We start from the raw sequence: 135087 nt of genomic DNA, 5'->3' as shown, positions 1-135087 counted from the left end.
AGATTAAAGACGGTTTCCGTTGGAGACTAGTGAACTCAGAATTATTTGAGTCACAAACATAGGCCTATTGGCCCAACCTGAGTGTATGGATGGAAGGAAATTTGATCCAGTTTGTGCCTGTTACCTGACCTTCGTTCTTTCTTCGTGCGAAACAATAATTCAATCCAAGAATCAAGAATGATGGAAAAACGCTGAGGATTTCAGTTTTTCAGACACTGAGCTCACCAACTCCCAATGCAGTTTATTATATATTAATATTCCTTTAACTCCGGTATCCAATGTTAATATTCAAACGCCTATCTTCCTCAATGTAGCACATAAACATTTTCATGACGAATAATTAGTACATCTCTTCATTTGTTGTAAATATTTATAATAGCTGATTTCTCAATAGGAATCAGAATAGTTTTAGTCAATAATAACTCACAGTTCAGAAGCTGCAGTGTAATTAGTGTCAGAAAGGAGCGCAGCATCGTCCCGGCAGTCCTTTACTGCGATCAGACTGGAATATTAACCAGATGTTGTGCACAGACACTAGACTGCCTTTCATGCACGATCTGAAACTCACACTGTTCAGACAATTATTTCTTTGAGAACAGTTTGTCCTCTTCTGCGTAATCAATTCATGCTGTCCTGTGGATAAGGTAAACCACACTTTGATAAAGTGCACCAATGAGAAACAACCAGACCAATAACACGTGAGATAAGCCCAGGTTTCATCCACCTCCTTGTCCTGTGCGGCCCATGAAGGGAAGTGGATGACGTATCCTGCATCATAGAGTCATAGAATCTCCCACCACAAACTCAGCGGCCTATTGCAGCTGTAACGCCAGAGCCTTTTGCTTTTCCTCCACAAGTCAGGAAGTGAGTGTTCCTAACGCACATGTCCCAGCACAGCTCCCAGAATCCCTCTGTGCGGAGTCTGTACATCCTCCCCGTGTGTGCGTGGGTTTCCTCCGGGTGCTCCGGTTTCCTCCCACAGTCCAAAGATGTGCAGGTTAGGTGGATTGGCCGTGCTAAATTGCCTTTAGTGTCCAAAATTGCCCTTAGTGTTGGTTGAGTGGGGTTACTGGGTTATGGGGATAGGGTGGCGTGGGCTTGGGTAGGGCGCTCTTTCCAAGAGCCGGTGCAGACTCGATGGGCCGAATGGACTAGTTAGTGACAGACAGCACGGTTTTGCACGTAGATGGCCATGCCTCACCGACTTATTGAGTTTTCTGAAGACGTAACAAAGAAAATTGATGAGGAAAGGGCTCTGGATGTAGTTTAGATGGACGTTAGTAAGGAGATTGACAAGGTTCCACAGGGCAGACTGGTAGAAAAACGAAAATCACATGGGATTCGTCGTGGGATGGCCAGATGGACACAGAATTGGCTTGGTTGTACAAGGCAGAGCGTAGCGGTGGAAGGGTGTTTTTCAGAACGGAGATCTGTAGCTAGGGATGTTCCGCAGGGATCGGAGCCGCGATCGCTGTATACATAAATGATCTGGAAGAAAATGTGGGTGGTATTTTCAGTAAGTTTGGGGATGACGCGAAGATTGGCGGAGTTGCTGATCGTGGCAAGGATTGCCAGAGTACAGAACAGGGTCTAGATAGTTTGGAAATTTGGGCAAACACATTAAAGTTGGAGTTTATTCCGGACAAAGGCGAGATGATGCATTTTGGAGTATCAAATCTAGGTATGAATTATACTGTAAGTGGCAGAACGCTCAGGAACATTAACAAACAGAGGGATCACGGCGTGAAGGTCCACACTTCCGTGAAAGTGGCAACACAGGTGGCCAAGGTGATTAAGAAGGTAAATTACATGATTGCCTTCATCAGCCGGGTCATTGAGTATCGGAGTTAGGAAATCACGTTTCAGCTATTTAAAACCTTGGTTAGGCGCATTTAGAATATTGCGTGCAGGTCTAGTAACCACATTATCAGAAAGACGTGTGAGTTTGGAGGGAGTGAAAAGTAAGTTCACCAGGATGGTGCCTGGTCTCGAAGGTGTTCACTGTGAGGAAAGATTGAATAAACAAGAATTGATTTCGCTGGAAAGACAGAAGATGAGGAGACACCTGATAGAGTTCTACAACATTATGCGAGGCATAGACCGGGTGGGTAGTCAGTGGTTTTTTCCAAGGGTGGAAGTGTCAATTAGAAGAGGGCAGAGATTCTACGTGAGAGGGGGAAAGTGTAAGGAAGGTGTGCGGAGTAAGGTTTTCACACAAAGTGGTGGGTGCGTAGACCACGCTGCCAGAGGATGTGGTGGAAGTAGGCATATGAGCAAAATTAAGAGGCTAGGTACATCCACATGGAGGAAATAGAGGAATACGGTCCGAGTACAGAAGGTTTTGTTAGGGTTAGGGCATCATGATTGGCTCAAGATTGGAGGGCCGAAGGGCATGTTCCTGTGCTGTACATTTCTTTGTTCTTTGTTCTGGGCAGTTGAACCCACAGGCCCCTCTCGGATTCCACTGAATTTAGCTTCATACCATCTAGATCCAGAAAGTACCCAGGTATCTCCTTTCTTGGCCCACAATGGGAGGCCTCACACTTTCCAGCGTCCTGCCCTAATGTGAATGCTCAGGCAAATAATTATTCACCGTGTGTGCAATGTTGTCACAGTCATTGAAAATATCCTCACTTTCAGTCTGCAGCGGGCCAATAGTGCTCCTGATCGCCGGCGTTCCTTTTGTACAGCTGTCAAACTTATTCTTTTTCATTTTGATGCCGCTTACAAGTTTCCTTTCATTATTCGTTTTTGGAGGCCCTTCTAAGCTGCTTTGTGTCCCTTTGTCAGCAATATTCTTCTGTCACAAAGGTTCCCGTGTAGCATATAAGCACAATGCTGTTGAACCTGACGTACTGAATTATAAACGCGAAAAATAAAATGTTTGAATGACTTGAATGATGTAGCAGCATCTTTGGAGCGAAACATGCAACCGTTCATGACAAGGTGACCTCAGCAACATAGCATCCAGATTCAGATGAAAGGCAATTTCGCACTGAAACTGCAGCTCTGTCAGTCAGAGAGAGCCGTGCGTGAGATGGAATGTTCACCTGAAATGAAGCAGGCATTGGAAGACTAAATTGTGTTTGCTAATCCGCCTAAATGCGGGGTTTATAATGGAGAAACAACACATCCACAGGAAAACCTGAAAACAAAGTAAAAATTAAGCTCCAAATGGATCTTTTTATCACCCTCATTTAAAATATCATGTTAAACCTGGCCACCAACAGATTCAGAGGCAGCTCATCGATTATGTTTGAAATTAGTCAGATTTTATATTTGAAACCCATTGTGACATTTGTTTCAACATCCTGATTGCACTCAGTGTTTGTGCTGACACAGTGTGATTTTCACTTTTCAATGTCCATCACAGAATCCAAAATCCTTTACCGCATGTTCCGTACATTTTTAAAATCTAAATCAAAGCACACCCAGACGCACACGGACATGTACTGCCGTGTCCCCAATCCAATTGGAAAATGTCGAGACTGTGAAGTGAAATGTCTATTTCCAAATTTTCTCTCGATTCCTGAAGTTGAAACGGCCCTATTTTAAACTGATCTTTGATGTGGCTCCCGATGTTGTCATATGTTTCAAATAGACGTTGTGTCAAATTTATAACATTTTCCTGGCTATTCTGCAAGAAAATCAGCTGTGTTCGTGAAATATGCAGAGGATTATTGTCGGTGATACTGTACAGGGATAACTAAAGATTTGGGGATGCATTACAGATCATAAATCTACAAGACGTTGGGGCAGAAGTAGGTCATTTATCCAATCAAGTCTGTTCCACAATTCAATACTGTGCAATACTGATCTGCAATGATAATCTTCCAGCCCACTTTTACCCGTTATCCCAATATCCCGTGATCCACTTATTGATTAAAATTGTATCTATCTCAGCCTTGAACATACTTAAATGAATGACACGCAGTTTAACTAAGGATTTCAGCAACCTATTGTGTTTTATATAACGTTAAGTCTAAATGTCAGCTCAATCTCAATTAACTTCTAATTTGCAGCGACTTATTGCAGAAATACGCAATTAAAGGCTCTGTTAAAATATAGTAATTCTTCAATTGAATTTAATTACTTTTCGATCAGACGATCGAGGCCAACATTACATTTCTGAGCATGTTTGCTGTCTGTGCCCAGCTTAGAGTGACAGAGTACGTCAGGCCAATGCCGCTCAGTACTCCTTCATTATTCATGCACAAAAATACTTGCACCTTCATCGGTCAACTTGCCAGTCAGTTGAGTAAACGTGCTGCAATATTTATCGAGCCTCTGGCACAGAAGTAAAGCGCACTGCCATATTTGTTGTGAACACGAAGAGAAATGTTGATGAGAAGCTGACCAATTGGCATTGAGATATATTTTGGGTAATGCGAAAGCAGCTTTAAGTTTGCAGAGCCTCAGAAGGCTCGCTGTGTGTTTTCCTATTCTGCAAAACTGACAGGAAGCACCTGGCGTTCTGGCGATGTCTGTGTTTGCATTTCAGTCTTTGATCTCTGTTCGCGTTGCCACGCTGCGACTGAACATTCTAACTTGTGCCGGGCAATGTATCGGGGAAGGTAACATTGCAAAACTGTAACCATTTACTGGCAACTTCTGACAGCATGGCTTCTATATAAAATCCTCAAGTGAAAATCAATAAGCTATACAGATACCTTGTCCTGCCTAGTTGTACAGGAGCCACGATCCAGCTGAAATCCCTCAGTACTTCCTAACTACACAGAGCAGGCCGGATGGACCATAAAGAACAAAGAACAAAGAAATGTACAGCACAGGAACAGGCCCTTCGGCCCTCCAAGCACGTGCCGACCATGCTGCCCGACTAAACTACAATCTTCTACACTTCCGGGGTCCGTATCCCTCTATTCCCATCCTATTCATGTATTTGTCAAGATGCCCCTTGAATGTCACTATCGTCCCTGCTTCCACCACTTCCTCCGGTAGCGAGTTCCAGGCACCCACCACCCTCTGCGTAAAAAACTTGCCTCGTGAATCTACTCTAAACCTTACCCCTCTCACCTTAAACCTATGCCCCATAGTAATTTACCCCTCTACCCCGGGGAAAAGCCCTGACTATTCACTCTGTCTATGCCCCTCATAATTTTGTAGACCTCAATCAGGTCGCCCCTCAACCTCCTTCGTTCCAGTGAGAACAAACCGAGTTTATTCAACCGCTCCTCATAGCTAATGCCCTCCATACCAGGCAACATTCTGGTAAATCTCTTCTGCACCCTCTCTAAAGCCTCCACATACTTCTGGTAGTGTGGCGACCAGAATTGTACACTATACTCCAAGTGTGGCCTCACTAAGGTTCTATAAAGCTGCAACATGACTTGCCAATTCTTATACACAATGCCCCGGCCAATGAAGGCAAGCATGCCGTATGCCTTCTTGACTACCTTCTCCACCTGTGCTGCCCCTTTCAGTTACCTGTGTACCTGTACACCTAGATCTCTCTGACTTTCAATACTCTTGAGGGTTCTACCATTCACTGTATTTTCCCTACCTGCATTAGACCTTCCAAAATGCATTACCTCACATTTGTCCGGATTAAGCTCCATCTGCCATCTCTCCGCCCAAGTCTCCAAACAATCTAAATCCTGCTGTATCCTCTCACAGTGCTCATCGCTACCCGCAATTCCACCAACCTTTGTGTCGTCTGCAAACTTACTAATCAGACCAGTTACATTTTCCTCCAAATCATTTATATATACTACAAACAGCATAGGTCCCAGCACTGATCCCTGTGGAACACCACTGTTCACCGCCCTCCAATTAGAAAAGCATCCTTCCATTGCTACTCTCTGTCTTCTATGACCTAGCCAGTTCTGTATCCGCCTTGCCAGCTCACCCCTGATCCCGTGTGACGTCACCTTTTGTACTCGTCTACCATGAGGGACCATGTCAAAGGCCTTACTGAAGTCCATATAGACAACATCCACTGCCCTCTCTGCATCAATCATCTTAGTGACCTCCTCGAAAAACTCTTATCAATTTAGTGAGACACGATCTCCCCTTCACAAAACCATGCTGCCTCTCACTAATACGTCCATTTGCTTCCAAATGGGAGTAGATCCTGTCTCGAAGAATTCTCTCCAGTAATTTCCCTACCACTGAAGTAAGGCTCACCGGCCTGTAGTTCCCTGGATTATCCTTGCTACGCTTCTTAAACAGAGGAACAACATTGGCTATTCTCCAGACTCAACATCTACCAATTTCTTCTCTATGGTGAAAACTGATGCAAAGTATTCATTGAGTACCTCGCCCATTTCCTCTGGCTTCACACATATATTCCCTTGCCTATCCTTCAGTGGGCCAACCCTTTCCCTGGCTACCCTCTTGCTTTTTATGTTCGTGTAAAAAGCATTGGGATCTTCCTTAACCCTATTTGCCAATGACTTTTCGTGATCCCTTCTAGCCCTCCTAACTCCTTGCTTAAGTTCCTTCCTACTTTCCTTATATTTCACGCAGGCTTCTTTTGTTCCCTGCCTTTTAGCCCTGACAAATGCCTCCTTTTTCTTTTTGACGAGGCCTACAATATCTCTCGTTATCCAAGGTTCCCGAAAATTGCCGTATTTATCCTTCTTCCTCATAGGAACATGCCACACATACCGTTGAGATGCGAGCAGAAAGGTACTTGGGATGTTAGGTCCCCCTCTTACCTTTAGTTGCAGCATGTGATTACGGTTTCTGGGTCAGTTACAATCTGGTTGTCAGTTTCCTCTGACATATTTCAATACACAGTGTCATGTGAGAGTACATTTAAGAAATCGATGTTTCAGCAATGTACCTTTCAGAAAACAGTGATAGCAGAGAGTGGGTGGAGCTGAGCTCAGTTCGGCCATTTTGCAGTTCCAGTTTGAAAAGAGCTTGGGTGTGTCTGTGTTTTACAGTGAGCTGGATCTGCTGTGATCTCTGCCATGGAAGACTATCTCTGGATCATTTGAGTGATTTAAACTCATAATGGTAGAGCCTTTAACCTGATGTGTTTCTGTTTAAAGGTGTTAAGTCTCAAGGATGTTCAAAGGTGAAAGACTATCTCTGGATCATTTGGGTGATTTAAACTCATAATAGTAAAGCGTTTAACCTGGTGTGTTTCTGTTTAAAGGTGTTCAGTCTCTCTTGGATGGTGAAAGGAATAACTGAAGGATTATTTACTGTTGTAATGTTTTCGGGGTTATCTTTGAAGTAAGGGGTGTTAAGAGATCCAATGTTCATTTAAGAGGTTAAGTTGAGTTCATGGAATAAACATTGTGTTGTGTTTGAAAACCCACGTGTCTATAATTGTAATCCCACACCTCGGGAACAAGCCGTGTGCTCGGAAAAGCACCAATTGCATTAAAGGGGGAGATTGGTTGAACTCCATGGTACATTTTGGGGTTCTGAAAACGCCTCGCCCATAACAACAGCATGTCAAGCACGAACCACGATGTGATTTCTCAGGTGTTTGGTCAGTAATTGGGACCACACGGCTACCTGGTCAACCCTGTATTGCTTTATTAGCGAGAGGCCCACTGATGCACTCTTGTATCTTTGTTCAGAGATGAATTCTGAAGCAGTGTCTGGATGTTGTGAAAATGAGGGATCCAGCTATTAATCTGTTAATATTTCGGGTGATGTCTCAGTTGTATGCCGTGTCCTGGTTCGTAGAGCAGTTCTGTTTGTGTCGAGACACTTTAAGAATTTTGATTCAGCAAGAGTTCGTGACTTTTAGACGCCATCAGCATTTCTCTATCCATTTGGAATACCCGGATGCGGAACATATGTTTTGCAACTAAAATTTCTCACGTCTCACATCTCTGGGAAGAAATATATTTTTCATGTTATGGCTTTTTAAATCAGTGTTTTATGAGTTGCTGAAGAATTACCTCAATATTAACTAATGTCCCAAAATACATACAGTGACCGCATATCAGAACTTACACAGTAATACATGTTTGACTTCTGTTGAACAACAGCCATTCAATGAAACTCTGTTACCCGTCCTGGTCAATTTTCAATCAAATAATTTTACTATTTGAGGGCTGCCACATTCTCTGTTTATTCCCTATCCGTGCCTTCATATTTCCAACCATCGAGCATGATTTACGGTATCTTATGAAGACAACTGTGGACAGCATCACACTATACCCTGGGGCACTGCACCACTACCCCTCTGCCCCTCAACCCCATCCTTCCAAACCAGGCCCTCAATATGCTCCCTGTGTTAAGGCCTGAAATGCCACCACTGCATGCTGCATCTTGGAACATTATGTAGCGCATGATCTCAAAGGCCGTTATTTTTGACAGCAGATGCTCTGTCTGTGTGTCAGCGAGTGTCGGGGTGGTGGTGTAGGGAGGGGCTGTCTGTTGATGAAGCCAACGGGGTTTCGCGGGATTTGGCCACAAAACCTTCACGGAATTCTAATTGAGATACAATGCGCAAAGTGGAAATTTATACATTTATTGTTATTTTTCTGAATTGTCAGAATGGTAAAATATAAGCTATGGCGAAAGGCAAAACCTCTAAGAATATGGGAGAACTTTTCACATGTTTTTTTTTACAACCGTATATATAACCTAGTGACAAGGACATTTTGTTCCAAGTTGTTCTTTAAAAAAAAGGATGGAAGATCCATTTGCAACAACATGACCCACACAGACCATGTCCCACAGTGTGTTGTAAAAATGATCGACCAATTAACTATTTATTTCATTCTCCTTAATCATGTATAGAATTATTGCAAATGTTTCCCACACTTACTATTAATATTTTGAAAGAAGTCTGCCTCTGCGATAGTGTCTGAAGGAATATCCTCCATCTTCCTTACTCTCCAGTTTTGTTGGGGACACTTCTATGTATCAAAACACACTCCATTAAATATAATGTATTCTCTTTCACTTTGCTTGTCTAACCCTTCGGCTCTGGGGGATGCCCGTCTGATTATGGGATGCTGGAAAATGATCGTCCAGGCATTGACTTCAATAACAAATTTGACTTGTTATTTGTGGGTTTGTTTTTTAAGGAATAAATAATCTTCCCCATTCCAATGCCACTGATGTGATTTTAGGCTAGGGGATGGTGTGTTGGTAATTGTCCTGAACTTGTAAATGTAAGAATCTTTTTCTTGATAGTTTAATAGATACTACACCCAACCTGGCAAGAACTGGCAGGTTATCCCTGCGGTAGACGTTTTCGGGGTCAGAAACAGGAGGCTGGGTAATGCTTGGCCTAGTAATAGCCTACCTGCAATTGCAATCTGTCTGCCCAAGAGAATTGTAATGTCGCAACCTCTCCTCCACCGGATTTCCTTCTGGAAAAACCTTCGACCAGATAACACAACCCCAGTGATCTGATCAAAATACAATATCGGTGTAACATAGAAGCACAGGACATTATCATGTGAGAGTACCTTTAAGACATGGATGTTGAAGCAATGTACCTTTAAGAAAACAGTGATGTCAGAGAGTGGGTGGAGCTGAGGTCAGGTCAGCCATTTTGCAGTTTTGTTTTGCAGTTGGAAAAAGAGCGTGTCTGTGTCTCGGAGTTTCCAAAGAGCTGCAGTTTTAAAAAGTAGCTTGTGTGTGTCTGTGTGTTTCAAGAAGTTTGCAGTTTGAAAAGCAGCTTGTGTGTTTCTGTGCTTTACAGTGAGCTGGGTCTCTGCCATGAAAGACTATCCGTGGATCATTTTGGGTGATTTAAAGTAAAGCCTTCAACCTGATGTGATTTTGTTTGAAGGTGTTAAGTCTTTTGGAAGTTCGAAGGAACATTTTTCGGAATTATTTACTGTTGCAATATTTTCTGAGTTATCTTTGAAGAAAAGGGTGTTAAGAGATCCAATGTTTATTTAAGATGTTAAGTTGAGTTCATGGAATAAAAGTGTTTTGTGTTTAAAAACCCACGTATCCATAAATGCAATCCTACACCTCGGGAACAAGCCGTGTGCTAGGAAAAGCAACAAATCCATTAAAGGGAGAGGTTGGTTGAACTCCATGATAGATCTTCGGGTTCTAAAAACGCCTCGCCCATAACAATATGGTCATGAATAGCGCAAAACGATATCATATTTCCGTACATTTGTTGAAGCAATTGATTTTTTTGATGGACAATGGATCAGCTTTGAATGATGGGAGTAAAATAATTTGCTTTCGTAGAATTTACAGTGTAGAAGGAGGCCATTCGGCCCATCGAGTGTGCACCGGCTCTTGGAAAGAGCACCCTACCCAAGGTCAACACCACCACCCTATCCCCATAACCCAGTAACCCCACCCAACACTAAGGGCAATTTTGGACACTAAGGGCAATTTATCATAGCCAATCCACCTAACCTGCACATCTTTGGACTGTGGGAGGAAACCGGAGCACCCGGAGGAAACCCACGCACACACAGGGAGGATGTGCAGACTCCGCACAGACAGGGACCCAAGCTGGAATCGAACCTGGGACCCTGGAGCTGTGAAGCAATTGTGCTATCCACAAGGCTACCATGCTGCCCTTGGCACATTGGTGGAAGGTTTGAATCGAGGCACTCAAGAGGGCATTGGGTGACTATTTGAATGGAAACAATTTGCAGTGACACCTTCCTCTTCCCCAGCCCCCAACCAGAATAACGAACATCCCTGCATCCAGCCTCTCCAGCACTGTCAGTTTTTTATACGGTTCAATTCGATTCCCTCCCATTCTTCTCAATTCTAGTGAATGCAGGTGCTGTCAACCCAATCTCTCCAAGGCGACAATCTTCCCTCCCAAGAATCAATCTGCTGAGCTTCTGATGCACTCCTGTGTCATATAACTCAAGTAATTTGTTTGTATCTCCATAGATGCTGCCTGACCTGCTTCGTATGATCACATTTTCCATTTCATTGTCTGAGGAGTTGTGTATGGTGCTGAAGATTGTGCAATTATCAGCGATCTTATGATGGAGGGAAGGTCACTGATGAAGCGGTTGTCGATAGTTTTGCGACAGAGGTGACTGAGGAATTGTATTAATGTAGTCAGTGACTATTGTCCTGAATATACTGCCTGACATTGAAGTGGAAGTAGAATCCATCATGGATATCAAGAGCACATTTTATGGAATCACATGGAATTCCTACACGGCATAGAAGGCTATGGGCCAAGTCCTGGAAAACGGCATTAGAATGGTTAGTTGTTCATTTATGACCCGCACAAGCGCAATGGGCCGAATGGCCCTTTCTGTGCTGTATGATTTTATGACTCCAATTACAGAAGGAAGCCATTTGGCCCATTGAGTCTACGCCAACCCTCCGAAAGTGTACTGTACCGAGTTCCACTCCCCCGCCCACCCCCCTCGACCGCAATAACCCAGTAACCGAACCTGCACACACTTGGACATTAACGGGCAGTTTTTCATGGCCAATCCACCCAACCTGAACGGCTGTCTAATGGCCGTGTTGTACCTGCTCGGGGACTGTCAGAGGGAGAGAGATTAAAAGGCACAATGTTTCGTCTGATGTTATCCTGATGTCTCTCTGCCTCAGAATGATCGCACACCAGGTCGGAGTGCGTGCCACCAGAATCAAACACACATTGGTGTTGGTCAAACCAAACTCTGGTGTTGTGCCTGGGTGGCCCTTTGTCACATTGCGTGTGATTTGAGTTTGGAATTTCTGTTATATTGTGGGTCACGGGCAATGTCCAATCTCAGGATAGACGTCTACTTTGTAAGAAGGACTTTTCACCGTGGATGGCGCGGTGGTTTCAATGTGGAGCTGGTCAACGGCCATCGTTGAGATTGAGCTGAAGCTCAGTCAATGTGAACTGGTTTTGTCAATAAAGATGCTGCCATTGGCCAGTCTCTGCCTCAGGGAATTGTTGTCCATCTCCTGCTCCATCCAATCTGGACAATGGGCTGCAGGAGTCGCCACTGCGCCTGCGCCACAACCACAGCCTGAGGATGGCGGCCATCTTGAGCTGCTCGGTGTGACGGCCGGCGCCATTTTGAGTTGCCGGGGAGATTGCCGGCGGCAATCTTGAGTTGCCAGGGGAAACGGCTTCATTGAGGTGATGGCCCGCTCGCTGTCCTCTGGGGGAAAGCCCCTCCGCACATGAGCACAGGCGCATGTTTGAATTTTAATTTGCATCTGATGATTATAATTGCTCGCATCCTCTCCCGTCTGAATTCCTCTTCCTTCTCGGTTCTGAAGCTTCGATTCCAGTTTTGATCTGTTTTTGACAATTTGATTTATTTTTAAAACCTGGGCTCCTCTGGCCGCACTCTGGGGGATGCGGCGGCGCATGCGCAGTCCCGCAGCCGTCACTGGGTTATGAAATGACCTGTTGATTTGATTTTAATTCATTTCCTGGGGGCGGCTCTGAATTTAAGTCAACTCCCCCGTTTCCCAGCAGCCGCTTCTTCCTCTTTTCTGTGAAATAACCGGTGGGTGGAGAGGTGACGTCACGGCAACATGGCGGATGCCCCGCCCAACACCGGGAACCGGATGTTCCGCCAACAAGCAGCGGCCGTGCCGGGCTGCGGACAGGAGGTGATACTGGGAGGAGCGGAAGCAGCATCGGCTTCTGGGAGAGTGACCCACGCCCTCTGGCGGCCGGGACGGGAAACAGCCGCCGACGTCTCTCTGGCCGCAGAGCAGCGCCTGCAGCGGCTGTGAACCACCAGCTGGCGGCAGCCTTGAAGCAGTTGAATCAGCCACACTGACAGAGGTTTGAGACAGAGAGGCATTTGAGTCTTTAATTCATTGACAGACACAGAGGAAAGGGGCAGCCGCCTTTTCACCGGCACATTCTGCATCCCGCACCTTTTAAACACACATTCATCTCAGCGCCTCATTGTCTGGGGTTGTCTCTGAGATTTCCACGGAGCGGTACAGCTGGTTTAATGTTGTTCACCTTTTATTCCTCTTGAATCTTCGTTCCATCCTCTTCCATTGAGTGCTCCTCGTCAGATGAGGTTGGGGTTGTATTGTCAGGGCGTGCTTTGGCCTCCCCTTTTTGTTGAGGGCCCTTCTGGTGCTTTTACACATTCTGCGCTGTTGTGTCTTTGTCGATGGAGGTGGCATCAACCTCCTCTGAGGTCGCCTTTTTGACTCTGCCGCTGATGATTTGTGCGTACGTTGCCCCGCGTTCCGGGCAGGCCCTGTACAGATGGCCGGCCTCCCCACACAGGTTGCAGCACTTGTCTTCCTTGCAGTCCTTAGTCATGTGTCCCTCCTGCCTGCAGTTTTTACAGAAGGTGACATTGCAGTTGGCGGCAACATGCCCCATTTTGCCACAGGTGTGGCATACTCGTGGCTGTCCCACGTAGTAGAGGTAGCCACGATTTACTCCAATGGCGGAACTGGAGGGGGGTTGCAGGATGGTTCCGCCACCCTCTGTTCTCAGAGTCACCTTGATCTGGTGCTCACTTGTCCAGATGCCAAAGGTGTCCATCAGTTGCACGCTGTCACTTTTCAGCTCAGCGTACCTGGCGAGGAACGTGAGCACATCAGACACGGGGACGTGGGGCTTGTACGTGTGCAGTGTAACAACCCGGTTTTGCTGCGACGGTAACGTAAAAAGAGGCTCCGCAGTCAGGATAAACAGGGGACTTTGCTTGCCCTTTTCTTTGAACACGTTCAAGAATTTGATGCACGCTGCAACCCTCTTGAAGGTGACATCAAAATATCCATTGTTGGGGAGGTTTTGCAAGCAGAAGATATCTGTTGCTTGAACCCCGCAGCACTCGAGCAGCACCCGCTTCACGAAGAAGTTTCGGTCTACAGGTGACTCCCCTTCCGCCTTCTTCGCTGTGATTCGGACAGTGTTTCCACTCCCCAGCCTGGTGGTCGGGATGCAGTTGCAGCCATAGCTCATACTTTGAGTCTAAACTGTATCGGCATTAGGCCTAAACCAGAAGCTTAGCCCAGCATGTAGATCCACCAATAGCAGCCGAGCTCCAAACGTTTTCTCTTTGACGACTTCAATCCCTCTGTGTTCTCCAATCTACATCACAATCCTCAGCTTCTCTTGATCCAATATACTGTTGATCAAAGCCAAAAGGCCGAGAAGCGATAGCCAATATTTCCCGGCTATGGCTCTTGTCCTCCTCGCCCACCAACATTCTGGTGCACCTTGCTGCGCTCGACTGTGCTTTGGAACGTTTAGTCTACGGTCATGGTTGGTCAAGAGATCTCCAGCTTGGCCGAGCACTGTGGAGTCTGTGCATGCAGAACCAGAAAAACACAACAGGGAGACATCGTCTGGCACGCCTTCCACTGTCGTCACCAGAAGGAAAGAAGACGCTGTGAAGGCCCAGTGACACCCAACGCAGGGAGTCGAAGAAACCTCCACCTTTGCCGAACAAAGGGCAATCCGTGCAAGCAGCAAGTACTGGCGGAATCCAACAGGGGGCAATGTCTAGTCCCCCTGAGCTCCACCCTGGCGTGTTGGTCGTGGAGTCAGGAGAATGAAAAGAGACACCGTGAAGGTACACCTACATCCAAATCAGGATGCCGTTCAGTCTGTCGCCACACTTCTCTGTTGTGCAGGATGAAGGGCTTTGGTCAGTGAAATGAGGAGAAGGCAAGTCGGCATCCGGGGGTGAGGGTGAGAGGCCTGTAAAAAGCAGCAGGAAATCTGTGCGCATATCAGCCGAAAACGGAGCCTGGCTGCCGAACGTCCGCGAGTCCACCGGCTCGCAACATTCGTGCACGAAGCTCCCGCCAGCAGAAAAGCTAGCAATGCTTTGGAGCCTGAAAGGCCTTAAATTAGTCAGGATGAGATAACTAGACAAGACAGAAAAGGGGAAGGCAGGTTTTGCGCCATTTTCTGCCTTCGCACCTTTGCTCCCCAAAGCGGGGTGAAGGCACCATTCCCGGAAGCATGGCAAGACCAGGTCGATGCGTGGAGTGTTAGGAGCAAGCCCCTGCACGATCTCCGAATCTTAAATTCAATTTAATATTCGGTCCCCAGATAGAGGACACATCAGATATTATACTGATAAGAACAGATTTTGTTTTTTTAAATGTTATTCAAAAAAATATACTTTATTAATAAAATTTATCATGAGCATTACAGAGCATTTCGAATTGTCTTGACTACATTTCCGTCAGAGTTACACATTGCCTTGACTTTCTTCCATTCAATTTTGATTTTATTATACACATATCACTCTTTACATTACAATTCCTTCTTAAATATTTACATCGTCATGTTTCTTTTATACATTGGAGTGTTGGTTGCCCAGACCGAGGGGTTTTACACTGTTACCCGGCCCTCGGTGTACATTTGCTGGAAGGACCTTACACAGTGGTCTTTCCCCATTGCGCCTTGGCGGCAGCTGCCCCAAGCTTGAGTGCGTCCCTCAGCACGTAGTCCTGGACCTTGGAATGTGCCAGTCTGCAACACTCGATCGAGGACAATTCTTTGCACTGGAAGATCAGCAAGTTTCGGGCAGACCAAAGAGCGTCTTTCACCGAGTTGATGACCTTCCAGCAGCAGTTGATATTTGTCTCGGTGTGTGTCCCTGGAAACAGTCCGTAGAGCACAGAGTCCTGTGTCACAGAGCTGCTCGGGATAAACCTTGACAAATACCACTGCATCTCTCGCCAGACCTTCTTTGCAAAGGCACATTCCACAAGGAGGTGTGTGACCGTCTCATTTCCCACACAGCCACTCCGAGGGCAGCGTGCATTGGCGCAGAGCCTTCTCACCACCAGCCAAGCTAGGTCTTGGTGCTTGTTTGAAAGTTCTGGTGATGAGGCGTTCTGCCAGATGACTCTGGCAGTCTGCTCAGGGAACCATCCAACGTCCTCCACGGTCTCCTTTTCCCTGAGGGCCTCGAGGACATTACGTGCTGACCACTGCTTCATTGCCTTGTGGTCAAAGGTGTTTTTCTTCGAAAACCTTTCCACGAAGGACAGGTAGTACGGAACGGTCCAACGATTTGGAGCGTTCCGCGGCACTGAGGCCAGGATCATCCTTCGTAAAACGTTGGACAGGTAGAACCTCAGTATGTAGTGACACTTGGTGTTTGCATATTTGGGGTCCACGCACAGCTTGATGCAGCTGGACACAAAAGTGGCCAACAGGATGAGGGAGGCGTTGGGTACGTTCCGCCCTCCCTTCTCCAGAGGTTTCCGGGAGTCTTACTCGTCTCGAAGGGCTTGACGGCCTTTGTCAGCTCATCCAGAGTTAGCGGTTTGTCCAGGTTTTCCAGCTCGCCTAAGACCACCGTGATAGTCGACAGGAAGGTCTGGGAATCAGTGCTATCTGTTGGCTTCAGGTCATACAGTCCGGCATAAAAGGATTGGCTGATCCTCAGGGCGTCAGACTGCGATGACTTTTCAGGGCCATCTTCTTCCTTCAGGCTGCTGATCACAGAGGTCTCTCTGTGCACCTTTTGGAAGAAGAAGCGTGAGCACTTTTCGTCCTGCTCCACGGAGCGGACTCTGGAACGGAAGATAACCTTGGAGGCCTCCGAGGTGTAGAGCGAGGCTTGCTGGCTCTTCACCTCTTGGAGATCCTCCTTGACATCCACCCCCATCGACTGCAGCTGGAGCAAATTCTGCATACTTTTCTGGAGCCTGGACATGATCCCCTCGTCTCTCTCTCGCCTTTTGAACGCCCTTGAGGATGAAAAACCTCTTGATATTCCCCTTGATTGCTTCCCATCAGAGATGTGGAGCCTCATAGAGGGGTTTCACGGTTCTCCAACCTTTGTAATCCCTCTCGAGTTCCTCGAGGTTCTCAGGGGTCAGCAGTTTTACATTCAGCTTCCATGTCCCCCTGCCTGCAGCCTGGTTTTCCAGCAGGTGGCAGTCGGCCAGCAGGAGGATGTTGTCAGAGAAGAACACCGGCCATACATCTTGGACATGGCCGTGAAAGCACGGGACACAAAGAAGAAGTCTATCCTGGAGCGGACGGACCCGTCTGGCCGTGACCATGCGTATCTACGCTGCGCTCCGTCTGCAGGGTTTCTGCAGACGTCGAGCAGCTTGGCGTCTCTTACCGTTTCCATCAGGAGTCTGGACGTAGCGTCTAGTTTGTGTCGGCTCCGGCAGATCGTTCAGTTGCATCGATGATGCAGTTGAAGTGACCGCTCAGAATGACCGGCTTGGAGGTGGCCAACAGCAGTGGGAGTTGCTGAAGGACTGCCAGCCGCTCACTTTTTACGGCCGGGGCGTACAGATTAATAAGTCTGAGAGGGGTGTTTTTGTATTTCACGTCTGCTACGAGGAGGCGCCCGCCCACCACCTCCTTAACGTCGGAGATGGTGAAGTTGCCTCCCCGCAGCAGAATACCCAGGCCGGAGGAGCTGCAGTCGTTTCCTCCTGACCAGATGGATGGCCCGTGGGACCACCAGCTCGACCAGCGCCTGTAGTTGCTGAGGTGCGGAATTCCGCACTCCTGCAGGAACAGTAGGTCAGCTTTTACATTTGCCAAATAGTTGAGTGTGGCTACACACCGCGAAGTATCTTTGATGCTTCGCACATTTATGGATGCAATTTTTAAACCCATTATAAAAAGATAGATTTACCAGTCTCAGAGTCCAGAGTCTTTACAGTTGGCTGTTCCAGCTGTTGAATGTTCCCCAGCATGCCGGTGGTGCTCGCAAACTTTAGCACAGTTGCAGGGCTCAGAAAACTGTCCTGGTCCGCACTGGCTAGTGAACTTGATGCAGATGTATTGAGGGGGGGGGGCGCGGGAGTGTAGCCCTGGCGTCCGTTGTGGCAGTCAGTTGGTGTTGGGGTTGCAGGCCGGTCTTCGCCTGGGTTGTTGCTTCTTGTTACTTTCGGGGGTTGGTCTGTGACCTTGTTTTCGATGTCCGGCGTTTGGTGGCCGTTGGTCATATTGGTGTTCCCATGAGCCAGGGGTTGGTTGTCTCGGCGGGTTTTATTTTCTTCCCGGTTTGTGGTCTGGGGGGTCTGTGCCTCCCGTTCCACGTTGGTGCTTTGCCTCTTTATTTGAGGCCGATCCTTGGCTTGTTTACCCTCGTCGGAGGAGGTTTCGGCACTAAGTCCGCTGGCTGAAAGGTGTCGCTTTGTGCCACTCCCCATTATGGGGTTCTTCAGTTTGTTTTTTTGTTTTCTCTTTCGTTTGTCCCTGTTCACTGTTTCCCAGGGCTCTTTGTTCTTTGTCCCATCCTCTTCCATTGAGTGTTCCCTGTCAGATGAGGTTGGGGTTGAGTTGTCAGTGCGTGCTGTGTCCTCCCCTTTTTGTTGAGGGCCCTTCTGTTGCTTTTCCGTATTCTGTGCCGTGGTATCTTTTTCGGGGAGGGTGTATGAACCTCCTCTCTGATCATCTTTTTGACTCCGCTGCTGATGATCTGTGCATATGTCGCCCCGCGTTTCGGGCAGGCCCTGTAAAGATGGCCGGCCTCCCCAAACAGGTTGCAGCACTTGTCTTCCTTGCAGTCCTTAGTCATGTGTCCCTCCTGCCTGCAGTTTTTGCAGAAGGTCACACTGCAGTTTGTGGCAACATGCCCCGTTTTGCCACAGGTGTGACATACTCGTTGCTCGACGACATTACGTGTTGACCACTGCTTCATTGCCTTGTGGTCAAAGGTGTTTTCCTTCAAAAACTTTTCCACAAAGGACAGGTGGTACGGTACGGTCCAACTACTTGGAGCGTTCCGCGGCAATGAGGCCAGGCCCATCCTTCGTAACACCGATGACAGGTAGAACCTCAGTATGTCGTGACACTTGGTGTTTGCATACTGGGGGTCCACGCACAGATTGATGCAGCTGGACACAAAGGTGCCCAACAGGATGAGGATGGCGTTGGGTACGTTCCGCCCTCCCTTCTCCAGAGGTTTGTACATGGTGTCCCTTCGGACACGGTCCATCTTGGATCACCAGATAAATTTGAAGAGGGCCCGGGTGACTTCTGTGGCGTAGGGTCAGGTTATGGGCCAGACCTGCGCCATGTACAGTAGCACCGAGAGTACCTCACACCTGATGACCAGGGTTTTGCCCGCAATGGAGAGGGAGCGTTGCTCCCACCAGCCCAGTTTCTGCCTTACCTTTGCTATGCGCTCCTCCCAGTTTTTGGTGCACGCCCGAGCAACTCCGAATCATATCAGCAGCACCTTCAGGTAATCTGACCTGACAGTGAAGGGGACAAAGGACCGGTCGGCCCAGTTCCCAAAGAACATGGCCTCGCTCTTGCCACGGTTTACCTTGGCTCCCGAGGCCAGTTCAAACTGGTCGCAGGTGGTCAAGAGCCTGCGTACAGGCGCAGGATCCGAGCAGAAGACGGCCACATCGTCCATGTACAGGGAGGCCTTGACTTGCATGCCGCCACTGCCTGGGATCGTCACTCCCCTTATGCCCGGATCCCTCCTGATGGACTCGGCAAAAGGTTCTATGCAGCACACAAAAAGGGCAGAGGAGAGAGGGCAGCCCTGCCTGACTCCAGATCTGATCTGGAACTTTTCTGATTCCCACCCATTGATTGAGACTGCGCTATAGATGGTTGTGTCGAGCAGTTTGATGCAATTGCGAATTCCCTCCCCAAACCCCATTTTGGAGAGCACATCCATCATGTAGGTGTGCGATATTCTGTCAAAAGCCTTCTCCTGGTCAAGGCTGATGAGGCAGGTGTCCACCCTTCTGTCCTGCACATAGGCGGTCGTATCCCTGAGTAGCGCGAAGCTATCAGAGATCTTCCTGCCGGGTACAGCACAGGTCTGTTCAGGGTGGATCACCGACTCCAGAGAAGACCTGACCCGATTGGCGATGAACTTAGCTAGAATTTTCTAATCCACATTCAACAGTGAAATGGGTCGCCAATTTCGAATTTCTTCCCTTTCCCCCTTCTGCTTGTAGATGAGGGTGATGATGCCTTTCCTCATGGACTCTGACATGTTGCCTTCCAGAAGCATACTCTCGTACACTTCCAGCAGGTCTGGGCCTATCCAGTCCCACAGAGCCGAATACAACTCAACCGGTAAGCCGTCGCTTCCGGGGATTTTACTCGTTTCGAACGACTTGGCGGCCTTTGTCAGCTCATCCAGAGTTAGTGGTTTGTCCAGGTTTTCCAGCTCGCTGTCGCCTATGACCTCCGTGATAGTCGACAGGAAGGTCTGGGAAACAGTGTTATCTGTTGGCTTCAGGTCATACAGTCCGGCATAAAAGGATTGGCTGATCCTCAGGATGTCAGACTGCGATGACTTTTCAGAGCCATCTTCTTCCTTCAGGCTGCTGATCACAGAGGTCTCTCTGTGCACCTTTTGGAAGAAGAAGCGTGAGCACTTTTCGTCCTGCTCCACGGAGCGGACTCTATAACGGAAGATAACCTTGGAGGCCTCCGAGGTGTAGAGCGAGGCTTGCTGGCTCTTCACCTCTTGGAGATCCTCCTTGACATCCACCCCCATCGACTGCAGCTGGAGCAAATTTTGCATACTTTTCTGGAGCCTGGACATGACCCCTCGTCTCTCTCTCACCTTCTGAACGCCCTTGAGGATGAAAAACCTCTTGATATTCCCCTTGATTGCTTCCCACCAGAGATGTGGGGCCTCAAAGAGGGGTTTCACGGTTCTCCAACCTTTGTAATCCCTCCTGAGTTCCTCGATGTTCTCAGGGGTCAGCAGTTTTACATTTAGCTTCCACGTCCCCCTGCCTACCCCCTGGTCTTCCTGCAGGTGGCAGTCGGCCAGTAGGAGGCAGTGGTCGGTGAAGAACACCGGCGTTACGTCGGTGGACCTGACCGTGAAAGCTTGGGACACAAAAAAGAAGTCGATCCTGGAGCGGTCGGACCCGTCTGGCCGTGACCATGTGTATCTACGCTGCGCGCCGTCTGCAGGGTTGCTGCAGACGTCGAGCAGCTTGGCGTCTTTTACCGTTTCCATCAGGAGTCTGGACGTAGCGTCTAGTTTGCTGTCGGAATTGCTGGATCGTCCAGCCGCATCGATGATGCAGTTGAAGTCACCACCCAGGATGACCGGCTTGGAGGTGGCCAACAGCAGTGGGAGTTGCTGAAGGACTGCCAGCCGCTCACTTTTTACGGCCGGGGCGTACACATTAATAAGTCTGAGAGGGGTGTTTTTGTATTTCACGTCTGCTACGAGGAGGCGCCCGCCCACCACCTCCTTAACGTCGGAGATGGTGAAGTTTCCTCCCCGCAGCAGAATACCCAGGCCAGAGGAGCGGCAGTCGTTTCCTCCTGACCAGATGGATGGCCCGTGGGACCACCAGCTCGACCAGCGCCTGTAGTTGCTGAGGTGCGGAATTCCGCACTCCTGCAGGAACAGTAGGTCAGCTTTTACATTTGCCAAATAGTTGAGTGTGGCTACACACCGCGAAGTATCTTTGATGCTTCGCACATTTATGGATGCAATTTTTAAACCCATTATAAAAAGATAGATTTACCAGTCTCAAGAGTCCAGAGTCTATACAGTTGGCTGTTCCAGCTGTTGAATGTTCCCCAGCATGCCGGTGGTGCTCGCAAACTTTAGCACAGTTGCAGGGCTGAGAAAACTGTTCTGGTCCGTACTGGCCCCGTGATTTTGATGCAGATGCATTGGGGGGGTGGTGTAGCCCTGGGGTTCGTCGTGGCAGTCAGTAGGTGTTGGGGTTGCAGGCCGGTCTTCACCTGGGTTGTTGCTGCTCGTTGCTATCGGGGGTTGGTCTGTGACCTTGTTTTCTTCCCGGTCGGTGGTCTGGGGGTTCTGTGCCTTCCGTTCCACGTTGGTGCTTTGCCTCTTTATCTGAGGTCGATTCTTGTCCTGTTTTCCCTCATCGGATGAGGTGTCGGCACTAAGTGCGCCGGCTGAGAGGTGTCGCTTTTTGCCACTACCCCTCAGGGGGTTCTTCAGTTTGTTTTTTTTGTTTCCTCTTACGTTTGTCCCTGTTCACGGTTTCCCAGGGCTCTTTATTCTTTGTCCCATCCTCTTCCTCTTCCATTGAGTGTTCCTCATCAGATGGGGCTGGGGCTGGGTTGTCAGGAGGTGCTGGGGCCTCCTCTTTTTGTTGGGGGCCCTTCTGTTGCTTTTCCTCCTTCTGAACCGTGGTGTCTTTTTCGGTGGAGGGTGTGTGCACCTCCTCTCTGGTCGCCTTTTTAACTCCGCTGCTCATGATTTGAGCGTATGTCGCCCCCGCGTTTCGGGCAGGCCCTGTAAAGATGGCCGGCCTCCCCACACAGATTGCAGCACTTGTTTTCCTTGCAGTCCTTAGTCATGTGTCCCTCCTGCCTGCAGTTCTTGCAGAAGGTCACACTGCAGTTTGCGGCAACATGCCCCGTTTTGCCACAGGTGTGGCATACTCGTGGCTGTCCCACGTAGTAGAGGTAGCCACGATTTACTCCAATAGCGAAATTGGAGGGGGGATGCAGGATGGCTCCGTTGCTGTCCGTTCTTAGGGTCACCTTGACCTGGTGCTCACTTGTCCAGATGCCGAAGGTGTCTTTCACTTGCACGCTGTCACTTTTCAGCTCAGCGTACCTGGCGAGGAACGTGAGCACATCAGACACAGGGACGTGGGGGTTGTACGTGTGCAGTGTAACAACCCGATTTCGCTGTGCCGGTAGCGTAAACAGAGGCTCCGCAGTCAGGATCGACAAGGGACTCTGGTTACCTTTTTCCTTGAAGACGTTCAAGAATTTGATGCACGCTGCGACGCTCTTGAAGGTGACATCAAAGAAACCATTCTTGGGGAAGTTTTGCAAGCAGAAGATCTCTGTTGCTTTAAACCCACAACACTCGAGCAGCACCCTGTTCACGAAGTGTTTCCGGTCCAAAGGTGACTCTCCTTCCGTTTTCCTCACTGTGACTCGGACAGTGTTTCGCACTCCCCAGCCTGGTGGTCGGGATGCAGCTGCATCCATAGCTCGTACGTTGGGTGTGAAACTGTATCAGCGTTAGGCCTAAACCCGAGGTTTAGGCCAGCATGTAGATCCACCAATAGCAGCCAAGCTCCAAACGTTTCCTCTTTGACGACGTCAATCCCTCCGAGTTCTCCAATCCACAATCGACATCGAAATCCTCAGCTTCCCTCGATCAAAAGAGGCTACACTTGATCTTAGCCAAAAGGCCGAGAAGCGATAGCCCATATTTTCCGGCAATGGCTCTTGTCCTCCTCTTCCACCGACATTCAGGTGCACCTTGCTGCGCTCGACTGTGCTTTGGAACTTTTAGTCTACGCTCACTGTTGGTCAAGAAACCTCCAGCTTGGCCGAGCACGGTGGAGTCTGTGCATGCAGAACCAGTAAAACACAACAGGAAGACATCATCTGGCAAGCCGTCCCCTGTCGTCACCAGATGAAATGGAGACGCTGTGAAGGCCCAGTGACACCCAACAGAGGGAGTCGAAGTCATCTCCACCTTTGCCGAACAAAGGGCAATCCGTGCAAGCAGCAAGTACTGGCGGAATCCAACAGAGGGCAATGTCTAGTCTCCCTGAGCTCCACCCTGGCGTGTTGGTCGTGGAGTCAGGAGAACGAAAAGAGATGCCGTGAAGGTGTACCTACATCCAAACAGGATGCCGTTCAGTCTGTCGCCACACTTCCCCGTTGTGCAGGATGAAGGGATGTGGTAACTGAAGTGAGGAGAAGGCAAGTCGGCATCCGAGTGTGAAGGTGTGTGGCCTGTAAAAAGCAGCAGGAAATCTGTGTGGCATATCAGCTGAAAACGGAGCCTGGCTGCCGCAAGTCCGCGAGTCCATCGGCTCGCAACATTCGTGCACGAAGCTCCCGCCAGCAGAAAAGCTAGCAATGCTCTGGAGCCTGAAAGGCCTTAAATTGGTCAGGATGAGACAACTGGACAAGAGAGAAAAACGGAAGCCACGTTTTGCGGCATTTTATGCTTTTAGCGCCCCAAAGCGGGGAGAGGGCACCATTCCTGGAAGCACTGCAAGACCAGGTTGATGCGTGGAGCGGAAGGAGCAAGCCCCTGAACCATCTCCGAGTCCTAAAAATCAATTTAATATTCTGTCCCCAGATTGAGGACATATCAGATATTAAACTGATAAGAACAGATTTTTTAAAATTTTTTTTTTTCAAAAAAAAATATACTTTATTCATAAAAATTTATCATGAGCATTACAGAAACATTTCAAATTGTCTTGACTGTACATTTCCGGCAGGGTTACATGTTGCCTTGACTTTCTTTCATTCACTTTTGATATTGTCGTACACATATCACTCTTTACATTACAATTCCTTCTTAAATATTTACAGTGGCATGTTGGTTTTATACATTGGAGTGTTGGTTGCCCCGACCGAGGGGCTTTACACTGTTACCGGCCCCTCGGTGTACATTTGCTGGAAAGACTTTACACAGTGGTCTTTCCCCATTGCGCCTTGGCGGCAGCTGCCCCAAGCTTGAGTGCGTCCCTCAGCACGTAGTCCTGGACCTTGGAATGTGCCAGTCTGCAACACTCGGTCGAGGACAATTCTTTGCACTGGAAGATCAGCAAGTTTTGGGCAGACCAAAGAGCGTCTTTTACCGAGTTGATGACCTTCCAGCAGCAGTTGATATTTGTCTCGGTGTGTGTCCCTGGAAACAGTCCGTAGAGCACAGAGTCCTGTGTCACAGATCTGTTTGGGATAAACCTTGACAAATACCACTGCATCTCTCTCCAGACCTTCTTTGCAAAGGCACATTCCACAAGGAGGTGTGTGACCGTCTCATTTCCCCCACAGCCACTCCGAGGGCAGCGTGCATTGGTGCAGAGCCTTCGGGTGTGCATGAAGAATCTGACAGGGAGGGCCCTTCTCACCACCAGCCAAGCTAGGTCTTGGTGCTTGTTTGAAAGTTCTGGTGATGAGGCGTTCTGCCAGATGACTCTGGCAGTCTGCTCAGGGAACCATCCAACGTCCTCCACGGTCTCTTTTTCCCTGAGGGCCTCGAGGACATTACGTGCTGACCACTGCTTCATTGCCTTGTGGTCAAAGGTGTTTTCCTTCAAAAACTTTTCCACAAAGGACAGGTGGTACGGTACGGTCCAACTACTTGGAGCGTTCCGCGGCAATGAGGCCAGGCCCATCCTTCGCAACACCGGGGACAGGTAGAACCTCAGTATGTAGTGACACTTGGTGTTTGCGTACTGGGGGTCCACGCTCAGCTTGATGCAGCTGGACACAAAGGTGGCCAACAGGATGAGGGACGCGTTGGGTACGTTCCGCCCTCCCTTCTCCAGAGGTTTGTACATGGTGTCCCTTTGGACACGGTCCATCTTGGATCGCCAGATAAATTTGAAGATGGCCCGGGTGACTGCTGTGGCGTAGGCTCGGGTTATGGGCCAGACCTGCGCCACGTACAGTAGCACCGAGAGTACCTCACACCTGATGACCAGGGTTTTGCCCGCAATGGAGAGGGAGCGTTGCTCCCACCAGCCCAGTTTCTGTCTTACCTTTCCTATGCGCTCCTCCCAGTTTTTGGTGCACGCCCCAGCAGCTCCGAACCATATCCCCAGCACCTTCAGGTAATCTGACCTGACAGTGAAGGGGACAAAGGACCGGTCGGCCCAGTTCCCAAAGAACATGGCCTCGCTCTTGCCCCGGTTTACCTTGGCTCCAGAGGCCAGTTCAAACTGGTCGCAGGTGGTCAAGAGCCTGCGTACAGACGCAGTATCCGAGCAGAAGACGGCAACGTCGTCCATGTACAGGGAGGCCTTGACTTGCATGCCTCCACTGCCTGGGATCGTCACTCCTCTTATACCCGGATCCCTCCTGATGGACTCGGCAAAAGGTTCTATGCAGCACACAAAAAGGGCAGAGGAGAGAGGGCAGCCCTGCCTGACTCCAGATCTGATCTGGAACTTTTCTGATTCCCACCCATTGATTGAGACTGCGCTATAGATGTTTGTGTAGAGCAGTTTGATCCAATTGCGAAATCCCTCCCCAAACCCCATTTTGGAGAGCACATCCATCATGTAGGTGTGCGATATTCTGTCAAAAGCCTTCTCCTGGTCAAGGCTGATGAGGCAAGTGTCCACCCCCCTGTCCTGCACGTAGGCGATCGTATCCCTGAGTAGCGCGAGGCTATCAGAGATCTTCCTGCCGGGTACAGCACAGGTATGGTCAGGGTGGATCACCGACTCCAGAGCAGACCTGACCCGATTGGCGATGACCTTTGCTAGAATTTTGTAGTCCACATTCAACAGTGAAATGGGTCGCCAATTTCGAATTTCTTCCCTTTCCCCCTTCTGTTTGTAGATGAGGGTGATGATGCCTTTCCTCATGGACTCTGACATGCTGCCTTCCAGAAGCATACTCTCGTACACTTCCAGCAGGTCTGGGCCCATCCAGTCCCACAGAGCCGAATACAACTCAACCGGTAAGCCGCCGCTTCCGGGAGTTTTACTCGTCTCGAAGGACTTGGCGGCCTTTGTCAGCTCGTCCAGAGTTAGTGGTTTGTCCAGGTTTTCCAGCTCGCTGTCGCCTATGACCTCCGTGATAGTCGACAGGAAGGTCTGGGAAACAGTGCTATCTGTTGGCTTCAGGTCATATAGTCCGGCATAAAAGGATTGGCTGATCCTCAGGATGTCAGACTGCGATGACTTTTCAGAGCCATCTTCTTCCTTCAGGCTGCTGATCACAGAGGTGTCTCTGTGCACCTTTTGGAAGAAGAAGCGTGAGCACTTTTCGTCCTGCTCCACGGAGCGGACTCTGGAACGGAAGATAACCTTGGAGGCCTCCGAGGTGTAGAGCGAGGCTTGCTGGCTCTTCACCTCTTGGAGATCCTCCTTGACATCCACCCCCATCGACTGCAGCTGGAGCAAATTTTGCATACTTTTCTGGAGCCTGGACATGACCCCTCGTCTCTCTCTCACCTTTTGAACGCCCTTGAGGATGAAAAACCTCTTGATATTCCCCTTGATTGCTTCCCACCAGAGATGTGGGGCCTCAAAGAGGGGTTTCACGGTTCTCCAACCTTTGTAATCCCTCCTGAGTTCCTCGATGTTCTCAGGGGTCAGCAGTTTTACATTTAGCTTCCACGTCCCCCTGCCTACCCCCTGGTCTTCCTGCAGGTGGCAGTCGGCCAGTAGGAGGCAGTGGTCAGAGAAGAACACCGGCGTTACGTCGGTGGACCTGACCGTGAAAGCTCGGGACACAAAAAAGAAGTATATCCTGGAGCGGACGGACCCGTCTGGTCGTGACCATGTGTATCTACGCTGCGCGCCGTCTGCAGGGTTGCTGCAGACGTCGAGCAGCTTGGCGTCTTTTACCGTTTCCATCAGGAGTCTGGACGTAGCGTCTAGTTTGCTGTCGGCTTTGCTGGATCGTCCAGCCTCATCGATGATGCAGTTGAAGTCACCACCCAGGATGACCGGCTTGGAGGTGGCCAACAGCAGTGGGAGTTGCTGAAGAACTGCCAGCCGCTCACTTTTTACGGCCGGGGCGTACACATTAATAAGTCTGAGAGGGGTGTTTTTGTATTTCACGTCTGCTACGAGGAGGCGCCCGCCCACCACCTCCTTAACGTCGGAGATGGTGAAGTTGCCTCCCCGCAGCAGAATACCCAGGCCGGAGGAGCGGCAGTCGTTTCCTCCTGACCAGATGGATGGCCCGTGGGACCACCAGCTCGACCAGCGCCTGTAGTTGCTGAGGTGCGGAATTCCGCACTCCTGCAGGAACAGTAGGTCAGCTTTTACATTTGCCAAATAGTTGAGTGTGGCTACACACCGCGAAGTATCTTTGATGCTTCGCACATTTATGGATGCAATTTTTAAACCCATTATAAAAAAGATAGATTTACCAGTCTCAAGAGTCCAGAGTCTATACAGTTGGCTGTTCCAGCTGTTCGATGTTCCCCAGCATGCCGGTGGTGCTCGCAAACTTTAGCACAGTTGCAGGGCTGAGAAAGCTGTTCTAGTCCGTACTGGCCCCGTGATTTTGATGCAGATGCGTTGGGGGGGGGTGGTGTAGCCCTGGGGTTCGTCGTGGCAGTCAGTAGGTGTTGGGGTTGCAGGCCGGTCTTCACCTGGGTTGTTGCTGCTCGTTGCTATCGGGGGTTGGTCTGTGACCTTGTTTCCTTCCCGGTCGGTGGTCTGGGGGGTCTGTGCCTTCCGTTCCACGTTGGTGCTTTGCCTCTTTATCTGAGGCCGATTCTTGTCCTGTTTTCCCTCATCGGATGAGGTGTCGGCACTAAGTGCGCCGGCTGAGAGGTGTCGCTTTTTGCCACTACCCCTCAGGGGGTTCTTTAGTTTGTTTTTTTGTTTTCTCTTACGTTTGTCCCTGTTCACGGTTTCCCAGGGCTCTTTATTCTTTGTCCCATCCTCTTCCTCTTCCATTGAGTGTTCCTCATCAGATGGGGCTGGGGCTGGGTTGTCAGGAGGTGCTGGGGCCTCCTCTTTTTGTTCGGGGCCCTTCTGTTGCTTTTCCTCAATCTGAACCGTGGTGTCTTTTTCGGTGGAGGGTGTATGCACCTCCTCTCTGGTCGCCTTTTTAACTCCGCTGCTGATGATTTCAGCGTATGTCGCCCCGCGTTTCGGGCAGGCCCTGTAAAGATGGCCGGCCTCCCCACACAGGTTGCAGCACTTGTCTTCCTTGCAGTCCTTAGTCATGTGTCCCTCCTGCCTGCAGTTCTTGCAGAAGGTCACACTGCAGTTTGCGGCAACATGCCCCGTTTTGCCACAGGTGTGGCATACTCGTGGCTGTCCCACGTAGTAGAGGTAGCCACGATTTACTCCAATAGCGAAATTGGAGGGGGGATGCAGGATGGCTCCGTTGCTGTCCGTTCTTAGGGTCACCTTGACCTGGTGCTCACTTGTCCAGATGCCGAAGGTGTCTTTCACTTGCACGCTGTCACTTTTCAGCTCAGCGTACCTGGCGAGGAACGTGAGCACATCAGATACAGGGACGTGGGGGTTGTACGTGTGCAGTGTAACAACCCGATTTCGCTGTGCCGGTAGCGTAAACAGAGGTTCCGCAGTCAGGATCGACAAGGGACTCTGGTTACCTTTTTCCTTGAAGACGTTCAAGAATTTGATGCACGCTGCGACGCTCTTGAAGGTGACATCAAAGAAACCATTCTTGGGGAAGTTTTGCAAGTAGAAGATCTCTGTTGCTTTAAACCCACAGCACTCGAGCAGCACCTTCTTCACGAAGTGTTTCCGGTCCAAAGGTGACTCTCCATCCGTTTTCTTCACTGTGACTCGGACAGTGTTTCGCACGCCCCAGCCTGGTGGTCGGGATGCAGCTGCATCCATAGCTCGTACGTTGGGTGTGAAACTGTATCGGCGTTAGGCCTAAACCCGAGGTTTAGGCCAGCATGTAGATCCACCAATAGCAGCCAAGCTCCAAACGTTTCTTCTTTGGCGACTTCAATCCCTCCGAGTTCTCCAGTCCACGATCGTCATCGAAATCCTCAGCTTCCCTCGATCAAATGAGACTACACTTGATCTTAGCCAAAAGGCCGAGAAGCGATAGCCCATATTTTCCGGCAATGGCTCTTGTCCTCCTCTTCCACCGACATTCAGGTGCACCTTGCTGCGCTCGACTGTGCGTTGGAACTTTTAGTCTACGCTCACTGTTGGTCAAGAAACCTCCAGCTTGGCCGAGCACGGTGGAGTCTGTGCATGCAGAACCAGTAAAACACAACACGAAGACATCATCTGGCAAGCCGTCCTCTGTCGTCACCAGATCAAATGGAGACGCTGTGAAGGCCCAGTGACACTCAACAGAGGGAGTCGAAGTCATCTCCACCTTTGCCGAACAAAGGGCAATCCGTGCAAACAGCAACTACTGGCGGAATCCAACAGAGGGCAATGTCTCGTCTCCCTGAGCTCCACCCTGGCGTGTTGGTCGTGGAGTCAGGAGAACTAAAAGAGACGCCGTGAAGGTATACCTACATCCAAACAGGATGCCGTTCAGTCTGTCGCCACACTTCCCCGTTGTGCAGGATGAAGGGATGTGGTAACTGAAGTGAGGAGTAGGCAAGTCGGCATCCGAGTGTGAAGGTGAGTGGCCTGTAAAAAGCAGCAGGAAATCTGTGTGGCATATCAGCTGAAAACGGAGCCTGGCTGCCGCAAGTCCGCGAGTCCATCGGCTCGCAACATTCGTGCACGAAGCTCCCGCCAGCAGAAAAGCTAGCAATGCTTTGGAGCCTGAAAGGCCTTAAATTGGTCAGGATGAGACAACTGGACAAGAGAGAAAAGGGGAAGCCAGGTTTTGCGGCATTTTCTGCTTTTATACGTTTTGCACCCCAAAGCGGGGAGAGGGCACCATTCCTGGAAGCACTGCAAGACCAGGTTGATGCGTGGAGCGGAAGGAGCAAGCCCCTGAACCATATCCGAGTCCTAAAAATCAATTTAATATTCGGTCCCCAGATTGAGGACATATCAGATATTAAACTGATAAGAACAGATACTACACTTGATCTGAGCCAAAAGGCCGAGAAGCGATAGCCCATATTTTCCGGCAATGGCTCTTGTCCTCCTCGTCCACCGACATTCAGGTGCACCTTGCTGCGCTCGACTGTGCTTTGGAACTTTTAGTCTACGCTCACTGTTGGTCAAGAAACCTCCAGCTTGGCCGAGCACGGTGGAGTCTGAGCATGCAGAACCAGTAAAACACAACAGGAAGACATCGTCTGGCAAGCCGTCCCCTGTCGTCACCAGATGAAATGGAGACGCTGTGAAGGCCCAGTGACACCCAACAGAGGGAGTCGAAGTCATCTCCACCTTTGCCGAACAAAGGGCAATCCGTGCAAACAGCAAGTACTGGCGGAATCCAACAGAGGGCAATGTCTAGTCTCCCTGAGCTCCACCCTGGCGTGTTGGTCGTGGAGTCAGGAGAACGAAAAGAGACGCCGTGAAGGTATACCTACATCCAAACAGGATGCCGTTCAGTCTGTCGCAACAGTATCCCGTTGTGCAGGATGAAGGGATGTGGTAACTGAAGTGAGGAGAAGGCAAGTCGGCATCCGAGGGTGAGGGTGAGTGGCCTGTAAAAAGCAGCAGGAAATCTGTGCGGCATATCAGCTGAAAACGGAGCCTGGCTGCCGAAAGTCCTCGAGTCCATCGACTCGCAACATTAGTGCACGAAGCTCCCGCCAGCAAAAAAGCTAGCAATGCTTTGGAGCTTGAAATGCCTTAAATTGGTCAAGATGAGGCAACTGGACAACAGAGAAAAGGGGTAGGCAGGTTTTGCGGCATTTTCTGCTTTTATACATTTCCGCCCCAAAGCGGGGTGAAGGCACCATTCCTGGAAGCACTGCAAGCCCAGGTTGATGCGTGGAGCGGAAGGAGCAAGCCCCTGAACCATCTCCGAGTTCTAAAAATCTATTTAATATTCGGTCTCCATATTGAGGACATATCAGATATTAAACTGATAAGAACAGATACTACACTTGATCTGAGCCAAAAGGCCGAGAGGCGATAGCCCATTTTTTCCGGCAATGGCTCTTGTCCTCCTCATCCACCGACATTCAGGTGCACCTTGCTGCGCTCGACTGTGCTTTGGAACTTTTAGTCTACGCTCACTGTTGGTCAAGAAACCTCCAGCTTGGCCGAGCACGGTGGAGTCTGTGCATGCAGAACCAGTAAAACACAACAGGAAGACATCGTCTGGCAAGCCGTCCCCTGTCGTCACCAGATGAAATGGAGACGCTGTGAAGGCCAGTGACACCCAACGGAGGGAGTGGAAGAAATCTCCACCTTTGCCGAAAAAAGGACAATCCGTGCAAGCAGCAAGTACTGGCGGTATCCAACAGGGGGCAATGTCTAGTCTCCCTGAGCTCCACCCTAGCGTGTTGGTCGTGGAGTCAGGAGAACGAAAAGAGACGCCGTGAAGGTATACCTACATCCAAAGAGAATGCCGTTCAGTCTGTCGCCACACTTCCCCGTTGTGCAGGATGAAGGGATGTGGTAACTGAAGTGAGGAGAAGGCAAGTCGGCATCCGAGTGTGAAGGTGAGTGGCCTGTAAAAAGCAGCAGGAAATCTGTGTGGCATATCAGCTGAAAACGGAGCCTGGCTGCCACAAGTCCGCGAGTCCATCGGCTCGCAACATTCGTGCACGAAGCTCCCGCCAGCAGAAAAGCTAGCAATGCTTTGGAGCCTGAAAGGCCTTAAATTGGTCAGGATGAGACAACTGGACAAGAGAGAAAAGGGGAAGCCAGGTTTTGCGGCATTTTTTGCTTTTATACATTTTGCGCCCGAAAGCTGGAATAGGGCACCATTCCTGGAAGCACTGCAAGACCAGGTTGATGCGTGGAGCAGAAGGAGCAAGCCCCTGAACCATCTCCGAGTCCTAAAAATCAATTTAATATTTGGTCACCAGATTGAGGACATATCAGATATTAAACTGATAAGAACAGATACTACACTTGATCTGAGCCAAAAAGCCGAGAAGCGATAGCCCATATTTTCCGGCAATGGCTCTTGTCCTCCTCGTCCACCGACATTCAGGTGCACCTTGCTGCGCTCGACTGTGCTTTGGAACTTTTAGTCTACGCTCACTGTTGGTCAAGAGACATCCAGCTTGGCCGAGCACGGTGGAGTCTGTGCATGCAGAACCAGTAAACACAACACGAAGACATCGTCTGGCAAGCCGTCCCCTGTCGTCACCAGATGAAATGGAGACGCTGTGAAGGCCCAGTGACACCCAACGGCGGGAGTCGAAGTAATCTCCACCTTTGCCGAACAAAGGGCAATCCGTGCAAGCAGCAAGTACTGGCGGAATCCAACAGAGGGCAATTTCTAGTCTCCCTGAGCTCCACCCTGGCGTGTTGGTCGTGGAGTCAGGAGAACTAAAAGAGACGCCGTGAAGGTATACCTACATCCAAACAGGATGCCGTTCAGTCTGTCGCAACAGTATCCCGTTGTGCAGGATGAAGGGATGTGGTAACTGAAGTGAGGAGAAGGCAAGTCGGCATCCGAGGGTGAGGGTGAGTGGCCTGTAAAAAGCAGCAGGAAATCTGTGTGGCATATCAGCTGAAAACGGAGCCTGGCTGCCGCAAGTCCGCGAGTCCATCGGCTCGCAACATTCGTGCACGAAGCTCCCGCCAGCAGAAAAGCTAGCAATGCTTTGGAGCCTGAAAGGCCTTAAATTGGTCAGGATGAGACAACTGGACAAGAGAGAAAAACGGAAGCCACGTTTTGCGGCATTTTATGCTTTTAGCGCCCCAAAGCGGGGAGAGGGCACCATTCCTGGAAGCACGGCAAGACCAGGTTGATGCGTGGAGCGGATGGAGCAAACCCCTGAACCATCTCCGAGTCCTAAAAATCAATTTAACATTCGGTCCCCAGATTGAGGACATATCAGATATTAAACTGATAAGAACAGATTTTTTTTTTTTTTTTTCAAAAAATATACTTTATTCATAAAAATTTATCATGAGCATTACAGAAACATTTCAAATTGTCTTGACTGTACATTTCCGGCAGGGTTACATGCTGCCTTGACTTTCTTTCATTCACTTTTGATATTGTCGTACACATATCACTCTTTACATTACAATTCCTTCTTAAACATTTACAGTGGCATGTTGGTTTTATACATTGGAGTGTTGGTTGCCCCGACCGAGGGGCTTTACACTGTTACCGGCCCCTCGGTGTACATTTGCTGGAAAGACTTTACACAGTGGTCTTTCCCCATTGCGCCTTGGCGGCAGCTGCCCCAAGCTTGAGTGCGTCCCTCAGCACGTAGTCCTGGACCTTGGAATGTGCCAGTCTGCAACACTCGGTCGAGGACAATTCTTTGCACTGGAAGATCAGCAAGTTTCGGGCAGACCAAAGAGCGTCTTTTACCGAGTTGATGACCTTCCAGCAGCAGTTGATATTTGTCTCGGTGTGTGTCGCTGGAAACAGTCCGTAGAGCACAGAGTCCTGTGTCACAGATCTGTTTGGGATAAACCTTGACAAATACCACTGCATCTCTCTCCAGACCTTCTTTGCAAAGGCACATTCCACAAGGAGGTGTGTGACCGTCTCATTTCCCCCACAGCCACTCCGAGGGCAGCGTGCATTGGCACAGAGCCTTCGGGTGTGCATGAAGAATCTGACAGGGAGGGCCCTTCTCACCACCAGCCAAGCTAGGTCTTGGTGCTTGTTTGAAAGTTCTGGTGATGAGGCGTTCTGCCAGATGACTCTGGCAGTCTGCTCAGGGAACCATCCAACGTCCTCCACGGTCTCTTTTTCCCTGAGGGCCTCGAGGACATTACGTGCTGACCACTGCTTCATTGCCTTGTGGTCAAAGGTGTTTTCCTTCAAAAACTTTTCCACAAAGGACAGGTGGTACGGTACGGTCCAACTACTTGGAGCGTTCCGCGGCAATGAGGCCAGGCCCATCCTTCGCAACACCGGGGACAGGTAGAACCTCAGTATGTAGTGACACTTGGTGTTTGCGTACTGGGGGTCCACGCTCAGCTTGATGCAGCTGGACACAAAGGTGGCCAACAGGATGAGGGAGGCGTTGGGTACGTTCCGCCCACCCTTCTCCAGAGGTTTGTACATGGTGTCCCTTCGGACACGGTCCATCTTGGATCGCCAGATAAATTTGAAGATGGCCTGGGTGACTGCTGTGGCGTAGGGTCGGGTTATGGGCCAGACCTGCGCCACGTACAGTAGCACCGAGAGTACCTCACACCTGATGACCAGGGTTTTGCCCGCAATGGAGAGGGAGCGTTGCTCCCACCAGCCCAGTTTCTGTCTTACCTTTCCTATGCGTTCCTCCCAGTTTTTGGTGCACGCCCCAGCAGCTCCGAACCATATCCCCAGCACCTTCAGGTAATCTGACCTGACAGTGAAGGGGACAAAGGACCGGTCGGCCCAGTTCCCAAAGAACATGGCCTCGCTCTTGCCCCGGTTTACCTTGGCTCCAGAGGCCAGTTCAAACTGGTCGCAGGTGGTCAAGAGCCTGCGTACAGACGCAGGATCCGAGCAGAAGACGGCAACATCGTCCATGTACAGGGAGGCCTTGACTTGCATGCCTCCACTGCCTGGGATCGTCACTCCTCTTATACCCGGATCCCTCCTGATGGACTCGGCAAAAGGTTCTATGCAGCACACAAAAAGGGCAGAGGAGAGAGGGCAGCCCTGCCTGACTCCAGATCTGATCTGGAACTTTTCTGATTCCCACCCATTGATTGAGACTGCGCTATAGATGTTTGTGTAGAGCAGTTTGATTCAATTGCGAATTCCCTCCCCAAACCCCATTTTGGAGAGCACATCCATCATGTAGGTGTGCGATATTCTGTCAAAAGCCTTCTCCTGGTCAAGGCTGATGAGGCAAGTGTCCACCCCCCTGTCCTGCACGTAGGCGATCGTATCCCTGAGTAGCGCGAGGCTATCAGAGATCTTCCTGCCGGGTACAGCACAGGTCTGGTCACGGTGGATCACCGACTCCAGAGCAGACCTGACCCGATTGGCGATGACCTTTGCTAGAATTTTGTAGTCCACATTCAACAGTGAAATGGGTCGCCAATTTCGAATTTCTTCCCTTTCCCCCTTCTGCTTGTAGATGAGGGTGATGATGCCTTTCCTCATGGACTCTGACATGCTGCCTTCCAGAAGCATACTCTCGTACACTTCCAGCAGGTCTGGGCCCATCCAGTCCCACAGAGCCGAATACAACTCAACCGGTAAGCCGTCGCTTCCGGGAGTTTTACTCGTCTCGAAGGACTTGGCGGCCTTTGTCAGCTCGTCCAGAGTTAGTGGTTTGTCCAGGTTTTCCAGCTCGCTGTCGCCTCTGACCTCCGTGATAGTCGATAGGAAGGTCTGGGAAACAGTGCTATCTGTTGGCTTCAGGTCATACAGTCCGGCATAAAAGGATTGGCTGATCCTCAGGATGTCAGACTGCGATGACTTTTCAGAGCCATCTTCTTCCTTCAGGCTGCTGATCACAGAGGTCTCTCTGTGCACCTTTTGGAAGAAGAAGCGTGAGCACTTTTCGTCCTGCTCCACAGAGCGGACTCTGGAACGGAAGATAACCTTGGAGGCCTCCGAGGTGTAGAGCGAGGCTTGCTGGCTCTTCACCTCTTGGAAATCCTCCTTGACATCCACCCCCATCGACTGCAGCTGGAGCAAATTTTGCATACTTTTCTGGATCCTGGACATGACCCCTCGTCTCTCTCTCACCGTTTGAACGCCCTTGAGGATGAAAAACCTCTTGATATTCCCCTTGATTGCTTCCCACCAGAGATGTGGGGCCTCAAAGAGGGGTTTCACGGTTCTCCAACCTTTGTAATCCCTCCTGAGTTCCTCGATGTTCTCAGGGGTCAGCAGTTTTACATTTAGCTTCCATGTCCCCCTGCCTACCCCCTGGTCTTCCTGCAGGTGGCAGTCGGCCAGTAGGAGGCAGTGGTCAGAGAAGAACACCGGCGTTACGTCGGTGGACCTGACCGTGAAAGCTCGGGACACAAAAAAGAAGTCTATCCTGGAGCGGACGGACCCGTCTGGCCATGACCATGTGTATCTACGCTGCGCGCCGTCTGCAGGGTTGCTGCAGACGTCGAGCAGCTTGGCGTCTTTTACCGTTTCCATCAGGAGTCTGGACGTAGCGTCTAGTTTGCTGTCGGCTTTGCTGGATCGTCCAGCCGCATCGATGATGCAGTTGAAGTCACCACCCAGGATGACCGGCTTGGAGGTGGCCAACAGCAGTGGGAGTTGCTGAAGGACTGTCAGCCGCTCACTTTTTACGGCCGGGGCGTACACATTAATAAGTCTGAGAGGGGTGTTTTTGTATTTCACGTCTGCTACGAGGAGGCGCCCGCCCACCACCTCCTTAACGTCAGAGATGGTGAAGTTGCCTCCCCGCAGCAGAATACCCAGGCCGGAGGAGCGGCAGTCGTTTCCTCCTGACCAGATGGATGGTCCGTGGGACCACCAGCTCGACCAGCGCCTGTAGTTGTTGAGGTGCGGAATTCCGCACTCCTGCAGGAACAGTAGGTCAGCTTTTGCATTTGCCAAATAGTTGAGTGTGGCTACAGACCGCGAAGTATCTTTGATGCTTCGCACATTTATGGATGCAATTTTTAAACCCATTATAAAAAGGTAGATTTACCAGTCTCAAGAGTCCAGAGTCTATACAGTTGGCTGTTCCAGCTGTTGAATGTTCCCCAGCATGCCGGTAGTGCTCGCAAACTTTAGCACAGGTGCAGGGCTGAGGAAGCTGTTCTGGTCCATACTGGCCCCGTGGTTTTGATGCAGATGCATTGGGGGGGGGGTGTATTCCTGGGGTTCGTCGTGGCAGTCAGTAGGTGTTGGGGTTGCAGGCCGGTCTTCACCTGGGTTGTTGCTGCTCGTTACTATCGGGGTTTGGTCTGTGACCTTGTTTTCTTCCCGGTCGGTGGTCTGGAGGGTCTGTGCCTCCCGTTCCACGTTGGTGCTTTGTCTGTTTATTTGAGGCCGATTCTTGTCCTGTTTTCACTCATCGGATGAGGTGTCGGCGCTAAGTGCGCCGGCTGAAAGTTGTCGCTTTTTGCCACTACCCCTCGGGGGGTTCTTCAGTTTGTTTTTTTGTTTCCGCTTTCGTTTGTCCCTGTTCACTGTTTCCCATGGCTCTTTATTCTTTGTCCCATCCTCTTCCTCTTCCATTGAGTGTTCCTCATCAGATGGGGCTGGGGCTGGGTTGTCAGGAGGTGCTGGGGCCTCCTCTTTTTGTTGGGGGCCCTTCTGTTGCTTTTCCTCATTCTGAGCCGTGCTGTCTTTTTCGGTGGAGGGTGTATGCTCCTCCTCTCTGGTCGCCTTTTTAACTCCGCTGCTGATGATTTGAGCGTATGTCGCCCCGCGTTTCGGGCAGGCCCTGTAAAGACGGCCGGCCTCCCCACACAGGTTGCAGTACTTGTCTTCCTTGCATTCCTTAATCATGTGTCACTCCTGCCTGCAGTTTTTGCAGAAGGTCACACTGCAGTTTGCTGCAACATGCCCCGTTTTGCCACAGGTGTGGCATACTCGTGGCTGTCCCACGTAGTCGAGGTAGCCACGATTTACTCCAATAGCGAAATTGGAGGGGGGATGCAGGATGGTTCATTTGCTGTCTGTTCATAGAGTCACCTTGACCTGGTGCTCACTTGTCCAGATGCCGAAGGTGTCTTTCACTTGCACGCTGTCACTTTTCAGTTCAGCGTACCTGGCGAGGAACGTAGGCACATCAGACACAGGGACGTGGGGGTTGTACGTGTGCAGTGTAACAACCCGATTTCGCTGCGACGGTAGCGTAAACAGAGGATCCGCAGTCAGGATCGACAAGGGACTCTGGTTACCATTTTCCTTGAAGACAATCAAGAATTTGATGCACGCTGCGACGCTCTTGAAGGTGACATCAAAACAAACATTGTTGGGGAAGTTTTGCAAGCAGAAGATCTCTGTTGCTTTAAACCCTCAACACTCGAGCAGCACCCTCTTCACGAAATGTTTCCTGTCCACAGGTGACTCTCCTTCCGTTTTCTTCACTGTGACTCGGACAGTGTTTCGCACTCCCCAGCCTGGTGGTCGGGATGCAGCTGCATCCATAGCTCGTACGTTGGGTCTGAACTGTATCGGCGTTAGGCCTAAACCAGAAGTTTAGGCCAGTATGTAGATCCACCAATAGCAGCCGGGCTCCAAACGTTTCCTCTTTGACGACTTCAATCCCTCCGAGTTCTCCAATCCACGATCGTCATCGAGATCCTCAGCTTCCCTCGATCAAATGAGACTACACTTGATCTCAGCCAGAAGGCCGAGAAGCGATAGCCAATATTTTCCGGCTATGGCTCTTGTCCTCCTCGTCCACCGACATTCAGGAGCACCTTGCTGCGCTCGACCGTGCTTTGGAACTTTTAGTCTACGGTCACTGTTGGTCAAGAGACCTCCAGCTTGGCCGAGCACGGTGGAGTCTGTGCATGCAGAACCAGTAAAACACAACAGGAAGACATCGTCTGGCAAGCCGCCTCCTGTCGTCACCAGATTAAATGGAGACGCTGTGAAGGCCCAGTGACACCCAACGGAGGGAGTCGAAGAAATCTCCACCTTTGCCGAACAAAGGGCAATCCGTGCAAGCAGCAAGTACTGGCGGAATCCAACAGGGGGAAATGTCTAGTCTCCCTGAGCTCCACCCTGGCGTGTTGGTCGTGGAGTCACGAGAACGAAAAGAGACGCCGTGAAGGTGTACCTACATCCAAATCAGGATGCCGTTCAGTCTGTCGCCACACTTCCCCGTTGTGCAGGATGAAGGGATGTGGTAACTGAAGTGAGGAGAAGGCAAGTCGGCATCCGAGGGTGAGGGTGAGTGGCCTGTAAAAAGCAGCAGGAAATCTGTTTGGCATATCAGCTGAAAACGGAGCCTGGCTGCCGCAAGTCCGCGAGCCCATAGGCTCAAGACATTAGTGCGCGAAGCGCCCGCCAGCAGAAAAGCTAGCAATGCTCTGGAGCCTGAATTTTTTTTAATTGGTCAGGATGAGACAACTGGACAAGACATGAGAGGGGAAGCCAGGTTTTGCGCCATTTTCTGCTTTTGCACTATTTGTGCCCAAAGCGGGGTGAAGGCACCATTCCTGGAAACATTGCAAGACCAGGTTGATGCCTGGAGCGGAGCAAGAAAGCCCCTGAACCATCTCCGTGTCCCAAAAATCAATTTAATATTCGGTCCCCCGAAGGGGACATACAAGATATTAAACTGATAAGAACAGATACTACACTCGATCTGAACCAAAAGGCCGAGAAGCAATAGCCCATGTTTTCCGGCTATTTCCCGAGTTATCCTTTTACCCGTAATGAGCTGGTAAAATTACTTAAGACGTTCGTTCATTTTACCTGCCTGTATCCTTTCATGTACCGTTTTTGCTCTCCTAATTTCCTGAAGTTCCCAGTCCACATTGCGACCCCGGCCCCGGGTCACTGGCCGCGTGGAGTTTGCACATTCTCCCCGGTTCTGCGTGAGTCTCACCCCACAACTCAAAGATGTGAGAGGTAGGTGGATTAGCCACCATAAATTGGAAAAATAATTGACTACTCTAAATTTTAAGAACTGTGTATTTCATTGTAAAACAAAAAAGAGGATGTCAGAGACCCCAGAGATTGTCCTACACGGTGAATCTGTGCAGTGCAGAGTCCAGGAGGCTGCAATCCGGTGTCACAGTAGTTTGCACGCTTGCCTCAGCGCGCCAGCAACCCAGGTTCAATTCCAGCCTCGGATGTTTGTCCATGTGGAGTTTGCACTTTCTCTGACACGGTTTCCTCTGGGTTCTCTGTTTTCCTCCCACAGTCCAAATATGTGCAAGTCAGGTGGATTCGCCGTGCTAAATTGCCCTTTAGGTTAGTTTGGGTTGCGAGAATGTGGATAGGGTGGCGGTGTGGGCTTAAATAGGTTGCTCTTTCTAAGGGCTGGTGCAGACGCGTTGCGCCGAATGACCCGCCTTCCGCTCTGTAGGGATTCTATGATTCTATAAAGAATCGTAACCTGCATTCGAGCCTGACGTGGGATTTCGAAACAATCCAAGGCGAATGGCACAGGCAGATTGGCTTCTGAAGTACAGCTTGGGTCAGTGGGTGTGGACAGTGGTTGGGAAATGAAACACATACATGTTCGGCTGCAGGGCAGGTGCATGTGTCCGTTGGAGCACCAGGTTAGAACGCAAGAGCGAAATATTACTACAGACTATATCTGGATGTGTTCAGCAGAGTGCACTGGGGACACGCAGATCTCGTACAGCTCAGCTTGATCTGTTTTTATGAACAATAGAGCCAAAAATGACACAGAAAAGTCAGTCCAAAGTATATCTCGACGTAGTGCACTGATGTGTGAACAGCAGTGTGGATAGGAAGGCAGAATTGTCCTTCTAAAGTTCACCAGCTTCTTCAATATAGAACAGTCGGCTGGATAGGAAAACAATTATTCTTCCTGAGCATTGCTGGATATGGTATTGTGGAAAGTCCGGTGGATTGGGACACTAACTAAGGTGGGATTTATGCAGTCGAGCAATTGGGGGCAGAGGATCTATCCATTTCTATCATTTAAAAAAAATCTTTATGACGTTGAAGACTTGTTTAAATTCCCCCTAACCTCCTGCGCTCCAGAAAGACGAATCCCAGCTTCTACACACAACTGGGTTGCAGGACAGCCACATCCATCGTCACAGGGATGTGTGGGGCGGGCGGGACCTTGAGGAACGAGGGCTCACCACTGCGCTATCCTTCTCCCAGTTTTACTGGTGCTTCCAGTCCTATTTTCAGCCTGTCTCACAACTGGCGTGTCCCGTCCATCGATGAACTGTTTCATCCCTAAGCTGAGGGCTTGTAGGTGAATAGCTCCCGGTAGAAGGTCTCAAATGCCTCGCAGACATTTTTTGGCTCTGCCACTGGATTCGGTCTGCTGCTTCTAATCTGAGCTATTACCCCCGTGGCTGCCTGCTTTCTCAGCTGGCGAACCAGCAGTGGCTGGCTTTATCTCCGTGTTCGTAAAGGGTCTCCCGTACCTGGCGGAGTTGCTGCAATGCTTCCCTCGTGGAGACCAGATCAAAGTCCATTTGTAGCTTTTTCCTCTCCGCCAGGAGTTCTTTGGTCGGGCCCTCAGAGTATCGCCTGTCTACCTCCAGTATGGAGTCCACAACTGTCACCTCGCCGCCCTCTCTACCTTGTCTCTACGTGCGTTCTTGGCCATGATATCACTCCTGATCACAGCCTTCGTGGCCTCCCAGAGCGTGAAGGGCGGGACTTCCCCATTCTAGTTATTAATAATATAGTCATCTGTGGCCTGTGATATTTTCTTGCACAAAGCATTCTGGGCAAGTCGGGCCATGTCCAACCTCCATGTGGGGGGCGTGGTAGCAGGCATTGAGCAAAAACGTATTAATCTGGCTGCATATTAATATGGAACCATATTGATATGGAACAGCATTAATGTGGCTGGATATTAATATGGAACATTATTCATATGGAGCAGTATTAATATGGCTGCATATTAACTTGGAACCGTATTAATATGGAATAGTATTAATATGGCTGAATATTAATATGGTACAGTACTAATATGGAACAGTATTAATATGGAACCATATCTTCACAGCTCCAGGGTCCCAAATTTGATTCCTAGCTTGGGTCACTCTCTTTGCGGAGCCTGCATGTTCTCCCGGTGTCTGCGTGCATTTCCTGCGGGTGCTCCGGTTTCCTCCCACAAGGCCAGAAAGACGTGCTTGTTAGGTGAATTGGACATTCTGAATTCTCCCTCTGTGTACCCGAACAGGCGCCAGAATGTGGCGACGAAGGGCTTTTCACAGTAACTTCGTTGTTGTGTTAATGTAAGACTACTTGTGACAAAGATAATTATTATTAATATGGAATGTGGCTGGATGTTAATATGGAACTGTATTACTATGGAACAGTGTTGATATAGCCGGATATTAAAATGGCCAGATATTAATATGGAACAGTACTAATATGGAACAGCGTTAACATGGCTGGATATTAATATGTAACAGTAATCATATAGAACAGTATTAATATGGAACACTACTAATATGGAAAAGTTATAATATGAGCGAGTATTAATATGGAACAATGTTTATATGCTGGACATTAATATGGAACAGTACTCATTTGTAACGGTCTTAAAATGAAGCAGCACGAATATGGAACAGTATTAATATGGAACAGTATTAATGTGGAAGAGTATTAATATGGAACAGTATTAATATGGAGCCGTTTTAATATGGCTGCATATTAAAATGGAGCAAAATTAATATGCTGTATAGAAATATGGAACAGTATTATTTTGGCTGGATCCCGTTCAGTTTTTGGAAGGGCATATACTGGCCTCGGGAAAGTTGTTTTTTAGGTCTCCAAAGCAATTCGCTTTACATAAACATGTTTAATGTTTAAAAACATGATTTATTATCGGGCACATTTTAAGTCCGATTACAGTAGGGCACTTTTAATTGGTGTGTTACTGTAAGGCTCTGTTTAAATAAGGTCCGTTTGACTGTCGGGCACTGTTTAAATACATTTGATTGACTATAGGGCACTGTTTGAATGCATTTGGTTTACTGTAGGGCACTGTATTAATGCATTTGATTTCCTGTATGGCACTGTTTAAATGCATTGATTTACTATGGGCACTGTTAAAATGCGTTTGATTTATTAGAGGGCACAGTTTAAATGCATTTCATTTACTTCACCGCACTATTTAAACGCATTTGGTTGACAACAGGGCACTGTTTAAATTCATTTAATTTACTGTAGGGCACTACTTATATGAATTTGAGTGTTGGGCAATCTTTAAATACATTTAGTTAACTGTCAGAAACTGTTTAAAAGCATTTCGTATCCTGTAGGGCACTGTTTGAATGCATTTGATTCACTGCAGGGCATTTTTAAAATGCATTTAGTTCACTGTAGGATACTGTTAAAATGCATTTGATTTATTGTAGCGCCTGTTTAAAAACATCTGATGTACTATGTCACTGTTTAAATGCATTTGGTTTACTGTAGGGCACTGTTTAAATGCATTTGATTTGACGTAGAACACTGTTTAAATGCTTTTGATTTACAGGAGGGCAATGTTTAAATGCATTTGAGTATCAGGCACTGTTTAAATGCAATTAGTTTACCGGTGGGAACAAAATGCATTTGATTTACTGCTGGGCACTGTTTAAATGCATTTGATTTACTGTAGGGCACTGTTTAAATGCATTAGATTTACTGTAGGATACTGTTTAAATGCATTTGATTTATTGTAGCGCCTGTTTAAAAACATTTGATTTACTATGTCACTGTTTAAATGCATTTGGTTTACTGTAGGGCACTGTTTAAATGCATTTGATTTAACGTAAAACACTGTTTAAATGCTTTTGATTTACAGGAGGGCACTGTTTAAATGCATTTGAATATCGGGCACTTTTTAAATGCAATTAGTTTACTGTAGGGAACAAAATGCATTTGATTTACTGTTGGGCACTGTTTAAATGCATTTGATTTACTGTAGGGCACTGTTTAAATGCATTTGATTTACTGTAGGGCACTGTTTAAATGCAATTGATTTACTGTAGGGCACTGTTTAAATGCATTTGATTTACTGTGGTGCACTGTTTAAAAGTATTTGTTTTACTCTTGCGCAGTGTTTAAACACATTTGATTGACTGTCGGGGCACTGTTTAAATACATTTGATTTATTGTCGGCACTGTTTAAATGCATTTAATTTACTATAAAGAACTGTTTAAATACATTTGGCACCGTTTAGATATAATTGATTTATTTTAGGCCACTGTTCAAATGTATTTGATTTACTGTAGGGCACTGTTTAAATGCATTTAATTGACTCGAGGGCACTGTTTAAATGCATTTGATGCACTGTTGTGCGCTATTTAATTATATTTGATTTACTGCAGTACACTGTTTCAATACTTTGGATTTATTCTGGGGCACTGTTTAAATACATTTGATTTACTGTCGGGCAGTTTAAATGCATTTGATTTACTGCAGGGCACTGTTTAAATGCCTTTAGTTTGCTGTCGGGCACTGTTTAAATGCACTTGACTTACTGTAGGGCATTGTTTCAATGCGTTTGATTTCGTGTCGGACACTGTGTAAACGCATTTAATTTATTCTAGGGCGCACATTTAACTACTTTTGATTTACTGTCAGGCACTGTTTAAATGCAATTAATTTACTATAAATCACGATTTAAATATATTTGGCTCACTGTGGGGCACTGTTTGAATGCATTTGATTTACTTCATGGCACTTTTTAAATGCATTTAGTTTCCGGTAGGGCACTGTTTCAACGCATTTGATTTATTGCAGCGCCTGTTTAAATACATTTGATTTACTGTGTCACTGTTTAAATGCATTTCATTTACTGCAGGGCACTATTTAAATGCATTTGATTGACTATAAAGCACTGTTCAAAAACGTTTGGTTTACTGTAGGGCATTGTTTAAATGCATTTGATTTAACTTAGGGCACTGTTTAAATGTATTTGATTTACAGTCGGGCACTGTTGAAATGCATTTAATTGACTCGAGGGCACTGTTTAAATACAATTGATGGACTGTTGTGCGCTATTTAATTATATTTGATTTACTGCAGTGCACTGTTTAAATACTTTGGATTTATTCTGGGGCACTGTTTCTGTACATTTGATTTACTGTCGGGCACTGATTAAATGCCTTTAGTTTGCTGTAGGAAAAAGAAAGGGAGAAAGAAAGAGATAGAGAGGAATAAGAAAGGGAGAGAGACGGAAATGAATGAGAGAGAGAGAATAAATAGAAAAGGTGAGAGAAGAAAGTAGAAAAGGAAGAATAGCCCCAGCAGAACAAAGCGAAAGAGAAAGGGAGATACAGATCAGGGGAAAAAATAAAGAGAGAGAGTTTGAACTTCAGAAAATAGCCATGAAACATGACAGTCAGTTAAAATTGGTAGACGCAAAGGGAAACGTACAGTTGGATGATAGTGATGAGGATAGTGAGAAAGAGCGTCAAAGTTGAAGGCTTGGTGGAATTTTTTTTAATATGTCCAAGCATTGCCAAGGTTTGACGAGAAGGAGGTAGAAGCCTTTTTCATTTAATTTGATAAGGTGGCTAAACAAATAAAATGGCCCCAGGACATGTGGGTATTACTGATTCAAACAAAGCTGGAAGGTAGAGCCAGTGAAGTGTTTGCATCACTACCGCAGGAGGTATCTGGGACGTATGAGGAGGTGACAAAATCCATCTTAGGTGCATATGAACTCGGGCACGAAGCTCACTGACAAAGGTTTAGAAAATTAAAGAAAGAATTTGGTCATACATACATGGAGTTTGAAAGGCTCAAACAAATTAATTTTGATAGGTGGATAAGGGATTTGAAAATAGACCAAACGTACAAAGCTCTCAGAGAAATTATACTTTTGGAGTAGTTTAACATTGAATTCCTGATGCAGTATGCACTCATGTGCATGAACAGAGGTTTAAAATTGCGAGATTAGCAGCAAAATGGCAGATGATTATGAATTAGTTCATAAATCAAAGCTTGGTTTCCGACATCAGTTTCAGCCTGTGAGGGATAGAAACTGGGGACATGAGAAATACTCAAGTGGTAAAAGTAAAGGTGATGTGATGGGATATAATAAGGAAAGTGTACCTCAGAGTAAAAATCCAGGAGGGTGGAAGAGACATGAAAAGGTTCAAATGTTTTCACTGTAATAAACTAGGCCATGTAAAGTCACAGTGTTGGTGCTTGAAGAAAAGCGCTGGGAAGGCTGATGTGGTAAAACAGGATAAGACAGTGGGGGTAGTTAAAGTGGTAAAGGAAAGCCCAAATGAAGCGAAGGAGTTGCAAAAGATTGTACACCTGATCAAGAGGTGATTTATCAAATGGTGCCAGATCTCTTTAAAGAATTTACTTGTGTTGGTAAAGGTTACTCATGTGTATCATGAGGAGTAGGTCAAGAAGTCACAATTTTAAGAGATACGGGAGCTAATCAATCTTTAATGGTAGGAGATGAGGAGTTATGTAGTTTGGGAAGAATGCTGCCAGAAAAGGTGGTAATATGTGGAATTCAGGGTGAGAGGAGTAGTGTTCAATTATATAAGGTAAGGTTGGAAAGTCCAGTGAAGAGGCGTGAGGTGGTAGTAGGAGTAATAGAGAAACTATCTTGTCCAGGAATACAGTTTATCTCTGGTAATGATACAGCTGAATCGCAGGTGGGACTGATGCCCACGGTGGTTGATAATCCAGTGGAAAATCAGACAACTGAAGTGTTGAAGTATTTTTCCGGATTCTGTAGTTACAAGGTCGCAAAGTCACAGGTTAAGACAGGAGGGGAATTCAGAGAGTGAAGATGAAGTTGAAGTGCAATTATCAGAAAGGATTTTTGATCAGATGGTTGACAAAGGTGGAGGATGAGGCGGATATTTTTAGTTCAGGAAAATTGGCAGAGTTACAACAGAAAGGTGTAGAAATAAAACGGATGTATCAGAAACATACACGGAAGAGTGTATAACAGAGTGTTATTACCGTAAAAGTAATGGCTTGATGAGAAAATGGAGACCTTTACATATGCAGGCTGGTGAAAAGTGGGCAGAAGTTCATCAAGTAGTATTGCCGTTGGGTATGGAAAGGAGGTGTTGCGAGTTTCACATGATGTTCCAGTGGGAGGTCATTTGGGAATAAGGAAAACTTAAGCTAAAATACAAAAACAATTTTATTGGCCTGTACGCCAGAAAGATGTAATTAAATGTTGTCAGTCATGTCACACATGTCAAATGATAGGGAAACCTCAAGCAGTGATAAAAGCAGCGCCCTGAATACCCGTTGCAGCATTTGAGGAACCTTTTCCAAGGGTCCTAATTGATTGTGTAGGACAACTTCCTAAAACAAAATGTTGGAATCAATATCTTTTGGCGATAATGGAGGTGTCTACTATGTTTCCGGAGGCCATCCAGTAATATTACAGCTAAAAAGATTCTGGAGGAATTACTTGAATTATTTACTAGCAATAGACGACCCACAGAAATACAACCGGATCAAGGGTCAAATTTTACCTCCTGATTATCAAAGAAGTTATGGATAGTTTCGGAATAAAACAATTTAAATCAACTGCGTACCACCCAGAATCGCAGGGAGTATTAGAAAGGTAAATGTCAGAAATTAAAGACAGTGTTGAGGGCTTAGTGTCACGATAATTGAGAGGATTGTGATAACGAAATTCCATTCGTACTGTTTGCAATTATGGATGCACCTACTGAGTCAACCAAATTTAGTCTTTTGAACTAACCTTTCGTCATGAGGTACGAGGGTCACTTAAATTGAGTAAGGAAAAATTGGTGCGTGAGTAATCAGAAATTACATTATTGGATTACGTGGCAAATTTTAGGGAACTATTAAATAGAGCAGGTCAATTGGCTAGACAACATTTAAAAGTTGCACAAAATGCGATGAAACGGGTAGCGGACAAGAAATCCAAAGTTTGTTGTTTCGCCTGTGGAGATCAAGCTTTAGTATTGTTCCAAGTGGGAGGTGAACTTTTAAAAGCTAGGCTTTGTGGACCATATCAGATTGAAAGGAAATTAAGTGAAATGAATTACGTGGTAACAACACCAGATAAAAGGAAGACTCACCGAGTGTGTCATGTGAATATGCTTAAAAGGTGCTTGGAAAGGGAAGGAGAGAAAAAGGTTTTAATGATTCTAACTCAAAATGACCAACCAAATCCAGATGACTGTGAATTTGACACACCTCAAATTAAATTGGAAAACGGGGATGTTCTTAAAAATTGGGATAAATTGTAGAGTTACCTTCCAGAGGAAAAACGGACTGACCTGAAAGTTATCACATGGGCAAGTTTGTGGACATAAATTGGGAAGTACTAAAATGGCTATACATGATGTAGATGTGGGAAATGCTGTTCCAATCAAACGACATCCATGTAGACTTAATCCTTTAAAATTGGCACAGATTAACAAAGAGATGGTGATTATGCTTTAAAATGGCATAATTGAAGTGGGTTGCAGCCAATGGAGCTCGCCCATAGTGATGATACCAATACCAGACGGTACCCAACAGTTGTGTGTAGACAATAGAAAGGTTAATGCAGTTACAAGAACGGGCTCTTACCCTATCCCACGTTTGAAGAATTGCATTGAGAAAGTGGGACAATCAGCTTTTATTTCCAAACTGGATTTACTTAAGGGTTGCTGGCAGGTACCTTTATCCGAAAGGGCGAAGGAGATTCCAGCTTTTGTGACTCCAGATGGTATATAACAATTCAAAGTTATGCCATTTGGCATGAAAAACGCCGAACCACGTTTAAATGGTTAACTAACAAAGTTGTTTCAGGATTACCCAATCGTGTGGTATACATCGACGATCTGATAGTTTTCAGCCAGACATGGAAAGAACAGTTGAAACGTCTGATGGAATTATTCGATCGACTTCAGGAGGCGGGTTTGGTGATAAACCTAGCCAAAAGTGAATTTGGAAAAACCCAAGTCACTTTCATTGCGAAGTTTCCGATACCCTCAAACGTAGGGAAATAATGCGATTTCTTGGCATGAGTGAATTTCATTAAACATTTAAGTAAAATTTCATGTTGAAAGTGACTGTCAATCGAGAAGGGCTTCAGTTGAAGGAAGAAGAACACAAATGGACTATATTATTATCCCTGTTTGCGTGTGTTGTTTTTAGAAACGCAAAAGTGTGTTTACTTCGTGCATTTCTTAAAGGATAGTGACAAGGTGAAAAATGAAACCATCTTGAAGTTGATGGTTTATATTTTTTCTTGGGCGGAGGTGTCATGTGAGAGTACCTTTAAGAAATGGGTGTTTAAGAAATGAACCTTTAAGAAACGGGTGTTTATCAGTGATGTCAGAGTATGGGTGGAGCTGGGATGTCTGGCAGCTTTTTACTTTCGTTTTAGGCTGTTTGCTGCAGGGTGTGTTTTAGTTTCAGTGTTGGAGCAGAAGCCAGACAGAGCAGGTGTACTCTTGATCTCTCTGCCATGAAGCGTCTATCTCTTGATCATTTGGTGAAGTCAGAATTATAAACGTTTTCAGGAGTGACGTTAACCAGATGTGCTTCTGTTAAAGGTTCTGTTTTTTGTAAGTCTTCTGGATGTTAAAAGGACAGCGTAAGCATTACTTAGTGTTGTATTCTTTGGGGGTTGTAGTTGAATTAATGGTTGCTAAGAAGTTCACTGTATGTTTTAAAAAGGTTAATTAAATTCATAGAATAAACATCGATTTGTTATTTAAAATATATTTTCCATTTCTGCTGTACCACTCCTGTAGAGTGGGCCGTGTGCTCCCCATACCACAGTCTATTAAAAGTTCTGGGTCAGGGGCGTGAGGTGAACTTCATGATACACTTTGGGAATCTCTAAACCCTGGCCCAGAACAAATAAGATTGATGTACTGTAGGCACTATTTAAGTGCATTTGGTTTATTGTAGGACACTGTTTAAATGCGATTGATGTACAGTAGGGCACTGATTAAATGCCTTTGGTTTACTGTAAAGTACTGTTTAAGTGCCTTTGATTTACTGTAGTACACTGTTTAAATACATTTGATTTCATGTCGGGCACTGTTTAATTACCTTCATTTAACTGTCGGGCACTGTTTAAATGTATTTGATTTACTGTAGGGCACTGTTTAAATGCATTTGATTTACTGTAGGGCACTGTTTAAATGCATTTGATTTACTGCAGGGCACTGTTTAATTCCAAGTGATTTTGCATCAGCGCACTGGTTAAATACGTCTGGTTTGCTGTAGGGCACTGATTAAATGCATTTGATTTTCTTCAGAGCACAGTTTAAATGCATTTGCTTTAGTGTCGGGCACTTTTTAAATACATTTGATTTACTGTGGTGCACTGTATAAATGCATTTGATTTACTGTAGTGCACTGGATAAACGTATTTGGTTTATTGTAGGCCGCTGTTTTCATGCATTTTATTTCCTCTGGCGCGCGGTTTAATGCATTTGGTTTACTGTAGGGCACTGTTTAAATGCATTTGATTTACTGTAGGGCACTGTTTAAATACATTGGATTTTCTGTCGGGCACTGTTTAAATACATTACATTTTTTGTTGTGCACTGTTGAAATGCATTTGGTTTACTTCAGGGCACTGTTTCCCGTATTTCCCGTACCGACTCCCCGAACAGGCATCGGAATGTGGCGACGAGGGGCATTTCACAGTAACTTCCTTTGAAGCCTACTTATGACAATAAGCGATTTTCATTTCATTTCACTGTTTAAATTTGTCTGATTTACTGTAATGCACTTCAAAGGCATTTGGTTTTTGTCGGGCACTATTTAAAAGCATTTTATTTACCGTAGGGCACTGTTTAAATGCATTTGATTTACTGTAGGACACTGTTGAAATGTGTTTGATTTACTGCAGGGCACTGTTTAAATACATTTGATTTACTGTCGGGCACTGTTTAAATGCATTTGATTTACTGTAGGGCACTGTTTAAATGCGTTTGATTTACTGTGGGACACTGTTTAAATGCGTTTGATTTACTGCAGGGCACTGTTTAAATACATTTGATTTACTGTCGGGCACTGTTTAAATGCATTTGATTTACCGGAGGGCACTGTTTAAATGCGTTTGATTTACTGTAGGGCATTGTTTAAATGCGTTTGATTTACTGCAGGGCACTGTTTAAATACATTTGATTTACTGTCGGGCACTGTTTAAATGCATTTGATTTACTGTAGGGCACTGTTTAAATGCGTTTGATTTACTGCAGGACACTGTTTAAATGCATTTGATTTACTGCAGGGCACTGTTTAAATGCGTTTGATTTACTGCAGGGCACTGTTTAAATACATTTGATTTACTGTCGGGCACTGTTTAAATGCATTTGATTTACCGGAGGGCACTGTTTAAATGCGTTTGATTTACTGTAGGGCATTGTTTAAATGCGTTTGATTTACTGTGGGACACTGTTTAAAAGCATTTGATTTCCTGCAGGGCACTGTTTAAATGCGTATGATTTACTGTAGGACACTGTTTAAAAGCATTTGATTTACTGTAGGGCACTGTTTAAATGCATTTGATTTACTGCAGGGCACTGTTTAAATGCGTTTGATTTACTGTAGGACACTGTTTAAAAGCATTTAATTTACTGTAGGGCACTGTTTAAATGCGTTTGATTTACTGCAGGGCACTGTTTAAATGCGTTTGATTTACTGTAGGCCACTGTTTAAAAGCATTTGATTTACTGTAGGGCACTGTTTAAATGCATTTGATTTTCTGCAGGGCACTGTTTAATTCCAAGTGATTTTGCATCAGGGCACTGGTTAAATACGTTTGGTTTGCTGGAGGGCACTGATTAAATGCATTTGATTTTCTTCAGAGCACAGTTTAAATGCATTTGCTTTAGTGTCGGGCACTTTTTAAATACATTTGATTTACTGTGGTGCACTGTATAAATGCATTTGATTTACTGTAGGGCACTGTTTAAATGCGTTTGAATTACTGCAGGGCACTGTTTAAATGCGTTTGATTTACTGTAGGACACTGTTTAAAAGCATTTAATTTACTGTAGGGCACTGTTTAAATGCGTTTGATTTACTGCAGGGCACTGTTTAAATGCGTTTGATTTACTGTAGGCCACTGTTTAAAAGCATTTGATTTACTGTAGGGCACTGTTTAAATGTATTTGATTTTCTGCAGGGCACTGTTTAATTCCAAGTGATTTTGCATCAGGGCACTGGTTAAATACGTTTGGTTTGCTGGAGGGCACTGATTAAATGCATTTGATTTTCTTCAGAGCACAGTTTAAATGCATTTGCTTTAGTGTCGGGCACTTTTTAAATACATTTGATTTACTGTGGTGCACGGTATAAATGCATTTGATTTACTGTAGTGCACTGGATAAACGTATTTGGTTTATTGTAGGCCGCTGTTTTCATGCATTTTATTTACTCTGGCGCGCTGTTTAAATGCATTTGGTTTACTGTAGGGCACTGTTTAAATGCATTTGATTTACTGTAGGGCACTGTTTAAAAACATTGGATTTTCTGTCGGGCACTGTTTAAATACATTACATTTTTTGTTGTGCACTGTTGAAATGCATTTCGTTTACTTCAGGGCACTGTTTCCCGTATTTCCCGTACCGACTCCCCGAACAGGCATCGGAATGTGGCGACGAGGGGCATTTCACAGTAACTTCCTTTGAAGCCTACTTATGACAATAAGCGATTTTCATTTCATTTCACTGTTTAAATTTGTCTGATTTACTGTAATGCACTTCAAAGGCATTTGGTTTTTGTCGGGCACTATTTAAAAGCATTTGATTTACCGTAGGGCACTGTTTAAATGCATTTGATTTACTGTAGGGCACTGTTGAAATGTGTTTGATTTACTGCAGGGCACTGCTTAAATACATTTGATTTACTGTCGGGCACTGTTTAAATGCATTTGATTTACTGCAGGGCACTGTTTAAATGCGTTTGATTTACTGCAGGGCACTGTTTAAATGCATTTGATTTACTGCAGGACACTGTTTAAATGCATTTGATTTACCGGAGGGCACTGTTTAAATGCATTTGATTTACTGTCGGGCACTGTTTAAATGCATTTGATTTACCGGAGGGCACTGTTTAAATGCGTTTGATTTAGTGTAGGGCACTGTTTAAATGCGTTTGATTTACTGTAGGACACTGTTTAAAAGCATTTGATTTCCTGCAGGGCACTGTTTAAATGCGTTTGATTTACTGTAGGACACTGTTTAAAAGCATTTGATTTACTGTAGGGCACAGTTTAAATGCATTTGATTTACTGCAGGGCACTGTTTAAATGCGATTGATTTAATGTAGGACACTGTTTAAAAGCATTTGATTTACTGCAGGGCACTGTTTAAATGCGTTTGATTTACTGCAGGACACTGTTTAAACGCGTTTGATTTACTGCAGGGCACTGTTTAAATGCATTTGATTTACTGCAGGAATCTGTTTAAATGCATTTGATTTACTGCAGGGCACTGTTTAAATGCGTTTGATTTACTGCAGGACACTGTTTAAACGCGTTTGATTTACTGCAGGGCACTGTTTAAATACATTTGATTTACTGTCGGGCACTGTTTAAAAGCATTTGATTTACTGCAGGGCACTGTTTAAATGCATTTGATTTACTGTAGGACACTGTTTAAATGCATTTGATTTACCGGAGGGCACTGTTTAAATGCATTTGATTTACTGCAGGGCACTGTTTAAATGCATTTGATTTACTGTAGGGCACTGTTTAAATGTATTTGACTTACTGTAGGACACTGTTTAAATGCATTTGATTTACTGCAGGTCACTGTTTAAATACATTTGATTTACTGTCGGGCACTGTTTAAAAGCATTTGATTTACTGCAGGGCACTGTTTAAATGCATTTGATTTACTGTAGGACACTGTTTAAATGCATTTGATTTACCGGAGGGCACTGTTTAAATGCATTTGATTTACTGCAGGGCACTGTTTAAATGCGTTTGATTTACCGGAGGGCACTGTTTAAATGCATTTGATTTACTGCAGGGCACTGTTTAAATGCATTTGATTTTCTGCAGGGCACTGTTTAAATGCATTTGATTTACTGTCGGGCACTGTTTAAATGCATTTGATTTACTGCAGGGCACTGTTTAAATGCGTTTGATTTACTGCAGGACACTGTTTAAATGCGATTGATTTACTGTAGGACACTGTTTAAAAGCATTTGATTTACTGTAGGACACTGTTTAAAAGCATTTGATTTACTGTAGGGCACTGTTTAAATGCGTTTGATTTACTGTAGGGCACTGTTCAAATGCGTTTGATTTACTGTAGGACACTGTTTAAAAGCATTTGATTTACTGTAGTGCACTGTTTAAATGCGTTTGATTTACTGCAGGGCACTGTTTAAATACATTTGATTTACTGTCGGGCACTGTTTAAATGCATTTGATTTACTGTCGGGCACTGTTTAAATGCATTTGATTTACTGTAGGGCACTGTTTAAATGCATTTGATTTACCGGAGGGCACTGTTTAAATGCGTTTGATTTACTGTAGGACACTGTTTAAAAGCATTTGATTTACTGGAAGGCACTGTTTAAATGCGTTTGATTTACTGTAGGACACTGTTTAAAAGCATTTGATTTACTGTAGGGCACTGTTTAAATGCATTTGATTTACTGCAGGGCACTGTTTAAATGCGATTGATTTACTGCAGGACACTGTTTAAAAGCATTTGATTTACTGTAGGGCACTGTTTAAAAGCATTTGATTTACTGCAGGGCACTGTTTAAATGCGTTTGATTTACTGCAGGACACTGTTTAAACGCGTTTGATTTACTGCAGGGCACCGTTTAAATGCATTTGATTTACTGTAGGACACTGTTTAAATGCATTTGATTTACTGTAGGACACTGTTTAAAAGCATTTGATTTACTGCAAGGCACTGTTTAAATGCGTTTGATTTACTGTAGGACACTGTTTAAAAGCATTTGATTTACTGGAAGGCACTGTTTAAATGCGTTTGATTTACTGTAGGACACTGTTTAAATGCGTTTGATTTACTGTAGGACACTGTTTAAAAGCATTTGATTTACTGGAAGGCACTGTTTAAATGCGTTTGATTTACTGTAGGACACTGTTTAAAAGCATTTGATTTACTGTAGGGCACTGTTTAAATGCATTTGATTTACTGCAGGGCACTGTTTAAATGCGATTGATTTACTGTAGGACACTGTTTAAAAGCATTTGATTTACTGTAGGACACTGTTTAAAAGCATTTGATTTACTGTAGGGCACTGTTTAAAAGCATTTGATTTACTGCAGGGCACTGTTTAAATGCGTTTGATTTACTGCAGGACACTGTTTAAACGCGTTTGATTTACTGCAGGGCACCGTTTAAATGCATTTGATTTACTGTAGGACACTGTTTAAATGCATTTGATTTACTGTAGGACACTGTTTAAACGCGTTTGGTTTACTGTAGGGCACTGTTTAAATGCATTTGATTTACTGCAGGGCACTGTTTAAATGCATTTGATTTACTGCAGGAATCTGTTTAAATGCATTTGATTTACTGCAGGGCACTGTTTAAATACATTTGATTTACTGTCGGGCACTGTTTAAATGCATTTGATTTACTGCAGGAATCTGTTTAAATGCATTTGATTTACTGCAGGGCACTGTTTAAATACATTTGATTTACTGTCGGGCACTGTTTAAATACATTTGATTTACCGGAGGGCACTGTTTAAATGCATTTGATTTACTGTAGGGCACTGTTTAAAAGCATTTGATTTCCTGCAGGGCACTGTTTAAATACATTTGATTTACTGTCGGGCACTGTTTAAATACATTTGATTTACCGGAGGGCACTGTTTAAATGCATTTGATTTGCTGTCGGGCACTGTTTAAATGCATTTGATTTACCGGAGGGCACTGTTTAAATGCGTTTGATTTACTGTAGGACACTGTTTAAAAGCATCTGATTTCCTGCAGGGCACTGTTTAAATGCGTTTGATTTACTGTAGGACACTGTTTAAAAGCATTTGATTTACTGTAGGGCACTGTTTAAATGCGTTTGATTTACTGCAGGGCACTGTTTAAATGCGTTTGATTTACTCTAGGCCACTGTTTAAAAGCATTTGATTTACTGGAGGGCACTGTTTAAATGCATTTGATTTTCTGCAGGGCACTGTTTAAATGCGTTTGATTTACTGTAGGACACTGTTTAAATGCATTTGATTTACTGTAGGGCACTGTTTAAATGCGTTTGGTTTACTGTAGGGCACTGTTTAAAAGCATTTGATTTACTGTAGGGCACTGTTTAAATGTGTTTGATTTACTGTAGGACACTGTTTAAAAGCATTTGATTTACTGTAGGGCACTGTTGAAATGCATTTGATTTACTGCAGGGCACTGTTTAAATGCATTTGATTTACTGTAGGGCACTGTTTAAATGCGTTTGATTTACTCTAGGGCACTGTTTAAATGCATTTGATTTACTGCAGGGCACCGTTTAAATGTGTTTGACTTACTGTAGGACACTGTTTAAATACATTGGATTTACTCGGGGGCACTGTTTAAATGCATTTGATTTTCTGCAGGGCCCTGTTTAACTATCTTTGATTTACTATCGGACACTGTTTAAATACATTTTATTTACTGGAGGGTACGTAGATCACTGTTCAAACGCATTTGGGTTACGGTAGGGCACTGTTTGAATGCATTTGAGTTACTGTAGGACACTGTTTAAATGCATTTGAGTTACTGCAGGACACTGTTTAAATGCTTTTTATTTACTGTAGGGTTCTGTTTAAATGCATTTGACTTAACGTAGGGCACTGTTTAAATGCATTTGGGTTACGGTAGGGCACTGTTTAAATGCATCTGATTTGCTGCAGGACACTGTTTAAATAAATCTGATTTACAGTAGAGCACTGTTTCAAGACATTTGATTTAGAGTCGAGCACTGTTTAAATGCATTTAATTTACTCTAGGACCCTCTTTAAGTACATTTGAATTCCTGTAATGCGCTGTTAATGCTATTTGTTTACTGTCAGGCACTGTTTAAAGGCATTTGGTTTCCAATTGGGCACTGTTTAAATGCACTTCATTTCCTGTAGCACACTGTTTAAATACATTAGATTTAGTGACGGGCACTGTTTAACTGCCTCAGTTAACTGTCGGGCACTGTTTAAATGTATATGATTTACTGTAGGGCACTTTTTAAATGCATTTGATTTACTTCAGGGCACTGTTTAAATCCAAGTGATTTTACATTAGGGCACTGGTTAAATACGCATGGCTTGCTGTAGGGCCCTGATTAAATGCATTTGCTTTAGTGTCGGGCACTTTTTTAATACATTTGATTTACTGTGGTGCACTGTATAAATGTCTTTGGTTGACTGTAGGGCACTGTTTAAATGCATTTGATTTACTGTCGTGCACTGGATAAACGTATTTGGTTTATTGTAGGCCACTGTTGAAATGCATTTTATTTCCTCTGAGGCGCTGTTTAACTGCATTTGATTGACTGCAGGGCACTTTCTAAATGCATTTGATTGAGTGTGGGCCACTGTTCAACTGCATTTGTGTTGTGCATGGCACTGTTTAAGCACATTTAATTTACTGTGGGGCACAGTTGAAATGCATTTGGTTTACTGCAGGGCACTGTAAATGCATTTGATTTACTATAAAACACTGTTTAAAAACATTTGGTTCACTGCATGGAACTGTTTAAATGTGATTTATTTACTTTGAGGCACGGTTTATATGCGATTGAAAAACTGTAGGGCACTATTTAAGAGCATTTGGTTTACTGGAGGGCACTTTGTAAATGCGATTGATATACTGTAGGTCACTGTTTAAATGCATTTTATTTGCTATAGGGCGCTGTTTAAATGTATTTGACTTTCCGCAGGGCACTGTTTAAATACATTTGATTTTCTGCATGGCGCTGTTTAAATGCATTTGACTTACTGTAGGGCACTGTTTAAATGCATTTGGTTTATCTTAGGGCACTGTTTAAATACATTTGATTTTTTGTTGTGCACTGTTGAATGCATTTGGTTTACTTCAGGGCACTGTTTTCCGTATTTCCCGTACCGACTCCCCGAACAGGCATCGGAATGTGGCGACGAGGGGCTTTTCACAGTAACTTCCTTTGAAGCCTACTTATGACAATAAGCGATTTTCATTTCATTTCACTGTTTAAATTGGTCTGATTTACTGTAAGACACTTCAAGGGCATTTGGTTTTTGCCGGGCACTATTTAAAACCATTTGACTTACTGTAGGACACTGTTTAAATGTGTTTGACTTACTGTAGGACATTGTTTCAATACATTGGATTTACTCGGGGGCACTGTTCAAATGCATTTGTATTTCTGCAGGGCCCTGTTTAACTATCTTTGATTTACTGTCGGGCACTGTTTAAATACATTTTATTTACTGGAGGGTCCAGTTTAAATGCATTTGATTTGACGTGGATCACTGTTCAAACGCATTTGGGTAACGGTAGGGCACTGTTTAAATGCATTTGATTTTCTGTAGGGCACTGCTTCAGTGCATTTTATTTACAGTAGGACACTGTTTAAATGCATTTGATTTACTGTAGGGCACTGCTTCAGTGCATTTTATTTACAGTAGGACACTGTTTAAATGCATTTGAGTTACTGCAGGACACTGTTTAAATGCATTTTCTTTACTGTAGGGTTCTGGTTAAATTCATTTGACTTAACGTAGGGCACTGTTTAAATGCATTTGGGTTACGGTAGGGCACTGTTTAAATGCATCTGATTTGCTGTAGGACACTGTTTAAATACGTTTGATTTACTGGAGGGCACTGTTTAAATAAATTTGATTTACAGTAGAGAACTGTTTCAAGACATTTGATTTAGAGTCGAGCACTGTTTAAATGCATTTAATTTACTCTAGGACCCTCTTTAAGTACATTTGAATTCCTGTAATGCGCTGTTAATGCTATTTGTTTACTGTAAGGCACTGTTTAAAGGCATTTGGTTTCCAATTGGGCACTGTTTAAATGCACTTCATTTCCTGTAGGACACTGTTTAAATACATTAGATTTAGTGACGGGCACTGTTTAACTGCCTCAGTTAACTGTCGGGCACTGTTTAAATGTATATGAGTTGCTATAGGGCACTTATTAAATGCATTTGATTTACTTCAGGGCACTGTTTAAATCCAAGTGATTTTACATTCGGGCACTGGTTAAATACGTTTGGCTTGCTGTAGGGCCCTGATTAAATGCATTTGCTTTAGTGTCGGGCACTTTTTTAATACATTTGATTTACTGTGGTGCACTGTATAAATGTATTTGGTTGACTGTAGGGCACTGTTTAAATGCTTTTGATTTACTGTAGGGCACTGTTTAAATGCATTTGATTTACTGTAGTGCACTGGATAAACGTATTTGGTTTATTGTAGGCCACTGTTGAAATGCATTTATTTACTCTGAGGCGCTGTTTAACTGCATTTGATTGACTGCAGGGCACTGTTTAAATACATTTGATTTTTTGTTGTGCACTGTTGAATGCATTTGGTTTACTTCAGGGCACTGTTTTCCGTATTTCCCGTAACGACTCCCTGAACAGGCATTGGAATGTGGCGACGAGGGGCTTTTCACTGTAACTTCCTTTGAAGCCTACGTATGACAATAAGCGATTTTCATTTTATTTCACTGTTTAAATTTGTTTGATTTACTGGAAGACACTTCAAGGGCATTTGGTTTTTGTCGGGCACTATTTAAAAGCACTTGATTTACTGTAGGGTACTGTTTAAATGTGTTTGACTTACTGTAGGACACTGTTTAAATGTGTTTGACTTACTGTAGGACACTGTTTAAATACATTGGATTTACTCGGGGGCACTGTTCAAATGCATTTGATTTTCTGCAGGGCCCTGTTTAACTATCTTTGATTTACTGTCGGGCACTGTTTAAATACATTTTATTTACTGGAGGGTCCAGTTTAAATGCATTTGATTTGACGTAGATCACTGTTCAAACGCATTTGGGTTACGGTAGGGCACTGTTTAAATGCATTTGATTTACTGTAGGGCACTGCTTCAGTGCATTTTATTTACAGTAGGACACTGTTTAAATGCATTTGAGTTACTGCAGGACACTGTTTAAATGCATTTTCTTTACTGCAGGGTTCTGTTTAAATGCATTTGACTTAACGTAGGGCACTGTTTAAATGCATTTGGGTTACGGTAGGGCACTGTTTAAATGCATCTGATTTGCTGTAGGACACTGTTTAAATACGTTTGATTTACTGGAGGGCACTGTTTAAATAAATTTAATTTACAGTAGAGCACTGTTTAAATGCATTTAATTTACTTCAGGACCCTCTTTAAGTACATATGAATTCCTGGAATGCGCTGTTAATGCTATTTGTTTACTGTCAGGCACTGTTTAAAGGCATTTGGTTCACTGTAGCGCACTATTTTAAAGCATTTGATTTTCTGTAGCGCACTGTTTAAATGCCTTTGATTTACTGTCGAGCACTGTTTAAAAGCATTTTCTTTAATGTAGCGCATTGTTCAAATTCATTTGGTTTCCATTTGGGCACTGTTTAAATGCACTTGATTTCCTATAGGACACTGTTTAAATACATTAGATTTAGTGACGGGCACTGTTTAACTGCCTTTAGTTTACTGTTGGACGCTGTTTAAATGCATTTGATTTTCTGTAGGGTACTTTAACAGCATTTTATTTACTGTAGGGTACTGTTTAAATGCATTAGATTTAGTGACAGGCACTGTTTAACTGTCTTTAGTTTACTGTTGGACGCTGTTTAAATGCATTTGATTTTCAGTAGGGCACTTTAACTGCATTTTATTTACTGTAGCGCACTGTTTAAATGCATTTGATTTAATATACAGCACTGTTTAAATACATTTGGTTTACTGTCGGGAACTGTTTAAATGTGATTGATTTACTTTAGGGTACGGTATAAATACATTTGAGTTACTGTAGGGCACTGTTTAAATACATTTGATTCACTGTAGGTGCACTGTTTAAATGCACTTGATTTATGTCGGGTACTGTTTAAATACATTTTGTTTGCTGGAGGACACGGTTTAAATGTAATGATTTACTGGAGGGCCCTGTTCAAATGCCTTTCGTTTACTTTAGGGCACTGTTTATAAGGAAAAAGAATAAAGACACGTACAGCACAGGAACAGACCCTTTGGCCACCCAATCCCGTGCCGACCATCCTGCCCGGCTAAACTACAATCTTCTACACTTTCTGGGTCCGTATCCATATATTCCCATCCTATTCACGTATTTGTCAAGATGCCCCTTAAATATCACCTCCTCCGGCAGCGAGTTCCAGGCACCCACTACCCTCTGCGTAAAAAACATGCCTCGTACATCTACTCTGTACCTTGCCCCTCGCACCTTAAACCTATGCCCCCTAGTAATTGACCCCTCTACCCTGGGAAAAAGCCTCTGACTAGCCACTATGTCTTTGACCCTCCTCATAGCTAATGCCCTCCATAGCAGGCAACATTCTGGTAAATCTCTTCTGCACCCCCTCTAAAGCCTCCACACCCTTCTGGTAGTGTGGCGACCAGAATTGGACACTATACTCCAAGTGTGGCCTAACTAAGGTTCTATACAGCTGCAACATGACTTGCCAATTCTTTTACTCAATGCCTCGGCCAATGAAGGCAAGCATGCCGTATGCCTTCTTGACTACCTTCTTCGACTGTGTTGCCCCTTTCAGTGACCTGTGTACCTGTACACCTAGATCTCTCTGACTTTCAATACTCTTGAGGGTTCTACCTATCACTGTATATTCACTACCTGCATTAGACCTTCCAAAATGCCTGACCTCACATTTGTCCGGATTAAACTCCATCTGCCATCTCTCCGCCCAATCTCCAAACAATCTAAATCCTGCTGTATCCTCTGACAGTCCTCATCGCTATCCGCAATTCCACAAACCTTTGTGTCGTCTGCAAACGTACTAATCTGACCAGTTACATTTTCCTCCAAATCATTTCCTACAAACAGCAAAGGTCCCAGCACTGATCCCTGCGGAACACCACTAGTCACAGCCCTGCAATTAGAAAAGCATCCTTCCATTGCTATTCTCTGCCTTCTATGACCTAGCCAGTTCTATATCCACCTTGCCAGCTCACCCGTGTGACTTCACCTTTTGTACTAGTCTGCCATGAGGGACCTTGTCAAAGGCCTTACTGAAGTCCATATAGACAACATCCACTGCCCTACCTTCACCAATCATCTTTGTGACCTCCTTGAAAAACTCTATCAATTTAGTGAGACACGACCTCTCCTTCACAAAACCATGCTGCCTCTCACTAACACGTCCATTTGCTTCCAAATGGGCAGCACGGTGGCATTGTGGACAGCACAATTGCTTCACAGTTCCAGGGTCCCAGGTTCGATTCCGGCTTGGGTCACTGTCTGTGCGGAGTCTGCACATCCTCCCCGTGTGTGCGCGGGTTTCCTCCGGGTGCTCTGGTTTGCTCCCACAGTCCAAAGATGTGCAGGTTAGGTGGATTGGCCATGATAAATTGCCCTTAGTGTCCAAAATTGCCCTTAGTGTTGGGTGGGGTTACTGGGTTATGGGGATAGGGTGGAGGTGTTGACCTTGGGTAGGGTGCTCTTTCCAAGAGCCGGTGCAGACTCGATGATTCGCATGGCCTCCTTCTGCACTGTAAATTCTATGATAATCAAATGTGAGCAGATCCTGTCTCGAAGAATTCTCTCCAGCACTGGGTGATACTGGGTGATACTGCCGATGATCTCTTGAGTGGGGCAACACTAATGGAAATGAATATACAAATTGGGGAATTGAAGTGAGAAAACTACGTTAAATTCTGATTACAGCCTTCAGGACCCGATTGTCAGGGGCAGTGCTGGAATGAATGTGTGGGACTTTGCTGCTGGGAGAATGCAGTGATCGCTGTTCCTCGAATACATGATGTACGGGCTCAATAACTGGGCAGTAAGATGTCTAACAACACCAGGTTAAAGTCCAAGAGATTTGTTTCGAATTACTAGCTTTCGGAGTGCAGCTCCTTCACCTGAGAAAGGAGCTGAGGTCCGAAAGCTAGTAATTCGAAACAAATCTGTTGGACTTTTATCTGGTGTTGTAAGACGTCTTACTGTGCTCACCCCAGTCCAACGCCGGCATCTCCACATCATCAATAACTGGAGATAAAACAGAGAAATAATGCATTTATCACTCCTAATCTTAATGTAATGGTGCAAGAGTGAGGGATTTTACCAAATGGTCTTCCAATACACCTGACATGAAACAGCATCAGTTATTTAATTATAATGCCGGTTCGGTTCCACAATGCACTGCGATTTAACACAGCTTTAACATGGGCAGTGCAATACTGGATATACATTCTATTTTGTTTTTCATTCCTAAAGAGACAGAATGCAGATTCTTTCACACAAAATAAGGAGAGAAATGTGATTCTAAGAAACACAACAGGAAGTAATCTCTCATTCAGTCAAATACAATATTGATATCGGGCAGCAAAGCATAATCAAAGCGATGACATTTTGGAAAAGTTCTGATGTCTTCCATCAGATTTAATGTAGAATCATATATCTGTGGACGTCACCTCAGGGATGTGGAGTTGACTATTATCTGAGATGGGTGAAAAGAAAGAAGAGATCATCGAAAGAAATCACATCTACATGTTTTCTCTTTCGTAACATTTCAAGTGCAACTGGCCTTTTAAAATTCTATCAAAAACATTCTCCGTTTTTTCTCTCATAAACTCTCACTCAGTGAACCGTGGGAATAGTCCAGGAGACCCAAAATTATACGGGACACGGAACGCCCCAGCAGCGCGCCACATACAGAGGGAAATGGAACTAACCATCACCGTTTAACAGTACAATGCAGATTTGTAAACTTTAGATGTAAACGGTCACTGCCCAATGATGGTAGAACCCCCCGGCCTGTGACACAGATAACATTGGTATTGTGAGAAGGTGTGGAAGGAACCGATAACGCTGGGTCAATGAGGATATGACTGTTGTACACTGTGGGGATGAGCATACTTCAGTTAAACATTGGGCTGAAAGTTAGATGTTTTCTTTAAATTATTTGCATTTGCGACATGAACAATTGCAAATCCCACTTTGTTCCATGATCGATTAGAATAACTTCAATCCAGAGAGAGTCAATTCCTCACAAGAAGGTTGGTGACTGAGGGAATAACCAGAGCTGATAATCTATTGGGAACGCAGTCGCAACAGAAGACAGCAAGAGGGACGTGGAAAAGTACAGGGGTGTCATCAAACATCCAAGCAAATTGAAACATGCGCGATGACCAATGGAAGGACCTGGAATTTGAAAGCCCAATAATGTAGAAGGGTCACCCCCAATGGCATGAAGCACATCAAGAGACTTCGTGGAAATGCCCAAAGCCGAACTTGAGTTGTGAAAAGTTGATGATCCTCCTGTTAAACAACCTGTTTTCCCAGCCCATCAAGCTGCCCCAGATGTAGCAAAATCTGCAGGTCGTCCATTGGGCTCATCGTTCATCCTAGAGCCTATCTCAGCGGAGCTGGAGAAAATCATCGACGGAAGCGAGCGATTCTCAAAGAAACAGAAGAATCAAAGGATTATCTTACCCAGAGTGTGGATATCACCGCTGAACTTTCCCAATGTAATGCGATCATCAGACCCAGGATCCTGCAGCATGTGTCCACTCTGGGCGTCAATGGTTTCAGTCTCAGCATCGTCATAGTCGGCAGAAACAGGAGCTGAGAGGCACAGGTGTTTGCAGTTGAAGTTACTTACGTCCAAAGGACAGTTAGAATGATATACTTTAATCATTCTCTCCCAAGTAATACCGGGGCAGGAAAGTAGATCGATTACGGTATGATGTCATTGAGTTTGAGTGGAGAGAATTATTGGGCCAGCTTGTGCGGCAGTATTTTCAATTTTAGTTTAAATTCATACTGTTCCCAGAAAATGTACATCCCACCAACCTGCAAACATTTCACAGCCTCCATAGGCTTGTGTAGAATCACAAGGAAACGTTTATTTTTAATTAATTTATTTTATTGGGAGAAATGATAAGACGTTGTTTCAGACTCAAGCAGTTTAGATGTTTCGGTTACTGAAATCATTGTGCAAGACCTGAGATCCTTGAATCTCTCATTTAATAGTTGATCTGTTTTGGTATTTCAGATATTACAGAGTGAAGATCTGAAACGAGATGGTGGAAAGTAAATTTCTACATACCCTGCATATTTGAGCATTCATCTTCAGGATATGCGGATCCAGGATCAGTGTCACCCAAACTGTGACTGCTGTAATATTCAATCTGGTTGAGAGTGTTAATCGTTGCAGAATCTGCTAAACAGAAAGTGATTGGTTAATGGATCAGTTGTTTGTGGTGGAGTCATCATAAAGTCATCACGACACATAATATTTCAACCAATCAGAGGCGAGGTATCAATAACTTCACCATCATTGTGACAATGTCCTGGAATTGATACATGACTCCACTTTGGAAGAACATTCAACTTTGGGAGATCAGGCGAAGAAACTGCACAAACTTTTCAGGACAACTATACAGAGGAACATAGAGAGACATAGAAATATGGAACGTAGGAGCAGGAGTGGGTCATTCGGCCCTTCTAATTCGTTCTGGAAATCATCATATGTGTTTTGGGCTCAATTACTTTTTGTAGTAGCAAATTACACAATATCATATCCAAGTGAAGGAAGTAATCCTGATTGCATTTTATAGGTTTCAGATAGATGCCACAAACGCTCTGCATTCTTCTGAACTCAAGCGTAAATTATCGTGAAGGACTCACTATTTCCTCATATGTCGGACCCACCATTATAGGGATCCATCTGGTAAATATTCGTTGCACTCCCTTTATGGCAAAAACAAATCACCCCTCAGATAAGGTGACCAAAACTGTACAATATTCCTGGTGTGGTCTCACGAAGGCACTTTATAATTGCACCATGACATCCTGTTCTTCTACTTTTATGGCCAGCAAACCAGTTGCCTTCTGTTCCACCTGCTGTACCTGCAGGATTACCTTCAGCGACTGGTGTGAGAAGACACCCGGGTCTCGTTGCACAAACCCCTCTCTCAATTTATAACCAATCAGATGATATTCTGTCTTCTTACTTTTGCCGCCAACCTCACATTTATCCACATAACACTGCATATTCCCTGAATTTTCCCACTCAGCTCGGCCAAATCACACTGAAACATCTTTGTATCCATCCTCCTTATAGCTCACCCTCTCACCCAGCGTGTGTCATCTGAAGTGTTGGGCATATTGCATTCTTTAAATCATTAATGTATATTGTGAACAGCTTGGGTCCCAGCACTGAAACATGCAATACCTCAATGACTGCCATTCTGATTTTTTTTAAAAATCCCTACTCTTCTGCTTCTTTTCTGCCAAACAAAATTCCATCCATCTTAATATCCTCCCCCTAATCGTTTGCGTTTCAATGTCACTTGCTAATAATCGGGTGAGGGTCATTGTAGAAAGCCTTCTGAAAGTCTAGGTAAACCAGGCCCACTGTCCCACCTTATATATTCTACTGATTATATGCTCAAATAATTCCAGTCGTACTCATAAGCATGTTTTCCTTTTCGTAAATCCATGATGACTCTGCACGATTTTATCACTGTTTTATAAGTGGCCTGCTATTTGGTTTTTCATAATGACTCTAGAATTGTCCCCACTACTGACGTTAGGTGTACTGATCTATCATTTCCCATTTTCACTCACCCTCTCCTTCTGGATAATGGGATTACATGAGCTATCCTCCAATAATTAATTACAAAGTGCAAATCATCATAAAAGATGACGCACAATGCATCAACAAGATCTAGCGCCACGTTGGTAAGTAGCCTGGAATGTATATTATCAAGTCCTGATATTTATCGGCCTTCACTGTCATCAGTTTCCTATCTCCACTTCCTTACTAATACTGAGTTTCTGCAGTAAACCCTGTGTTCCAGAAAATGACTGGTTTGTTATTTATGTCCATCAGGTGGACAATAAATGTCACTTCTGTCATCTAACAGTTCCGTCCGTTCGGATAGTTAATGTGTCAGATATCCCAGTGGATTAAATAATATAAGCCATAATCCGTGAGGTCTGCATCAGCCGTTGGGTGTTTGATACAGAACCGCTTCCCCTCCCACAATAATTCCCTCTGTTTCAATATCACTGACGGTAAATACATCAGAAGTGGATTTAGATCGTGGAACCCGCGGGCAATGGTTCAGGGTGGAGCCAGAATGCGCCAAATGCGATCATTTTGCTTCCTTTCTGTTCATCCATTCTGGATAAACAGCACCCCTCAATACTGTTCACGCTCTTGTACATTGTGATCAGCCCTCCCCTTAACTGTCCTTGCACTTTCGTAATATCCTCTTCAGATCCATACAATCTACTCCAATTCCATCCAACCAGAGTTCGATTGGCTTTGATCTTCATTCTTCTACCTTCCAGTTATACCTGGTTAAAAATAAACTTTTATAAAAGCAACATACTGCGGATGCTGAAAATCAAATTATGTCACAGTCAGATGGTCTGGCAGGAAGAGTCACATGGTCTCAACGTGTTGGATTTGTTGGTCTCTCCCAAAATCCTGCCACACCTGCTGACTTTGTCCGGAAATGTCTGTTTTCCCGGTGTTAGAAATGAACATTTGTGTTTTATTTGGTTTTAGTTGACCTTTTTACTTTACATCAGATTTCTACCTTTGTGTTCTTAATCCCTTTTAGAAAGTATGCCATTTAAATTATTCTTAATTTAATACATGACATGGTGCCTTTTCTCACAAAGTTTTCATTTATGTTAGTTACTTATGTGAAAATTAATTTTCCAATCGTATATCTATTCTATCAAGTCAGTACATCTCCGCCTACCACAATTTGAGACCATCGTTAAAATGTAGTTTTGACTCCAAACTCAAAGTTGATCCAACAAATTACAAACAACATTCATCTTAGCGCCTATTCATGCAGAGCACATTCCTAACCTCCTTCCGTCTATATGGATGCATTTATTCCCAGAATTTAGTCCTTCGATCACTACCAACTGGGACTAATTCTTCTGCTTGCCACGTGACTTCATACTCATGAAATAACCACTTGTTTTTCGTGTTTTTCATGATCAGCAGGTTTTAAACTCTTTGCAGCTAAAGATGTACAATTAAAATTAGTCGCTGTTACAATATGGGAACACAGCAGTCAATTTGTGAGTTGCAATATACCACGGACATCACAGCATTTCAACAAAAAGAACATGTCACCTGATTGTGTGAATTTGCGACAGGGGTCATTATTGGTCAGGACAAAACGGCAAACCCTCAAGACTTCTTCAGCGTGGTCAATTGATACTTTATACTCAGAATAGAGGACATGATGTTCCTCTCTTCACTAGCTCCAATGAAAGCTGACATCCGAAGATGCACAGCTCCCCGCTCAGCAATGCACCGCAGTGCCAGACTTCATTTATCTGTCCAAGTTATGGGGTGGAACCTTAACCTGAAAACGTCTGACTCAGAGGCCACATTGCACCTACTTATCACCTAGCTGACAGCTGTGCTCTGGTCTCATTCATTAGTGTATTAGGTGCTAACTTCTCGCTTAATATTAGACACCAAGATTTACAGTGTAAACCATATCTGCTCCGGCGCCTTTAAAACAATTCAGTGTTGTTGATTATCTGAGAGGTCCTATTTGAAAGATGCGCTGACCGTTCTAATATTCTTTTATTTGTATTGATTTTCTTCCCTCCTTTAGTCGGAATTTTCCTCTCGATAATGTTCAGCGGATTGATGTTTATTTTCCGAGATATTCTTCTCATCCTTTATTAGTAATATAATTTAGTAATATTATTTATTAGTAATATCCCTAGCTTTCCGCTAGGAACCTGACATTACACCTTTAGTCATGACTAGTAAATAACTGCAGTACTGCCTCTGCTATCTTTTCCATTTATGTCCCACTCTCCCCATGTGCTATATCTTGCCGCCTCGTGAATACATTCTGTGGGAATGGATTCCACAGGCTCACCACACATTGGGTGAAGAAACGTGTCCTCATCTCTGTCCGAAATAGTTTACCCTGAATCCTCAGACTGTGACTCCTGGTTGTGGACACACTCATCATTGGTAACATCTTCCCTGCATCTACCCTGTCTAGACCTGTTAGAATTTTGTAAGTCTCGATGAGATAATTTTCCTGAACTTCAGAGAGGACAATCCTAACGTACTGAATCTCTCCGCATTTGACAAATCTACCATTCTTGGTATCAGTCCATACCTGGGGTCAGTCTGATAAACCTTCGTTGCACTACCTCGAGAGCAAGAACATCCTTCCTCAGAAAGGGAGACCAAAACTGTGCACAATATTCGAGGTATGGCAGCAACACATCCCGGCATCTGTACTCGAAATTTCTTGCAATGAAGGCCAAAATACCATAATATAATACTAATCTTTTATTGTCACAAGTATGAAGTTACTGCGAAAAGCCCCTCGTTGCCACATTACGGCACCTGTTCGCGTAAGCTGGTACGGGGATTGAACCCACGCTGCTAGCCTTGTTCGGCACTAGAAACCAACGGTCGAGCCCACTGAGCTCATCCAGCCCTTAACCTCCTTTACCGCCTGTGCATCTGCATGCTTACCTTCAGCGACTGGTGCGCAATGACTCCCAGGTCCCGCTGCACACTCCCCTCTCCCAAATTACAACAATTCAGGTGGTAATCTGCCTTCCTGTTTTTGCTTCCAAAGTGATTAATCTCACACTTATCCAAATTATACTGCATCTGCCATTGATTTCCCCACTCACCGTACCTGTCCAGAGCATGCTGTTGGATTCCGGCATCCTCGTCACAGTTCACCCTCCCACCCAACTTGGTATCATCTGCAAGCTTTGAAATGTTCATTTACATATTCCAGCAGCCGCTTTGCCGATACTTATTTGAAGCTGAACGTTGCTGGGGGCAAATGGAGCCGCGATGCAGCCTTGTGGGAAACTGCTACGGTGCTCTCTATGTTATGCACTGGCCGCCAAAAAACATTCTGGAACAATTCGGGAGAGTGGGAATCGAATCAAAATCATTCATCATCTGAAGATGAAGAAATACAGATCTCCTTGTTGCACGAGAATGGTGTTGTGCAGCCAGTGCACTGAAAATTAAACTTGTTAAACCTGAACCGGTATTTGCCCTTGTAACTTGGTTTTGAAGTGAATACAGAATGCAAACCTGAAGCACGGGTCTGGATGGAAACCTTGTCAGGTGGAGTATTATATATTTCTGCATAAATTGGTTGGTAGAAACCAGATGGTGAGTCCCAGCCGCCAGTGAGAGGACCTGTTGGCGGGAGAGCGGAACGATTAGCATATTGTTACAATCATAGTTAGACATATAATTCCAGATTGACTCATTTCAAATCTCCCTCTTTGCCGAGGCTGTATTTGTACCACGGAACACAGAGCATTACTTTGTGTCTCTGGATGATTGGCCCAGTAATAATTCCACTTACTCGATTTCAAGGATCAGTAACGGAGGGATTTCCGGGCCACTATTGTTCTGTCCATCAGATATGAATCAAAATAACTTGGTGCGAGTTAAGATACAGGGAGCTGTTTTGTTTCTCAGCCCCAATCATAGTGGTTCACAAGACAAAGGTTCATCAGATTCTACTGCCAAAATTCTGTAGGGAAAATGTCGCCAGCCTGTCGCCAGACGGTCACAAATCCACACCAAGCTTGACGGAGCAGGACTTTCCCCCACTTTACCTGTGTGTCATTGTGGCCATGGAAAGAACTTTCAAGGTGTTTTGATATTCCTTGGTATATGAAGTCTTTGGACCTGAAGCGGAGCTTCTGACTCGGCTGTGGGCCCAGTACTCACTGCACCACCAGCAGAGATCCACTGATATCAGGGTGTTTGTTGTGCTGGGATGCAGAATGTAAAAGATAGAAAATGTTCCATCACTTCTGAAAACGGCGGCTGATTCCATTCAGAGAAGTTGACAGTGGACATCGTCACAGACTGTGCAGGCTTACAACGAATACTGAATGGAATAATATATATAAGCAGCTAAAGAAAATACTGAGCTCAGAGTTTAAAGTGTTTTCATTCCATGTGTTGATCTATTGTTACAAAAATGAAACTAATTTCGAGTCTCCTGGACGGCTGATGAAAATTCCCTATTTTAAGTGTAATGTTTTGAATCTATTCAAAGATGTGGAGGTTAGTCAGATTGACCATTCTAAATTTCCCCTTAGTGCCTATGGTTAGGTGCGGGTACGGGAATAGAGGGTTGGATCAGGCCTACGTCGGGTGCTCTTTAGGAGGGTTGGTGCCGATTCGATGGGGCGACTGGTCTCCCTCTGTACTGTACAATTTTTATGATTCTATGATGTTACTGTTTCTCGAATACCTTGAACGAAATGACTGACCAATAGCATGTTATTTTCTGTCTTACAACCGACTGGGTACAGTTTGGGGAAAGAGACATTGAAGAGAAGATAAAGCAACATTCAAAATTCAGTGTGAGGTTCACAATTCGATTCGAGCCGCACCTTTTATTGACATCTTCCTCTGCATTACTGTCACCAGGGCGAGTAACTCACAGATCAATAGGACTCCGAGTGATATGCAGATAACAAGAGGAATGGAAGTGCTTTCATCTTCAGGAGCTGTATTAAAGATTCAGGAAAGTTTTCACAGATAATGGTTTCACCGTGTAATTTTCAATGTTTACATGATTATCATTTTGAGAAATCCTCGCAACAAGGCAATTCCAATGTCCAATTATTCCCCGAATATAAAAATAACAATAATATTGAATGATTTCTATCAACGAGATGTACCTTGAGGCGTGGATGGAGAAGAAGTTGGAGAGAAAAGCGGATCTGTGGAACATGTCGAAAAAAATAAACAATTATTTGGGTTTGATGTTCGAAATTTAGCTGTTATTCTTAATTTATATACGTGCTTCATATTCAGAAGATTTAATCTATAGTGTCCAAAATTGCCCTTAGTGTTGGTTGGGGTTACTGGGTTATGGGGATAGGGTGGCGGTGTTGACCTTGGGTAGGGTGCTCTTTCCAAGAGCCGGTGCAGACTCGATGGGCCGAATGGCCTCCTTCTGCACTGTAAATTCTATGATAATCTATGAAACCAAGAACCAAACACCCCTGTCCAGATCAAGCTCCCACCACTCTGTGCGATGCTTACCGGAAGAAACCACACTGGCGTCTTCCTTGTGATCACAGTCAGCTTGAGGCCACAATGATAAAGGACAATCAGAGAGAAAGGATTCATTTCCAGTGCACTTCACCTCATCCAGCCAGGTAGTACCGTTACCCTGGCCAAAAGAGGCCCCTCCTGGGGCAATAGAGGGGGACCACACTCCAACTGCCTGCACACAACTCTGGCATCGTTCATATCCCAGGAATCATCGCATACCGTGCCCCAAGTGTTGTTACACAATATCGCCACTCGTCCGGAGCATCTGGTGTCACCTCCAGCCAAGCGCAAGATTTGTCCTGAATTTGTCAAAGAAAAAATAATTATTACACTTGACGTGACACAAGCGCAGAATACAATCAGGCAGCTGTTAGAAAAGGTGAAGGAGAACCTGATTCTCCACCGCAGTCCTTGAGACTGTAGTGTGGTCCCTTTATTGTGTTTCCCCCTGTTGATAAGACAGACATGTTGAATGAAGATGACATTAATATGTGAAATTACATCTGCAAACAAAGTAGTTCATTGTGTTACCTGAACAAACAATACCCGCATCTTCCCGATGTTCACAGTTGTGTTGACCCAACGGGTCTCCCTGACATTGCCAAAGTGTCGTCTCATGTGACAGACATTCGATCTCATCGAGCCAAATGTGGCCGGTACCCATTCCAAATGATTTAGCGTCATAGTCAATGAAATCGGCGGTACCGCACTCTAACTGTTTACAGATCACATCTGCATCACGGTTCTCCAGTTTGTCAGAGCACACTGTGCCCCAGGTCCCATTGTAGAACACTTCCACTCTCCCCTCACAGCGATGCTTTCCATTAACCAGACGGAGCTCTTTGTGTTCTATCAATGAAATAACAAACACCCTGTTGGTTCAATTGACCAATTGTTTATCCACAGTGCACTGCAATACATATGTTGCGCCAGTTGAGTTAACATTTTCATTGATATTATATCAGAAAATTAACAGAAACGAGCAGCTGCAACCAAACGATACAGTCCATAATAAGTAAATGTGAATTCCAAACCAGATATTTACATGATGTACCGCATTGAATGACTAGGAAACTTTGCAAAGTTTAGTGTTGGGTGGAGTTACTGGGTTATGGGGATTGGGTGTGGAGGTGTTGACCTTGGGTAGGGTGCTCTTTCCAAGAGCCGGTGAAGACTCGATGGGCCCAATGGCGTCCTTCACTGAAAATTCTATGATAATCTATGATGAATGCGTTCCTTTAAATCAGCCTGGATTGTCAGCAGAGCTTTGACAAGTTCCCACATTGTTAACTCAGGTCAGAAAATGAGAAACCAGCGAGTCAGTAGGAAAGTTGCTGTAAAATTAACTGTAAATTATTCTGTTAGTTAAATAGCAGAAGAACGAACGGGATGTTCACATGGATTGGTGCTGGTTTTACTGTTCCTGATGATATACATCAACTAGTCGTACTTTGCCCTCACAAGTAAAAGTTCCAAATTTATAGGAGGCAGAAAATTGGGCAAGCAGTTACTTCTGAAGAGGACTGCACAATATATAACAGACACGATGGGCCGAGAGGTCTTTTCTGTGCTTTGGATCTGTATGACCCTGTTACGACCATCTGTTGTACGAATAACATTCACAGTGAGTTCAGGAGAACATGTTTTTCTTCTGATTGCCAGAAAGTTGGAGGAAAGTGAAACTCAGAAAACATAAGATACTTGAGGCGGACAGCACCGATGCTTTTACACTGAGAGTATAAACGGAAGTGAGAGGAGAAAGAATCGGAAGGGAACATAGATCCGGTAGGCTGAATCAACGTTTTAATGCTATTTGTGTGCAGAATAAACGCCACACTCGGCGTTAGTCCGACTAACCTACGTCAGTGCAGTTCCGACCAAACTCGGGGATATATCTTCAGTATGAAACTTCGCTGAAAACTGAAGGAAATACGATCTTTACCTGAGCACATGATCTCCACATCTTCTTTATGATTACAGTCGTGGTTTCCCCACAATGCATGGGGGCATTGCCAGATAGACGATTCGTTCCCGGAACAGTCCAGCTCATCAAGCCAAATGCTGCCTGTGCCTGGTCCAGACGGAGCAGGAAATGGAAGCTGCAATGCATTTCCACAGGCCAGCTGTTTGCAAACCACGTCAGCGTCTGTCAGGTCCCAGGAATCGTCACAAACTGAGCCCCAGGTCCCAGAGTAATAAATCTCCAATCGGCCAGCACACCGGCTTGCCCCGTCAGATAGCCTTAACTGTTTGTGTCCTGATAGAAAATAATGCAGTGGAATATTATCCTTCTAACACAAATTCATATCACTGTTTAATTCAAACTATTGTGTAACAGCCGGCTGAATTAAAATCTCCCTTTCAAGCTGCTGTTCACAGGTAAATGAATACTTGTTGTCCAACACTTTTGTAGTCTTACCTAAATGTATAATATGGTGACTGGAAAATAACGCCGTGAAGGCAATGTGGAACTGCTCTTCAATGGGACGTCGGGAAATGCCTGTTCCGAAAATCTGAATCAACCGATACAAATCATTTGGAAATTGATAAAGCGCGCAGTGTTTAGCACCGCTGCCTCACCGCGCAGCGGTCCCAGGATTAATCCCGGCCATGGGTCACTGCCAATGTGGAGAATTCACATTCTGCCCGTGTCTGCGTTGTTCTCACACCCACAACCCAAACCTGAATAGCGTATGGTGATTTGGTCACGCTAAATTGCCCGTGAATTGGAAAAAATTAGTGGGTCCTCTCAATTTATTTTATAAAATCTGCACCGTGGTTTTCGGGATTGGCCCATTCTATGCTGGATAGAATGTTTCGCCCGCAATTGTCTAATTATGCCAATTAATAAGTCTAAACACAATCCCTTTAAGCAAACATTTTATGTTATGTTTTTCACTGCATACTGTTTTGCTGCCCATATTTCATCAGATATCGCCATAATGTTCTTAATGGTACAAATCAGAAAATGTTCAATGGGTTGGTAGCATCATTGAGAGAAAAAGCGGCTTAACCGCTCAAGCACTGACCCTCCCCGCGAATTCACCACACTTCCGGCTGAAAGTTTCAGAAGATCCATGTTCTTTCAAGACAGGAGGATTTCCCAAATGCCTAGCTGGGAAACCAATCTTGCTCCCTTCAAAAACGCTAATGCAAACAACACTTTCCAAAGTGAACCGCGCAAATTTGATCTCACCAATAATGCCCACCGCAATTACATTGCCTCACACACTCCCCCCGCCTACCAAAATCACCTATTTGATCTATCCTGCACTTTCATCCTATAATATAATTTAGCTTTAGAATATCATTGTCATGTTCAAATGCACAAATACATCAATCGATCCCCCATACTTAATGAGGAGGCGTCTTCGTATTGGTATTGTTACTGGACTACTAATGCAGAGACCTGGGGATAGCTCTGGGGGCGCGGCTTCTAATCCCATGTTACGAAATGGTGGAATTTGAATTCAATTAAAATCTGTAATTGGACGTCTATTGATGACAATGTAACCATTGTCGATTGTCGTAAAAACCCATCTCATTCACTAATGCACCTCAGGCAGGAAGTCTGTTGTCCTAACCCGTTTTGACCTACATGTGACTATAGCCCCACACACCAATGCGGTTAAGTCTTAACTTCCCCCAGTCTGAAATAGTCTAGCACTCCACTCAGTTTAAGGGCAATTAGATATGGGTAACAATTGCTGGCCCAGACAGCGACGCCCACATCACAAGAACGAACAAAAAAAATCAACAGCCCCGACATTGGCTTTTGACAGACAATATCAGAATTCCTTGACTTAAACCTTTCCTCTCCCTTTCAGTTGCGCTGTTGAAACCTACCCCTCTGACCAATTCATTTGTCATCGTTGTCATTGGTCCTTATTGGCTATGTCTGTATTTACTGTGGGGCGGGACCTAGAGATTTATAACGTTGTTCAATCTGTCAGCATAGTTCCAAATATGTGTTATTACTGCCCATGTTCATCCTGGCTCCAGTGTTAAATAATTGGTCCACAGGCCCCTGAGGAAGAAATGACATGTTCCCATTGCCCATGACACATTTCCCGTTCATTTCAGTCACAGTGACCTGTTTATTCACCTGAACACAGAACCCCTACGTCGATGCTGTCAGTGTGAGGCGACTTCGGTGGGAATGAGCTGCAGTTCCAGAGATGCGATTCGTTTCCTTTACAATGGACATAATTCACCCACACTGACCCTTCATCCTCTCCGTATTGTGAAGAGTTATATGCGGCTATCGCGGCTCCGCAGCCCAGCTGTCTACAGACCACGTCAGTGTCATTCAGGTCCCATCAGCTCTCCTGGACTCTGCCCCAGCTGCGGTTGTAGTAAATCTCCACTCGGCCATCACACCTGCTACCCCCATTCATCAATCTCAGTGACCAATTTTCATCTGTGTGAAGTGAGACGTTGAGAACAATGGTAACAGTGAAACAAATTAACGCAGATTTAGATCATCTTTACCCCAGACTGCTTCTCTGGTGCAAGAGTGAAGGGTGTGACTACGCGGATGCTGAGCACTGTCAGGCAGGAAGCTGAACAGTCAGCATTCGTGGTCCGTGTCAGAAACAATGACAAAGAGGGATAGAGTCATGCAAATACTGTTTATCGAAAGCCAGAGTTCGCTCGCACGTTGGCCGGTATATGTAGAAAGATCCTTATTAGGTACTGCACCAAATGCAACTCTGTTTTTTTAACATTAGCAAACGCATGTACACCTAGCTGGAGATTAGATGCTGGGGTTTGGACATAAATTTCCTCCAATATGGGCAACAGTTCTGCGGAAGAGGGATCAGGGAATGTTGGGATAGGTTGCAGCTGAACGCAGTCGCGTCCCAAATCCTTCTGGTTCAATTGGCTAGTTCCATCGGTATGGTCAGGACAGATTTGGAAGACATTTTGGAGCTATGAGGTAACATTAGGGGAAATCAATCACGTGCAGAGAATCGGTACAGGCAGCTAGCACGAGAGGAGGGAATATTGCGGCATTATCTGGGATTACAGGAGAAGAGAATGTAACTCCTTTGAAATTATGCTTGCAGTCTAGGTATGTAAATTCAGAGTGTGGGAAAGAATTTGCCTGTAGTGCCGAATACGAGAACTATTATTCTGCCATTGCAACGGTGAATTGTCTCAAACAGCTGCAGGAATATGCAAAATGAAAAAAAAAAATAGAGACATTAAGGAGGAGACCAAAGTCCCGCAAACAGCCATGTGAGAGTGGCCAATAATCTGTCCTGTGTGATATTGAGTGAAACAAAATACAGGAGTGGACACGCCGGACTTCTCCTCTAATTACCCTCAATGTAGTGCTGAGGATTTTTTAACTTCCCGATTTGACCGGGTGTTCAGAATCCTGAGAGTTCTGTGAAACACAGATATGGACGCAATGTTCCCGTCGGCATAGGGCGAGGATGGGAGGAGGGGCAGGTTTAAGATATTTGACAAAATAACAATTGTGACCTCAGAGTACTTTCATAGGCAGTGAGTGGTTTGGATCGGAAATGGACAGTGTGGGTATAATGGACGTGAAGATCAATCATGTCATTGAAAAGAGAATTGATCAATTATGTGGAAGGGAAATAACACTGGTCTGTGAGGGCACTCCAGAGTTGCGAAAAGTTGAGTTACATTTCCAAACCGCTTGCACGGTCACGATGGAACGAATGGCCGCTTCATTTTCTGTGCCACATTGTACTTTGCTCTGATTATCTGGATTGAGGGCACTCACCCGAGCAGATGACACTGGCTTCATTTCCATGGGAGCAGCTAAAATCGAACACGGATGAAAGCGGACACTGCCACAACCTGGACTCGTTCCCGCCGCACCTGTAGTTCTCCTTCCACACTGGGCCGGTTCCCTTTCCAAAGGGAGCACCTCTCATGATGTTCTTTACCGCCCCGCAATGAAGATGCTCACAGATCATACTGGCGGCTTCTAAACCAAAGTAAACATCACACAGCGTCCCCCAGCGGTCTCCGTGTAACACCTCCTCCCGTCCTGAGCACCTGTCCTGGCCACCAACCAATCGGGGACCATGTTGTCCTGTTTCGGATATAAACACGGACCCACGTAACTTGTAGATATCCATTAGGATAGTCACACGTCAAAAGTAAGGAAAGTAAATTATACCAAGGCACCTATACCCACTGCTCATGTTCACCAAATAATCATTTTAAAGGAGTTAAAATGGTGCGGGACACTTTTAAGAAGCTGCCTCAACTCAAATGTGAGTGTTCATCCTGAAAATCAATCTGATGGAATATTGCCGATTATAGAGTGTTTAAAGGCGACATTGTTTCGATTCCAACTAAGTATAAGCTGTTTAATTAAGCAGATCAGTAGGCGGCGATCGCGGGTCAGGATACCACCCCCCCACCCCCACCACCCCAGGATGACCCCCGCACACTTACCTGCCAGGTCCCGCTGTGTGTGAGGTGAATAATTCATGTCGGCAGGACTGGGCAAAGCTTTACGACCACTCGGTCCATCGGGGCCCGGAGAATCGTCGGGGGGGCCTCCTGTTTTTGTTGGGGGCCCTTGTGTTGCTTTTCCGCATTCTGTGCCGTGGTGTCTTTTACGGTGGAGGGTGTATGAACCTCCTCTCTGGTCGCCTTTTTAACTCCGCTGCTGATGATCTGTGCATGTGTCGCCCCGCGTTTCGGGCAGGCCCTGTAAAGATGTGTCCCTCCTGCCTGCAGTTTGTGCAGAAGGTCACACTGCAGTTTGCGGCAACATGCCCCGTTTTGTGGCATACTCGTGGCTGTCCCACGTCGTAGAGGTAACCACGATTTACTCCAATAGCTAAACTGGAGGGAGTATGCAGGATAGTTCTGTTGCTGTCTGTTCTTAGGGTCACCTTGACCTGGTGCGCACTTGTCCAGATGCCGAAGGTGTCTTTCACTTGCACGCTGTCACTTTTCAGCTCAGTGTACCTGGCGATGAACCATCTCCCAGTCCCAAAAATCAATTCAATATTCGGTCCCTAGAGAGAGGACATATCAGATATTAAACTGATAAGAACAGATACTACACTTGATCTGAGCCAAAAGGCCGAGAAGCGATAGCCCATATTTTCCGGCGATGGCTCTTGTCCTCCTCATCCACCGATATTCAGGTGCACCTTGCTGCGCTCGACTGTGCTTTGGAACTTTTAGTCTACGCTCACTGTTGGTCAAGAGACATCCAGCTTGGCCGAGCACGGTGGAGTCTGTGCATGCAGAACCAGTAAAACACAACACGAAGACATCGTCTGGCAAGCTGTCCCCTGACGTCACCAGATGAAATGGAGACACTGTGAAGGCCCAGTGACACCCAACGGAGGGAGTCGAAGTAATCTCCACCTTTGTCGAACAAAGGGCAATCCGTGCAAGCAGCAAGTACTGGCGGAATTCAACAGAGGGCAATGTCTAGTCTCCCTGAGCTCCACCCTGGCGTGATGGTCGTGGAGTCAGGAGAACGAAAAGAGACGCCGTGAAGGTGTACCTACATCCAAATCAGGATGCCATTCAGTCTGTCGCCACACTACCCCGTTGTGCAGGATGAAGGGATGTGGTAACTGAAGTGAGGAGAAGGCAAGTCGGCACCCGGGGGTGAGGGTGAGTCGGCTGTAAAAAGCAGCAAGAAATCTGTGTGGCATATCAGCTGAAAACGGAGCCTCGCTGCCGAAAGTCCGCGAGTCCATCGGCTCGCAACATTCATGCACGAAGCTCCCGCCAGCAGAAAAGCTAGCAATGCTTTGGAGCCTGGAAGGCCTTAAATTGGTCAGGATGAGACAACTGGACAAGATAGAAAAGGGGAAGACAGGTTTTGCGCCAGTTTCTGCTTTTGTACCTTTTGCTCCCAAGAGCGGGCGAAAGGCACCATTCCTGGAAGCATTGCAAGACCAGGTTGATGTGTGGAGCGGAAGGAGCAAGCCTCTGAACCATCTCCGAGTCCCAAAAATCAATTTAATATTCGGTCCCCAGATAGAGGACATATCAGATATTAAACTGATAAGAACAGATTTTTTTTTTTTTTTTAAAAATACACTTTATTCATCAAAATTTATCATGAGCATTACAGAAACATTTCAAATTGTCTTGACTGTACATTTTCGGCAGGGTTACATGTTGCCTTGACTTTCTTCCATTCAATTTTGCTTTTGTCGTACACATATCACTCTTTACATTACAATTCCTTCTTAAATATTTACAGTGGCATGTTTGTTTTATACATTGGAGTGTTGGTTGCCCAGACCGAGGGGCTTTACACTGTTACGCGCCCCTCGGTGTACATTTGCTGGAATGACTTTACACAGTGGTCTTTCCCCATTGCGCCTTGGTGGCAGCTGCCCCAAGCTTGAGTGCGTCCCTCAGCACGTAGTCCTGGACCTTGGAATGTGCCAGTCTGCAACCCTCGGTCGAGGACAATTCTTTGCACTGGAAGATCAGCAAGTTTCGGGCAGACCAAAGAGCGTCTTTTACCGAGTTGATGACCTTCCAGCAGCAGTTGATATTTGTCTCGGTGTGTGTCGCTGGAAACAGTCCGTAGAGCGCAGAGTCCTGTGTCACAGATCTGTTCGGGATAAACCTTGACAAATACCACTGCATCTCTCTCCAGACATTCTTTGCAAAGGAACATTCCACAAGGAGGTGTGTGACCGTCTCATTTCCCCCACAGCCACTCCGAGGGCAGCGTGCATTGGCGCAGAGCCTTCGGGTGTGCATGAAGAATCTGACAGGGAGGGCCCTTCTCACCACCAGCCAAGCTAGGTCTTGGTGCTTGTTTGAAAGTTCTGGTGATGAGGCGTTCTGCCAGATGACTCTGGCCGTCTGCTCCGGGAACCATCCAACGTCCTCCACGGTCTCCTTTTCCCTGAGGGCCTCGAGGACATTACGTGCTGACCACTGCTTCATTGCCTTGTGGTCAAAGGTGTTTTTCTTCAAAAACTTTTCCACGAAGGACAGGTGGTACGGTACGGTCCAACTACTTGGAGCGTTCCGCGGCAATGAGGCCAGGCCCATCCTTCGCAACACCGGCGACAGGTAGAACCTCAGTATGTAGTGACACTTGGTGTTTGCATACTGGGGGTCCCAGCACAGCTTGATGCAGCTGGACACAAAGGTGGCCAACAGGATGAGGGAGACGTTGGGTACATTCCGCCCTCCCTTCTCCAGAGGTTTGTACATGGTGTCCCTTCGGACACGGTCCATCTTGAATCGCCAGATAAATTTGAAGATGGCCCGGGTGACTGCTGTGGCATAGGGTCGGGTTATGGGCCAGACCTGCGCCACGTACAGTAGCACCGAGAGTACCTCACACCTGATGACCAGGGTTTTGCCCGCAATGGAGAGGGAGCGTTTCTCCCACCAGCCCAGTTTCTGTCTTACCTTTCCTATGCGCTCCTCCCAGTTTTTGGTGCACGCCCCAGCAGCTCCGAACCATATCCCCAGCACCTTCAGGTAATCTGACCTGACAGTGAAGGGGACAAAGGACCGGTCGGCCCAGTTCCCAAAGAACGTGGCCTCGCTCTTGCCACGGTTTACCTTGGCTCCCGAGGCAAGTTCAAACTGATCGCAGGTGGTCAAGAGCCTGTGTACAGACGCAGGATCCGAGCAGAAGACGGCAACGTCGTCCATGTACAGGGAGGCCTTGACTTGCATGCCTCCACTGCCTGGGATCGTCACACCTCATTTACCCGGATCCCTCCTGATGGACTCGGCAAAAGGTTCTATGCAGCACACAAAAAGGGCAGAGAAGAGAGGGCAGCCTGCCTGACTCCAGATTTGATCTGGAACTTTTCTGATTCCCACCCATTGATTGAGACTGCGCTATGGATGTTTGTGTAGAGCAGTTTGATCCAATTGCGAATTCCCTCCCCAAACCCCATTTTGGAGAGCACATCCATCATGTAGGTGTGCGATATTCTGTCAAAAGCCTTCTCCTGGTCAAGGCTGATGAGGCAAGTGTCCACCCCCCTGTCCTGCACGTAGGCGATCGTATCCCTGAGTAGCGCGAGGCTATCAGAGATCTTCCTGCCGGGTACAGCACAGGTCTGGTCAGGGTGGATCACCGACTCCAGAGCAGACCTGACCCGATTGGCGATGACCTTTGCTAGAATTTTGTAGTCCACATTCAACAGTGAAATGGGTCGCCAATTTCGAATTTCTTCCCTTTCCCCCTTCTGCTTGTAGATGAGGGTGATGATGCCTTTCCTCATGGACTCTGACATGCTGCCTTCCAGAAGCATACTCTCGTACACTTCCAGCAGGTCTGGGCCCATCCAGTCCCACAGAGCTGAATACAACTCAACCGGTAAGCCGTCGCTTCCGGGAGTTTTACTCGTCTCGAAGGACTTGGCGGCCTTTGTCAGCTCGTCCAGAGTTAGTGGTTTGTCCAGGTTTTCCAGCTCGCTGTCGCCTATGACCTCCGTGATAGTCGACAGGAAGGTCTGGGAAACATTGCTATCTGTTGGCTTCAGGTCATACAGTCCGGCATAAAAGGATTGGCTGATCCTCAGGATGTCAGACTGCGATGACTTTTCAGAGCCATCTTCTTCCTTCAGGCTGCTGATCACAGAGGTCTCTTTGTGGACCTTTTGGAAGAAGAAGCGTGAGCACTTTTCGTCCTGCTCCACGGAGCGGACTCTGGAACGGAAGATAACCTTGGAGGCCTCCGAGGTGTAGAGCGAGGCTTGCTGGCCCTTCACCTCTTGGAGATCCTCCTTGACATCCACCACCATCGACTGCAGCTGGAGCAAATTTTGCATACTTTTCTGGAGCCTGGACATGACCCCTCGTCTCTCTCTCACCTTTTGAACGCCCTTGAGGATGAAAAACCTCTTGATATTACCCTTGATTGCTTCCCACCAGAGATGTGGGGCCTCAAAGAGGGGTTTCACGGTTCTCCAAACTTTGTAATCCCTCCTGAGTTCCTCGATGTTCTCAGGGGTCAGCAGTTTTACATTTAGCTTCCACGTCCTCCTGCCTACCCCCTGGTCTTCCTGCACGTGGCAGTCGGCCAGTAGGAGGCAGTGATCAGAGAAGAACACCGGCGTTACGTCGGTGGACCTGACCGTGAAAGCTCGGGACACAAAAAAGAAGTCTATCCTGGAGCGGACGGACCCGTCTGGCCGTGACCATGTGTATCTACGCTGCGCGCAGTCTGCAGGGTTGCTGCAGACGTCGAGCAGCTTGGCGTCTTTTACCGTTTCCATCAGGAGTCTGGACGTAGCGTCTAGTTTGCTGTCGGCTTTGCTGGATCGTCCAGCCGCATCGATGATGCAGTTGAAGTCACCACCCAGGATGACCGGCTTGGAGGTGGCCAACAGCAGTGGGAGTTGCTGAAGGACTGCCAGCCGCTCACTTTTTACGGCCGGGGCGTACACATTAATAAGTCTGAGAGGGGTGTTTTTGTATTTCACGTCTGCTACGAGGAGGCGCCCGCCCACCACCTCCTTAACGTCGGAGATGGTGAAGTTGCCTCCCCGCAGCAGAATACCCAGGCCGGAGGAGCGGCAGTCGTTTCCTCCTGACCAGATGGATGGCCCGTGGGACTACCAGCTCGACCAGCGCCTGTAGTTGCTGAGGTGCGGAATTCCGCACTCCTGCAGGAACAGTAGGTCAGCTTTTACATTTGCCAAATAGTTGAGTGTGGCTACACACCGCGAAGTATCTTTGATGCTTCGCACATTTATGGATGCAATTTTTAAACCCATTATAAAAAGATAGATTTACCCGTCTCAAGAGTCCAGAGTCTATACAGTTGGCTGTTCCAGCTGTTGAATGTTCCCCAGCATGCCGGTGGTGCTCGCAAACTTTAGCACAGTTGCAGGGCTGAGAAAACTGTTCTGGTCCGTACTGGCCGCGTGATTTTGATGCAGATGCATTGGGGGGGGGGGGGGGTGGTGTAGCCCTGGGGTTCGTCGTGGCAGTCAGTAGGTGTTGGGGATGCAGGCCGGTCTTCACCTGGGTTGTTGCTGCTCGTTGCTATCGGAGGTTGGTCTGTGACCTTGTTTTCTTCCCGGTCGGTGGTCTGGGGGTTCTGTGCCTTCCGTTCCACGTTGGTGCTTTGCCTCTTTATCTGAGGCCGATTCTTGTCCTGTTTTCCCTCATCGGATGAGGTGTCGGCACTAAGTGCGCCGGCTGAGAGGTGTCGCTTTTTGCCACTACCCCTCAGGGGGTTCTTCAGTTTGTTTTTTTGTTTCCTCTTACGTTTGTCCCTGTTCACGGTTTCCCAGGGCTCTTTATTCTTTGTCCCATCCTCTTCCTCTTCCATTGAGTGTTCCTCCTCAGATGGGGCTGGGGTTGGGTTGTCAGGAGGTGCTGGGGCCTCTTCTTTTTGTTGGGGGCCCTTTTGTTGCTTTTCCTCATTCTGAGCCGTGGTGTCTTTTTCGGTGGAGGGTGTATGCACCTCCTCTCTGGTCGCCTTTTTAACTCCGCTGCTGATGATTTCAGCGTATGTCGCCCCGCGTTTCGGGCAGGCCCTGTAAAGATGGCCGGCCTCCCCACACAGGTTGCAGCACTTGTCTTCTTTGCAGTCCTTAGTCATGTGTCCCTCCTGCCTGCAGTTCTTGCAGAAGGTCACACTGCAGTTTGCGGCAACATGCCCCGTTTTGCCACAGGTGTGGCATACACGTGGCTGTCCCACGTAGTAGAGGTAGCCACGATTTACTCCAATAGCGAAATTGGAGGGGGGATGCAGGATGGCTCCGTTGCTGTCCGTTCTTAGGGTCACCTTGACCTGGTGCTCACTTGTCCAGATGCCGAAGGTGTCTTTCACTTGCACGCTGTCACTTTTCAGCTCAGCGTACCTGGCGAGGAACGTGAGCACATCAGATACAGGGACGTGGGGGTTGTACGTGTGCAGTGTAACAACCCGATTTCGCTGTGCCGGTAGCGTAAACAGAGGTTCCGCAGTCAGGATCGACAAGGGACTCTGGTTACCTTTTTCCTTGAAGACGTTCAAGAATTTGATGCACGCTGCGACGCTCTTGAAGGTGACATCAAAGAAACCATTCTTGGGGAAGTTTTGCAAGCAGAAGATCTCTGTTGCTTTAAACCCACAGCACTCGAGCAGCACCTTCTTCACGAAGTGTTTCCGGTCCAAAGGTGACTCTCCATCCGTTTTCTTCACTGTGACTCGGACAGTGTTTCGCACGCCCCAGCCTGGTGGTCGGGATGCAGCTGCATCCATAGCTCGTACGTTGGGTGTGAAACTGTATCGGCGTTAGGCCTAAACCCGAGGTTTAGGCCAGCATGTAGATCCACCAATAGCAGCCAAGCTCCAAACGTTTCTTCTTTGGCGACTTCAATCCCTCCGAGTTCTCCAATCCACGATCGTCATCGAAATCCTCAGCTTCCCTCGATCAAATGAGACTACACTTGATCTTAGCCAAAAGGCCGAGAAGCGATAGCCCATATTTTCCGGCAATGGCTCTTGTCCTCCTCGTCCACCGACATTCAGGTGCACCTTGCTGCGCTCGACTGTGCTTTGGAACTTTTAGTCTACGCTCACTGTTGGTCAAGAGACATCCAGCTTGGCCGAGCACGGTGGAGTCTGTGCATGCAGAACCAGTAAACACAACACGAAGACATCGTCTGGCAAGCCGTCCCCTGTCGTCACCAGATGAAATGGAGACGCTGTGAAGGCCCAGTGACACCCAACGGAGGGAGTCGAAGTAATCTCCACCTTTGCCGAACAAAGGGCAATCCGTGCAAGCAGCAAGTACTGGCGGAATCCAACAGAGGGCAATGTCTAGTCTCCCTGAGCTCCACCCTGGCGTGTTGGTCGTGGAGTCAGGAGAACGAAAAGAGACGCCGTGAAGGTGTACCTACATCCAAACAGGATGCCGTTCAGTCTGTCTCCACACTTCCCCGTTGTGCAGGATGAAGGGATGTGGTAACTGAAGTGAGGAGAAGGCAAGTCGGCATCCGGGGGTGAGGGTGAGTGGCCTGTAAAAAGGAGCAGGAAATCTGTGTGGCATATCAGCTGAAAACGGAGCCTGGCTGCCGCAAGTCCGCGAGTCCATCGGCTAGCAACATTCGTGCACGAAGCTCCCGCCAGCAGAAAAGCTAGCAATGCTTTGGAGCCTGAAAGGCCTTAAATTGGCCAGGATGAGACAACTGGACAAGAGAGAAAAGAGGAAGCCAGGTTTTGCGGCATTTTCTGCTTTTATACATTTCCGCCCCAAAGCGGGGTGAAGGCACCATTCCTGGAAGCACTGCAAGCCCAGGTTGATGCGTGGAGCGGAAGGAGCAAGCCCCTGAACCATCTCCGAGTCCTAAAAATCAATTTAATATTCGGTCCCCAGATTCAGAACATATCAGATATTAAACTGATAAGAACAGATACTACACTTGATCTGAGCCAAAAGGCCGAGAAGCGATAGCCCATATTTTCCGGCAATGGCTCTTGTCCTCCTCGTCCACCGACATTCAGGTGCACCTTGCTGCGCTCGACTGTGCTTTGGAACTTTTAGTCTACGCTCACTGTTGGTCAAGAAACCTCCAGCTTGGCCGAGCACGGTGGAGTCTGTGCATGCAGAACCAGTAAACACAACACGAAGACATCGTCTGGCAAGCCGTCCCCTGTCGTCACCAGATGAAATGGAGACGCTGTGAAGGCCCAGTGAAACCCAACAGAGGGAGTCGAAGTCATCTCCACCTTTGCCGAACAAAGGGCAATCCGTGCAAACAGCAACTACTGGCGGAATCCAACAGAGGGCAATGTCTAGTCTCCCTGAGCTCCACCCTGGCGTGTTGGTCGTGGAGTCAGGAGAACTAAAAGAGACGCCGTGAAGGTATACCTACATCCAAACAGGATGCCGTTCAGTCTGTCGCCACACTTCCCCGTTGTGCAGGATGAAGGGATGTGGTAACTGAAGTGAGGAGTAGGCAAGTCGGCATCCGAGTGTGAAGGTGAGTGGCCTGTAAATAGCAGCAGGAAATCTGTGTGGCATATCAGCTGAAAACGGAGCCTGGCTGCCGCAAGTCCGCGAGTCCATCGGCTCGCAACATTCGTGCACGAAGCTCCCGCCAGCAGAAAAGCTAGCAATGCTTTGGAGCCTGAAAGGCCTTAAATTGGTCAGGATGAGACAACTGGACAAGAGAGAAAAGGGGAAGCCAGGTTTTGCGGCATTTTCTGCTTTTATACATTTTGCGCCCGAAAGCTGGGAGAGGGCACCATTCCTGGAAGCACTGCAAGACCAGGTTGATGCGTGGAGCGGAAGGAGCAAGCCCCTGAACCATCTCCGAGTCCTAAAAATCAATTTAACATTTGGTCCCCAGATTGAGGACATATCAGATATTAAACTGATAAGAACAGATACCACACTTGATCTGAGCCAAAAGGCCGAGAAACGATAGCCCATATTTTCCGGCAATGGCTCTTGTCCTCCTCGTCCACCGACATTCAGGTGCACCTTGCTGCGCTCGACTGTGCTTTGGAACTTTTAGTCTACGCTCACTGTTGGTCAAGAGACATCCAGCTTGGCCGAGCACGGTGGAGTCTGTGCATGCAGAACCAGTAAACACAACACGAAGACATCGTCTGGCAAGCCGTCCCCTGTCGTCACCAGATGAAATGGAGACGCTGTGAAGGCCCAGTGACACCCAACGGAGGGAGTCGAAGTCATCTCCACCTTTGCAGAACAAAGGGCAATCCGTGCAAGCAGCAAGTACTGGCGGAATCCAACAGAGGGCAATGTCTAGTCTCCCTGAGCTCCACCCTGGCGTGTTGGTCGTGGAGTCAGGAGAACGAAAAGAGACGCCGTGAAGGTGTACCTACATCCAAACAGGATGCCGTTCAGTCTGTCGCCACACTTCCCCGTTGTGCAGGATGAAGGGATGTGGTAACTGAAGTGAGGAGAAGGCAAGTCGGCATCCGAGTGTGAAGGTGAGTGGCCTGTAAAAAGCAGCAGGAAATCTGTGTGGCATATCAGCTGAAAACGGAGCCTGGCTGCCGCAAGTCCGCGAGTCCATCGGCTCGCAACATTCGTGCACGAAGCTCCCGCCAGCAGAAAAGCTAGCAATGCTTTGGAGCCTGAAAGGCCTTAAATTGGTCAGGATGAGACAACTGGACAAGAGAGAAAAGGGGAAGCCAGGTTTTGCGGCATTTTCTGCTTTTATACATTTTGCGCCCCAAAGCGGGGAGAGGGCACCATTCCTGGAAGCACTGCAAGACCAGGTTGATGCGTGGAGCGGAAGGAGCAAGCCCCTGAACCATCTCCGAGTCCTAAAAATCAATTCAATATTCGGTCCCCAGATTGAGGACATATCAGATATTAAACTGGTAAGAACAGATTTTTTTTTTTTTCAAAAAATATACTTTATTCATAAAAATTCATCATGAGCATTACAGAAACATTTCAAATTGTCTTGACTGTACATTTCCGGCAGGGTTACATGCTGCCTTGACTTTCTTTCATTCACTTTTGATATTGTCGTACACATATCACTCTTTACATTACAATTCCTTCTTAAACATTTACAGTGGCATGTTGGTTTTATACATTGGAGTGTTGGTTGCCCCGACCGAGGGGCTTTACACTGTTACCGGCCTCTCGGTGTACATTTGCTGGAAAGACTTTACACAATGGTCTTTCCCCAATGCGTCTTGGCGGCAACTGCCCCAAGCTTGAGTGCGTCACTCAGCACGTAGTCCTGGACCTTGGAATGTGCCAGTCTGCAACACTCGGTCGAGGACAATTCTTTGCACTGGAAGATCAGCAAGTTTCGGGCAGACCAAAGAGCGTCTTTTACCGAGTTGATGACCTTCCAGCAGCAGTTGATATTTGTCTCGGTGTGTGTCCCTGGAAACAGTCTGTAGAGCACAGAGTCCTGTGTCACAGATCTGTTTGGGATAAACCTTGACAAATACCACTGCATCTCTCTCCAGACCTTCTTTGCAAAGGCACATTCCACAAGGAAGTGTGTGACCGTCTCATTTCCCCCACAGCCACTCCGAGGGCAGCGTGCATTGGCGCAGAGCCTTCGGGTGTGCATGAAGAATCTGAGAGGGAGGGCCCTTGGCACCACCAGGACATACCAGATATTAAACTGATAAGAACAGATACTACACTTGACCTGAACCAAAAGGCCGAGAAGCGATAGCCTATGTTTTCCGGCTATTTCCCGAGTTATCCTTTTACCCTTAATGAGCTGGTAAAATTACTTAGAACGTTCGTTCATTTTACCTGCCTGTATCCTTTCATGTACCGTTTTTGCTCTCCTAATTTCCTTAAGTTCCCAGTCCACATTGCCTCGCTGTGCCGAGGACCCGGGTTCGACCCAGGCCCCGGGACACTGGCCGCGTGGAGTTTGCACATTCTCCCCGGTTCTGCGTGGGTCTCACCCCACAACTTAAAGATGTGGGAGGTAGGTGGATTAGCCACCATAAATTGGAAAAATAATTGACTACTCTAAATTTTCAGAACTGTGTATTTCATTGTAAAACAAAAAAGAGGCTGTCAGAGACCCCAGAGATTGTCCTACACGGTGAATCTGTGCAGTGCAGAGTCCAGGAGGCTGCAATCCGGTGTCACAGTGGTTTGCACGCTTGCCTCAGAGCGCCAGCAACCCAGGTTCAATTCCAGCCTCGGATGTCTGTCCATGTGGAGTTTGCACTTTCTCTGACACGGTTTCCTCTGGGTTCTCTGTTTTCCTCCCACAGTCCAAATATGTGCAGGTCAGGTGGATTCGCCGTGCTAAATTGCCCTTTAGGTTAGTTTGGGTTGCGGGAATGTGGATCTGGTGGCGGTGTGGGCTTAAATAGGTTGCTCTTTCAAGGGCTGGTGCAGACTCGTTGAGCCGAATGACCCTCCTACCGCTCTGTAGGGATTCTATGATTCTATAAAGAATCGTAACCTGCATTCGAGCCTGACGTGGGATTTCGAAACAATCCAAGGCGAATGGCACAGGCAGATTGGCTTCAGAAGTACAGCTTGGGTCAGTGGGTGTGGACAGTGGTTGGGAAATGAAACACATATATGTTCGGCTGCAGGGCAGGTGCATGTGTCCGTTGGAGCACCAGGTTAGAACAGAACAGCGAAATATTGCTCCAGACTCTATCTGGATGTGTTCAGCAGAGTACACTGGGGACACGCAGATCTCGTACAGCTCAGCTTGATCTGTTTTTATGAACAATATAGCCAAAAATGACACAGAAAAGTCAGTCCAAAGAATATCTCGACGTAGTGCACTGATGTGTGAACAGCTGTGTGGATAGGAAGGCAGAATTGTCCTTCTAAAGTTCACCAGCTTCTTCTATATAGAACAGTCGGCTGGATAGGAAAACAATGATTCTTCCTGAGCATTGCTGGATATGGTATTGTGGAAAGTCCGCTGGATTGGGACACTAACTAAGGTGGGATTTATGCAGTCGAGCAATTGGGGGCAGAGGATCTATCCATTTCTATCATTAAAATAAAATCTTTATGACGTTGAAGACTTGTTTAAATTCCACCTAATCCTGCGCTCCAGAAAGACGAATCCCAGCTTCTACACACAACTGGGTTGCAGGACAGCCACATCCATCGTCACAGGGATGTGTGGGGCGGGCGGGACCATGGGGAACGAGGGCTCACCACTGCGCTATCCTTCTCCCAGTTTTACTGGTGCTTCCAGTCCCATTTTCAGTCTGTCTCACAACTGGGGTGTCCCGTCCATCGATGATCTGTTTCATCCTTATAGTATTAATAAGCTCAGGGCTTGTAGGTGAATAGCCCCCGGTAGAAGGTCTCAAATGCCTCGTAGACATTTTTTGGCTCTGCCACTGGATTCGGTCTGCTGCTTCTAATCTGAGCTGTTACCCCCGTTACTGCCTGCTTTCTCAGCTGGTGAACCAGCAGTGGCTGGCTTTATCTCCGTGTTCGTAAAGGGTCTCCCGTGTCTGGCGGAGTTGCTGCACTGCTTCCCTCGTGGAGAGCAGATCAAAGTCCATTTGTAGCTTTTTCCTCTCCGCCAGGAGTTCTTTGGTCGGGACCTCAGAGTATCGCATGTCTACCTCCAGTATGGAGTCCACAACTGTCGCCTAGCCGCCCTCTCTACCTTGTCTCTACGTGCGTTCTTGGCCATGATATCACCCCTGATCACAGCCTTCGTGGCCTCCCAGAGCGTGAAGGGCGTCTAGTTATTAATAATATAATCATCTGTGGCCTGCGATATTTTCTTGCACAAAGCCTAATGGGCAAGTCGGGCCATGTCCAACCTCCATGTGGGGGGCGGGGTAGCAGGCATTGAGCAAAAATGTATTAACCTGGCTGCATATTAATATGGAACCATATTGATATGGAACAGCATTAATGTGGCTGGACATTAATATGGAACATTATTAATATGGAGCAGTATTAATATGGCTGCATATTAACTTGGAACCGTATTAATATGGAATAGTATTAATATGGCTGAATATTAATATGGAACATTACTAATATGGAACAGTATTAATATGGAACGATATCTTCACAGCTCCAGGGTCCCAGATTTGATTCCTAGCTTGGGTCACTCTCTTTGCGGAGCCTGCATGTTCTCCCGGTGTCTGCGTGCATTTCCTGCGGGTGCTCCGGTTTCGTCCCACAAGGCCCGAAAGACGTGCTTGTTCGGTGAATTGGACATTCTGAATTCTCCCTCTGTGTACCCGAACAGGCGCCAGAATGTGGCGACGAAGGGCTTTTCACAGTAACTTTGTTGTTGTGTTAATGTAAGACTACTTGTGACAAAGATGATTATTATTAATATGGAATGTTGCTGGATGTTAATATGGAACTGTTTTAATATGGAACAGTGTTAATATAGCCAGATATTAATATGGCCAGATATTAATATGGAACAGTAGTAATATGGAACAGTATTAACATGGCTGGATATTAATATGGAACAGTAATCATATAGAACAGTATTAATATGGAACACTACTAATATGGAAAAGTTATAATATGAACGAGTATTAATATGGAACAGTGTTTATATGCTGGACATTAATATGGAACAGTACTCATTTGTAACGGTCTTAAAATGAAGCAGCACTAATATGGAACAATATTAATATGGAACAGTAATAATATGGAACAGAATTAATATGGAACAGTATTAAAGTGGAGCAGTATTAATATGACTGGACATTAATATGGCATCGTACTCAAATATAACAGGAAGGGTAGTAATGTGGAAGAGTATTAACATGGAACAGTATTAATATGGAGCCGTATTAATATGGCTGCATATTAAAATGGAGCAGAATTAATATGTTGGATAGAAATATGGAACAGTATTAATTTGGCTGTATCCCGTTCAGTTTCTGGAAGGGCATATACTGGCCTCGGGAAAGGTGTTTTTTAGGTCTCCAAAGCAATTCGCTTTTCATAAACATGTTTAATGTTTAAAAACAGGATTTATTATCGGGCACGTTTTAAGTCCGATTACAGTAGGGCACTTTTAATTGGTGTGTTACTGTAAGGCTCTGTTCAAATAAGGTCCGTTTGACTGTAGGGCACTGTTTAAATACATTTGATTGACTATAGGGCACTGTTTAAATGCATTTGGTTTACTGTAGGGCACTGTATAAATGCGTTTGATTTCTTGTAGGGCACTGTTTAAATGCATTTGATTTATTGTAGCTCCTGTTTAAAAACATTTGATTTACTATGTCACTGTTTCAATGCATTTGATTTACTGCACGGCACTGTTTAAATGCATTGATTTACTATGGGCACTGTTAAAATGCATTTGATTTATTGTAGGGCACTGTTTAAATGCATTTGATTTACTGTAAGGCACTGTTTAAATGCATTTATTTACTGTAAGGCACTGTTTAAATGCATTGATTTACTCTGGGCACTGGTAAAATGTTAAAATTTATTGTAGGGCACAGTTTAAATGCATTTTATTTACTTCACAGAACTATTTAAACGCATTTGGTTTACTACAGGGCACTGTTTAAATTCATTTAATTTACTGTAGGGCACTACTTATATGCATTTGAGTGTTGGGCGCTCTTTAAATGCATTTAGTTTACTGTCAGAAACTGTTTAAAAGCATTTCGTACACTGTAGGGCACTGTTTGAATTCATTTGATTCACTGCAGGGCACTTTTTAAATGCATTTAGTTCACTGTAGGATACTGTTTAAATGCATTTGATTTATTGCAGCGCCTGATTAAAAACATTTGATTTACTATGTCACTGTTTAAATACATTTGATTGACTATAGGGCACTGTTTAAATGCATTTGGTTTACTGTAGGGCACTGTATAAATGCGTTTGATTTCTTGTAGGGCACTGTTTAAATGCATTTGATTTATTGTAGCTCCTGTTTAAAAACATTTGATTTACTATGTCACTGTTTCAATGCATTTGATTTACTGCACGGCACTGTTTAAATGCATTGATTTACTATGGGCACTGTTAAAATGCATTTGATTTATTGTAGGGCACTGTTTAAATGCATTTGATTTACTGTAAGGCACTGTTTAAATGCATTTATTTACTGTAAGGCACTGTTTAAATGCATTGATTTACTCTGGGCACTGGTAAAATGTTAAAATTTATTGTAGGGCACAGTTGAAATGCATTTTATTTACTTCACAGAACTATTTAAACGCATTTGGTTTACTACAGGGCACTGTTTAAATTCATTTAATTTACTGTAGGGCACTACTTATATGCATTTGAGTGTTGGGCGCTCTTTAAATGCATTTAGTTTACTGTCAGAAACTGTTTAAAAGCATTTCGTACACTGTAGGGCACTGTTTGAATTCATTTGATTCACTGCAGGGCACTTTTTAAATGCATTTAGTTCACTGTAGGATACTGTTTAAATGCATTTGATTTATTGCAGCGCCTGATTAAAAACATTTGATTTACTATGTCACTGTTTAAATGCATTTGATTTACTGTAGGGCACTGTTTAAATGCATTTGATTTACTGTGGTGCACTGTTTAAAATTATTTGTTTAACTCTAGCGCAGTGTTTAAACGCATTTGATTGACTGTCGGGGCACTGTTTAAATACATTTGATTTATTGTCGGGCATTGTTTAAATGCATTTAATTTACTATAAAGAACTGTGTAAATACATTTGGCACCGTTTAGATATAACTGATTTATTTTAGGGCACTGTTCAAATGCATTTGATTTACTGTAGGGCACTGTTTAAATGCATTTAATTTACTCGAGGGCACTGTTTAAATACATTTGATGGACTTTCGTGCGCTATGTAATTATATTTGATTTACTGCAGTGAACTGTTTAAATACTTTGGATTTATTCTGGGGCACTGTTAAATACATTTGATTTCCTGTCGGGCAGTTTAAATGCATTTGATTTACTGCAGGGCACTGTTTAATTGCCTTTAGTTTGCTGTCGGGCACTGTTTAAATGCACTTGACTTATTGTAGGGCATTGTTTCACTGCGTTTGATTTCGTGTCGGACACTGTGTAAACGCATTTAATTTATTCTAGGGCGCAAATTTAAATACTTTTGATTTACTGTCAGGCACTGTTTAAATGCAATTAATTTACTATAAATCACGATTTAAATATATTTGGCTCACTGTAGGGCACTGTTTGAATGCATTTGATTTACTTCAGGGCACTTTTTAAATGCCTTTAGTTTCCTGTAGGGCACTGTTTAAACGCATTTGATTTATTGCAGCGCCTGTTTAAATACATTTGATTTACTGTGTCACTGTTTAAATGCATTTCATTTACTGTTGGGCACTATTTAAATGCATTTGATTTACTATAAAGCACTGTTCAAAAACGTTTGGTTTACTGTAGGGCATTGTTTAAATGCATTTGATTTAACTTAGGGCACTGTTTAAATGCATTTGATTTACAGTCGGGCACTGTTGAAATGCATTTAATTGACTCGAGGGCACTGTTTAAATACATTTGATGGACTGTTGTGCGCTATTTAATTATATTTGATTTACTGCAGTGCACTGTTTAAATACTTTGTATTTATTCTGGGGCACTGTTTCTGTACATTTGATTTACTGTAGGGCACTGAATAAATGCCTTTAGTTTGCGGTAGGAAAAAGAAAGAATGAGAAAGAAAGAGATAGAGAGGAATAAGAAAGGGAGAGAGGCGAAAATGAATCAGAGAGAGAGAAGAAATAGAAAAGGTGAGAGAAGAAAGTAGAAAAGAAAGAATAGCCCCAGCAGAACAAAGAGAAAGAGAAAGGGAGATACAGATCAGGGGGAAAAAATAAAGAGAGAGAGAGTTTGAACTTCAGAAAATAGCCATGAAACATGACAGTCAGTTCAAATTGGTAGACGTAAAGGGAAACGTACAGTTGGGTGATAGTGATGAGGATAGTGAGAAAGAGCGTCAAAGTTGAAGGCTTGGTGGAAATTTTTTAAAATATGTCCAAGCATTGCCAAGGTTTGACGAGAAGGAGGTAGAAGCCTTTTTCATTTAATTTGAGAAGGTGGCTAAACAAATAAAATGGCCACAGGACATGTGGGTATTACTGATTCAAACAAAGCTGGAAGGTAGAGCCAGTGAAGTGTTTGCATCACTACCGCAGGAGGTATCTGGGACATATGAGGAGGTGACAAAATCCATCTTCGGTGCATATGAACTCGGGCACGAAGCTCACTGACAAAGGTTTAGAAAATTAAAGAAAGAATTTGGTCATAAATACATGGAGTTTGAAAGGCTCAAACAAATTAATTTTGATAGGTGGATAAGGGATTTGAAAATAGACCAAACGTACAAAGCTCTCAGAGAAATTATACTTTTGGAGGAATTTAACATTGAATTCCTGATGCAGTATGCACTCATGTGCAAGAACAGAGGGTTAAAATTGCGAGATTAGCAGCAAAATGGCAGATGATTATGAATTAGTTCATAAATAAAATCAAAGCTTGGTTTCCGGCATCAGTTTCAGCCTGTGAGGGATAGAAACTGGGGACATGAGAAATACTCAAGTGGTAAAAGTAAAGGCGATGTGATGGGATATAATAAGGAGAGTGTACCTCAGAGTAAAAATCCAGGAGGGTGGAAGAGACATGAAAAGGTTCAAATGTTTTCACTGTAATAAACAAGGCCATGTAAAGTCACAGTGTTGGTGCTTGAAGAAAAGCGCTGGGAAGGCTGATGTGGTAAAACAGGATAAGACAGTGGGGGTAGTTAAAGTGGTAAAGGAAAGCCCAAATGAAGCGAAGGAGGTGCAAAAGATTGTACACCTGATCAAGAGGTAATTGATCAAATGGTGCCAGATCTCTTTAAAGAATTTACTTGTGTTGGTAAAGGTTACTCATGTGTATCATGAGAAGTAGGTCAAGAAGTCACAATTTTACGAGATACGGGAGCTAATCAATCTTTAATGGTAGGAGATGAGGAGTTATGTAGTTTGGGAAGAATGCTGCCAGAAAAGGTGGTAATATGTGGACTTCAGGGTGAGAGGAGTAGTGTTCAATTATATAAAGTAAGGTTGGAAAGTCCAGTGAAGAGGCGTGAGGTGGTAGTAGGAGTAATAGAGAAACTATCTTGTCCAGGAATACAGTTTATCTTGGGTAATGATATAGCTGAATCGCAGGTGGGAGTGATGCCCACGGTGGTTGATAATCCAGTGGAAAATCAGACAACTGAAGTGTTGAAGTATTTTTCCGGATTCTGTAGTTACAAGGTCGCAAAGTCACAGGTTAAGACAGGAGGGGAATTCAGAGAGTGAAGATGAAGTTGAAGTGCAATTATCAGAAAGGATTTTTGATCAGATGGTTGACAAAGGTGGAGGATGAGGCGGATATTTTTAGTTCAGGAAAATTGGCAGAGTTACAACAGAAAGGTGTAGAAATAAAACGGATGTATCAGAAACATACACGGAAGAGTGTATAACAGGAAGTTATTACCGTAAAAGTAATGGCTTGATGAGAAAATGGAGACCTTTACATATGCAGGTGGATGAAAAGTGGGCAGAAGTTCATCAAGTAGTATTGCCGTTGGGTATGGAAAGGATGTGTTGCGAGTTTCACATGAGGTTCCAGTGGGAGGTCATTTGGGAATAAGGAAAACTTAAGCTAAAATACAAAAACAATTTTATTGGCCTGTACGCCAGAAAGATGTAATTAAATGTTGTCAGTCATGTCACACATGTCAAATGATAGGGAAACCTCAAGCAGTGATAAAAGCAGCGCCCTTAATACCCGTTGCAGCATTTGAGGAACCTTTTCCAAGGGTCCTAATTGATTGTGTAGGACAACTTCCTAAAACAAAATGTTGGAATCAATATCTTTTGGCGATAATGGAGGTGTCTACTAGGTTTCCGGAGGCCATCCAGTAACATTACAGCTAAAAAGATTCTGGAGGAATTACTTAAATTATTTACTAGCAATAGACGACCCATAGAAATACAACCGGATCAAGGGTCAAATTTTACCTCCTGATTATTCAAAGAAGTTATGGATAGTTTAGGAATAAAACAATTTAAATCAACTGCGTACCACCCAGAATCGCAGGGAGTATTAGAAAGGTAAATGTCAGAAATTAAAGACAGTGTTGAGGGCTTAGTGTCACGATTATTGAGAGGATTGTGATAAAGAAATTCCATTCGTACTGTTTGCAATTATGGATGCACCTACTGAGTCAACCAAATTTAGTCTTTTGAACTAACCTTTCGTCATGAGGTACGATGGTCACTTAAATTGAGTAAGGAAAAATTGGTGCGTGAGTAATCAGAAATTACATTATTGGATTACGTGGCAAATTTTAGGGAACTATTAAATAGAGCAGGTCAATTGGCTAGACAACATTTAAAAGTTGCACAAAATGCGATGAAACGGGTAGCGGACAAGAAATCCAAAGTTTGTAGTTTCGCCTGTGGAGATCAAGCTTTAGTATTGTTCCAAGTGGGAGGTGAACTTTTAAAAGCTAGGCTTTGTGGACCATATCAGATTGAAAGGAAATTAAGTGAAATGAATTACGTGGTAACAACACCAGATAAAAGGAAGACTCACCGAGTGTGTCATGTGAATATGCTTAAAAGGTGCTTGGAAAGGGAAGGAGAGAAAAAGGTTTTAATGATTCTAACTCAAAATGACCAACCAAATCCAGATGACTGTGAATTTGACACACCTCAAATTAAATTGGAAAACGGGGATGTTCTTAAAAATTGGGATAAATTGTAGAGTTACATTCCAGAGGAAAAACGGACTGACCTGAAAGTTATCACATGGGCAAGTTTGTGGACATAAATTGGGAAGTACTAAAATGGCTATACATGATGTAGATGTGGGAAATGCTGTTCCAATCAAACGACATCCATGTAGACTTAATCCTTTAAAATTGGCACAGGTTAACAAAGAGATGGTGATTATGCTTTAAAATGGCATAATTGAAGTGGGTTGCAGTCAATGGAGCTCGCCCATAGTGATGATACCAATACCAGACGGTACCCAACAGTTGTGTGTAGACAATAGAAAGGTTAATGCAGTTACAAGAACGGGCTCTTACCCTATTCCACGTTTGGAGAATTGCATTGAGAAAGTGGGACAATCAGCTTTTATTTCCAAACTGGATTTACTTAAGGGTTACTGGCAGGTACCTTTATCCGAAAGGGCGAAGGAGATTTCAGCTTTTGTGACTCCAGATGGTATATAACAATTCAAAGTTATGTCATTTGGCATGAAAAACGCCGAACCACGTTTAAATGGTTAACTAACAAAGTTGTTTCAGGATTACCCAATTGTGTGGTATACATCGACGATCTGATAGTTTTCAGCCAGACATGGAAAGAACAGTTGAAACGCCTGATGGAATTATTCGATCGACTTCTGGAGGCGGGTTTGGTGATACACCTAGCCAAAAGTGAATTTGGAAAAACCCAAGTCATTTTCATTGCGAAGTTTCCGATACCCTCAAACGTAGGGAAATAATGCGATTCCTTGGCATGAGTGAATTTCATTAAACATTTAAGTAAAATTTCATGTTGAAAGTGACTGTCAATCGAGAAGTGCTTCAGTTGAAGGAAGAAGAACAAAAATGGACTATATTATTATCCCTGTTTGCGTGTGTTGTTTTTAGAAACGCAAAAGTGTGTTTACTTCGTGCATTTCTTAAAGGATAGTGACAAGGTGAAAAATGAAACCATCTTGAAGTTGATGGTTTATATTTTTTCTTGGGCGGAGGTGTCATGTGAGAGTACCTTTAAGAAATGTACCTTTAAGAAACGGGTGTTTATCAGTGATGTCAGAGTATGGGTGGAGCTGGGCTGTCTGGCAGCTTTTTACTTTCGTTTTAGGCTGTTTGCTGCAGGGTGTGTTTTAGTTTCAGTGTTGGAGCGGAAGCCAGATAAAGCAGGTGTACTCTTGATCTCTCTGCCATGAAGCGTCTATCTCTTGATCATTTGGTGAAGTCAGAATTATGAACGTTTTCAGGAGTGACGTTAACCAGATGTGCTTCTGTTAAAGGTTCTGTTTTTTGTAAGTCTTCTGGATGTTAAAAGGACAGCGTAAGCATTACTTAGTGTTGTATTCTTTGGGGGTTGTAGTTGAATTAATGGTTGCTAAGAAGTTCACTGTATGTTTTATAAAGGTTAACTTAAATTCATAGAATAAACATCGATTTGTTTTTTAAAATATATTTTCCATTTCTGCTGTACCACTCCTGTAGAGTGGGCCGTGTGCTCCCATATCACAGTCTATTAAAAGTTCTGGGTCAGGTGCATGAGGTGAACTTCATGATACACTTTGGGAATCTCTAAACCCTGGCCCATAACAAATAAGATTGATGTACCTTAGGCACTATTTAAGTGCATTTGGTTTATTGTAGGACACTGTTTAAATGCGATTGATGTACAGTAGGGCACTGATTAAATGCATTTGGTTTACTGTAAAGTACTGTTTAAGTGCCTTTGATTTACTGTAGTACACTGTTTAAATACATTTGATTTCATGTCGGGCACTGTTTAATTGCCTTCAGTTAACTGTCGGGCACTGTTTAAATGTATTTGATTTACTGTAGGGCACTGTTTAAATGCATTTGATTTACTGTAGGGCACTGTTTAAATGCATTTGATTTACTGTAGGGCACTGTTTAATTCCAAGTGATTTTGCATCAGGGCACTGGTTAAATACGTTTGGTTTGCTGTAGGGCACTGATTAAATGCATTTGATTTTCGTCAGAGCACAGTTTAAATGCATTTGCTTTAGTGTCGGGCACTTTTTAAATACATTTGATTTACTGTGGTGCACTGTATAAATGCATTTGATTTACTGTAGTGCACTGGATAAACGTATTTGGTTCATTGTAGGCCGCTGTTTTCATGCTTTTTATTTACTCTGGCGCGCTGTTTAAATGCATTTGGTTTACTGCAGGGCACTGTAAATGCATTTGATTTACCATAAAGCACTGTTTAAAAACATTTGGTTCACTGCATGGATCTGTTTAAATGTGATTTATTTACTTTGAGGCACGGTTTATATGCGATTGAAAAACTGTAGTGCACTATTTAAGAGTTTTTGGTTTACTGGAGGGCACTTTGTAAAAGCGATTGATTTACTGAGGGCACTGTTTAAATGCGATTGATATACTGTAGGGCACTGTTTAAATGCATTTTATTTGCTATAGGGCGCTGTTTAGATGCATTTGACTTACCGCAGGGCACTGTTTAAATGCATTTGATTTTCTGCATGGCGCTGTTTAAATGCATTTGACTTACTGTAGGGCATTGTTTAAATGCATTTGATTTCCTGTCGGGCACTGTTTAAATACATTAGATTTTTTGTTGTGCACTGTTGAAATGCATTTGGTTTACTTCAGGGCACTGTTTCCCGTATTTCCCGCACCGACTCCCCGAACAGGCATCGGAATGTGGCGACGAGGGGCTTTTCACAGTAACTTCCTTGCAAGCCTACTTATGACAAGAAGCGATTTTCATTTCATTTCACTGTTTAAATTTGTCTGATTTACTGTAAGACACTTTAAGGGCATTTGGTTTTTGTCGGGCACTATTTAAAAGCATTTGATTTACTGTAGGACAATGTTTAAATGCATTTGATTTATTGCAGGGCACTGTTTAAATGTGTTTGACTTACTGTAGGACACTGTTTAAATACGTTGGATTTACTCGGGGGCACTCTTTAAATGCATTTGATTTTCTGCAGGGCCCTGTTTAACTATGTTTTATTTACTGTCGGGCACTGTTTAAATAGATTTTATTTACTGGAGGGTCCAGTTTAAATGCATTTGATTTAACGTAGATCACTGTTCAAACGCATTTGGGTTACGGTAGGGCACGGTTTGGATGCATTTGATTTACTGTAGGACACTGTTTAAATGCATTTGAGTTACTGCAGGACACTGTTTAAATGCATTTTCTTTACTGTAGGGTTCTGTTTAAATGCATTTGACTTAACGTAAGGCACTGTTTAAATGCATTTGGGTTACGGTAGGGCACTGTTTAAATGCATCTGATTTGCTGTAGGACACTGTTTAAATACGTTTGAATTACTGGAGGGCACTGTTTAAATAAATTTGATTTAAAGTAGAGCACTGTTTCAAGACATTTGATTTAGACTCGAGCACTGTTTAAATGCATTTAATTTACTCCAGGACCTCTTTAAGTACATTTGAATTTCTGTAATGCGCTGTTAATGCTATTTGTTTCCTGTCAGGCACTGTTTAAAGGCATTTGGTTCACTGTCGCGCACTATTTTAAAGCATTTGATTTTCTGTAGCGCACTGTTTAAATGCCTTTGATTTACTGTCGGGCACTGTTGAAAAGCATTTTCTTTAATGTAGCGCATTGTTCAAATTCATTTGGTTTCCAATTGGGCACTGTTTAAATGCACTTCATTTCCTGTAGGACACTGTTTAAATACATTAGATTTAGTGACGGGCACTGTTTACCTGCCTCAGTTAACTGTCGGGCACTGTTTAAATGTATATGATTTACTGTAGGCCACTTTTTAAATGCATTTGATTTACTTCAGGGCACTGTTTAAATCCAAGTGATTTTACATTAGGGCACTGGTTAAATACGTTTGGCTTGCTGTAGGGCCCTGATTAAATGCATTTGATTTTCTTCAGAGCACAGTTTAAATGCATTTGCTTTAGTGTCGGGCACTTTTTTAATACATTTGATTTACTGTGGTGAACTGTATAAATGTATTTGGTTGACTGTAGGGCACTGTTTAAATGCATTTGATTTACTGTAGTGCACTGGATAAACGTATTTGGTTTATTGTAGGCCACTGTTGAAATGCATTTTATTTACTCTGAGGCGCTGTTTAAATGCATTTCATTGACTGCAGGGCACTTTCTAAATGCATTTGATTGAGTGTGGGCCACTGTTCAACTGCATTTGTGTTGTGCATGGCACTGTTTCAGCACATTTAATTTACTGTGGGGCACAGTTGAAATGCATTTGGTTTACGGCAGGGCACTGTAAATGCATTTGATTTACTATAAAGCACTGTTTAAAAACATTTGGTTCACTGCATGGAACTGTTTAAATGTGATTTATTTACTTTGAGGCACGGTTTATATGCGATTGAAAAACTGTAGGGCACTATTTAAGAGCTTTTGGTTTACTGGAGGGCACTTTGTAAAAGCGATTGATTTACTGAGGGCACTGTTTAAATGCGATTGATATACTGTAGGGCACTGTTTAAATGCATTTTATTTGCTATAGGGCGCTGTTTAAATGCATTTGACTTACCACAGGGCACTGTTTAAATACATTTGATTTTCTGCATGGCGCTGTTTAAATGCATTTGGTTTATCTTAGGGCACTGTTTAAATGCATTTGATTTACTGTAGGGCACTGTTTAAATGCATTTGGTTTATCTTAGGGCACTGTTTAAATACATTTGATTTTTTGTTGTGCACTGTTGAAATGCATTTGGTTTACTTCAGGGCACTGTTTCCCGTATTTCCCGTACCGACTCCCCGAACAGGCATCGGAATGTGGCGACGAGGGGCTTTTCACAGTAACTTCCTTTGAAGCCTACTTGTGACAATAAGCGATTTTCATTTCATTTCACTGTTTAAATTGTTTGATTTACTGTAAGACACTTTAAGGGCATTTGATTTACTGTCGGGCACTATTTAAAAGCATTTGATTTACTGTAGGGCACTGTTTAAATGTGTTTGATTTACTGTAGGACACTGTTTAAATGTGTTTGACTTACTGTAGGACACTGTTTAAATGTGTTTGACTTACTGTAGGACACTGTTTAAATACATTGGATTTACTCTGGGGCACTGTTCAAATGCATTTGATTTTCTGCAGGGCCCTGTTTAACTATCTTTGATTTACTGTCGGGCACTGTTGAAATACATTTTATTTACTGGAGGGTCCAGTTTAAATGCATTTGATTTAACGTAGATCACTGTTCAAACGCATTTGGGTTACGGTAGGGCACGGTTTGAATGCATTTGATTCACTGTAGGACACTGTTTAAATGCATTTGATTTACTGTAGGGCACTGCTTCAGTGCATTTTATTTACAGTAGGACACTGTTTAAATGCATTTGATTTACTGTAGGACACTGTTTAAATGCATTTGAGCTACTGCAGGACACTGTTTAAACGCATTTTCTTTACTGTAGGGCACTGTTTAAATGCATTTGGGTTACGGTAGTGCACTGTTTAAATGCATCTGATTTGCTGTAGGACACTGTTTAAATACCTTTGATTTACTGGAGGGCACTGTTTAAATAAATTTGATTTACAGTAGAGCACTGTTTCAAGACATTTGATTTAGAGTCGAGCACTGTTTAAACGCATTTAATTTACTCTAGGACCCTCTTTAAGTACATTTGAATTCCTGTAATGCGCTGTTAATGCTATTTGTTTCCTGTCAGGCACTGTTTAAAGGCATTTGGTTCACTGTCGCGCACTATTTTAAAGCATTTGATTTTCTGTAGCGCACTGTTTAAATGCCTTTGATTTACTGTCGGGCACTGTTGAAAAGCATTTTCTTTAATGTAGCGCATTGTTCAAATTCATTTGGTTTCCAATTGGGCACTGTTTAAATGCACTTCATTTCCTGTAGGACACTGTTTAAATACATTAGATTTAGTGACGGGCACTGTTTAACTGCCTCAGTTAACTGTCGGGCACTGTTTAAATGTATATGATTTACTGTAGGCCACTTTTTAAATGCATTTGATTTACTTCAGGGCACTGTTTAAATCCAAGTGATTTTACATTAGGGCACTGGTTAAATACGTTTGGCTTGCTGTAGGGCCCTGATTAAATGCATTTGATTTTCTTCAGAGCACAGTTTAAATGCATTTGCTTTAGTGTCGGGCACTTTTTTAATACATTTGATTTACTGTGGTGAACTGTATAAATGTATTTGGTTGACTGTAGGGCACTGTTTAAATGCATTTGATTTACTGTAGTGCACTGGATAAACGTATTTGGTTTATTGTAGGCCACTGTTGAAATGCATTTTATTTACTCTGAGGCGCTGTTTAAATGCATTTCATTGACTGCAGGGCACTTTCTAAATGCATTTGATTGAGTGTGGGCCACTGTTCAACTGCATTTGTGTTGTGCATGGCACTGTTTCAGCACATTTAATTTACTGTGGGGCACAGTTGAAATGCATTTGGTTTACGGCAGGGCACTGTAAATGCATTTGATTTACTATAAAGCACTGTTTAAAAACATTTGGTTCACTGCATGGAACTGTTTAAATGTGATTTATTTACTTTGAGGCACGGTTTATATGCGATTGAAAAACTGTAGGGCACTATTTAAGAGCTTTTGGTTTACTGGAGGGCACTTTGTAAAAGCGATTGATTTACTGAGGGCACTGTTTAAATGCGATTGATATACTGTAGGGCACTGTTTAAATGCATTTTATTTGCTATAGGGCGCTGTTTAAATGCATTTGACTTACCACAGGGCACTGTTTAAATACATTTGATTTTCTGCATGGCGCTGTTTAAATGCATTTGGTTTATCTTAGGGCACTGTTTAAATGCATTTGATTTACTGTAGGGCACTGTTTAAATGCATTTGGTTTATCTTAGGGCACTGTTTAAATACATTTGATTTTTTGTTGTGCACTGTTGAAATGCATTTGGTTTACTTCAGGGCACTGTTTCCCGTATTTCCCGTACCGACTCCCCGAACAGGCATCGGAATGTGGCGACGAGGGGCTTTTCACAGTAACTTCCTTTGAAGCCTACTTGTGACAATAAGCGATTTTCATTTCATTTCACTGTTTAAATTGTTTGATTTACTGTAAGACACTTTAAGGGCATTTGATTTACTGTCGGGCACTATTTAAAAGCATTTGATTTACTGTAGGGCACTGTTTAAATGTGTTTGATTTACTGTAGGACACTGTTTAAATGTGTTTGACTTACTGTAGGACACTGTTTAAATGTGTTTGACTTACTGTAGGACACTGTTTAAATACATTGGATTTACTCTGGGGCACTGTTCAAATGCATTTGATTTTCTGCAGGGCCCTGTTTAACTATCTTTGATTTACTGTCGGGCACTGTTGAAATACATTTTATTTACTGGAGGGTCCAGTTTAAATGCATTTGATTTAACGTAGATCACTGTTCAAACGCATTTGGGTTACGGTAGGGCACGGTTTGAATGCATTTGATTCACTGTAGGACACTGTTTAAATGCATTTGATTTACTGTAGGGCACTGCTTCAGTGCATTTTATTTACAGTAGGACACTGTTTAAATGCATTTGATTTACTGTAGGACACTGTTTAAATGCATTTGAGCTACTGCAGGACACTGTTTAAACGCATTTTCTTTACTGTAGGGCACTGTTTAAATGCATTTGGGTTACGGTAGTGCACTGTTTAAATGCATCTGATTTGCTGTAGGACACTGTTTAAATACCTTTGATTTACTGGAGGGCACTGTTTAAATAAATTTGATTTACAGTAGAGCACTGTTTCAAGACATTTGATTTAGAGTCGAGCACTGTTTAAACGCATTTAATTTACTCTAGGACCCTCTTTAAGTACATTTGAATTCCTGGAATGCGCTGTTAATGCTATTTGTTTACTGTCAGGCACTGTTTAAAGGCATTTGGTTCACTGTAGCGCACTATTTTAAAGCATTTGATTTTCTGTAGCGCACTGTTTAAATGCCTTTGATTTATTGTCGAGCACTGTTTAAAAGCATTTTTTTTAATGTAGCGCATTGTTCAAATTCATTTGGTTTCCATTTGGGCACTGTTTAAATGCACTTGATTTCCTGTAGGACACTTTTTAAATACATTAGATTTAGTGACGGGCACTGTTTAACTGCCTTTAGTTTACTGTTGGACACTGTTTAAATGCATTTGATTTCCAGTAGGGCACTTTAACTGCATTTTATTTACTGTAGGGCACTGTTTAAATGCATTAGATTTAGTGACGGGCACTGTTTAACTGCCTTTAGTTTACTGTTGGACACTGTTTAAATGCATTTGATTTTCAGTAGGGCACTTCAACTGCATTTTATTTACTGTAGGGCACTGTTTAAATGCATTTGCTTTAGTGTCGGGCACCGTTGAAATACATTTGATTGACGGTCGGGCACTGTTTAAATACATTTGGTTTCCTGTGGCACACTTTCTTAATGCATTTGATTTAGTGCAGGGCACTGTTCAACTGCATTTGTATTGTCTAGGGCAATATTTAAGAACATTTGATTTACTGTGGGGCACAGTTGAAATGCATTTGATTTACTCTACGGCACTGTTTAAATACATTTGGTTTACTGTCGGGAACTGTTTAAATGTGATTGATTTACTTTAGGGTACGGTATAAATACATTTGAGTTACTGTAGGGCACTGTTTAAATACATTTGATTCACTGTAGGTGCACTGTTTAAATGCACTTGATTTATGCCGGGTACTGTTTAAATACATTTTGTTTGCTGGAGAACACGGTTTAAATGTAATGATTTACTGGAGGGCCCTGTTCAAATGCCTTTCGTTTACTTTAGGGCACTGTTTATAAGGAAAAATAATAAAGACACGTACAGCACAGGAACAGACACTTCGGCCATCCAATCCCGTGCCGACCATCCTGCCCGGCTAAACTACAATCTTCTACACTTCCTGGGTCCGTATCCATATATTCCCATCCTATTCACGTATTTGTCAAGATGCCCCTTAAATATCACCTCCTCCGGCAAGGAGTTCCAGGCACCCACTACCCTCTGCGTAAAAAACATGCCTCGTACATCTACTCTATACCTTGCCCCTCGCACCTTGAACCTATGCCCCCCTAGTAATTGACCCCTCTACCCTGGGAAAAAGCCTCTGACTAGCCACTATGTCTTTGACCCTCCTCATAGCGAATGCCCTCCATAGCAGGCAACATTCTGGTCAATCTCTTCTGCACCCTCTCTAAAGCCTCCACATCCTTCTGGTAGTGTGGAGACCAGAATTGGACTCTATACTGCAAGTGTGGCCTAACTAAGGTTCTATACAGCTGCAACATGACTTGCCAATTCTTATACTCAATGCCCCGGCCAATGAAGGCAAGCATGCCGTATGCCTTCTTGACTACCTTCTTCGCCTGTGTTGCCACTTTCAGTGACCTGTGTACCTGTACACCTAGATCTCTCTGACTTTCAATACTCTTGAGGGTTCTACCATTCACTGTATATTCACTACCTGCATTAGACCTTCCAAAATGCCTTACCTCACATTTGTCCGGATTAAACTCCATCTGCCATCTCTCCGCCCAATCTCCAAACAATCTAAATCCTGCTGTATCCTCTGACAGTCCTCATCGCTATCCGCAATTCCACCAACCTTTGTGTCGTCTGCAAACTTACTAATCAGACCAGTTACATTTTCCTCCAAATCATTTATATATACTACAAACAGCAAAGGTCCCAGCACTGATCCCTGCGGAACACCACTAGTCACAGCCCTGCAATTAGAAAAGCATCCTTCCATTGCTATTCTCTGCCTTCTATGACCTAGCCAGTTCTATATCCACCTTGCCAGCTCACCCGTGTGACTTCACCTTTTGTACTAGTCTGCCATGAGGGACCTTGTCAAAGGCCTTACTGAAGTCCATATAGACAACATCCACTGCCCTACCTTCATCAATCATCTTTGTGACCTCCTCGAAAAACTCTATCAATTTAGTGAGACACGACCTCTCCTTCACAAAACCATGCTGCCTCTCACTAACACGTCCATTTGCTTCCAAATGGGCAGCACGGTAGCATTGTGGATAGCACAATTGCTTCACAGCTCCAGGGTCCCAGGTTCGATTCCGACTTGGGTCACTGTCTGTGCGGAGTCTGCACATCCTCCCCGTGTGTGCGCGGTTTCCTCCGGGTGCTCTGGTTTGCTCCCACAGTCCAAAGATGTGCAGGTTAGGTGGATTGGCCATGATAAATTGCCCTTAGTGTCCAAAATTGCCCTTAGTGTTGGGTTGGGTTACTGGGTTATGGGGATAGGGTGGAGGTGTTGACCTTGGGTAGGGTGCTCTTTCCAAGAGCCGGTGCAGACTCGATGATTCGTATTGCCTCCTTCTGCACTGTAAATTCTATGATAATCAAATGTGAGCAGATCCTGTTTCGAAGAATTCTCTCCAGTACTGGGTGATACTGGGTGATACTGCCGATGATCTCTTGAGTGGGGCAACACTAATGGAAATGAATATACAAATTGGGGAATTAAAGTGAGAAAACTACGTTAAATTCTGATTACAGCCTTCAGGACCCGATTGTCAGGGGCAGTGCTGGAATGAATGTGTGGGACTTTGCTGCTGGGAGAATGCAGTGATCGCTGTTCCTCGAATACATGATGTACGGGCTCAATAACTGGGCAGTAAGATGTCTAACAACACCAGGTTAAAGTCCAAGAGATTTGTTTCGAATTACTAGCTTTCGGAGTGCAGCTCCTTCACCTGAGAAAGGAGCTGAGGTCCGAAAGCTAGTAATTCGAAACAAATCTGTTGGACTTTTATCTGGTGTTGTAAGACGTCTTACTGTGCTCACCCCAGTCCAACGCCGGCATCTCCACATCATCAATAACTGGAGATAAAACAGAGAAATAATGCATTTATCACTCCTAATCTTAATGTAATGGTGCAAGAGTGAGGGATTTTACCAAATGGTCTTCCAATACACCTGACATGAAACAGCATCAGTTATTTAATTATAATGCCGGTTCGGTTCCACAATGCACTGCGATTTAACACAGCTTTAACATGGGCAGTGCAATACTGGATATACATTCTATTTTGTTTTTCATTTCTAAAGAGACAGAATGCAGATTCTTTCACACAAAATAAGGAGAGAAATGTGATTCTAAGAAACACAACAGGAAGTAATCTCTCATTCAGTCAAATACAATATTGATATCGGGCAGCAAAGCATAATCAAAGCGATGACATTTTGGAAAAGTTCTGATGTCTTCCATCAGATTTAATGTAGAATCATATATCTGTGGACGTCACCTCAGGGATGTGGAGTTGACTATTATCTGAGATGGGTGAAAAGAAAGAAGAGATCATCGAAAGAAATCACATCTACATGTTTTCTCTTTCGTAACATTTCAAGTGCAACTGGCCTTTTAAAATTCTATCAAAAACATTCTCCGTTTTTTCTCTCATAAACTCTCACTCAGTGAATCGTGGGAATAGTCCAGGAGACCCAAAATTATACGGGACACGGAACGCCCCAGCAGCGCGCCACATACAGAGGGAAATGGAACTAACCATCACCGTTTAACAGTGCAATGCAGATTTGTAAACTTTAGATGTAAACGGTCACTGCCCAATGATGGTAGAACCCCCCGGCCTGTGACACAGATAACATTGGTATTGTGAGAAGGTGTGGAAGGAACCGATAACGCTGGGTCAATGAGGATATGACTGTTGTACACTGTGGGGATGAGCATACTTCAGTTAAACATTGGGCTGAAAGTTAGATGTTTTCTTTAAATTATTTGCATTTGCGACATGAACAATTGCAAATCCCACTTTGTTCCATGATCGATTAGAATAACTTCAATCCAGAGAGAGTCAATTCCTCACAAGAAGGTTGGTGACTGAGGGAATAACCAGAGCTGATAATCTATTGGGAACGCAGTCGCAACAGAAGACAGCAAGAGGGACGTGGAAAAGTACAGGGGTGTCATCAAACATCCAAGCAAATTGAAACATGCGCGATGACCAATGGAAGGACCTGGAATTTGAAAGCCCAATAATGTAGAAGGGTCACCCCCAATGGCATGAAGCACATCAAGAGACTTCGTGGAAATGCGCAAAGCCGAACTTGAGTTGTGAAAAGTTGATGATCCTCCTGTTAAACAACCTGTTTTCCCAGCCCATCAAGCTGCCCCAGATGTAGCAAAATCTGCAGGTCGTCCATTGGGCTCATCGTTCATCCTAGAGCCTATCTCAGCGGAGCTGGAGAAAATCATCGACGGAAGCGAGCGATTCTCAAAGAAACAGAAGAATCAAAGGATTATCTTACCCAGAGTGTGGATATCACCGCTGAACTTTCCCAATGTAATGCGATCATCAGACCCAGGATCCTGCAGCATGTGTCCACTCTGGGCGTCAATGGTTTCAGTCTCAGCATCGTCATAGTCGGCAGAAACAGGAGCTGAGAGGCACAGGTGTTTGCAGTTGAAGTTACTTACGTCCAAAGGACAGTTAGAATGATATACTTTAATCATTCTCTCCCAAGTAATACCGGGGCAGGAAAGTAGATCGATTACGGTATGATGTCATTGAGTTTGAGTGGAGAGAATTATTGAGCCAGCTTGTGCGGCAGTATTTTCAATTTTAGTTTAAATTCATACTGTTCCCAGAAAATGTACATCCCACCAACCTGCAAACATTTCACAGCCTCCATAGGCTTGTGTAGAATCACAAGGAAACGTTTATTTTTAATTAATTTATTTTATTGGGAGAAATGATAAGACGTTGTTTCAGACTCAAGCAGTTTCGATGTTTCGGTTACTGAAATCATTGTGCAATACCTGAGATCCTTGAATCTCTCATTTAATAGTTGATCTGTTTTGGTATTTCAGATATTACAGAGTGAAGAACTGAAACGAGATGGTGGAAAGTAAATTTCTACATACCCTGCATATTTGAGCATTCATCTTCAGGATATGCGGATCCAGGATCAGTGTCACCCAAACTGTGACTGCTGTAATATTCAATCTGGTTGAGAGTGTTAATCGTTGCAGAATCTGCTAAACAGAAAGTGATTGGTTAATGGATCAGTTGTTTGTGGTGGAGTCATCATAAAGTCATCACGACACATAATATTTCAACCAATCAGAGGCGAGGTATCAATAACTTCACCATCATTGTGACAATGTCCTGGAATTGATACATGACTCCACTTTGGAAGAACATTCAACTTTGGGAGATCAGGCGAAGAAACTGCACAAACTTTTCAGGACAACTATACAGAGGAACATAGAGAGACATAGAAATATGGAACGTAGGAGCAGGAGTGGGTCATTCGGCCCTTCTAATTCGTTCTGGAAATCAACATATGTGTTTTGGGCTCAATTACTTTTTGTAGTAGCAAATTACACAATATCATATCCAAGTGAAGGAAGTAATCCTGATTGCATTTTATAGGTTTCAGATAGATGCCACAAACGCTCTGCATTCTTCTGAACTCAAGCGTAAATTATCGTGAAGGACTCACTATTTCCTCATATGTCGGACCCACCATTATAGGGATCCATCTGGTAAATATTCGTTGCACTCCCTTTATGGCAAAAACAAATCACCCCTCAGATAAGGTGACCAAAACTGTACAATATTCCTGGTGTGGTCTCACGAAGGCACTTTATAATTGCACCATGACATCCTGTTCTTCTACTTTTATGGCCAGCAAACCAGTTGCCTTCTGTTCCACCTGCTGTACCTGCAGGATTACCTTCAGCGACTGGTGTGAGAAGACACCCGGGTCTCGTTGCACAAACCGCTCTCTCAATTTATAATCAATCAGATGATATTCTGTCTTCTTACTTTTGCCGCCAACCTCACATTTATCCACATAACACTGCATATCCCCTGAATTTTCCCACTCAGCTCGGCCAAATCACACTGAAACATCTTTGTATCCATCCTCCTTATAGCTCACCCTCTCACCCAGCGTGTGTCATCTGAAGTGTTGGGCATATTGCATTCTTTAAATCATTAATGTATATTGTGAACAGCTTGGGTCCCAGCACTGAAACATGCAATACCTCAATGACTGCCATTCTGATTTTTTTTAAAAATCCCTACTCTTCTGCTTCTTTTCTGCCAAACAAAATTCCATTCATCTTAATATCCTCCTCCTAATCGTTTGCGTTTCAATGTCACTTGCTAATAATCGGGTGAGGGTCATTGTAGAAAGCCTTCTGAAAGTCTAGGTAAACCAGGCCCACTGTCCCACCTTATATATTCTACTGATTATATGCTCAAATAATTCCAGTCGTACTCATAAGCATGTTTTCCTTTTCGTAAATCCATGATGACTCTGCACGATTTTATCACTGTTTTATAAGTGGCCTGCTATTTGGTTTTTCATAATGACTCTAGAATTGTCCCCACTACTGACGTTAGGTGTACTGATCTATCATTTCCCATTTTCAGTCACCCTCTCCTTCTGAATAATGGGATTACATGAGCTATCCTCCAATAATTAATTACAAAGTGCAAATCATCATAAAAGATGACGCACAATGCATCAACAAGATCTAGCGCCACGTTGGTAAGTAGCCTGGAATGTATATTATCAAGTCCTGATATTTATCGGCCTTCACTGTCATCAGTTTCCTATCTCCACTTCTTTACTAATACTGAGTTTCTGCAGTAAACCCTGTGTTCCAGAAAATGACTGGTTTGTTATTTATGTCCATCAGGTGGACAATAAATGTCACTTCTGTCATCTAACAGTTCCGTCCGTTCGGATAGTTAATGTGTCAGATATCCCAGTGGATTAAATAATATAAGGCATAATCCGTGAGGTCTGCATCAGCCGTTGGGTGTTTGATACAGAACCGCTTCCCCTCCCACAATAATTCCCTCTGTTTCAATATCACTGACGGTAAATACATCAGAAGTGGATTTAGATCGTGGAACCCGCGGGCAATGGTTCAGGGAAGGGCCAGAATGCGCCAAATGCGATCATTTTGCTTCCTTTCTGTTCAGCCATTCTGGATAAACAGCACCCCTCAATACTGTTCACGCTCTTGTACATTGTGATCAGCCCTCCCCTTAACTGTTCTTGCACTTTCGTAATATCCTCTTCAGATCCATACAATCTACTCCAATTCCATCCAACCAAAGTTCGATTGACTTTGATCTTCATTCTTCTACCTTCCAGTTACACCTGGTTAAAAATAAACTTTTATAAAAGCAACATACTGCGGATGCTGAAAATCAAATTATGTCACAGTCAGATGGTCTGGCAGGAAGAGTCACATGGTCTCAAAGTGTTGGATTTGTTGGTCTCGCCCAGAATCCTGCCACACCTGCTGACTTTGTCCGGAAATGTCTGTTTTCCCGGAGTTAGAAATGAACATTTGTGTTTTATTTGGTTTTAGTTGACGTTTTTACTTTACATCAGATTACTATTCTACCTTTGTGTTCTTAACCCCATTTAGTAAGTATGTCATTTAAATTATTCTTAATTTAATACATGACATGGTGCCTTTTCTCACAAAGTTTTCATTTATGTTAGTTACTTATGTAAAAATTAATTTTCCAATCGGATATCTATTCTATCAAGTCAGTACATCTCCGCCTACCACAATTTGAGACCATCGTAAAAATGTAGTTTTGACTCCAAACTCAAAGTTGATCCAACAAATTACAAACAACATTCATCTTAGCGCCTATTCATGCAGAGCACATTCCTAACCTCCTTCCGTCTATATGGATGCATTTATTCCCAGAATTTAGTCCTTCGATCACTACCGACTGGGACTAATTCTTCTGCTTTCCACGTGACTCCATACTCATGAAATAACCACTTGTTTTTCGTGTTTTTCATGATCAGCAGGTTTTAAACTCTTTGCAGCTAAAGATGTACAATTAAAATTAGTCGCTGTTACAATATGGGAACACAGCAGTCAAATTGTGAATTACCACGGACATCACAGCATTTCAACATAAAGAACATGTCACCTGATTGTGTGAATTTGCGACAGGGGTCATTATTGGTCAGGACAAAACGGCAAACCCTCAAGACTTCTTCAGCATGGTCAATTGATACTTTATACTCAGAATAGAGGACATGATGTTCCTCTCTTCAATAGCTCCAATGAAAGCTGACATCCGAAGATGCACAGCTCCCCGCTCAGCAATGCACCGCAGTGCCAGACTTCATTTATCTGTCCAAGTTATGGGGTGGAGCCTGAACCTGAAAACGTCTGACTCAGAGGCCACATTGCACCTACTTATCACCTAGCTGACAGCTGTGCTCTGGTCTCATTCATTAGTGTATTAGGTGCTAACTTCTAGCCTAATATTAGACATCAAGATTTACAGTGTAAACCATATCTGCTCCGGCGCCTTTAAATTAATTCGGTGTTGAGAGGTCCTATTTGAAAGATGCGCTGACCGTTCTAATATTCTTTTATTTGTATTGATTTTCTTCCCTCCTTTAGTCGGAATTTTCCTCTCGATAATGTTCAGCGGATTGATGTTTATTTTCCTAGACATTCTTCTCATCCTTTATTAGTAATATCCTTTAGTAATATTATTTATTCGTAATATCCCTAGCTTTCCGCTAGGAGCCTGACATTACACCTTTAGTCATGATTAGTAAATAACTGCAGTACTGCCTCTGCTATCTTTTCCATTTATGTCCCACTCTCCCCAAGTGCTATATCTTGCCGCCTCGTGAATACATTCTGTGAGAATGGATTCCACAGGCTCACCACACATTGGGTGAAGAAACGTGTCCTCATCTCTGTCCGAAATAGTTTACCCTGAATCCTCAGACTGACTCCTGGTTGTGGACACACTCATCATTGGTAACATCTTCCCTGCATCTACCCTCTCTAGACCTGTTAGAATTTTGTAAGTCTCGATGAGATCATTTTCCTGAACTTCAGAGAGGACAATCCTAACGTACTGAATCTCTCCGCATTTGACAGATCTACCATTCTTGGTATCAGTCCATACCTGGGATCAGTCTGATAAACCTTCGTTGCACTACCTCGAGAGCAAGAACATTCTTCCTCAGAAAGGGAGACCAAAACTGTGCGCAATATTCGAGGTATGGCAGCAACACATCCCGGCATCTGTACTCGAAATTTCTTGCAATGAAGGCCAAAATACCATAATATAATACTAATCTTTTATTGTCATAAGTATGAAGTTACTGCGAAAAGCCCCTCGTTGCCACATTACGGCACCTGTTCGCGTAAGCTGGTACGGGGATTGAACCCACGCTGCTAGCCTTGTTCGGCACTGGAAACCAACGGTCGAGCCCACTGAGCTCATCCAGCCCTTAACCTCCTTTACCGCCTGTGCATCTGCATGCTTACCTTCAGCGACTGGTGCGCAATGACTCCCAGGTCCCGCTGCACACTCCCCTCTCCCAAATTACAACAATTCAGGTGGTAATCTGCCTTCCTGTTTTTGCTTCCAAAGTGATTAATCTCACACTTATCCAAATTATACTGCATCTGCCATTGATTTCCCCACTCACCGTACCTGTCCAGAGCATGCTGTTGGATTCCGGCATCCTCGTCACAGTTCACCCTCCCACCCAACGTGGTATCATCTGCAAGCTTTGAAATGTTCATTTACATATTCCAGCAGCCGCTTTGCCGATACGTATTTGAAGCTGAACGTTGCTGGGGGCAAATGGAGCCGCGATGCAGCCTTGTGGGAAACTCCTACGGTGCTCTATATGTTATGCACTGGCCGCCAAAAACATTCTGGAACAATTCGGGAGAGTGGGAATCGAATCAAAATCATTCGTCATCTGAAGATGAAGAAATACAGATCTCCTTGTTGCACGAGAATGGTGTTGTGCAGCCAGTGCACTGAAAATTAAACTTGTTAAACCTGAACCGGTATTTGCCCTTGTAACTTGGTTTTGAAGTGAATACAGAATGCAAACCTGAATCACGGGTCTGGATGGAAACCTTGTCAGGTGGAGTATTATATATTTCTGCATAAATTGGTTGGTAGAAACCAGATGGTGAGTCCCAGCCGCCAGTGAGAGGACCTGTTGGTGGGAGAGCGGAACGATTAGCATATTGTTACAATCATAGTTAGACATATAATTCCAGATTGACTCATTTCAAATCTCCCTCTTTGCCGAGGCTGTATTTGTACCACGGAACACAGAGCATTACTTTGTGTCTCTGGATGATTGGCCCAGTAATAATTCCACTTACTCGATTTCAAGGATCAGTAACGGAGGGATTTCCGGGCCACTATTGTTCTGTCCATCAGATATGAATCAAAATAACTTGGTGCGAGTTAAGATACGGGGAGCAGTTTTGTTTCTCAGCCCCAATCATAGTGGTTCACAAGACAAAGGTTCATCAGATTCTATAGCCAAAATTCTGTAGGGAAAATGTCGCCAGCCTGTCGCCAGACGGTCACAAATCCACACCAAGCTTGACGGAGCAGGACTTTCCCCCACTTTACCTGTGTGTCATTGTGGCCATGGAAAGAACTTTCAAGGTGTTTTGATATTCCTTGGTATATGAAGTCTTTGGACCTGAAGCGGAGCTTCTGACTCGGCTGTGGGCCCAGTACTCACTGCACCACCAGCAGAGATCCACTGATACCAGAGTGTTTGTTGTGCTGGGATGCAGAATGTAAAAGATAGAAAATGTTCCATCACTTCTGAAAACGGCGGCTGATTCCATTCAGAGAAGTTGACAGTGGACATCGGCACAGACTGTGCAGGCTTACAACGAATACTGAATGGAATAATATATATAAGCAGCTAAAGAAAATACTGAGCTCAGAGTTTAAAGTGTTTTCATTCCATGTGTTGATCTATTGTTACAAAAATGAAACTAATTTCGAGTCTCCTGGACGGCTGATGAAAAGTCCCTATTTTAAGTGTAATGTTTTGAATCTATTCAAAGATGTGGAGGTTAGTCGGATTGACAATTCTAAATTTCCCCTTAGTGCCTATGGTTAGGTGCGGGTACGGGAATAGAGGGTTGGATCAGGCCTACGTCGGGTGCGCATTAGGAGGGTTGGTGCAGATTCGATGGGGCGACTGGTCTCCCTCTGTACTGTACAGTTTTTATGATTCTATGATGTTACTGTTTCTCGAATACCTTGAACGAAATGACTGACCAATAGCATGTTATTTTCTGTCTTACAACCGACTGGGTACAGTTTGGGGAAAGAGACATTGAAGAGAAGATAAAGCAACATTCAAAATTCAGTGTGAGGTTCACAATCCGATTCGAGCCGCACCTTTTATTGACATCTTCCTCTGCATTACTGTCACCAGGGCGAGTAACTCACAGATCAATAGGACTCCGAGTGATATGCAGATAACAAGAGGAATGGAAGTGTTTTCATCTCCAGGAGCTGTATTAAAGATTCAGGAACGTTTTCACAGATAAAGGTTTCACCGTGTAATTTTCAATGTTTACATGATTATCATTTTGAGAAATCCTCACAACTAGGCAATTCCAATGTCCAATTATTCCCCGAATATAAAAATAACAATAATATTGAATGATTTCTATCAACGAGATGTACCTTCAGGCGTGGATGGAGAAGAAGTTGGAGAGAAAGGCGGATCTGTGGAACATGTCGAAAAAAATAAACAATTATTTGGGTTTGATGTTCGAAATTTAGCTGTTATTCTTAATTTATATACGTGCTTCATATTCAGAAGATTTAATCTATAGTGTCCAAAATTGCCCTTAGTGTTGGGTGGGGTTACTGGGTTATGGGGATAGGGTGGCGGTGTTGACCTTGGGTAGGGTGCTCTTTCCAAGAGCCGGTGCAGACTCGATGGGCCGAATGGCCTCCTTCTGCACTGTAAATTCTATGATAATCTATGAAACCAAGAACCAAACACCCCTGTCCAGCTCAAGCTCCCACCACTCTGTGCGATGCTTACCGGAACAAACCACACTGGCGTCTTCCTTGTGATCACAGTCAGCTTGAGGCCACAATGATAAAGGACAATCAGAGAGAAAGGATTCATTTCCAGTGCACTTCACCTCATCCAGCCAGGTAGTACCGTTACCCTGGCCAAAAGAGGCCCCTCCTGGGGCCAATAGAGGGGGACCACACTCCAACTGCCTGCACACAACTCTGGCATCGTTCATATCCCAGGAATCATCGCATACCGTGCCCCAAGTGTCGTTACACAATATCGCCACTCGCCCGGAGCATTTGGTGTCACCTCCAGCCAAGCGCAAGATTTGTCCTGAATTTGTCAAAGAAAAAATAATTATTACACTTGACGTGACACAAGCGCAGAATACAATCAGGCAGCTGTTAGAAAAGATGAAGGAGAACCTGATTCTCCACCGCAGTCCTTGAAACTGTAGTGTGGTCCCTTTATTGTGTTTCCCCCTGTTGATAAGACAGACATGTTGAATGAAGATGAAATTAATATGTGAAATTACATCTGCAAACAAAGTAGTTCATTGTGTTACCTGAACAAACAATACCCGCATCTTCCCGATGTTCACAGTTGTGTTGACCCCACGGGTCTCCCTGACATTGCCAAAGCGTCGTCTCATGTGACAGACATTCGATCTCATCGAGCCAAATGTGGCCGGTACCCATTCCAAATGATTTAGCGTCATAGTCAATGAAATCGGCGGTGCCGCACTCTAACTGTTTACAGATCACATCTGCATCACGGTTCTCCAGTTTGTCAGAGCACACTGTGCCCCAGGTCCCATTGTAGAACACTTCCACTCTCCCCTCACAGCGATGCTTTCCATTAACCAGACGTAGCTCTTTGTGTTCTATCAATGAAATAACAAACACCCTGTTGGTTCAATTGACCAATTGTTTATCCACAGTGCACTGCAATACATATGTTGCGCCAGTTGAGTTAACATTTTCATTGATATTATTTCAGAAAATTAACAGAAACGAGCAGCTGCAATCAAACGATACAGTCCATAATAAGTAAATGTGAATTCCAAACCAGATATTTACATGATGTACCGCATTGAATGACTAGGAAACTTTGCAAAGTTTAGTGTTGGGTGGAGTTACTGGGTTATGGGGATTGGGTGTGGAGGTGTTGACCTTGGGTAGGGTGCTCTTTCCAAGAGCCGGTGAAGACTCCATGGGCCCAATGGCGTCCTTCTTCACTGAAAATTCTATGATAATCTATGATAAATGCGTTCCTTTAAATCAGCCTGGATTGTCAGCAGAGCTTTGACAAGTTCCCACATTGTTAACTCATGTCAGAAAATGAGAAACCAGCGAGTCAGTAGGAAAGTTGCTGTAAAATTAGCTGTAAATTATTCTGTTAGTTAAATAGCAGAAGTACGAACGGGATGTTCACATGGATTGGTGCTGGTTTTACTGTTCCTGATGATATACATCAACCAGTCGTACTTTGCCCTCACAAGTAAAAGTTCCAAATTTATAGGAGGCAGAAAATGGGGCAAGCAGTTACTTCTGAAGAGGGCTGCACAATATATAACAGACACGATGGGCCGAGAGCTCTTTTCTGTGCTGTGGATTTGTATGACCCTGTTACGACCATCTCTTGTACGAATAACATTCACAGTGAGTTCAGGAGAACATGTTTTTCTTCTGATTGCCAGAAGGTTGGAGGAAAGTGAAACTCAGAAAACATAAGATAATTGAGGCGGACAGCATCGATGCTTTTACACTGAGAGTATAAACGGAAGTGAGAGGAGAAAGAATCGGAAGGGAACATAGATCCGGTAGGCTGAATCAACGTTTTAATGCTATTTGTGTGCAGAATAAACGCCACACTCGGCGTTAGTCCGACTAACCTACGTCAGTGCAGTTCCGACCAAATTCGGGGATATATCTTCAGTATGAAACTTCGCTTATAACTGAAGGAAATACGATCTTTACCTGAGCACATGATCTCCACATCTTCTTTATGATTACAGTCGTGGTTTCCCCACAATGCATGGGGGCATTGCCAGATAGACGATTCGTTCCCGGAGCAGTCCAGCTCTTCAAGCCAAATGGTGCCTGTGCCTGGTCCAGACGGGGCAGGAAATGGAAGCTGCAATGCATTTCCACAGCCCAGCTGTTTGCAAACAACGTCAGCGTCTGTCAGGTCCCAGGAATCGTCACAAACTGAGCCCCAGGTCCCAGAGTAATAAATCTCCAATCGGCCAGCACACCGGCTTGCCCCGTCAGACAGCCTTAACTGTTTGTGTCCTGATAGAAAATAATGCAGTGGAATATTATCCTTCTAACACAAATTCATATCACTGTTTAATTCAAACTATTGTGTCATAGCCGGCTGAATCAAAATCTCCCTTTCAAGCTGCTGTTCACAGGTAAATGAATACCTGTTGTCCAACACTTTTGTAGTCTTACCTAAATGTATAATATGGTGACTGGAAAATTACGCCGTGAAGGCAATGTGGAACTGCTCTTCAATGGGACGTAGGGAAATGCCTGTTCCGAAAATCTGAATCAACCGATACAAATCATTTGGAGATTGATAAAGCGAGCAGTGGTTAGCACCGCTGCCTCACCGCGCAGCGGTCCCAGGATTAATCCCGGCCCTGGGTCACTGGCAATGTGGAGAATTCACATTCTGCCCGTGTCTGCGTTGTTCTCACACTCACAACCCAAACATGAATAGCGTATGGTGATTTGATCACGCTAAGTTGCCCGTTAATTGGAAAAAATTAGTGGGTACTCTCAATTTATGTTATAAAATCTGCACCGTGGTTTTCGGGATTGGCCCATTCTATGCTGGATAGTATATTTCGCCCGCAATTGTCTAATTATGTTAATTAATTGGTCTAAACACAATCCCTTTAAGCAAACATTTTATGTTATGTTTTTCACTGCATACTGTTTTGCTGCCCATATTTCATCAGATATCGCCATAATGTTCTTAATGGTACAAATCAGAAAATGTTCAATGGGTTGGTAGCATCATTGAGAGAATAAGCGGCTTAACCGCTCAAGCACTGACCCTCCCCGCGAATTCACCACACATCCGGCTGAAAGTTTCAGAAGATCCATGTTCTTTCAAGACAGGAGGATTTCTCAAATGCCTAGCTGGGAAACCAATCTTGCTCCCTTCAAAAACGCTATTGCAAACAACACTTTCCAAAGTGAACCGCGCAAATTTGATCTCACCAGAAATGCCCACCGCAATTACATTGCCTCACACACTCCCCCCGCCTACCAAAATCACCTATTTGATCTATCCTGCACTTTCATCCTATAATATAATTTAGCTTTAGAATATCATTGTCATGTTCAAATGCACAAATACATCAATCGATCCCCCATACTTAATGAGGAGGCGTCTTCGTAGCGGTATTGTTACTGGACTACTAATGCAGAGACCTGGGGATATCTCTGGGGGCGCGGCTTCTAATCCCATCTTGCGAAATGGTGGAATTTGAATTCAACTAAAATCTGTAATTGGACGTCTATTGATGACAATGTAACCATTGTCGATTGTCGTAAAAACCCATCTCATTCACTAATGCACCTCAGTGAGGAAATCTGTTGTCCTAACCCGCTCTGACCTCCATGTGACTATAGCCCCACACACCAATGCGGTTAAGTCTTAGTTTCCCCCAGTCTGAAATAGTCTAGAACTCCACTCAGTTCAAGGGCAATTAGATTTGGGTAACAATTGCTGGCCCAGACAGCGACGCCCACATCACAAGAACGAACAAAAAAAAATCAACAGCCCCGACATTGGCTTTTGACAGACAATATCAGAATTCCTTTACATAAACCTTTCCTCTCCCTTTCAGTTGCGCTGATGAAATCTACCCCTTTGACCAATTCATTTGTCATCGTTGCCATTGGTCCTTATTGGCTTTGTCTGTATTTACTGAGGGCGGGACCTAGAGATTTATCGCGTTGTTCAATCTGTCAACATAGTTCCAAATATGTGTTATTACTGCCCATGTTCATCCTGGCTCCAGTGTTAAATAATTGTTCCACAGGCCCCTGAGGAAGAAATGACATGTTCCCATTGCCGATGACACATTTCCCATTCATTTCAGTCACATGACGTGTTTATTCACCTGAACACAGAACCCCTACGTCGATGCTGTCAGTGTGAGGCAACATCGGTGGGAATGAGCTGCAGTTCCAGACATGCGATTCGTTTCCTTTACAATGGACATAATTCAACCACACTGACCCTTCACCCTCTCCGTATTGTGAAGAGTTATATGCGGCTATCGCGGCTCCGCAGCCCAGCTGTCTGCAGACCACGTGAGCGTCATTCAGGTCCCAGAGGCTGTCCTGGACTCTGCCCCAGCTGCGGTTGTAGTAAATCTCCACTCGGCCATCACACCTGCTACCCCCATTCATCAATCTCAGTGACCAATTTTCATCTGTGTGAAGTGAGACGTTGAGAACAATGGTAACAGTGAAACAAATTAACGCAGATTTCGATCATCTTCACCCCGACTGCTTCTCTGGTGCAAGAGTGAAGGGTGTGACTGAGCGGATGCTGAGCAAATGTAGCTCTGTTTTTGTAACATTAGGAAACGCATGTACACCTTGCTGGATATTAGATGCTGGGGTTTGGACATAAATTTCCTCCAATATGGGCAACAGTTCTGCGGAAGAGTGATCAGGGAATGTTGGGATAGGTTGCAGCTGAACGCAGTCGCGTCCCATATCCTTCCAGTTCAATTGGCTAGTTCCATCGGTATGGTCAGGACAGATTTGGAAAACATTTTGGAGCTATGAGGTAACATTAGGGGAAATCGATCACGTTCGGAGAATCGGTGCTGGCAGCTAGCACGAGAGGATGGGCGATTGCGGCATTATCTGGGATTATAGGAGAAGAGAATGTAACTCCTTTGAAATTACGCTTGCATTCTAGGGATGTAAATTCAGAGTGTGGGAAAGAATTTGCCTGCAGTGCCGAATACCGAGAGCTATTATTCTGCCATTGCAAAGGTGAATTGTCTGAAACAGCTGCAGGAATATGCAAAATGAAAAAAAAAATAGAGACATTAAGGAGGAGACCAAAGTCCCGCAAACAGCCATGTGAGAGTAGCCATTAATCTGTCCTGTGTGATATTGAGTGAAAGAAAATACAGGCGTGGACACGCGGGACTTCTCCTCTAATTACCCTCAATGCAGTGTGAGGATTTTTTAACTTCCCGATTTGACCGTGTGTTCAGAGTCCTGAGTTCTGTGTAACACAGATATGGACGCAATGTTCCCGTCGGCATAGGGCGAGGATGGGAGGAGGTTCAGATTTAAGATACTTGACAAAATAACAATTGTGACCTCAGAGTACTTTCATCGGCAGTGAGTGGTTTGGATCGGAAATGGACAGTGTGGGTATAATGGAGGTGGAGATCAATCATGTCATTGAAAAGAGAATTGATCAATTATGTGGAAGGGAAATAATACAGTCTGCGAGGGCACTCCAGGGCTGTGATGGGGTGAGTTACATTTCCAAAACGCTTGCACGGTCACTTTCTGTACCACATTTTACTTTGCTCGGATTATCTGGATTGAGGGCACTCACCCGAGCAGATGACACTGGCTTCATTTCCATGGGAGCAGCTAAAATCGTCCACGGATGAAAGCGGACACTGCCACAACCTGGACTCGTTCCCGCCGCACCTGTAGTTCTCCTTCCACACAGGGCCGGTTCCCTTTCCAAAGGCAACACCTCTCATGATGTTCTTTACCGCCCCGCACTGAAGATGCTCACAGATCACACTGGCGGCTTCTAAACCAAAGTAAACATCACACAGCGTCCCCCAGCGGTCTCCGTGTAACAACTCCACCCGTCCTGAGCACCTGTCCTGGCCACCAACCAATCGGGGACCATGTTGTCCTGTTTCGGATATAAACACGGACCCACGTAACTTGTAGATATCCATTAGAATAGTCACACGTCAAAAGTAAGGAAAGTAAATTATACCAAGGCACCTATACCCACTGCTCATGTTCACCAAATACTCATTTTAAAGGAGTTAAAATGGTGCTGGACACTTTTAAGAAGCTGCCTCAACTCAAATGTGAGTGTTCATCCTGAAAATCAATCTGATGGAATATTGCCGATTATAGTGGGTTTAAAGGCGACATTGTACAGATTACAACTAAGTATAAGATGTTTAATTAAGCTTTGCATGATTAGGCCAGTTTGAAAAACGTATCGTATCGACTCAGTCCAGAGTTGACTGAATTATGTTTAAAATGTTGAAGGACTTTCAATGTTTAGACAGGGCGCTGATCGGGAAATGCAGAAAGAGGCCGTTTATTGGAATAGTTTTAATTCTTGGGGTTATGACGTTCTTGGAAAATTCTCCATGTATTGTTCATTTCTATACTCAACTGCTTGAAAACTATCCACTACAAGTGCTGGTGTCCGAATGTTAACCGGGCATTTGCAATTATGTTACAGAGCTAACTTCATTAATTTCTACCGGCAGCAAAAAATGACATATATACTTTAGGCGCAGCACGATACCACAATGGTTAGAACCGTTGTTTCACAGCTCCAGGTCCCAGGATCGGTTCTCGGCTTGGTTCACTGTCTGTGCGGAGTCTGCACGTTCTCCCCGTGTCTGCATTGGTTTCCTCCGGGTGCTCCAGTTCCCTTCCATAGTGGAAAGATGTGCAGGTTCGATGGATTGGCCATGATAAATTGCCCTTAGTATCCAAAACAGGTTAGGTAGGGTTACTGGGTTACGGGGATAGGACGGAGTTGAGGCCTTAACTGGGGTGCTATGTCCAAGGGTCGGTGGTAACGTGATGGGCCGAATGGCCTCCTTCTCCACTTCAAATTCTATTACTGTATGGTTCTACCTCTTCATCTTTTTCCTTTTGTCAATACCCTAGATCTTTCTCTATTAACAATGTAAACACCGTTAATTACTAAATTACCTATTGTTAGAGTCCATAAAGTGGATCATGACTGGGGAGACAGAGCTTGTCTATTGAAGTGTACGATATAAAGTTACATCAATGTGTAATTAGCAATGATAATTTGTTGTTTTCACAAGATCAATTAAATGTAGATATTTACCATTATCAATATCCGTGCTTACTTTGTAAGGTCACGCCAGAAATATGAAATTAATCACTGATTGGCCGGGCATCGTGATCTCTAAATAAGTGATTAGAACTGAATATCTCGGACTTGGATTGTCTTTTGCTCAGTTACTGAAATATTGGACAAAAATGATCTATCATTCATAATTCAACACTCACCAGAACAGATCACACTGACATCGTTGCTGTGAGTGCATTGGGTCCGATTTACTGGAACAAGAGGACAGTCCTCCAGGCTTGTCTCGTTGCCTATGCATTGAAATCTATCGCTGTGTATCAGTCCAGTGCCCTCTCCAAAATCACCCCCTCTTCTCACAGACACGGCGACTCCACACTGAAGTTGAGCACAGACTACCATGGCATCATTCCAGTCCCAGTCAAGGTTACAAACTGTTCCCCAGGTTATACCGACCTGGATCTCCAGTCTTCCAGCGCAGTGTGCACCTTGGGATACCAATCTGGGAAATCTGTGGGCTGAGCAACAATAGATTACAATGATACAAATGATTTACAAATCTGTACACATCTGCTGAATGAGAATCTGTCACGATTAGTTTGGACATTGGCTCATTTCCGCTCCAACACTAATCAAGCAACTTACCTCCTTCCACCAAATGTTTTTGCTTCTCTCGCGACCATAATTTTTCCTTTCAGATTAACTTAATTGTCCGTCTGTCTAAAAGAGACCGTCAGTGTCATGTTGCAAACACGCACTTTATCACCAGTGTTGTAACGTTGAAGTCTTGATTGATAGAATGCCAAATTGAGGGGAAGTAACCCCTGACCTACCAATAGCAGCGCTGGCTCTATTCCCTCTTTCTCACGTCCATTTTCTACTTCAGAAACTAAAGGTCGAAATGTTGCCACTGATGGAGCCGCGAATTTCTCCCTGCACATGAAAGCGAATGGGCGTTTACCCGCAACGTTAACCCAGCACAGGATGCAGGCCTTGGATGGTGAAGTAACCCATTTTATTAATCAGGATGTCCTATAAGTTCAAATTCACTGCCGCTATTTTCAGTGAACAGATTCCATTCGGTAGAGAATAGACGAAGAAAGATTTTTACCTGAACAAATTACTCCGGCATCATTGGAATGCGGCAAGGAATAGGCATCCCAACGTTTTGAAGGACAATCCCGCAGAGCGGATTCGCTCCCTTTGCATTGCACCTGCCACGTCACAATGGGTCCGGAGCCTTCACCAAAGTGAGCGCTGCGCAATGCAGCGCGCGCGGTGCCGCAGCCCAGCTCCCGACACACAACAGCGGCGTCCTTCGTGTCCCATTCAGAATCATACACTGTCCCCCACTGTCCCCTATAGTGAATCTCCACTCTCCCAGCGCACCGACTGCCCACATTGCTCAGTCTCAGCTTCACCGCCTCTGTAAAATACAGAAATAAAATGCAGAGTTATTGGTCCCCGATACAGCGGGAAATATCGGAATCATTGGTAGCATTGGGCCGTTTACAGGAGCTCAACAAACACGCAGCAAATATTAGACATTGCAAATGTAAGAGAGCATCTTTCTAAATGGTATAAACACGGGGCGAATAGTGGGTTATTTAAAAACAATTCTACCGGCTGCGTCACCCTGGAGTGTGCATCGGCACAGAATTTATTCGCTCAGGGCAGCACGGTGGCGCAGAGGGTGAGACCTGCTGCCTCACGGCGCCGAGGTCCCAGGTTCGATCCCGGCGCTGGGTCACTGTCCGTGTGGAGTTTGCACATTCTCCCCGTGTCTGCGTGGGTATCACCCCCCCCCCCCCCCCCACAACCCAAAGATGTGCAGGGTTGGGGGATTGGCCATGCTAAATTGCCCCTTAATTGGAAAAAATGAATTGGGTACTCTAAATTTATATTATAAAAAGAATTTATTTTCTCTACACAGGTCAAGAGTGGAATAGTCAGCGGTCAATCACACGGATTGGCCGAGCACAGTGAGATTCCAATCCTAGTGCGGATTACAAGATATCTGCCATCACCGCCGAGCCAGCTGCGCCCTCCCGCTCTCCGCTGGAAGGGACAGATATGTAATGTGCTGCCCGCTCAGGGAGGGGGCGGGAGGGGAAAATGTGGTGAACCCACTGCCTTCAGTGGAACCGGATGATGTCGACGGCGGAAGGACCGTAAAATTCCACGATATGTCAGCGCTGGCTGGCAATTCGGGAACTGAATATCTGTTTCAGACCGACAGCTGTGTCTGATTTTTCTCTAAGCCCACGGACACAATCAATTGTCGCTCTGAAATATCCAGCATTAATCTCGCAACAGGAATTAATTGATAACGTGTCAATACTTAAACAGAAAAGCACTGAGATTGTCTCACAGATTTAAAATTCAGTTGGATGCGTTGGGAAGGAAAATATCAGCTATGAGAATGAAAGCGATTACCTGCTGAATCAGCCTGGCTGCTCCCGGGTCTGCCTGGAATAAATAGTTGAGAATCAGTGCTCACTGGAACACGACATGAATGAAACTGTCCAAATCAAGCATCACAAAGGCAACCCTGGAGCTGCGTGTGGCGCAGTGGTTAGCACTCGGACTGCGACGCTGAGGACATGGGTTTGAACCCCAGCCCTGGGTCATTGTCCATGTTGAGTTTGCATATTCTCCCCGTGCCTGCGTGGGTTTCACCCCCACAACCCAAAGATGTGCAGGGTGGGTGGATTGACCACGCTAATTTGTCCTTTGATTGGGGAAATAATAATTCGGTACTCTAAATTTAAAAGAATACAAACAAAGACAACACGGTGATTTGTTTTATTAATTCACACCTAATGATAAAATATTCCACCTAAATCAAGGATCCGACATTTTCTTTCGGGTTGAATTTCATGAATGTCAGGAAGAAGGAACACCGGGAATTGTGATTAAATCGATTGTAACATGGCTAATATCAGTAACGTGTCAACATTTACCCAGAATTGTTTTAACTGCCAAAATATTGAGCTGTTCCCAATATTCCTGAGGTCATTGTCTCCCACAGATCATCATGACTTTTGCCATAGTCACCCTGCAATACCGTCGGTCTATGTTGACAATCTCACGAATCGGCTAACTATTCAAAATGGCGCCACCATGATGTTGGGGACTCCATAAATCATGGTCACATTCTATGTGTTGGCTCAATACTATTCATTTTTCCTTTATATACTCCCAGACGGTAAGCACGGTGGCGCACTGGGTTAGCCTTGCTGCCTCACGGTGCAGTGGTCAAAGGTTCGATCCCGCCTCTGGGTCACTGACCGCGTGGATTTTGCACATTCTCCCCTGGTTTGCGTGGATTTCGCCCCCACAACCCGATGATGTGCAGAGTAGGTACATTGGTCACGCTACGTTGCCCCTTAATTGGGGGAAAAAATGAATTGGGTCCGCTAAATTTATTTTAAAAAATAAAAATATATATTCGCAGACTGGTCAGCCAGCGTGTCTGTCAAATCTCCTGATTGCTTTTAATCGCTCGTATATACACTATTAAAACTATGAAAAACTATTAAAACTGGACAGAGATTCCTCCGTGCTGTTGGTTTGCCGAAATTTGTCACTTGATACCAAAATTAACAACGATAATGTAAATCCTGTATCTCCGCTTTCTATAATATCGAGTGTTCGTCAAGTGTGGCCAATCCTGGTAATCCTCAGTCATCCTTAAGAACTCAATCCTGATAGTTATACTGCCTATCAATCCATCTTTTGATACCCATTGCCTGACTGATGGAACATATTCCAATAGCTACTCAGGAATGTCACAACCACAATGGTCTCACTGGAATATACGAAACGCATTTATTCCATTCCGTCTTTTGTTTTCCTGCTCCAGTTATAAACCATCCTTTTCCGAGTTAATCTTCGTAATGTTTCCTCAGTTATTTTCCATTAGTTTGCTCTAAAAGCGCATTGCCACAGACAATGACATGCCACAAAACAGAATCATTAGGAGAACATCCAGATAAAAGCACATTTCTATCGATGGGCAGCTCAACCATGAACTTACTTGTCAGTGTGTCATCTGCAAAAATACATTGAAAGGTGCTGGACAATTAAACAACGCACTGAAAAATGAGTATACACAAATATCCCCATCCACAGCGATGCAGGACCCCAGCAACAACTGTGCAAAAGTTATGACAACAATTATCAGACAGAAGTGCCCCGTGGGTGATTCATCTCGGCCTGCACCGGAGGCCCAAGCATCACGAATTCAGTCAATTCGCCCTCAACTCCTGACACAGTAAAGACTGCAAATCACCTACAAGGCACATGTCAGCCGTTTCATTAAACTTGCCACGTCCCTGAGACATTCCCGCTAAACCAACGACCACGACCATCGAGGAGAACGTCAGCAGTAGATTCCTGGGAACAGCGACACCTGGCAGACCCTCTCCAAGTCATTCACCATCCGAACTGGGAAAGATGTGGACCATTCCTTCACTGTAGCTCGGTAAAAACCTGCAAACGCCTCCCCCAGCCAAACAGCACGGTGGATGTACTTGCACATCAGGGATTGCAGAGGTGCATAAAGACACATCGCCACCAACCTCTGAAGGGCAAGGAGGGCTGGACAATAAACGCAGGTCTTGCCAGCGACACCCTCATGCAGTAAGTGGATTTTAAACAGTAAACTGTAGCAAAGCGTCAGACATACTTCCACAGCTGCTTCCAAACCCCGGACCTCTACCGCCCAGTAAAACACGGGCCGCAGACATGTGGGAGCACCAAGAAATGCAAGACAGATGCAATGCGGCCTGGGAACTATATCGACATTCCTATATCGGGAATGATCCCTCCTTAACCTCACTATGCTTGTCCGTATGCAACGTGTTCCGCTGCCGGTGAATAAGCCGACTCATAATCATTTACCGATAAATACAGGCGGGATGTGAAGGTCAGAATATTTCTTGCACATTTTAATGTAAATGTATCTTCCCATGGCGGATTGTTCTATGTGTCGATAATAATAATATTTTATTTTAAACTATGGCACGTGAATTGGAGAGTTGTCAGAAATAAATTTAAATGATACGAGCAGAATTATTAAAACAAATATTGATTATAGGTTAAAAGAAATAATTGTCAGCGGGCCCAGAATATGTGTGAAAAGTGCAACTTCAATTTCATAAAGTTACATCACACCAAATGAACTCGTACTGGATGTGAGTTTAGAATGTACCCCGTTATGTATGTTATAATTCCGGGACCGGATGAAATTTTATGGCATCTTTCAGTGGAAGGTGAAGATACAAAATGCTTCGCACGTGTTTTACGAATAGACGATGGAGCAGGTGCAAAGAGATTGAGGAACAGGTTCTCATTACATTCTGCAGAAACCCGCGTGAAATAGGGAATCTCTGTGGAGAGGCTGGAAAATCCTCATTGTTAGACAAACAGACAGATGTCCATTTATGTTTTGGAACATATTCGAGATTGTAATTGATATTAATCATACTGATAATGGTTAAAGTAACATTGGCTCCAGCTTAATTTAATTTCCATATTTACAATATTAATAAACCGTGTCCAACAATCCAATTACCCAGAATAAGGTGTTTAAAACAGTTCACTGTACCGCAGACCAGGCACACAGCGGTTCCATTTAGATACAGCTTTGACTAACCTGAGAGTGTGCTCAGTGGACAGTAACTAGAGATTGAGTCAGCAACTTAACAGACATCCAGGACTGCGGTACAATCTATTCTAACTATTTGTAGCCGGATCAGTTGAACTCGAATTTCAATTCCAGTCTGCTGTGTCTGCACAAAAGCCGCAGCTGAACATTTTAAAACGACCTCAGTCTGGAGTTACAGTCCGTGTTCACTCTGTTTTTGATGTTAATACTGGTGACAAATTTAAAGTATCTATTAATCAGATGCAAGATACCCTACGTATGACACTGCTGTGATTATAGTTGGAAAATTATTTCCCTATTTGCCGACAACATATTATTCCATAAGATGCCTGTTCTTAACTTGACAGTAACATCAATATCAGTGCAGGGACGAGTGTCGGTGATTGTTATTAATAGTGAGAGGTTAAAAACTTTAACTTAAGAGACTCATTTTGATTAGCGATGAACTGAACTTACTCATCGGCATAGGACTCAGCAAAATACCCGAGATGAGGAGATGAATGAAGAAACAATTCTGAAAATGTTGCTGAACACTGGCTGGTATACAGCAAAAATAAAAATATGGAATGGGTTTGCGCAAAATTAGTGACGACAAAAAGAAAGTAGAAACATTGCACAGAAATACTAATTTAACACGACGTGGTTATATATGAAAGCATTTCTGAGCCGCTTATGCAACAGTATTCACAAAGCAAGTTTCCCACAGAATGAGTAAATCTCAGCTTGTGAGAATGTTCCTCACCTCACCCCCCCCCCCCAAAAAGTAATTAATAACAGCATTAATTGCTCTTGTAATTCCTGTGTTAAGATACACTTTTCCCGCCGTCAGCGCACTCCCACCCAGAGGTTTCCCGGCGGTGTGGGGTGTCTTCAATGGGAAATCCCATTGACAAGCGGCGGGAGTGAAAAATCCGGCCGCCAAAGAACGGCGCGCCGCCGAGAAACACGCGGCTGGGATAGTGGAGAATCCAGTCCGCTGTGTATCCAATTTGCACAACGCTGTAAGGTTGTTAAAGAATATTAATTTTCCCCGGACACGGACTCATGTGGAAGGTCGACTGTGGAAACTCTCTGACAGATATATATGGAGCTTCATGGCGATGTTAGTGCAGTTTAAACTCACTGCATTGGCTTATACGTCGGCTTCCATTCAACAATAACAACATGACATTCTGGTGCAATTTAGCGTGGCCAAAGTCTGCACATCCTCGGCACCATGCTCACCACTGTGCTGCCGGGCAGCCTGGATTTAACTGCTTCAATCAGCGGCTACACACTTAAAACGGACAAGCTCACTTAAATACTTCAATGTGTTTCTATAATATGCTGTTTCTATAATATACAGGGGTGGCGGATGCCAAAGTAAACCCATCTGCTAATGTGTTTATGTTCAAGGACAGATTTAAATCTCAATTTGATGTAAATCTCAACTGAAAATTTTAAAAATATGTAAATCATTTATACTATATTCTAAATTTACTTGAAAGGGGTGGATTTTAATATGAAACAAAGAATCTAAAATATTAAAAAACGAGAACTTCTGCCAGTTAATTTCCCAGCTTTATCGGGAAAGCTGAAGGTCACAGAAAGCTGAAAAGACATGACTGAAGGTCACAGTTGAAAATCCCCGGTCACCTTTTCCTAAAAGGAGCCCAGATTCCGAAACTCTGAGGGAAAAGTCAACTGTTTCTTCCAGGTTCAGTGTGAACTCTCCCTTTTGATTTTTAACTCCAATATATGCAGCCTGCACCAAGAATCTCCGGTGAACGGAGATTAAAGACAGTTTCCGCTGGAGACTAGTGAACTCTGATTTATTTGAGTCACAAACATAGGCCTATTGGTCCAACCTGAGTGTATAGATGGAAGGAAATTTGATCCAGTTTGTGCCTGTTACCTGATCTTAGTTCTTTCTTCGTGCGAAACAATAATTCAATCCAAGAATCAAGAATGATGGAAAAACGCTGAGGATTTCAGTTTTTCAGACACTGAGCTTCCCTCCTCCCAATGCAGTTTATTATATATTAATATCCCTTTAACTCCGGTATCCAATGTTAATATTCAAACGCCTATCTTCCTCAATGTAGCACATAAGCATTTTCATGACGAATAATTAGTACATCACTTCATTTGATGTAAATATTTATAATAGCTGATTTCTCAACAGGAATCAGAATAGTTTTAGTCAATAATAACTCACAGTTCAGAAGCTGCAGTGTAACTAGTGTCAGAAAGGAGCGCAGCATCGTCCCGGCAGTCCTTTACTGCGATCAGACTGGAATATTAACCAGATGTTGTGCACAGACACCAGACTGCCTTTCCTGCACGATCTGAAACCCAGACTGTTCAGACAATTATTTCTTTGAGAACAGTTTGTCCTCTTCTGCATAATCAATTCATGCTGTCATGTGGATAAGGTAAACCGCCCTTTGATAAAGTGCACCAATGAGAAACAATCAGAGCAATAACACGTGAGAAAATCCCAGGTTTCATCCACCTCCTTGTCCTGTGCGGCCCATGAAGGGAAGTAGATGACGTATCCTGCATCATAGAGTCATAGAATCTCCCACCACAGACGCAGCGGCCTATTGCAGCTGCAACGCCAGAGCCTTTTGCTTTTCCTCCACAAATCTGGAAGTGAGTGTTCCTAACGCACATGTCCCAGCAGAGCTCCCAGAATCCCGTGGAGTCTGAATTCAGCAGTATTCTCACCGCGCGGTCCACATCTTAACAACTCGGTGAATGAATAACTTTCTGTTCAGCAACAAGTTAATCAACAATTTCAAATCTATGCAATCTGAACATAATAAATAACTTGTGGGGGAATTAAAATATTTCCTGCTTACTCTTACAGCAACTCGCAGATGTCATTTTATTCTTTCATGGGTCATAGGTGTCGCTCGTGCTGCACGCATTTATTGCCCTTCCCAAAAGCTCTTGAGGGGGCAGTTGAGAGTCAATCACATTGCTGTGGACCTGGAGTCACATGTAGGTTAGACCGACTACCAGACCAGGTAAGGATGGCAGATTTCCTTCTCTAAATGGCACGAGTGAACCAGACAAGTTTATCAGACAATAGATAATAGTTCATGGTCATCAGTAGACATTTTAACTTAGATATTTTATTGAGATTAAATTCCATCACTTTGCATGGTGGGATTCGAACCCGGGTCCCCATTTCATATCCTGGGTCTCTGGATTTCTCGCTCTGCGACAATACTACTCTACCACCATTTCTATTTGGAGAACTATATTCTCGAAGGAGGCACAGCCCAAACGATGCAATTTCTCGAAATAACAGCAGACCCGTCCCTATAGTATTAATCTGCGAAATATAATCCATATCCTGTCAAGGAACCTCAATCGTGCAGCCTAAAGTATCTGAGAAAAATTGTACAACAGTGAGAAAACACATTGATATAAGCCAATGCATGTCGAATATGATTTCTTAATAGTCTCCATCTGCACTTTATTAACTCTCCTGGCTGTTTCTATTTCTCTCTCTCTCGCTCTCTCATTCTCTCTTTCTCTCTATTACTCTATCTATCTATCTCTATCTCTCGCTTTCAATCTGTCTCTCTCACCTCTATCTAAATCTCTTCGCAATCTCTGCGTGTGATGGTGCGGTGTGTGTGTATGCACATGTGTATGTTTGTATGTACATCTGGCCTTCTGTTTTTGGTTCGACGTTCATAACTAAATATCTCTTTCCAAATATCTATCTCTGAAATTGCAATGCAACATAGGAACTGGAAAAGGTCATTCAGCCCATCGAGACTGCACTGTGATTAATTAACTGATCCGGGGCCTAACTCTATCTGATTTGATTTAAGGGCTTGTTGAGTACTAAGTAATCCGTGGCCCATTTCCCTTAATGTCTTGGTTTATAGAAAGGTGTGTTTGTCTCCGATTTCAATTAACAGCTGATGGAGTATGAATTGCCGTTGTTGGAAGTTTGATCCAAATCTCTGCCACACTTTGTGTGACGCAGTGCTTCCGAACATCTCCAAGCAGCTGAATCACTTTAAATTTACCTAATCTATCCTTTGGTCTTGATATATTTAAGACGTCGATCAGATCACCTCTTAACCTTTCACATTCTAGAGGAAATTTGTCTAATCTCTCCACTTATCCCCTGACGTTAAAGTGTCATTCTCCTCAACCTAGCCTGCACTCCCTACAAGGCCAGAATATGCTGCCTGGAGTGTAATGGCCAGATCTGCCCACAGTACTCCAATTGTGGTATAACAA

The 135087-nt window shown here is 44.5% G+C and overlaps 2 long non-coding RNA genes, 10 other non-coding genes and 3 pseudogenes across 12 annotated transcripts; all 15 read right to left on the bottom strand.

Annotated features, from left to right (window-relative positions):
* Positions 1-14812: 14812 nt before the first annotated feature.
* LOC140397397 (U2 spliceosomal RNA) lies at positions 14813-14997 on the bottom strand. Its single transcript, XR_011936852.1, has one exon. It is a non-coding gene; the product is annotated as a U2 spliceosomal RNA (small nuclear RNA).
* An 8776-nt stretch (positions 14998-23773) lies between these two features.
* Positions 23774-23960, bottom strand: LOC140397114 (U2 spliceosomal RNA). Its single transcript, XR_011936711.1, has one exon. It is a non-coding gene; the product is annotated as a U2 spliceosomal RNA (small nuclear RNA).
* Positions 23961-30107: 6147 nt separating this feature from the next.
* Positions 30108-30298, bottom strand: LOC140397459 (U2 spliceosomal RNA). The gene has a single exon (XR_011936896.1). It is a non-coding gene; the product is annotated as a U2 spliceosomal RNA (small nuclear RNA).
* Positions 30299-31083: 785 nt separating this feature from the next.
* Positions 31084-31274, bottom strand: LOC140397603 (U2 spliceosomal RNA). Its single transcript, XR_011937036.1, has one exon. It is a non-coding gene; the product is annotated as a U2 spliceosomal RNA (small nuclear RNA).
* Positions 31275-32059: 785 nt separating this feature from the next.
* Positions 32060-32250, bottom strand: LOC140397516 (U2 spliceosomal RNA). Its single transcript, XR_011936951.1, has one exon. It is a non-coding gene; the product is annotated as a U2 spliceosomal RNA (small nuclear RNA).
* Positions 32251-33027: 777 nt separating this feature from the next.
* LOC140397302 (U2 spliceosomal RNA) lies at positions 33028-33207 on the bottom strand (annotated as a pseudogene).
* Positions 33208-39350: 6143 nt separating this feature from the next.
* On the bottom strand, positions 39351-39540 carry LOC140397095 (U2 spliceosomal RNA). The gene has a single exon (XR_011936692.1). It is a non-coding gene; the product is annotated as a U2 spliceosomal RNA (small nuclear RNA).
* A 23577-nt stretch (positions 39541-63117) lies between these two features.
* Positions 63118-65146, bottom strand: LOC140397040 (uncharacterized). Its single transcript, XR_011936674.1, has 3 exons — positions 65039-65146; positions 64423-64554; positions 63118-63427 (listed from the first exon to the last, which is right to left on the bottom strand). It is a non-coding gene; the product is annotated as an uncharacterized lncRNA (long non-coding RNA).
* Positions 65147-78979: 13833 nt separating this feature from the next.
* Positions 78980-79145, bottom strand: LOC140397231 (U2 spliceosomal RNA; annotated as a pseudogene).
* Positions 79146-79932: 787 nt separating this feature from the next.
* On the bottom strand, positions 79933-80116 carry LOC140397339 (U2 spliceosomal RNA). Its single transcript, XR_011936825.1, has one exon. It is a non-coding gene; the product is annotated as a U2 spliceosomal RNA (small nuclear RNA).
* Positions 80117-86258: 6142 nt separating this feature from the next.
* On the bottom strand, positions 86259-86449 carry LOC140397632 (U2 spliceosomal RNA). Its single transcript, XR_011937065.1, has one exon. It is a non-coding gene; the product is annotated as a U2 spliceosomal RNA (small nuclear RNA).
* Positions 86450-87234: 785 nt separating this feature from the next.
* On the bottom strand, positions 87235-87425 carry LOC140397496 (U2 spliceosomal RNA). The gene has a single exon (XR_011936932.1). It is a non-coding gene; the product is annotated as a U2 spliceosomal RNA (small nuclear RNA).
* A 785-nt stretch (positions 87426-88210) lies between these two features.
* LOC140397298 (U2 spliceosomal RNA) lies at positions 88211-88386 on the bottom strand (annotated as a pseudogene).
* Positions 88387-88988: 602 nt separating this feature from the next.
* Positions 88989-89171, bottom strand: LOC140397412 (U2 spliceosomal RNA). The gene has a single exon (XR_011936860.1). It is a non-coding gene; the product is annotated as a U2 spliceosomal RNA (small nuclear RNA).
* Positions 89172-109181: 20010 nt separating this feature from the next.
* LOC140397037 (uncharacterized) lies at positions 109182-111210 on the bottom strand. Its single transcript, XR_011936671.1, has 3 exons — positions 111103-111210; positions 110487-110618; positions 109182-109491 (listed from the first exon to the last, which is right to left on the bottom strand). It is a non-coding gene; the product is annotated as an uncharacterized lncRNA (long non-coding RNA).
* Between the last annotated feature and the right edge of the window lie 23877 nt (positions 111211-135087).

Source organism: Scyliorhinus torazame, chromosome 20 (assembly GCF_047496885.1).
Source record: "Scyliorhinus torazame isolate Kashiwa2021f chromosome 20, sScyTor2.1, whole genome shotgun sequence".
NCBI lineage: Eukaryota > Metazoa > Chordata > Chondrichthyes > Carcharhiniformes > Scyliorhinidae > Scyliorhinus > Scyliorhinus torazame.
This window is presented reverse-complemented; position numbering and strand designations above follow the sequence as displayed.